The 144,179-nt window shown below is 41.7% G+C and overlaps 1 pseudogene; it reads right to left on the minus strand.

Annotated features, from left to right (window-relative positions):
• Positions 1-36,506: 36,506 nt before the first annotated feature.
• On the minus strand, positions 36,507-113,044 carry LOC101339536 (mitochondrial import inner membrane translocase subunit Tim29 pseudogene; annotated as a pseudogene).
• Between the last annotated feature and the right edge of the window lie 31,135 nt (positions 113,045-144,179).

A 144,179-nucleotide genomic window follows, 5' to 3' on the forward strand; every position in this document is an offset into this window, starting at 1 on the left:
ATTGTTCTAGCATCATTTGTGGTAAAAACTTTCCTTTCCCCATTGGATGTGTGTATGTGTGTGTGTGTGTGTGTGTATACTTCAGAACTTTATTCTGCTTCACTGACTTGCATATCTATCTTTATACAAGTAACAGTGTCTTAATTATTGTGGAGTTTTTTTGTTTGTTTGTTTTTTGCAGTACGCGGGCCTCTCACTGTTGTGACTTCTCCCGTTGCGGAGCACAGGCTCCAGAAGTGCAGGCTCAGCGGCCATGGCTCACGGGCCCAGCCGCTCCACGGCATGTGGGATCTTCCCGGACCGGTGCACGAACCCGTGTCCCCTGCATCGGCAGGCGGACTCTCAACCACTGCGCCACCAGGGAAGCCCAATCATTGTGGTTTTTAAGCACAATTTAAAAGCAGGTAGTGTAAGTCTTCCAAATCTTTTCTTCTTTTTCAGGTTATTTTTACTATTCTTAATCTTTCGTGTTTTCATATACATATAAAATCAGCCTGTTAAATTCTACTACAAGCCTCATGGAATTTTGATTGGGATTGCACTGAATTTGTAGATCAATTAGGGAAGAACGGATACTTTAGCAATATTAATTTTTCCCATCCCTAAATGTGTTATATGGTTTAAGTTTTTTATTTAATAACTTTTTGCAGTACGTAGTAGTTTTCAGAATACAAGTCCTACCTATCTTTTCTTTTTTTTTTTTTTTTTGCGGTATGCAGGCCTCTCACTGTTGTGGCTTCTCCCTTTGTGGAGCACAGGCTCTGGACGCGCAGGCTCAGTGGCCATGGCTCACAGGCCTAGCTGCTCCGCGGCATGTGGGATCTTCCCGGACTGGGGCACGAACCCGTGTCCCCTGCATCGGCAGGCGGACTCTCAACCACTGCGCCACCAGGGAAGCCCCTACCTATCTTTTCTTAAATTTATTTTTGAATATTTTATGTTATTCCTTCAATAGTAAATGAATTGCTTTTAAATTTCATTTTTTAATAATTTGCTGGTATAATTTTGAAATATAATTAAACTTTGTGTATTGACCTTAATTCCTGTGACTTTGCTAAATTCACTTTTCAGTTTTAGTAGTTTTCGGGGTAGATTCCTTAGAATGTTTTATATATACAATCATGTCAACTGCAAAAAAGACTGTTTTGCTTCTTTCTTTTAAATTTTTATTCCTTTATTTCTTGCTTACATTGTTGTGCTAGAAAGGGCTTCAGCTATTCTGCTGAATAGACATGGAGACAGTGGGTACCTTGTTCCTGAACTAAGAAGCATTCAATATTTCACCAATAAGTATGCCATTAACTCTTCTTTCTTCATATATTCCCATTATCAGGTTGATGAAATTCCTTTCTTTTCCTAGTGTTTTGAGAGGTTTTTTTTTATGAATGGTGTGACATTTTTTGACATTTTCAAAAATGTTTTTGCATCAATTGAGATTTTATTTTCTCTTTGATTCTGTTAATGTAATGAATTAGAACTATTGATTTCATAACGTAAAACCAACCTTTAATCCTGGCATAAGCTCCATTTATTAATAACATTTATCCTTTTCATATAATGCTGAATTTGATTTGTTAATATTTTCTTGAGGACTTTGTATATTTATTCATGTAGGATATTAGTCTATAATTTTCTTTTCTTGTAATGTCTTTGTCAGGTTGTAATAACAGGGTTATGCTGGCCTCATTAAACTACTTGAAAAGCATTTCCTTCTATTTTCTCAAAGAGTTTGTATAACACTGGTATTAGTTTTGTGCTTAAACCTTTCATAGAATTTATGAGTAAAGCCGTCTGGGCCGGGGTTTTCTTTGTTGAAAGGTTTTTAATTATGAATTTAATTTTGAAAATGGATATAAAGCTCTTTGCATTTTTCTATTTCTTCCTGTGCTAATTTTGGGAAGATGTGCTTTTCAGGGAATTTGTCCACTTGCTCTAAGTTGTTGAAATTATAGGCATGAAGTCATTAATGTTTTTGTCTTCTTGGAGAATTGAATCCCTTTTCATTTTGTAATAAGCCTATCACTGGTAATATTTTTTGTCTGAAGCCTACCTTGAGATTAATAAAGCAACTTCAGCTTTCTTTTGAGTAGTGTCTGCATGGAATATCTTTTTTCATTCTTTTACTTTTAATCTAGTTATCTCTTTATATCTAAAGTGGTATTCTTGTAGGCAGCATATAGTTGGGCCTTGCTTTTTATCTAATCTAACAATCTATCTTTGAATTAGTGTGGCTTACATTTAATGTGATTATTGATATGGTTGAATTAAAATCTACCATCTAACCAGCTCTTTTCTGTTTCTTCCCTTTGTTCTTTGTTTCTTTTTTCCTTTCTTTTTGCTTCCTTTTCGATTAATTGAGCATTTTCATGATTCAATGTTATTTCCACTATTGAATTATCATGCACACCTCTTTTGAAAAAAATTTAGTACTTTTAGGGTTTACAATGTACCTGTTATTTAATTGAAGTCCACTTTCACATAATATCCTGTCATGTCTAGTACAAAGACAATATATCCCCAATTTCTCCCTCTCATTCTTCTATTCTTGCCACATACTGACTCCTACATATGCTGTAAATACACAATACTACTATTTTTGCTTTAGGTAATTATCTTTCAGAGCAATTAAAAATAATAAAAAGTAAATTTTGAACTTCGCTTACCTTTAGTTATTCCATTTACAGTGCTCTTAATTTTTTTGTGTAGATTCAAGCTTCTGTCTGCTATTATATTCCTTCTGTCTGAGGAACTTCCTTCAATATTACTTATAGCATGGGTCTACTGGCAATGAATTCGCTCAGGTTTGGTTTTTGGTTTTGGTTCAGGAAAGTCTTTATTTCTTGTTCCTTTTTGAAAGACACTTTTGCTGGGTATAGGATTCTGACTTGACAGGTTTTTGTTGTTGTTCAGCTACAGAGACCTCATTCCTTATCTTCTGTCTTGTGTAGTTTCTGGAGAAGTCTACTGTAACTCTTATCTTTAATTTTTATTCCTCTGTATGGTATGTGTCTTTTTTCACTGGCTGCCTTCATAATTTCCTTTGCCTTTGGTTTTCAGCAGCTTGTATATAATATGCCTATGGTGTGGGAGTACTTTTGGTAGGGTAGCACTTATCCTGCTTGGTGTTCTTTGAATGTCTTGGAACTGTTGTTTCATATCTGTCATTCATTTTGGAATATTCTCGTGTATTATTTCTCCTTATTTTTTCTTCCTGGGATGCCAATTACACACAGGTTAGACCTTTTGTTATTATATCGTATCTCTTGGATGCTCTGTTGTGTTTTTCCACCCACTCTCTATCCTTCCCCACTGTTCTGCAATCCATGCCAGAATTGTTATAAATCCAGTTTCCACAGATGTGAGGGTCTGACTGAAGAAACTTCATTGCTGTTCTCCTCTTATTCTCCAAATCCTTGTGGGTTTATCCCTTTAAAAGATTGTTTTCTGCCATTTTAGTGGTCTTGGGAAGGAGTGAAAGGAGATGCACATAGTCAATCTACCATCTTTACCTGGAAGTCAAGTGTGAGTTTAGTTATTTAAATTAAGGTTAGTGGTGGTAAGGAACTAAATTTCCTATTATCTTTGAAATAAATCAATCTATTATATCATATTTTCTAATTTTAAAGGACTTTTACATTCTGCAAAATAAAAGAATCACAAATAATAATAGCTAACATTTATTATACACTTATCATGTGTTAAGTGTTGTAAATGCTGCTACTGTATTAACTAATTTCATTCTCACAACAGCTTTATAATATAGACATCCTTATTTTTTTCATTTTTACAGATGAAGATAAACTGAGGCACAGAAGATTAAGTAATTTTTCCAAAGATTCAGAAATAGAAAATGACAGAACTTGGCTCCTTAACCACTATATGTATTCTGACTACCTCCAACAAATTGGAAGATGGTGGCTTTTAGGTAATACCTTTGTTTTTGGTCTCTGCAATCCTTCGTGTACTACTGTTACCTCTCCAAGAGTCTTAATCTATGAATCAGTAAGAACATATTTAGTGCCTGTTATGCGACCAGAATTGTTTTGTTCACTGCGGAGGTATAAAGAAATACAGCAAAAAAAAAAAAACAAACAAAAAAGAAATACAGCAGGGCTGCTTCCTTCAGGGAGTTTACATCTCTCTAAGAGAAGGCCCCCACTAGTCTGAAAATAAGCTTAATGGTACAAAGTAGTACCATCATTCAGGAAGGTGAAAGCTTGATTTGATCTGGGTGGTCAGAAACCATGAAAAACTCATTAAAAACACTGATGGTTATTCAAGAGTATACTTAGCTTCTGGCTGACCCATGCTGCCTTTCACTTCTCCCTTTACCTCTTGTTTTTGCAGCCTAATTTTAGCTACTGTACTGTTATAAATATTTTTTCCGCAGAGCAAATTAAGAGGATTGTTTATAAGCTCAAAAGATCTTTGTAAAAGTGTAAAGTGGGAAGAGTCTCAAATTCTTGGTCACAGTGATATATAGATATAGATATACCTTTTATTCCAACTATCTTCTTTCTCTGTCAAGATGGATAACTGAGAGTGAACATGTATTAATGTTAGGTGTTCTCTAGTATTTCTGGAATGGCTGTGAGTAAACAAAGGGTTGATAGATGCAATATTATCTTTAGATTGGCTAGCACAGGGACTGACTCCTAATAGATACCTAACAAATATTTATTGTTTCATGGATTGAATGAATGAAATTAAATCCTAAGGTGAATCTTTTTTAGACAATGAGGAAAATCCTCATGAGTTTGTATTTTAATTTGAAGGAATTTTCCTAATTCAATGCACATCAACATGTCTTAGGGAGAAAGTTGTTGTAGTTGATTCATTATCCTTACCTGGAAGCTCTTCAGGATTAAGGGACGGGATTCACTCATAGCTTATGACCACTCCCTCCCTGGGGCAGTACCTAGAATTTGTTGGATGGAAAGTTGAATCATTTGACAGTATCTGGTTTGAGGCTGAAGGAAGTCTAAGTGCTCTATAACCACCTATCCCAACAGTAGGTTCTACACAAAACAGTAACAATAGAAAAAATTTTCAGGAAAAACTTGGTAATGTAGTAGTCAGACCATGTACTTTTTTTTTGGTGTTTTTATTTTTTTAATTTTTTTCAATTATTGGAGATTATATATATTACATCTTTATTGGAGTATAATTGCTTTACAATGTTGTGTTAGTTTCTGCTGTACAACAAATTGAATCAGCTATATGTATACATATATCCCCATATCCCCTCCTTCTTGAACCTCCCTCCCACCCTCCCTATCCCACCCCTCTAGGTCGTCACAAAGCATCGAGCTGATCTCCCTGTGCTACGCGGCAGCTTCCCACTAGCCATCCATTTTACATTTGGTAGTGTATATATGTCAATGCTACTCTCTCACTTCGTCCCAGCTTCCCCTTCCCCACTGTGTCCTCAAGTCCCTTCTCTATGTCTGCATCTTTATTCCTGCCCTGCCACTAGGTTAATCAGTACCATTTTTTTAGATTCCATGTATATGTGTTAGCATATGGTATTTGTTTTTCTCTTTCTGACTTAATTCACTCTGTATGACAGGTCCATCCACCTCACTACAAATAACTCAATTTCGTTCCTTTTTATGGCTGAGTAATATTCCGTTGTATGTATGTGCCATATTTTCTTTATCCATTCATCTGTTGATGGACACTTAGGTTGCTTCCATTGCCTGGCTATTGTAAATAGAGCTGCATGAACATTGTGGTACATGACTCTTTTTGAATTATGGTTTTCTCAGGGTATATGCCCAGTGGTGGGATTGCTGGGTCATATGGTAGTTCTATTTGTAGTTTTTAAAGGAACCTCCATACTGTTCTCCATAGTGGCTGTACCAATTCACATTCCCACCAGCAGTGCAAGAGTGTTCCCTTTTCTCCACACCCTCTCCAGCATTGTTTCTAGAGTTTTTGATGATGCCCATTCTGACTGGTATGAGGTGATACCTCATTGTAGCTTTGATTTGCATTTCTCTAATGGTTAGTGATGTTGAGCATCCTTTCATGTGTTTGTTGGCAGTCTGTATATCTTCTTTGGAGAAATGTCTGTTTAGGTCTTCTGCCCATTTTTGGATTGGGTTGTTTGTTTTTTTGATATTGAGCTGCATGAGCTGCTTGTATATTTTGGAGATTAATCCTTTATCCATTGCTTCATTTGCAAATATTTTCTCCCATTCTGAGGGTTGTCTTTTCGTCTTGTTTATGGTTTCCTTTGCTGTGCAAAAGCTTTTAAGTTTCATTAGGTCCCATTTGGTTTTTTTTGTTTTTATTTCCGTTTCTCTAGGAGGTGGGTCAAAAAGCATCTTGCTGTGATTTATGTCATAGAATGTTCTGCCTACATTTGCCTCTAAGAGTTTTATAGTCAGACCATGTACCTTGAAACCAAGCAGACCTAGAGTCTAGTCCCATCTCTACCACTTAGGAGCTAGCCGTGTGACCTCAGGAAGTTGTTAAACCTCTCCAAGTCTCAATTTCCCAATCTTTCAGTTTGGAGCAGTAACAGTATTTCATATGTTTGTTGTGAGGATTGAATAAGATACTCCACACTGTGAACAACTACAGGAAGTGCTCAACAAATGGTAGATAAATAGTTATTATTCTACAGAGATTTCAGGAGTTGAGGCTGTGGCCATTTTGATCTGTAAAGAATCTTGACAAAAGTGGGGAAATCTAAAACAGAGATATCTATATGCTTCCTGTGTTTGTCTTTTCTTGCTTCAGGAATTTTGAGTGGTGTTTGTTTGACTATATGAGCGTGTGGAAAGAGGTGCGATAGGACAGGAGCTAGAAATTCTTTCTACTTTTAGAGAAATGCCCTCTACCAAGGATTTATGCTAACAGGACCCCATAGGCCCACCCTGTCAGCTGAGGATGAAAACAGCCAGAGACAATGGAATATGACACAGTAATGCGTTCTCATTTGTCAGGTGTCAGCTTGCCGATATGGTCTAAGGATATGGTGTTCAGTAATTCCTAAAAATTGGTAATAATGATACCATTTACACAGCAGCTCCTCTGGCAGTTTTCAAAGCACTTCCACATACACCATGTGATTTAATTTCCACCACAATGCTACGAGGAACCTGAAATAAATATTATCATTCCCATTTTATAGATGAGTAAATACATTCTGAGAAGCAAAATGACCATGCCCAAGGTCACATAGCTGCTCAGTAATCAACCTCAGACTTGAACCTGAGTTCTCACTCTGGGATCATTATTTTTTTTCCATCAAACAAACAGCTTGTTTGTTCTACATAATCCATCTCGTATTTTGAATATTAAGTGTGCTTGCACCCATGCTAGACCCTTGAGAATTTGTGTTTATAAGATCATTTAGTAATCAGTAACAGCAGCTAACCTTGTGTGTCTTTTTCGTCCAACAAAGAACAAAGTTGGTCATCCTGATACACAGGTCTTTAATGATGTCAATAAAAGAAACAGCCCACCCTTTGGTTAAAAGACTCTGAGCCTAGGGCTTCCCTGGTGGCGCAGTAGTTGAGAGTCCGCCTGCCGATGCAGGGGACACGGGTTCGTGCACCGGTCCGGGAAGATCCCACGTGCCGCGGAGCGGCTGGGCCCGTGAGCCATGGCCGCTGAGCCTGCGCGTCCGGAGCCTGTGCTCCGCAACAGGAGAGGCCACAACAGAGAGAGGCCCGCGTACCGCAAAAAAAAAACAAAAAAGGACTCTGAGCCCTCAAGGACCACTGGTTGTCCAGAGGAAGCCATGGTTATTCTGGTGAAGCACAAGGCCACGGTCGTTTTGATCAGTCACTCAATGGAGGGTCCAAAGCTTAAGCAGAATAAACTCAGGACAGACAGCACTGGAAATCTAGGAGTGTAACCTCACCAGCAGATGAGGTAGTGATAGATGACTCCGGATTATGGAGTCCTTTTCATCTCTCCATTTATATTCTGAGTTGTTACCTAGAATAAATCCTACTGTTTCTAATTAATGCACTCGTTGTCTTTATTTTGAATGGAAAAGGGAAAAAATGTGTTTATACCCCTGCTAGCAGCATACGAAGTATGCCTAAAGTGGAATATCTTTCTCCGTCATGAATAACATTAATCTTTGCAGTTCTCCAAAGTAACTAATTGCTGTATAGTTGAATTCCTGTTTGTATGGATGGGTGAGTTTCCAGGTGACAATTTGTTGCAGGAAGAATTCTCTCCAGAACCATTCTTAAGATTATTGTCAAATTCCTTAATCAAGAATGAGAATCCAGGGAATTCCGTGGCAGTCCTGTGGTTAGGAATCCGCACTCTCACTGCCAAGGGCCTGGGTTCAATCCCTGGTCGGGGAACTAAGATCCCACAAGCTGTGCAGCGTGGCCAAAAAAAAGAAAAAAGAAGAAGCCAAACTGGTTAGGCTAAATACACAGACAACCAGTTGGCAACAGGCTGAGCTCATCCTTCCTGGATTCTTAATTGTCAGAGAGAATTGATGGATAAAGCTACAGAGGGCTTGTCATCCATTACAAATCTTCGAACGGGAGGGGAGCCGCCACGCCACAGTTTTCTTCTATCCTGAGCCAGTCTTGTGTTTTTCCAAGTTCGTGAGTATGAGATGCCTGCACACACCCCTGCCCTCTGATGAGATGATGACGGTAATAGTGAACCTGAGGATGCCACACCACTGTGCCATATTCTCAGAAGAACCCAGTTTTGTTCCAACAACAATTTTCAGTGAAAAGAATCATCACATTTTGCATATTCCCTTACAAGGACTTGGAGAGATTACGTCCCTTGTTCAAGGTCACACAATTATTAAATGGCGAAGTAGGAATTTGAGCCTGGGTCTGTCTGCCCCCAACCCCAGGCTTTCCAGCATCAGCCTCATTGTCTCTACTGTGATAATGGCTTCCCTGTGGTAACTGTTAGAGGCTGGAAAATGTGGGCCTGAGAGAACTTTTAAATATGAAATAACTCTTTGCCTACTGAGATTCTTATTTTTAAAAACCCAGAGGAAATTATATTAATATATTTATTTAACATTTATGTACAATATTTACATTTACAAAATGCTTTATAGTATAACAGAATGGGCAGAAGTATTTATTGGGGCATATAATTTGCCTTTCTTTCATATTCATTTATTCCTTTGATTTATATCAAATGTTCTCCACTTGGTCTTCTGAGATCACGTACAATGGTAACAAATTTAAAATAAGATTAATAAAAGATTATTTTATATCACTCCTAGGGAAAACCGAGCAGGGCCATGCCATTCTCTGTTCTTGATAAATGTTATGCAAAAGCGCATAATATCGTCCCCAGCATACTGTCTGTAGCACCAGCTACGCTTGTTCATGGTACTTTGAAACTCTTATTCCTCATTGATTTTGTGGTATTCATTTCTGCCCTTCAGCTGGTCGGGGTGCTCCACATTTTGGATAATAAACTGCTGTGCGTAGCATCTGAAGAGGCTGCACTCTGGCCTTTCTTCATTGATCACCAAGCCAGAAGCCTCTGCAGAGTTTTCTCACTGATGATTCCCTCTGCCTGGACATCTTTCTTCCACTGATGGTCCCATAACTGCTACCTTCCTTCCCTCGGGCCTGAAATCAAACAGCACCTTCCCCAAGAGGCCTGCGTTGATCTCAGATCCCAAAGAATCACACCCCCATCAGTGTATCCTGGCATGCTCTTTTATTTTCTCTTTAGCACATAAGACTATTAAGAGCCCTAGAATTCCAGCGTTTGGGAAGAATAGATAGAAATATATATATTGATAAGCTAATATTTTGTCACTTTAAGTTGCTATGATCTGCTTTAAAATTAATCTTTTAAGGAATCTCTTTAATGCAAAGTACTCTCAAGGTTTGGAATACACTCCTTGTCTTTTTAGACTCAGATCGTTATTCTGGAGGGCATGCCAATATATGGCTAGGGGCAAATGCCCAGGTTTGGTTACCTTACAGGTTCTAAATCTAAATAACTTGTGTGTATAATCAGTAGATTAAAAATCTACTCTCAGAAAAAATGTTTTTCTCATCCTTGTATATGTGTGTGTGAAAATTTACTTTTTTCTTTAAAGAATTGAAGGTAGAGTGCCTAACTAAACTGTGGTTTAGAAGGACAAGTATAGAGGTCTGCCCTGGGAGGGAGGGTTGGGGGACAGGCAGATTAGGTATGCGGTTCTCCACCCCGGCTGTATGTTATTAATAATGATCTATCCTACCAACCGGGACCAATCAAATCAGGATCTTGGAGGGTGCGCCCAGGCACTAGTGTTTTGTGTACTGTGCCAGGCGAGCTGGCCAGGGGTGAAAGCCACTGGATCAGCAGGCTGCTGTAGTCCAGTCTTGAGAAGAGGAAGTTACCAGGGTAGTCGTTGTCACCCTGCCTTCCCCACGCCTGCCAGTTAGAGGCGCCTGATTCTCATCCAGCTCTGACCGAACCTGGAAAGAACCTAGGGTCCCCCTCTCTGCCGGTGGTTTCCGGAACTGGTCTTTCTATCTTCAACAGTGTTCAAAGAGCCTAGCGCTGCCACCACGGCACCCTCTCCTCCATTCTGGTCCCCTGTTTCGATTTCCCTTTTTTTTCTTCCCCGCCGCACTACGTGGCTTGCGGGGTCTTAGGCCTTAGCTCCCCAGCCAGAGATTACACCCCGGGCCTCAGCAGTGAAAGCTCGCAATCCTAACCACTGGACCACCAGGGAATTGCCCTGTTTCAGTTTCCTGATTGGTTTCCAGCTGCCCTCCTGAACCCTCAGCCCAGACCTTTTCCGGCTCCTCTGTGCCTGGCTACTCTTCGCTTAGCTCCTGCTGGCTTCCTTTTCATGGACTCAGGGCCTTATTCCCTCTGTCCAAGCCGCCAGCTGGGGTCTGGCTTCCAACAGATTGAACCACCCAGAATCACAGTGGAGGCTCCCTCCTGGCTCATCCCAGTCTGGCAAACTCAGAAGCTGCCAAAGCCCCAGTGGGACAATCTCCTTGAACATGGCCCCTCAACATGGCCTTTGAATTCCTGGAGAAATAAACTGCACGCCCTTAGCAGGGGGCTGTGCAAAGCTATGTGCAAGGGGGCCTGAACACAGGGAGGGGTGAAAAATGGGGGCCAATTAATGCAGTCAGCCAGCCACAGATGGGAAGCAAATAAGGGAGATATGGACTGAGCATTTCTGGGGAAGAAGCAAAAATTGTGTGAACATCAGCTCTACAGGGAGTTTAATTTGATCTGAGGTGAAAATAGGTGACAAAATGACAATTGTGATCACGTTGCCATGAAGCATCCGAAAGTTCGGCAACTTGGATGGGAGTCGAGAAAGGTATATGAATTATTTAGACAAGTTAATAATGGCAACTTGAGTGCTGCTCACAAGCGTGAACCAGGGGAGAGAACGGGCTTGGATGGGATCCTGGCAAACACTGGGGGGTCCGCCATGCAAAGCTGCTTCCTCCCAGGAAAGGAATGGGGGAGTCAGGGCTAGAGCGACCGCAGTGTGGTTCTTGGGAGCCTCTGTGGACTCGGTTGTACGACGTACACCCAGTTCATCCCTTTGCTTCTGGCACAGCAGCCTCAACTCTCTGAATTTCCTCTCCTCCAGGCACCTGGGTGGATTATACCTCCCTGCCCCTTTGCAATACGAGAGGAGGTGTCATACGTCACTTCCTTGTGGAAGCCATGAAGAGCCACCACTGTATTTTTTTGGTGTTCTCTTTTCCTGTGACAATGAATTGTCAACCTTGCATTGAGATGGTGGCATCAAAAAACGGTAGTCTTGGGTCCCTGGGTGACTAAATTAAGCACAGCCACCTGCTGACTCACAGTGGACAAATAGCATGAAAGAGACATAAACCTTTACTGTGTTAAGCCACGGAGCATCAGAGGTTGTTGTTACTGCAGCAGAGCCTAGCCTATCCTGACTACTGCAAGGACTTTCCCCATGAACGTGCCCCTGTTAACTCTCTAGAACTTTTGCTTACCCTCCAGCCTGGTAGAGTAGAAGGAACCAGTTTTTATCACTGAGAGGGGGAAAAACTTTCTGGCATTACCCTTCTGTGCTCCTCTAAGGTGGATGGACTAATGGAGAATGGAGGAGAACTAATGTTTGTTGATTTCCTGCTCTGCACCAGGCACCATGCTGGTGCTGTGCATGCAGCCAGTCTTTAGAACAGTATGGTTAAAGGATTTTGATTTTTATGTTATTGATAAGGAAGAAGAGCTCAAAAGAGGTTAACTTGCTTGTCTGTAAATCTAGCTAGGAGATGACAGAGCCAGGAGAAGAACTGAAGTCCATCTGACTACAAAACCTATGTTCTTTTCTTGTAAAATAAATATACAAGTAATGAGCTTTTAACCCCTGATAGCCTGTTAGTGTTTTTCTCCAGACCATAATCTCTTTGGAATAATCTTTAGTTAGATCAAGCTATTATTCCAAGCTATTATTCTTAGAATTATTTTCTTCTTTTATTTCACTCAGATTTGTTTTTACTGATCTTTGACACCTGAGGTGCTACAAATCTGCATGTTTGTTTAAACTCCAACCAAACGCACTCACGTTTAATTTGGAATATCATCACCAGGATGTCTGGAAATTCTTCTACCGCGGCTACGGGTTTTTTAAAAATGTGAGGTTTGCCCTTTCTGGCAAGGATCTTGGAGGAGGGAAATAGAATGAGATGAGATGTGGAGGGAGAAGGTTTATTTGTAAAGAGGAGAGCATGAAGGCTGTACGCAGTTACCAGAGGCCCTTTAGTACATGGGCTCTTTTCAGCTATCTCTCCGTGACGCTTAGAAATGTGTGATCCATCTACTCCAGGAGATCCCTGGTGACTCCCGCTGGGCCTCACCAAAATAAGATGAAATCTCGATGCAAACCCACGACTCACCCTCTGATTCCCTTGGCTTTCAGAGCGCAGCCAAGCCGCCCCATTCAGAGTTCGGCAGAGGGCATGCCTTGGCCTGTGTTCTCCAACTCATGACATGACTTCAGGATGGAGGGCCAGGATTTTTCTCAAGTGTAACAATATTAATTATCAAGTCACTTTAACACACGTGTGATATATGTGTGCATTTATTTCACAGGAATAGTATAAAGATTAAATACTTAATGAATCCATTTTTCATATCAAGGATATATTTGCCCTGTGCCTAACTATATCTCTCCCTTCTGTTTCTCATGAGAAATATAGCTATCTTTATTATGTAATCAGTAATATATCATTCCTTCTAAGCAGGATCTAATTTTAGCAACAAGATGAATGGCCCGGGAATGTATTCCACTGCCCTCTGCAGAAAGGAATATATATCAGACCTGCTCAGGTGTGTGTCACTTCTTTATACTGGGAGCTTTCAAGCTCCCCAAGTGGCAGCCTGGGTTTTTCTGGCTGACAGCCCCAAGTTCTCTGTTATGGCTGCACAGACAGCATTAGGAAACGGCCATGTGTGAACAATAACCAGGCTTGCTCGCTCCAGCCAATGAGGGATGTGGCTCTCCTGGGCCTAGGATTATTGCACCAGCTAGAAAATGAACAGTTGGGGCTTTAATTTATTTATGTGCAGGATCTGTTTGTATAGGACCATCCTCAACTTCCTACCCACCACCTCCCATTTTTTCCCCTGATGCCTTTAAGCAGTGAAATTTCTTTAAAATGCAGGAATAATTCCAGTTTGACTAGCAGCATGAGGAATTAGTTTTTCTTGAGCTTTCAAGGAGAAAATGATCATTTTCTTTCATGCTGCCTGTGAGTTTTATAGCTTCTTCTGCCCATTCATAGCACCTTGTATCTTGATAACATTTTAATTTTGAAGCTATTTTGAATTCAGTTTTGAATTGATCTGTAGGAGAATCAAAGCAATACCTTATCTACATTTCAGATGTGAAAACTGAGGCTCAGAGAGGGTTAGTGATTTGTTCAGGTTTGGGGACATGGCCAACTAAAAAGGAAAACTCCATATCACACGGTTGCCTATGCTTAATTTTTAATGATCTCTATATAAGATGGAAGATAAAAGTTAGAGGTGTTTGCTTTTGCAACAGTTGTATATGTGAAAATATGAAATTCTTTGTGCAACTTCTGTACTTGCTGATTCTAAGATGTACTTTTCTCTCATACTTGTGTCCCCAAAACTGGGATACAGCTGATAATCAATGGAGAATCTTAACCTAATTGGTACTGTTTTTCCTTTCTTAGTGGTTGCAGCAGATTGACACTTAAAGTACCCCAAATCTTCACCCATCTCTGTCTCCATGTCCTTCGCAAAGATGTCACTTTGCAACTCCCCCATCAATCAAATCTATTTCCCTAAGCCTGGAAAATGGGTGGGTCTTATCTTTATTTGTTCTTGTAGAGGGCACGTTGGTGCCCACCCATTCCCCTTGGCCCTTACTGCCTCCGCCTGCCTGACTTCCACAGGCACCTGCATTCTTTGCTTGAGGCTGTCTTTGCCTACTGTGATGGCTTAAAATATGTTCACAGTCTTTGACATGCCTCCCTCCTCTCCTCTTGAATGTGGGCCATGTTTCATGACTTGTCTCGCTCCTCTCAAATGGAAGGTTGGAGAGATAGTGTGACTTTCAAGAGGAGGTTATAAAAGCACTGTGGCTTCACCCTCCCGGATCACTCACTTTGCGGTAAGCCCTATACCTTGTCCTGAGGACATTCAAGGGGTCAAAGGAATTGAGACCTCCGGCTAAAAGCCAGCCCTGACTGGCCAGCCATGTGAGTGGATCATGTTAGAAACAGATCCTCCAGCCACAGTCCAGCCTTTAGATAATGAAAGTCTTTCCGATTTCTTAACTGCAGCCTCATGAGGAAACAGAAGCCAGAACCCACCAGCTAAGCTATTCCAAAATCTCTGACCCTCACAAATAATATGAGGTAATAAATATTTATGGTTGTATTAAGCCACTAAGTGTTGGGATAATTCATTGCACATCAGTATATAACTAAATATATAAACTTATCCGTGTGGCAAGCTGGAAAGTTTGGTGGATTACCTTTTGGAAGCATCCCTCAACCAATGACATGCAGTAGTTTGTATAAATACCACAGCTTCCTCATGCCTTGTAGATCACTGAACTCTCAGAGTTTCCCCAGGGGAAACTCCATTTGCCTGGGATAGTAACTGGATTGATAACACCCTTTATTGACTACTTTCCCTCCCCTAACTTCTTCATGTCCCTACTGGTGTTTCCTTCACCTCCCATATTAATGACTTGTTCTTAAATCCTTGTCTCAATACCTCCTTTTTTGGGGGAGGAAGGATGCAAACTAGATCAATTCCACATAACCAGGTGCCAGATCCTGTGTATTTTTAATTTGAAATTATATTTCCATGGTTGCAGTTCAATAGCGCCAACCTGACCTAATGCAAAAAAAAAAAAAAAAAAAGCTAAAAGGAACCCTCCCACTTCACACATATATGAATGTTGGTGAAAATATACCCCCTCCTCAATTTTTAATACAATTTAAAACTCAAAACTAGGGGGAAAAAACCCTCAAGTGCCAAGCACAAAGAGAATACTCAAAGTTACAGTGATAAGAGGGAGGTGAAATAAAAATGCTCACATGTGAATCAGGAGGAGAGAGAGACCTTAGCAGCTGAAGCTTTGAAGCTCTGTGAGCAGGATTATGTAGGTCTGAGCTCCGTGAGACCATAATCAGGAACCAGGCTACCTGCATAAAGCCAGGGGTCCTGAAGAGATTATCTAGTATCCTCTGAATCTGGAACTAGAGAAAACTTCTGCTAGCCTAGGGGAATTGCAGGAAAGTGTCTAATTTTCTTGGGGCTGTGAAAGTAATAGGAATCACCAAAAAAAAAAAAAAAAAAAAGGGAAATTTGTTCCACAAGTTGTATGAGGCCTGAATTCTGATTACTCATGTACTATGGGAACCCCAAACTAAGAAATTATCCTAAAATCTTGTCCAGAATTGGTAAGGGTAAAAATGCTCCAAAAGGATGTTTTAGGGCACATGAAAATTCTGTGGCCTCCCCTTTCAATCTCATCTCTTTAAGCAAGAGTTTATGGAAAGAAAAAAAGAGAAATGAAAAAAAAGAAATCATAGAAGAAAGCCAACCACAATGCAGTGGAGCCAGCAGATGAACAAATGGGAGAACTTGTACTTCAAGAACTGGAAATAATAGAACAACAATCTAAAAAAGACTTTAAAGTAAGTAAAAACAAAAAACATTTCAAGACATGGAGAAAGGAATAGTAGTCACAAACCAAGAATAAAACTATTTGAAAAAGGGCAGATTTGGGGAAAAAATTCTAAAAATGAAAAATATAGTAATTGAAATAAAAAACTTAATAGACCAGTTGGACTGTAAGGTAGAGATGGCCGATGAGAGGTTAAGTGAATTGGAAGACACATTGCAAGAAATCACCCAGAATTTAACACACAAAGAGATGAAAAATATGAAAGTTGATCAAATGAGCAGGTCCTACCTATGTCTATTAAGGGTTCCAAACAGAAAAACAAGGGAGTTAGAAGCAAATAGATAGTAGTCAATAATTTCCATTATCTAAGACATGAGTCTTTAAAGAAGACACCTGGCCTCATGCAGTATAATTAAAAACAAACCTACTTTTAAACACTAGTTCAACTGCAAAGTATCAACCTTAAAAACTACCAGAGAGAAACACAAATTTACCTACAAATGAATGACATTTAGACTGAGGGCATACTTCTCAAAGCAAAAATAGCTGGCAGAACATGGCTGTTGTGTTATAAATGTAGTTACAAATGCACAGGAATAATGCATTTAAATTGCTGAGAGAAAAACTGTCTTTCCAGAATGAAAGTAAAATAAAGTCAATTTCAGACACAAATGACTATTTTGACCAGTAGTACTCTGGCATGTACATGAAGATTTACTTTGGCAAGAAAGAATATTACCTTGAAAAGAAAAAGTGGGATGCAAGAAGTATTTTTAAAATGGATAAATATGTTGGTAAATATAAACAAACATTTGATAATACAAATTAAAATGCCTATGTGTTTAAAAATAAGGGAAAAATAAATTTGTAAGTATAAAACCATGGAACATGGGGGAGCAGATCAGAGTTAAAACATGTTATTTAGAAGGAGGTAAGTGATATTGATTAATTCTAGACTTCATTTTAGGTGTGAACATGAATATAAGGGTAGCCATAACAGAACAGAAATGGAATGCATAATTTGCATACAAGTAGAAGAAAAATATGAACTGGAATGCTGTCCACCAAATCATGATAGTAGTTTCCTCTTGGGAGAGAGAAGAGGCGATGGCCACCAGGAGGGGCTGGGGCAGGGGGTAAAGGAAACGTCAACTTTATCTGAAATGGTCTACATTTTTAAAACATTTAGAAACAAGCCTTTTTGTCCCCTTTGCCTCTGGGATATGTTCAGGATTTTCCCTGATATTCAAGGTCCCTCATAACCTGCCTCTATTTTTCAGCCAGCTTAGCTCCCTCTCCACCTCTCAACACATATTTTCTATTTCCATCAGGCCAGTCTCCCCATTTTTTTATAATCCTTGGCTTATTTTAGGATTCATATCTCTGTTGTCCAAATCCTGCCTGTCCTTAAACACCCTTCTTCCTATCACCCAATATTGACAACAGCAAATAGGACTGTCTGTAGCACATAATACATAATTACATTCTGTTTAGCTCTCTCTTATTTGTACATAACTATCTTACATTTATGTTTTCTATTTCCTTTTAATTGCTTTCTTTTATTCAGTATTTAACGTAAAAGATTGTAGAATCTCAGAGGTCAAGAACTGTGGTGTTTATGATACCCTGCCCTGAAATCCCTCATGGCGTGTTCTACAGCTAAACACGTTGTAAAGAATGTATTTGTTAAATTGAAAGCAGTCCCTCTGATGGAAAGGCAATAAGAAAAGAAAATGAACAAGCAAGTTTTGATCATTCTTTGGTGGATAAATTGCACTGACTAAACAATAATAAAAGTCACTTATTTCAAAGTTATTGATTAATCTCAGTGATCTGGAATATATTTGAGATTGAGAAAAAGTTGGTTAAAAACATGTGCTTTGGTGTCAGACAGATCAGTTTAACCATGTGATTACTATCTTTATGACTATGAATAGGCAACCTAACTAGTTTGAGTCTTAATTTCTTCATGGGTAGAAAGGGAAAATAGTTCTTGCCTGGAAATCACCTAGCTCAGCACGTGGAACGTAGTAAAAGCACTCAGTAAACGTGACCTGGGATTATTATTACCTAAAATATGTAAACCCAAAACCATGCATGAGATAACTCAGTTCTCTCCCATCCCGCTGCCAGCCCACAATAGAATTGCATTTGTCTGCCCTCTAGAAGTTAAGTGTGGCCATGCTATTTATGTTTGCCAATAAAATGTAATCATAAAGACATATTTCGTTTCCTACAGAATTTGTAAGACCTACTGAACAATTCATCACTTCACCTTCCCCTATATGGGGAAGCACATGTTGAGATGGAGCCTCTGCCAGCCTGGGTCCCTGAATGACCATGTTGAGGAGAGCTCTGCTGCAACCCAAGTGGACACATAAAATGAATGAGAAACAACCTTTTGATGTGTTAAACTCCCTGAGATTTTGGAGTTTTTTTGTTCCTGCAGCAAAACCTAGCCCATCCTGATTAATATAATGCATTAAAAGTTGTAGTTTCCCACCATCCCCCTGCAAAAAAAAACCTACCTAAAGCCATACTTTAGAATTCATTTGCTCTTATTTAAAGCACTTCTTTCCAACTTGTTTATGTGGTTTCCCATCTCACAGGATGTTTAGAGCACAATATTAGAGGCGATGTCACCAGAGGTAGGCACTCACCCCAACGAGAAGGGAAAACTGTGATAAGAAGATAAAGAACTCAAAAAGCATTATGATCTGGGGCCATTTTGGATAGGTGGAATTAATGATGCTTACTAAAAAGCCTTTGAAGCCATCTCTGTATCGCAGCAACGCTTTTTCAGTTTATTACAGTTTCATTACATTTTTATCTTGCTTATTCGTTTTCTTTATTTTATCGTACATTTAGTTTTCACTACACTTTTTTTTTTTTAATGCTTACTATCTCCCAAGCATCATGCTGAACACTTTGAATGTGTAGCAGGTCACTTAACACTCTCAGCCTCTCTCAGAAGCGGCAGGTTTTTTCCCATCTCTGTGGCAGCACTCAGAGAGATTTGTAAGTGCCCGAGGTTTCTTGGTCACTATGGCAGCATCAGTTTCACGTGAACCCAGCCTGTCTGATTGCAGAGTCCTTTCACCATCATGCCTCTCAGGCATTAGCATAGCACCATAGGATGACCCTCAACAAAGGCTAAATTATGTTTCAGGAAAGTCTGTTTTAAAAGGCTGGGAGACACGTGTAACATTTTGGACATTTTTCTATAAAAAAAAAAAAAGATTCAACTTTAACAAGTGATGGTGCTTCAAAGGCTAGAAAGCTTGGGTTATCAGGAAACGCACATGTGGGAAGCAGCTCTCTCTCTAACAGTGTGAGATAAATGAGACAGTCTTGAATTTCAATGATCTTATAAATGCAACAGGAATGATAAATATAAATCTATTAAAGCGCTTTCATTTAGAACAAGGAATCTGTATTCTTTGCCCATAGAACTTTTTTTCTTTACTGCAACTTTCAAACAGAAAAAGTTGCTGGCCACGGATGAGTCACTTCCTTGGTTCTTTACAATGTGAAGAGAAAGGACCCGTGGTTGGGGGTGGGGAAGTTGGGGAGAAGGTGAATTTCTCTGCTGCTGTCCAAATGGTTGCCAGAGAGGCCCCAGTTTGCCATTTCATCTCTGTAGTTGTTTCCTTATGCGAAGGATGGCGGCTGACACCCAGGGGTCTTCGCCATAAATGAAAAGAGCAGAGGACAACCAAACTAGAAGCCCAGAGAAGTTTCCTGCATTGAGAGACATTTGGCAGACAGCGTTTCTTATAGGATAACAGCATCTCACTTCTCACTGCCAGAAGGACATCTCTGGGGCTCAACTAACCTGCTCTGGAAACCTACATTGTCCCTACTTACCACAAACAAGGTTTCACTCTCAGTGGAAATTTGATTTTTGTTTGTATTTTTGTATGACCGTTCAACAGGTAAGCAACGTATTTGTCGTAGAACCGTAGCGCTATTGTTTAAACATCACAGTGACAATTTCAGTTCTCTGGAGGAGCTATTAAGCACGTAGGGTCCCTTCCCTGATCTGTGTTTTTGTCCCCCGTTACTGGGGGTGCAGCGTATTCACATACCTTCAGAGGGGTTCAGAGATGCCAGAAGGGGGGTGATTGCAAATGCTTACTATCAGGCTACTTCTGACAATTCCTAATGTAATCCATACACTACACATACATTCTAGTTATACAATTTATGAGGTATAACAAGGGGAGAGAAGTGAAGCTGGGATATAATTGTGACTGATGTGAAACAGACATGTAGAATGAATGGCCTTACAACATTTTCTTTGAAGTTTGTTAAAAGCAGTAAAGTGATATTCACTATAAGTGAAACCTGCTGTTATAGATATCCACTGGCTTGGGGAACATTTTCTTTTGACTTTATTTCTTGAATTTTAATTTGCCACTTGAAGTTTTCGAAATTTTTTTTCTTTTGACGTGCAATGGAAGAGAAAGGGAATAAAAATTGTGGAGCACCTACTACGTGCTTATCCCATAGCAGGCACTTGACATCAGGGCTGACTCACAAGCCACAGTAGGGCACAGTGCCTAGGGGCCACAGGAATGTTTTGGTTTCTTTTAAAGTCAGAAGAAAACAATGATATAATAATAATCCATTATCAATTCATATAATAAAGTTAAAATTTATTATAATAATAATGAATATAACAATGAATCGCACCTGGATTATATTTGTCTTTTAATCCTTTCTTTATGGAAGAAGGGGCCCCCAAAGGCAATGTGGCAAGGGCCCACGGATTCCATAATGTGGTGGCCCTGCTTGGTAGAAATTATCACGTTTAATTCTCCTGAGTAAATCTGAAAGACTGGAAAGTGACATTTCAGAGACTTAAGAAGTTTTCCTAAGGTCCTAAAGCTAGCAAGTGGTAGAGGCAGGTCTTAAGACTATTGTCTAATTCTTTCCACTGAAGAAGAGCTTAATGTATAGGTAATTCTACATTGGAACACCTGGCATTAGGAACGAAAAATGTCACATATATTTGGTACCAAAGAAATGAATGGAAAATCAGTTCTGAGGTTGGCATGTATTTTTCCATACAATATAGGAAGATGTCTAAAAATATATGTAACCCAGATGTCCCCAAGTTTACCAGCTTCAAGGTCAATACTTCTTTTCAATGCTCAAATTATAGTTTACGCACCCACAGGAAGTCCAGCCTTTGTCCTATCACTATCATCTTCCCATCTTTCTCTTGGGACCTGTGAAGACCATTTATGTGTTCCTCTAACCAGTCCTGGTTAATACTCAACGTCTCAGCAGACTGCTTCTCACCGCATTTGGGGTGTCATTTTTGGGGCAGGTGGTCACAGCTCTCTCTTCACACGTTGGTGCGTGCCCCTCTCTTTATTCCCCAGAGCACAGCTAGGAGAGAGCTGGGACTTCCAACCAGTTTTTACTGAAATCTTGGGGGCATCGGTAGTACAACATGAAGGGGAACCCTCGACGAATACCTAGGTCGACCAAGCATCCTAATTTGCCCAGAACTAAAGGAGTTCTTGGGAAATTTTAGTTTGAAAACTGTCAGTCATGGGCAAACCTGGACAAGTTGTTCACCCTACAGATGTCTCATCTTGAACCCACAGCCCTGACTTACCTCACTTAGGGCTTCCTCTTGGCTATTGGTCTAGCTCCACTTGGCTAAGCTGGTTCTTCCCATCCCTGTCACCTCCAAGGATGCTTTTTCCTTAGATCCCAGACCCAACTTTTCTTGGCCTCAGAGAGAGGAAGACCTCTTTCCTCTAGTTTAAGACCAGCCTCCTTCCCTGCCCAGCCTCATTACTAACAGGAAGACCTCTTACCTTGCTGGGAAAGACCTGTGCTCCTCCATTAGCATGTCATTAAATCCTCATGGCCTGGACAAGACAAACCCAGAAGTCCACAAGACTGTTCCCAGATTCAAAGTCATTTGGTCTTAAATGACATCATGTATGGGACCCCAAGAGTCTAACATGGGTTGTTCTGTATCAAACCCATGCAGTTTCTTGTCACAATCTCTTGGCCTGATAGATGAATGGGAGGTTGGGTCATCCCCATAATTTGGAATCTCTTGTGAGAAATGTTTAGTTTAGAACACAGACACATCTCTGGCGCATCATGAGAAAAGAGGTTTATAACCCCTAAGCAGCACAGTTCTGTTCAAACACACCACAGATGTTACCAAGAAGAGCACTCAGCCCCTTGAGGTGAAGTGTCTGAATTTTGGTTACTCTGTGAATTCAGGACTTTAGACAAGAACAATGGGTAGGTATATGTCCTATAAACGCTGTTGACTAAAACACCTTTAAATTGGACCTCCCTGAAAAAAAGGAAAGTTCTTTTCCAACACCAATTCCAAATCCTACCCTAGAGTTCAGCAACATTTGTGACTCTCAATGATGGGTTTCCAACTTTGAACATTTAAAACTTAGGTCTACGAAGAACCCCATTACAGATAAGATCAGAGAGTATGTAGATATTACAAAATTTGTAACAATGCAATTAAGTGTCACATGAGTTGACAATATTTATCACAAAGCTAAGAGGCCATCTTGGGCAAACTGACCAAAAATTTAATATTTCTGAGAAGGGAAGAAAAAATGAAATGAGACAAAGGTAAGAAAGCTGATTTCAGAAGACTTTACACTGAGGTGGTAAGACTGTAGGAGGGCTTTCGCCAGACTCTGTAGCATTAACTTTACCATACTTACATTAAAAAAATCATCGTTGTACCTTTTTCTATACCCTGTCATTATTACATCACCTGTTTCAGTTTTTTGACCAATGATTATATGTGTGTATGTTAAACTTGAAATTAAAAATCAAATCATCTGTTTTAATAATTTTGCTGTCACTCTACTCACTAAATATCACTTTCCTTTTCTTTTCTCTGTATATAATCTCAAGAAATACAGGATAAAATAGGTGTTTAACTAAAATTCCAAGTAGACCTAAGAAGTTTGTTGTGCTGAGGCCTGGGTAGACTTAGGAACACATGAATCCAGGGGTTAGGGAAGAGTAGGGTCAAAAAGAAAAATAGTACAGGTAGTTTTTGCCTTGGTGAAAAGTCAGAACTTCATATGCTGCAAAAGTGAGGTATCAGAGCAAATGTGGATTGCCACAGCAATCAGACAAGAAATCAAAGGAATCCAAATTGGATAGAAGGCTGTAAAATTACCACCATTGGCAGATGACATGATACTATACATAGTTGACCCTTGAACAACACAAGGGCTAGGGGAGCCGACCCCCTGCATGGCTGAAAATCTGTGTATGACTTTTGACTCTCCAAAAACGTAACTATCAATAGCCTACTTATGACTGGAAGCCTTACTAATAACACAGTCAATTAACACATATTTTGTATGTTATATGTACTATATACTGTATTCTTACAATTAAGTGAGCCAGAGAAAAGAAAATGTTATTAAGAAAATTAACGAAGAGAAAATACATTTACAGTATTGTACTATATATTTTCAATACTGTTAAGTTTATGTCATCCATTTACAAGATGAATTGTCTATCTGTCAGCACCTACATCAATATTGGCTTATATGATACAAAGCACAGTAGATATTATACATATTACTAATAGCAGACAGCAAAAATGAAAAGATAATGTGAAAAAGAAATTCATATTTCTTTACAAGTATAACGATTCATGCATTGATAACAAAGAAGCAGCAATATGATTGCTTTATGTTAGCCTAGTGTAACTGATACAATTGCTTCATGGTAGCCTAGCGTATAGGCTAATGAATGAATTGTTATAAATTTTCTTTATGACACACAATATTACAGTCATATTCATAATACAGTACTGGAAACACTGTTACATTATTTAGAAAACCACTTACCTGTGATGAGAGTCTGATATGCAGTTTCTCCAATTATGAGAGAGAGAGAAGCACACTGTACAGTAAGGTAATCCTTTGAAAACGAAGATATAAAACAGTAAGAAAACTAGCACATTATTAATTCTATATGGAATGTCACTCACCTATGCCTGTGTAAGAATACGCTATCCACTTCAATACAACTCTTGCACGTATATTTTTGTACATTTATTGAAAAAATATACATATCAGTGGATTTGTGCAGCTCAAACTCATATTGTTCAAAGGTCACCTATATGGAAAATCCTAAAGACACCACCAAAAAACTATTAGAACTAATAAATAAACTCAGTAAATGTTCAGGATACAAAATTAATATACAGAAATCTGTTGCATTTCCATATACTAAGAAAAAACTATCAGAAAGAGAAATTAAGAAAACATTCACAGTTGCATCAAAGAGAATAAAATACTTAGGAATAAATCTAACCAAGGAGGTAACTCAGAAGTTATGACATTGATGAAAGAAATTGAAGACAATATAAGCAATTGGAAAGATATTATGTGCTTATGGACTGAAAGAATTAATGTTGTTAAAATGACCATACTACCCAAGGCAATGTACAGATTCAATGCAATCCCTATCAAAATACCAATGGAATTTTTCACAGAACTAGAATAAATAATTCTAAAATTTGTATGGAAACAGAAAAGACCCTGAGTAGCCAAAACAATCTTGAGAAAGAAGAACAAAGAACAAAGCTGGAGGCATCACACTTCCTTATTCCTTATGCTACAAAGGTACAGTAATCAAAACAGTATGGTACTGGCACAAAATCAGACATATAGATCAATGAAACAGAGAACCCAGAAATGAACCCACATTTATATGGCTGATTAATTTACAACAAAGGAGGCAAGAATATACAATGGAGAAAAGACAGCCTCTTCAATTGGGAAACCTGGCCAGCTACATGCAAAAAAAATCAAACTGGTCTACCTTATCACACCATATACCAAAAAACCAAAAAACAAAGACAAAGACACCTCAAAATGCTTAAAGACTTTAATATAAGACCTGAAACCATAAAACTCCTAGAAGAAAACATAGACAGTACACTCTTAGAATCAGTCTTAGCAATACATATATACTTTTTGCCTATGTCTTCTCAGGCAAGGGAAGCAAAAGCAAAAATAAGCAAATGGGGCTATATCAAACTAAAAAGCATTGCACAGTGAAGGAAACTATCAACAAAACAAAAAGGCAGCCTACCAAATGAGAGTAGATATTTGCAAACAATATATCTAATAAGGGGTTAATATCCAAAATATACAAAGCATTCATACAACTCAACATTAAAAAAAAAAAACAACTGGATTACAAAATAGGAAAGAGCACCTGAATAGACATTTTTTCCAAAGAAGGCATACAGATGGCCAACAGGTACATGAAATGGTGCTCAGCATCACTAATCATCAGGGAAAGGCAAATCAAAACCACGAGATACCACCTCAAACCTTTCAGAGTGGTTATTATCAAAAAGACAACAAATAACATGTGTTGGAGAGAATGTGGGAAAAAGGGAATCCCTGCACACTGTTGTTTGGACCGTTCATTGGTGCAGCCGCTTTGGAAAACATTATGGAGGTGCCTCAAAAAGTTAAAAATAGAGCTGCCATATGATCCAGCAGTTTCAGTTCTGGGTGTTTACCAGAAGAAAAGAAAAACATTAATTCAAAAAGATATACGCACTCCAGTGTTCATTGCAGCATTATAGCCGAGATACAAAAGCAACTTAATTGTCTGTCAGTAGATGAACGAATAAAGAAGATGTAGTATATATGTTTATTGTTCATAAAAAATGAAATCTTGTCATTTGCAACAACATGGATGGATCTAGAGGGTATTATGCTAAGTGAAGTAAGTCAGACAGAGAGAGACAAATACCGCATGATCTCACTTACGTATGGCATTCTAAAAAACAAAATCAAGGAACAAAACAAAATGAAAACAGACTCATAGATACAGAAAACAAATGGGTGGTTGCCATAAGGGAGGGAGGGTAGGAGGAGTGAATGAAATAGATAAAGAGGATTAAGAGGTGTAAAATTCCGTTTATGTAATAAGCCACAGGGATGTAGTATACATTATTAGAAATATGGTCAATAATATTGTGGTAACTTTCTATGGGACTGATCATGATCATTTCATAATATAAGCAAATGTCAAATCATTACGTAGTATACCTGAATCTAACAAAACATTGTACATCAACTATATTTAATTTAGAAAAATCAATATAGTATGTTATTAGTGTAAGAATAGTGTAAGAATAGTCTGGTCAATGAGACACAATAGAGATTCCAGAAATAAGCCTGTATTATCACAATAAATTGATTTTTGACAATGGCATTGAAAGAATTCAATAAAGAAAAACCTTCAACAAGTGATGCTGGAGGAACTGAATACCCAGATGGAAAAAAAATGAACCTTGACCCTTACTTCAGTCCGTATAAAAAAGTTCATTTGGGATGGGTAATAGACCTAATTGTAAGAACCAAAACTATAAAGTTCCTAGAAGAAAACATAGGAGAAAATTTTTATGACCGTGAAGTAAATAAAGACTTCCTAGAAAGAACACTGGTAGAAATAACCATAATATTTACAAAAATCAGATTTCATCAAAATTAAAAATTTCTGCTTATCAAATCGTATCATTAAGTACAGGAATAGACAAGCTACAGACTGGGAGAAAATATTCACAGAAAATATATGTGGCAAAGAACTTGTATCTAGTATCGAGGACTTGAATCTTTTATAACTCATTACTAAAAGGACAACACAATTTCTTAAATTTGCAAAAGACCTGAACAGGCAATTACAATAGAACAGATACCAGTAATTAAAAAGCACACCAAAAATTCATTAGTCATCAGAAAAATATTAATTAAAACCATAATGGTATACTACTTCACACCCACAAAATAGATAAAATTTTAAAATGCTGACCATACCAAATGTTAATGAGAATGTGGAGTGATCAGAATTTGAATCTATCTCTGGTAGGAATTTAAAATGGTATAACTACTTGGAAGACACTGAAATTTTTTATAAGCTAAACATACATTTACTCTATGATCTAGTAATTCAACGCCTAGCTACATACTTAAAGAAACTGAAACATAAGTTCATAAAAAGATATGTATAAGAGTGTTCATAACAGCTTTATTCATAATAGCCCCAAACTGAAAACAGATCAAAAGTCCATCCTTGGGAGACTGGATCAACAAACTGTGGTATATTCATAGAATAAAATACTACACAGCACAAAAAGAAACAACCTACATGAATGAATCTCAAAAACATTATGCTGGGCAAAAAGAAGTCAGACACGAGAACCACGATTCCACTTGTATCAAGTTTTATAACAGGCAAAACTAACCTATATTCCAAGATACATAGGAGAATTGAAAACATAGGTTTACAAAAAAATCTCGTACACGAGTGCTCACAGCAGAATTATTCATAGTAGAAAAAAAGTGGGAACCACCCAAATACCCACCAATTGATGAGTGGGTAAACAAACTGTGGTATATCCATACAATAAAATATTACTTAGCAATAAAAAGAAAGTACTGATACATGCCACAATGCAGGCAAACCTTAAAAACGTTACGGTAACTGAAAGCCAGACACAAAACGCCATGTGTTGTATGACTCCATTTATATGAAAGCACTAGAACTGGCAAATCCATACAGACAGAAAGTAGTTCAGTAGTTGCCAGGGGCTGGCAGGAAGGGGCAGTGGGGAGTGACTGCTGATAGGTATGTAGTGTCTTTTGGGGGTGATGAAAATATTCTAAAATTAGATAGTGGTAATGATAGTACAACTTTGTGAATATATCATTGAACTGTATACTTTAAAAGGATTAATTTTATAGTATATGAATTATATCTCAATGAAAAAAACTATAGTGACAGAAATTTGAGCGCTGGTTGCCTTGAAATCAGGGTGTGGATGGCGATCAAAAGGAAAATAGGAAGGAACTTTCTGGGAGGATGGAAATGTTCTGTATTTCTTTAGAAGTGTGAGTTAGAAATGGCTAATAGAAATGGCTGTATGCAAATTTTTCAAAACTTATCAAACTATAAAAAGTAAGATCTGTGCATTTACATGTAGATTTTTGCCTCAATGATAAACAAATTAAAGGCAAAAAAGAAAAAAGACTTAGTTAAATTGGAATAGAATACTTCTTTAACCTAGGTATGACAATTTTATCATATATATAAATCTCAAACCAGTAAATCAATATCTTAGTATTGAAACCCTCTAGAATCTATCATTACAGTTGGAAACAAGACCATCATGTCCCGTTATGGGTGAAATGTTTTAACAAGATTCTGCAAGTGTTCACCAAAATAATTAGTGAAAATAAAAAAAATAAGGTTTCTGTATTAGAAAGGAGGTGGCCCCAAATATTGTTATTTACAGTTATTGGAATTGTCCACCTGAAAAACCCAAGAAATAATGAGAATTGTTGGAACCAAGAGGGTTTACCATCCTAATGGTAAAGCCAATAGCTTTCCTACATAATATTAAACACTATTTTTAAAATATAATGGTTAAAACAATACCATTTTTAAAATTAACAAAAATAGGAAATGCCCAAGACCAATATAAGCAAAGTTATTAAACTCTACTGATGGACATGAAAATCACTTTAATAATTCAAGAGTGCCTCTCATCTTTGCATGGATGGACTCAAAATAATAAAGATACTGCTTTTCTCAATTCATGCACATGTACAGTCCCAAGCAAACCGCAGCAAGGTTTTTATGATATTTAAAAAAAATGATTCAAAACTAATATGGAATTAAATGTGTAAGAATAGCAAGAAGAGTGAACTTTCTTCTGCCAGGTATAAGAATCCTGTTTTTTTGGCCGCGCTGTGTGGCATGCAGGATATTAGTTCCCCGACCAGGGATCAAACCCGTGTCCCCTGCAGTGGAAGCGCAGAGCCCTAACCACTGAACCACCAGGGAGTTCCCCAAGAATCCACTAATTAACATTGGTGCAGAACTAGTACAGGAAGAGGGGTACCTTGATGGAAGATAATAGAGAGCCAAGACAAAAACCAAAGCATGAGTATGGATTGGGACAAAGTAAAGGCAGCGTTGCAATAACGAGAAAAAGATTGGATTGTTTACCAAATAACGTTAGGACAACTGATGTTTATGTGCAAATAAAAATGACTACCTATTACACACCTTACCATACCACAAATTCACGATGGATTAAAGGTTAAATGTAAAGACAAAACCAGAAAAGTACAAGGAAAACAATAGATAACTATTACATTTGTTAATTTTGGTTAGAGAAGGAGTTTAAGGAGGATGTTTGAAGTATATCATCAAAGCCAGACACTAAAGAGGAAAAGGATTGACTCCTTAAAAACAAAAAACTTCCATATGACAGAAACCTCCTTAAACAAAATTAAAAAACAAACAATTGGAGAAAACACTTACTGCTTATGTGACAGACCAAACGTTAATACCTTCAATATGTGCTTTTTTATGGTTGCTTTCAACTGAAGAGTCCTGCTCAAACTTGCTGAAACATGCACGGGGATTTGCTAGTTTCTGTAACTGGAGAGCCCAGGGATGGAGAGGCCTGAAGCTTCCATCATAAGGAAGCCATGTTGGTTGCCTGTAGCCCGGTCTCTCCTATCCTACCAACCTAACACTTCTCCAGGCAAGAGTGCTGCTTCTCTGATCGCTCCAGCACAGAAGCTTTTGGAAGGATTCTAACCCAGTTTGGGTCACAGGTCCATCACTGAATAACCCCTGTAGCTGAAGGAAGGTTTCTTTCTCTTTTGCTCCTGTTTCTCTTTTGTTCTGGGCTTCTAGTGTGTTACCCACTGATGATTCTGCCCAGGCATGGATCATGTGCTACCCTTGTGGCAGGGAAAGGGGTAGGTCAGTGCAAAACACACTACTTGGGATGAATTTTTCATAATACAGAGAGATTCTGTTATCAGAATAAGGGAGAAGGAATGCTAAGGGGAAAAAAACAGCAGATTTTCACTAACATATATAAAGAGCTCTCACAAATCAGTAAGAAATAGTATGGTCAAAAATCCATGAAAAGCCATAATGATTCATCATTAATTAAATTTCACATTTCCTTAGTCCTATTCTTTTATTATCTCTGCTGAATGCTTTCCAAGGTTGTAGTTGGCTACTTTGACAAATTAAGCTGTTATAATTTATCACAAGATGCTAATATGTTATAATGAGCTTCCTCTCCTCTTAGGTAACCCATAGAGTGCAGGGGCTTCCTACAGACAATGTTTTAATCAAAGGATTGTCTCGGTTGTGAGGATTTTAGGCATGAAAACTAAGATACAGTCCCTCAGGCAGAATGAATGCTCAAATCTTTATTTCACTAGCATTCAATAAATCTTTCTTCTTGTATCTTTGACAAGCAAGGGAAGGCCTTGTTCTTTTGGTTTTTCTTGAATAACCTGTGATTTTGCAGTTATTTTATGTGCATATTTCTTAAATGAATTTAGGGCCCTGAACTTCACTGATTTTTTTTCAAATTTAGTTTGTCTCATTGCAAGAAAGATTAGATTATTACTTTTATATAATTTATATGTTTTTTATAAATATAAATTTTTATCTATTAGATTTCAAGTTGCTGCTTTTTAAAAATCATACAGGCTGTATATTTTAGGCCTAAATGAGAGTATTCATAGAAGATAAAAAGTTCAATTTTTGAGAAAACAGAACATTTCTATTAACTTAGAACCCTGAAACTCAGGAAGCATGATTATTTTGACTTTTTGTTTGTTTGCTTTTAAATTTTGCACATTATTTTTATGAAAGAGAAGGAACCAATGGCAGGGAGTTAATTCAGAGACCCTCTCAAGTTTATATTTCACTGAGTAAATAAAAGTATATGCTTAACCCTTTATGTGTGCTCGGAGGCGTTATTCACCTTCTCTGTGTCTCAGATTCATCATTTTTGAACAGGGATTACAATAGGATCTACCTCACAGGGTGGTTTTAAGGGTGCAATGAGTTAAAGTGCTTTGAAAAGTGCCTGGCCCAAAGTAAGTGCAGAGCAGTTGGCTATGCCTATTATTCATGTCATTTCTAACCATAGCCCATCCTACCGACAGTTATGTAGCTGACACAGTTCAGAAGTCCTTGGGAGGTTAAGACGTACCTCCTGCATGACAGAATGCAGTTGAATAGAGTTGAGAAGCTTACTTCCTTGAACTAGAATTCTCTGGAAATAGATGTTTCAACTATGGATAAAAGAAATGAACACTACCATTAATCAGAAACATAAAAAGTTCTCAGAATTCCTTGTTACCTCTCTGTAGTCCTTATTCTATGATGATTTATCCACTGAGGTTTCTGTTTTCTCTACTAATCTGTGAATTCAAAGGATGGCTATGATTTATTTACTATTAATTTCCTCGACCCACTATGGGCCTATCACAGAGGGGCTCACTGAATATTTGTTGAATGAATGAATGAATGAATCAGCTAATGAACAAATAACCGAACAGGCATACAACTCTCCAACCCTCTTATATAAATAGTACTCTACTGAGCAGTGTACAAGTCAGGACTAGAAGCCCCAGAGGCCAACTACCTGGAGAGCAATGGGACAGGTTTTATCTACTTGCAATCTATTAAAAGATCATCCTTCAAAAATTCTTTAAAGTGTCTTAAGAAGAGGAAATTCCATCATCACATGTGCTTCAGCCATGAATTTCAACATTTCTTCTTTGAAAAAACATGAAATATTATACCAACACAGATAAAATCTTTTGACTACTTTTATTGATCATTCATGCATATATACTGTTAAAGTTGAAACAGAATTGAAAGGTGGTAACCAAAAGGGAAGGTAAGTTAATTTAGAGAAATTTAAAGGATGAGAGGGAAGCAATAAACATGGTTGAATTTGCTGAATATTTTTCTATGCTGGGAAAAAAATATTACCTGATAGGTATTTGATACTTGAAGAGAATGAAATAGTTCGATTCAGAAAGTATTTTGAAGCTTTGATTTTCTTTTGATGCAGTAGGTGAGGTCTTTTATTTTTTTAAGAAAGTATCTAGTTCAGTTCTGTTTGAATGATCCTTCAGTATCTCTCTGCAGACATAACTTGTTTTATTGCACTTCGCTTTATTGACCTTTGCAGATGTTGTGTTTTTTACAAATTGATGGTTCGTGGCAACCCCTATCAGGCAAGTCTATGGGCGCCATTTTTCCAATAGCATTTGCTCACTTTGGGTCTCTGTGTCACATTTGGTAATTCTCACAATATTTCACTTTTTCATTATCATATTTGTTACGGTGATCAGTGATCAGTGATGTTTGATGTTACTATTGCAAAAAGATTACAACTCTCTAAAGGCTCAGATGATGGTGAGCGTTTTTTTTATCTATAGTGGGGTTTTTTTGTTTTTGTTTTTTTGTGGCCTCTCCCGTTGCGGAGCACAGGCTCCGGACGCACGGGCTCAGTGGCCATGGCTCACAGGCCCAGCTGCTCTGCGGTATGTGGGATCCTCCCGGACCGGGGCACGAACCCGCGTCCCCTGCATCGGCAGGTGGACTCTCAACCACTGCGCCACCAGAGAAGCCCACGATAATGTTTTTTAATTAAGGTATCTACATTGTTTTTGTACAGAACACTATTGAGCACTTAATAGACTGCAGTATAGCGTAAACATAACTTTTACAGGCCCTAGGAAACCAAAACGTTCGTGTGACTCACTTTATTGCGATATTTGATTTATTGCTGTGGCCTGGAACCAAACCTACAATGTCTCCGAGGTATTTCAGGTTGAGTATGATGAGCAATTGGATTCGGTTCAGCTTATAGCTCACAAAGGTTGTGTGTTTCCTTCTGGTTAGGTGGTTGTTGTCACCCCTCGGTCTGGCTGACACCTCCAGCTATTGTGAAACTCAGGGGTCTCCCCTGGAACTGTAAATGGAGACCCCAAATGAGATCAAATGAGGCAGACGCCTTAAATCAGAAGTGTCAGCTGAAGAAAGAGCTCTTTCCCTGGGTTCCTGCAGAGAGCGGTCCAGGGGCCCATCACTTAATTCAGAGCTAAAAGAACATAAGCAGCGTGCTGGGTTTTCAGAAGTGGCGAACTGAAATCCTTTCCCCTCAAATTTCAGAATTAATCAGGAAATATCTACAAGCATCAGATAGATGAAGATCAAAATGTCGTCTTTATTGCTGGCCTCACTCAATTAGAACATGTGGCTGGAATCCGTGGCCCAGTAATTGGGTTTCCACATCTTGCTTCTCACTCCCTCCTCCAAGACAAGGTATTAGGACGGCCCCTTTGTAAAGCAGACACTTCCTTGGTCAACGGCAGATAGGGTCACTGTCTCCCATCTGAGAAATCTCATGAGTTCAGACCGGTAGAAATGGACTTCCTACCTGCCTCCAGAAAGGAGATGCCAGGCCCAAGGTAACTCATCCTGTGCGTGCAGAAGCAAGAGGAGATGCCCCCTCCAGGCAGACAGCCCTGAGACGGAGCCAGGACCAGCCGAGCCAAGCTCAGGCCAACTAGGCAGGTAGCTCCTCCTCCTCTGGGGAGCGAGTGAAGGGGAGAAAGGGACCAGCAGCATTAGGGAATAGCTGTCCACTTTCCACGTATTTTATCCTTGCCCTTTCGTCTCACAGTTCAAAACAGCACTTTGAAAACTTTCTTCAGAATTGAGTCCCTGAGTAAAAGCATTTTCATCCTTCAAAGGAGCCACTCCCATTGCTTTTTTTTTTTTTTGCGGTACGCGGGCCTCTCACTGTTGTGGCCTCTCCCGCCGCGGAGCACAGGCTCCGGATGCGCAGGCTCAGTGGCCATGGCTCATGGGCCCAGCCGATCCGCGGCATGTCGGATCTTCCCAGATCGGGGCACGAACCCGTGTCCCCTGCACCGGCAGGCGGACTCTCAACCACTGCGCCACCAGGGGAGCCCTCCCATTGCTTTTAAGTCAGGAGAGCCATGGTTGGCTTTTTCTAGAAATCCCCCTTTCCATCATGCCTACCCCTTCACCAGAGGTTCCTGTCCTTGTCACTTTCTTCATCCTTAACAACTGAAAGTCTGCGGCCCTTTCTTGCTAAGAAGGGCCTCTTGTGTTGTCTCACACCAGCCCAGGTGGCTCTCACCCATTTCGAGACATTTTTCTCCCTCTCCCAAGCACCTGCCCTCTACCCAGCACACACAGCTCGGAAGCTCTGATCTCCACCAAAGCCTTGGACCATTTGGATTATTTCCTGAGCACTTACTGTAGTCACAGCCTGTCTTAGAAGACTTAGTAAAGGTAGGGAATGGATTCCCTGTATATACTAGTTTTCTCTATACTTACTAAATGTAAGACTGGAAACATTGATGTTGTTGATTTTGTTGTCATGTTCTGTTGCGTATGAGTTCTTGGGCCGTTGAATTCATTCATTCAATGCAATCATTTATTCATTCACCTACTAATGTTTCTGCAGTGTGCTTGGCCCTGTGCTGAACCTGGGGTTACAGATAGGAATAATGCTCAGTTCCTATCTTTGGGAAATCAGTCTGGGGGGAGGGATGGACGTAATAGATATTTTACCATATGGCCAGGTAAACTGAATTATAGAAGCACATTGAACCGAGGTCTTGGTTGAAGGTTGAAGGGTGAGGGAGACCAGGACATTTTGGCATGTCCTGGTCTCCTTCCGTGTGAAGAAGAGTGGAATGTGCCGCAGGAACAGTGAAAGGCAGGCTGGGCCCAATCTGTGGAAGCCTTTGTAAGACAGAAGAAGGCGTTTAAACGTTATTCTGTAAGCAACAGGAAGCTGGCAGAGATTTTAAGCAGAGGTGTAACTCGATCAGCTTTTTATTAGGGAGATAACTCTGCATCAGGCGGATGGGATTCGTTCTTAGAAAAGTTAATCCTTCCAGGGCAATAGGCACTTGGCTGCTGAGAAGCCTGGCTTTCAGCTCAGTGTTTGGAGGGTCTCGAGTGATATTGATGTAATTGAGCTTTTAGCAAAAAAGATGAAATCGTAATAGCCAATATGTCTAAAATGAAAAGAACGTGATTTGCCTTATAATAAGGTACCCCCCTTAAAAATAAATCTTTAATTCAACCTATGAATTTTTAATGCCAAGAACGCAGCATAATACTTTGAAATTGAAACTTGAGATACAGGCATGGCAAAAATCATCCCTACAGTGGATTTGGGGCGTACAAATTGAGCAGTATGAACTATTGACACCTCCTGGTGGCAGCAGATGTGTGCTGTTTGCTTGGTCAAAACAAGAGGGAAATGTATCAAAGGCATTGAAAATAAATAACACTGGCAGCCCAGGAGGAAGGGATGGGAGGATGAAATGGTCCTGGTCTCAGGACCGACCTGGTAGAGACCTGCTGGAAGAGAGAGATGGCAGAGGGAGGCCTCAGGTGACCAGGGCCAGCCGCCACTGCTCCTAGTGAGAAGGGCTGAGCAAGGGCATCTGACAAATTTAAAACCAAAAGGTAGATGACTGAGATCGGTGTTCCAGAATGTCCGCTGGCAGTTCTTTTGTTGTTGGTGGTTTTTTTTAAATGTATTTATTTGTTTTTATTTTTGGCTGTGTTTGGTCTTCGTTGCTGTGTGCGGCTTTCTCTAGTTGAGGCGAGCGGGGGCTACTCTTCTTTGCGGTGCACAGGCTTCTCATTGCGGTGGCTTCTCTTGTTGAGGAGCACAGGTTCTAGGCACGCGGGCTCAGTAGTTGTGGCTCGAGGGCTCTAGAGCACAAGCTCAGTAGTTGTGGCGCACAGACTTAGTTGCTCCGCGGCATGTGGGATCTTCCCAGACCAGGGATCAAACCCGTGCCCCCTGCATTAGCAGGCGGATTCTTTTTTTTTTTTTTTGCGGTACGCGGGCCTCTCACTGTTGTGGCCTCTCCCGTTGCGGAGCACAGGCTCCAGACGCGCAGGCTCAGCAGCCATGGCTCACGGGCCAGCCGCTCCGCAGCATGTGGGATCCTCCTGGACTGGGGCACGAACCCGCGTCCCCTGCTTCGGCAGGCGGACTCTCAACCACTGCGCCACCAGGAAAGCCCTCAGTTCAAAATCTAAAATGAAAAGTTGAAGTTTCTTAGGAGAGTCTGGGAGTCACCTAACAACTGTGATACCTCAGTCAGGGGAACCGTGAAGCCCAGTGAAAAAGGCTTATTTCTGTCGGAGGCTCCTTACCGACTCTGGCAGTGATAAACATGACATGGTATGTCGCTCTGCTCTCCCCAACCCCCAGACCAAGAAGGCTCTATGAATTAGCTTCACCTCACAAGGAACAGGTCAGACAGAGGCCCGCAATTTTGTGAAATCCCAGGGAGAGAACACTACACGTAATTTATTTCTATCACTCTGCATCTGAGGCTTGAACACACCAACTGCACAGTCCCAGGCCAGCCGTCTGCCGGGGTTTAGAGCCCGGTCCGGACCCAGGCCGGACTGGGTTTCATCTCGCGACCTCCGATGGCACCAGCGGGTCGGCCTGGCTCAGGGCGACCTGGTCCTTCTTCTCCTGCTTTAAGACCTGCTCCTCCCACAGTGCCTGGACCACGTGATAGGCGGTGAGCACCACGGGCTTGGGCTTCTCCTCATCGAAGAGCCGCTCGTTGGCCTCCGGGTACAGCTGGTGGGGCCCGACTGCGTGCACATGTGCCGGCAGGTGCAGGAACTCGTGGGCCTTGAGGTCGCAGTCGCGCATCTGGTACCCCGGCAGCCACCAGCGGCCCACGAAGCCCACATCTGCGATCCGGTCCAGGAAGTCGGCCCAGCAGGGCTGCAGGTAGCGGCAGCGGGCCTGGTGGGGGCTGACCTGGGCGTCGAAGGGCGTCTCATACACCAGCGAGCAGAGGCCCGGGCTCACGGGGCACCGGTGGCCGCGACCCGGAAGTCAGAGCGGCTGCTGCAAGGACGCTTCCGAGTCGCGTTGCGTGAGGCGGCCGCCAGCGGAAGGAGGGTCCCCGACGCTTCGAGAGATCGCTCCAGGCCAGGGCGCAGCAGGCCGCCGTGTCCCTGCAGGCCTCGGAGGAGTCCCAGAGCGGAGCGAGGGCACCGGAGCCCAACCGCGCCCACTTGCCGGGCTTCGCAGACACAGCGTCGCCCTCCCTTCCGCGGCTTCGGGACCAGAATCCCTCCGGAGCGGCCACCGCCCTTCTCTTCAGCTTGGCCAGGTATGCGAAGCGGAAGGCCGGGGGAGTCTCTTCTGCTCTAGCGCCAACATTGCGGTTCGTGGCCCCTTTTTAATTAAAAAAAAGAAAAGAAAATGAGATTTTACGACTGCTTGCGTAGAAGAGAAATATTTGCCTTTATGCCAACATAGTGCAAGTATGCATCTTGCTTCTTGCAAGAAGCGGACGTTCTTGTGCTATGGGCCCCAGGGGCGCGGTGCCCGCAGCATCTCCTGGCAAAGTCGGCCCCGAGGGGGGGCAGCCGGAGAGGCAAAAGGTCACGCGGGGAAAGAGGTGAGCTTCGCTTTAAAGGAACCTGGAGGGCTTCCGTGGTGGCGCAGTGGTTGAGAGTCCGCCTGCCGATGCAGGGGACACGGGTTCGTGCCCCGGTCCGGGAAGATCCCACATGCCGCGGAGCGGCTGGGCCCATGAGCCATGGCCGCTGAGCCTGCGCGTCCGGAGCCTGTGCTCCGCGGCGGGAGAGACCACAGCGGTGAGAGGCCCGCGTATCGCAAAAAAAAAAGGAACCTGGAATCAAACTTGCACTCAGCCACTTATTCCTGTTTGGCTTCAGGCAAGTTATTTGCTCTGAGCCTCAAGTTTCTCCGACGTCAAATGAGGATAATAAATCAGAGCAGCTCCCTAGGATTGCGGTGAGGGTGGAATGAGACAGTCCTCCAGACTCAGGACTTTACGATTGCTCAGTGTCTGACATGTAGTAAGCGCTCCATAAATGGCGGCTGGTACTCTTCTTCTTATTTTATTATCATCGTCTTCCCTAAGGGTTTGACGCATTTGGCCAGTATGGTTGCTCAGCTCAGAGCAGGGCACCACCTGTGCCCTCAGAGCAGGGCACCACCACAGGCTCTGCCCACCCACTTTCTCCCTGGCAAGGTGAGCAGGGATCTTTCCTCCTGCAGGCATTAGGCCTAATTCATGGTAGCCTCACTTTGGGTTCCTCTCGCAAAGAGAGTGTGGGCCCATGGGGCTGCCAAGCCAGCTGGTTGGTAACGCCCACCCCTAGGCACAAGCTGATGAACCTCACCTGTGTTCATAGTTTGGGAGGGCAGTGATGGTAGCAGCCATCGCCCTGCTCTGTGACTGCTGAGATTATCACATTCCAGGGTGCTAAAAACCGCAATCATTATTTAACGCATTTGGTTGAGTTTCAAGCCTTTTTTTTTTTTTTTTGCTATGTACACAGATTATTATAAATTTTTTAAAAGTACACTATTTAAGGACCTGAATCTATTCTTACACATTATTACTGGAGAGTAAAAAAGTTCCATGAAATTTGAGTGTGTGTGTTTGGGTCTTTTGCTAGCCTAAAGTTTCCATAACTACATCTGTTTAAGATTCTGTGGGTATGGAAATCTCATATTGTTGATCTAGAAGGGCTATTTTTGCTTTACCAAAGGCCAATCACACAGGTCAGTGGCAACCCCTTCCCCCGCCTTGCTCAACTGCTGTTCTTTGGGCATTAATTTTAATGTTTAAATAGTAAGTGCGTTTTCCAGACTGCATAAAGCACTAGATAAGCAGAAGGCCACTGGCTTGGGAAGAGGAGAATGCTCAGCGAAGCCTTTCGCATAGAGAGAATGCTGAATATCTCCACCATTATTTAGCATCAGAATCAGTTATGGCTGTCTGACTGATGGACAATTTTTTCCCTACCTGCTCTCTTTGCAAGTGACCTATACTGTCTAGACAGTTGCATATTATTTATACATTCATTTCAGATTTTATGATTTTTATTTGTTTCAGTAAAGTTGTGCAGGTTTCATGCAGCCAACTATTGGAAACGTACTTCATGAAAAGCCATATATTTGCACCAGGTGAATGCTTGCTTTCTTAGAGTTGTGTCACCATTAAAATTTTTAAAACGTGTTTTCTTTTTTTAAGAAAAGACCATTATATGAGCTCTGAAAAAAAATGAGACCAAACTTTCCAACACACACTCCCCTCCTATCTTCAGAGTACCAGCAGCAGGCCATGGAGAGAATTAAAGACAGCTAATTTCAAAGGTTCTTAATCAATTCAAGTTGATCCCATTTGTTGATTAGGGAGTCAAAACGCATTATTTGCATTCTGTTTCAAATTCAGAATTTTCTTCAGGAGATTTGAGGCTGGAGAAATCTCTTTCAGAGCGATCCCTTGGGCAATAAGGGAGTTAATTTGAAAACTCTGGTGAGTCTGATGGGTTTTGAAAGTTTCACATGAAACATTTATAATGGCTCCTTTCAGGGTGGTGGATTTTGGTTGAGTGTGTGTGTGTGTGTGTGTGTGTGTGTGTACTTGTGTGCGTGAGGGTTCTTCAGGAGTCATGAACCAGTGGCTGAAGCTTTGTGTAATTATCTGGGTAGTGAACAAAATGCCCCATTTCCATCCAGATACATGGTGTTCTGTAGACATTACAGTTGGAGAAGGGCGAATAGCACGAAGTTTAGGATTAAATGGAGGGACATTCCGTTCCCGAGGTGCATCTGAAGCTTGGGGCTAATTCTGTGCAGGTCTCAGGCCCCAAGTCTGACCAGCCCCACTACCTTGGATGCGCAGTTTGGAACTGTGTCTTTTCCTGGCTTCATTGTGGGAAGACTTTCTACATGAGACTGAAATTTGGTATGGGTTCCTTCAAGCCCATGACCTGGTGAGCTCTGGGAGACATGCCCTGACCAGCGTCAGAGGAAGTGAACCCGAGGGCCAGTTCTCCTGAGAGGACGTGCTCAGTGTAACCAGAAGTGAGGGCATGCATCTGGAAGTCCCTCCCCTCGGATTTCACCTCCCGCCCTCCCAACCCCAGTGAATTTTGCTAAAAAAATCCCAGCCCTGCTTAGAAAAGAAGCATGTTGATGTGTGTGCCCTACATATTGGAAGAAACTATTTCTTTGGGGCAAGATTATACATTAACCTACTTGCATCTCATTTATGTCAACTGGAGATGGTGAGGGTGAACATATCATAGGAATTATATGAAGAAAAAAATGTATCTCCAGCTGGATACACTTTGTTCTGTATCTTTGGAGTCTCACCCCTAGCCCCGCAATACGTACCCGCTTACACTGCTTCCATGTTCCATGGGGAGTCACAGTGGACACCTTAAAATTGACCCTGGTCACCAAATTGTCAACCGTGTTCTGTTTATCAGCCAACACCAACATTAAATCGTAAAACTTGCTTACCAGGTGGCTAAAGTTATTTGGGATGTAAAAATATCACAATGAAGAAAGCAAACAGTCTTCACCACTCTTACAGAAAGGGAGAAAGTTTCACCTGTCTAAATACCAATTCTAAAACACACCATTTCCTTCGATAACGGCAAAGTGGTCCTTTTCAAAGGCTGTTTCTTTCTCAGCTTTGATTTCATTTTCTATTCCGTTCCTACAGTATAAGATTAATTCCCACATTCTGCATATTGCCTGGAGTTCAGCACACATGTTCACCGAGGTGTACAGCCCTCAAATAACTTTGGTGCCTCTTTCACCCACTGTTAGGAAGTATATTTAAAAGAAATTGCCTTTTATAGATTTAAATTACAAAAGTACTGATATCATGCAAAAGGCAGTTTAACTCATGCAGGCATACAAATAGGTAAATCTTAGGGAAAAAGATACCAAGGCTAATATGAATGTAAATAGGATTAGCTGCCTGCATTAGCAGCGGCTGTGAAATTTAAAGTACTTTCTGTTAGGTTATTCTTTAAAATACACCTATATTTCATGTGTGCATTTGTAGATATTTGGGAATATATATTTTACTTTGTCTTGAATTTTGTAACAAGTATAGACAACGGTCCTGAGCTCCACTTATTGACAGCCGAAGTAGAAGGGGAATTTAACTTTCTTGACGGTTAAATATTTATTGATGTAGAATTTTAAATCTCTAGGAAAATAGGACACATTTTGACCAAGAAAACAGAGATTCATATTGCAAAGAAATTAGAAAACCGAGTGTCTAGTGGTTTTATTTTTCTTTTAAGAAAAGCCTTGTTTGTTCCCAAAGGTTGAATCAGATGTCAGTGAGCAGTTCAGAGCAGGGATTGGCAAACAGTAGCCAATGGGCTGGATCCAGCTCCCTGCCTGTTTTTGTTCATCCTCCAAGGTAGGAATGGTTTTCACGTTTTTCAATGGTTGTAAAAAAATCAGAAAAAGAGTACTTCGTGACACATAAAAATTACGTTAAATTCAAAACTTAGTATCCATAAATAAAGTTTTATTGGAATATGGCCATGATCACGTGTTTAAATATTGGCCGCTTTCTCACTCTAATAGCAGATTTGAGGAGCTTATGGCCTCTAGGGCCTAAAAGATTTACCATTTGCCTTTCACAGAAAAAGTTTGCCAGCTCTAGGTTTAGAGTAAAAGTATCTTTATGCACTTTATTGTTGCGAATCAAAATCACGTTATTGGAGCTGGAAATCCGTTCTGAAAAGAATCTCTCATATTTGTTTACATTGAGATTATTTTCTTAGCTAGAAGCATCAGAAACAGATTATAGGTAATAAGGCATTTTTAAAAAGTAAGCCACAAGCTAACAGAGCACCTACGGGCTACAGGTCTTTGGATGTCTTTGGATGGAAAGATGTGTGGTCAAGTGAGAGGGAAGAGCCTGGATCTGGAGTCCAACTCCCTGGGCTCACATCTCCGGTCTGCGACATAAGTTATCATGCTTAACCTTCTTTTTTTTTTTTTTTTTTTTTTTTGTGGTATGCGGGCCTCTCACTGTTGTGGTCTCTCCCGTTGCGGAGCACAGGCTCCGGACGCGCAGGCTCAGCGGCCATGGCTCACGGGCCCAGCCGCTCCGCGGCATGTGGGATCTTCCCGGACCAGGGCACGAACCCGTGTCCCCTGCATCGGCAGGCGGACTCTCAACCACTGCACCCCCAGGGAAGCCCAATGCTTAACCTTCTTGCTCCATAGTTTCCTTATCAGTAAAATGGGGACAATAATGAAAACTTGTCTCATAGGGCTTTGCCAGAACTAAATGAGATGATGCATTATCACACGTTTAGATGAGTGCCGGTCGGCAAAGCTCAGTTAGCGCTGGTTATTTTTTTTTTTTTAAAATAGGATGTTGGCATTTAAATCCTTGTGTATTCTGAGAGTTCACTTCCATGATAGAAGCACCTATTCTTTAGGTCACAATATTTTGAAAGGGTTCATTAGGTAACATCACTTTGGGGTTTTGGAACACTTCCATGTGATGTGCATGCCAGCTGAGGATAAAATGCTAAAAATACAGCTTCCAGGAATCATTGATCAGGAGTCAGTTTTCTCGAGCTATGCTGAGGAATGGGATGGGACCAAAAGAATTGCTGAATTGATTTGCTTCAATCCAGCCTGTCCTATATTAGTTAATTTTAGATCTAGTTAAGAATATTCACTTAGTCCATCATTTTCACATGAAGACCTCAAGGTCCAGAGACTGGGATAGACTCAGCCAAGTCACACAATAAAGCAACCCCAGAGCCATGAGAGAACTCAGGACTTATAACTCTCAGACCTGGAGCCTAACAGTAAAAACACATGCGCTCAGCACCCTTTTTCTTAGACCATGATACTTAGCACGGTGCCCAGCACTTAGTAAGTGCTTAGTAAACATAAGAACAACAAAAAAGAATGAATGAATGAGCTACTTGAAATCTTTAAAGCCCTTTAAAACACACACAAGCATGAGAAAGATTTATTCCAATGGTTAAATGAAGAAAACGCTCCACAAAGAATTTTTTATGGTAGATCTGCCCCAGTATCTTACACCTGAGCACCTGCTGTGATCCGTAGAGTCCAGTCCATCACTTTTTTTGCCAGTAAGAGTTTGAATGATTAGTGATTCAGTCCATACATAATGAGTTTATGCTTTTTCCTTTTCCTTTTTACCTACTCATAATTTATATTATAGTGGTATATTATATGGATCTCTATAAACCACCTCCAATACATATTGGAATAAGGTAAAGTGTGCATAAATAAATGAATTGATAGGGCTTCCCTGGTGGCGCAGTGGTTGGGAGTCCGCCTGCCGATGCAGGGGACGCGGGTTCGTGCCCCGGTCCGGGAGGATCCCACATGCCGCGGAGCGGCTGGGCCCGTGAGCCATGGCCGCTGGGCCTGCGCGTCCGGAGCCTGTGCTCCGCAACGGGAGAGGCCACAACAGTGAGAGGCCCGCGTAACGCAAAAAAAATAAAAAAATAAAAAAAAATAATAAATGAATTGATATATGGATGGATAAAGTACATAAAAGTGAGAAGGAGAATAAATGGATAAGTAGGTAAAAAGAGACGGTCAGCCAACAGCCATAAATTGCTTAGATGGGTATACAGTAGGTGCTTAATGAATATCGGTTGACAGGATAGCTAGATTAATATATTTTAGAAAGCTTTTCAACATGCAAAATTGCAACAGAATGTAACCTGACCATCAACTTGACCAAACTGGGCACATTGTTCCAGAGCCCTGGAGTTAGATGAGCTTTCTTCTGTCTGGCCTCACAAGGAGCACGGGAATACAAGGGCACCTCCTTCCCAGACCAAGTTTGATGCACGAAAATCTAGATTCCCAAAACAGATCAAAGAGCCATGCATCTCAGTATTCATTCATTCATCGAGTCCCTGCATTTTTGCCAGACCCGTACTAAATGCTGCACATCCAAAGCATTGTGCTTACCCTCGTGGAGCTTATAGTCTAGAAGAGCAACTAACATTAAACAGATATTCACGAGATATTACAACGTAGTTACACTTCACTAGAGAGGGTGCCCCAGGATATGGCATGTGAAGATTGGTTTGGCTAAATGGTACCTTTATTTAGCAAACCTTTAGTGGAGAAGACCTGATGGAGGAGGACAGATTTAATAATATATGTTCTCCTGGTGTTTAATGGTGTGTGAAGTCCTTCCCACAGGTGGGATGCATGATCACAATCCAACCATCAGCACTTTGGGGCATTTCTGTTCTCAGTGGAAAGCTTGTAAAACCAAGAGTCAGAGAAACCCATTGATCTAGAACTACCTTGGTCCACATAGGCCTCTTTTCTAAGGCTGTATGCACAAAGCCAAGGTCATTTGGAGGAAGCAGGAAAGAACTCAACTTTTGAAGATGCAGCAAAGGGTTAGACAGCCCTGTTAGTTGACTGCATAACTGGTTCATCAGTTGGCTACTGTCTCAGTGTGATTATGAATATTCCTCTTGCACAAATAATAAATAATTGATATTTTAAATAAGCATCGTTAGTAAGTTATGCACTTGATAATTTGGTGGAAGCATTTGATGAGTGCCTAGATTGTACAAAACATTGATCTACATGCGGTGGAGATGGGGGCCTGGAAGGTGTGCCACTCACATCTCCCTTCCAGAAAGAACTTGCCATTCAGCTACAAAGAAGGCAGTTACCTCAAGCCTCTATTTGTTGGCCTTCAGAATCCACCTCAGCTTTCAGCCAAGACCATGCTCCTCCTAGGCAGTCTCTAGGTCTTGGCCATTTTTGCCCCATGCAGAACTCCACCAACGGCAACCATTGTTCTGGAGCTTCCTGTTGAATTGGTTAAGAGTTTATCGGATGAACATTATGTTCTGAGGCTCTTTCTTCCTAATCCTGCTTCCTCCCCACTTTTCCTTTCACTGGTATCAGCTCTGCATTATGGTCCAATCTTGCTTCCTCCTTTGTACCAGTCTCCCTTCTAAGATGGTTCCCAATGATTCCCAGTCTCCCAGCATTCACGCCCTTGTGTAATCTCCTCTCCTTGGCTATTGGCTGGACCTAATGACTCACTTTTAATAAATGGAAATCAGCCAAAAAACGATGGGAAGTCATTTCTGTGACTTCGGTCTCCCTAGGGCTCTCTTGCTCTCTCCCCCAGTTGCTCACTCTGATGAAGCAGGCTGCCATATTGTGAGCTGCCCTATGGAAAGGCAAGAAATTTAGGGTAGACTCCAGCCAATAGTCACCTGAGGGCCTCAGATCAATAGCCTTCAAGGAACTGAATTCTGTCAATAACCATATAAGTGACCTTGGAAGCAAATCCTTCTCCATTTGAGCCTTTAGATAAGAGCAGAGTTTCAGCTGACACTGATTGCAGCCTCGTGAGAGACCTTGAGTCAGAAGTACCTAGTTAACTTGAGCCATATTCTTGACCCACAGTAACTATGGGGTAATTTGTTACACAGCAATGACTAAATAACGCATCCACTTTTATCTTTCATAGGCATTACTCCTTTCTGGAGAACCCAGCTCATCACATCTGATCATCACATCTGAGCCTTGGGAGAGAAGTCAAGGTAGGAAATGCAGACCTGATGGTCAGCAGCATAGACGTGGAACAAGAGATGATATCATTTCGGAGCGCGAGGTTGAGAAGAGAAGGGATCGGGTTGGGATCTGTGCATAGCTTCAGGCATTGGAATAAGAGCCAGCCAAGGAGACAGAGGAGGGATCAGAGAGCTTCCTTCTCTGGGACATCTTTCCTCATTCTTCCGTGACTCCTCCCCACTGCTCCCCTGCAGGGGTTGGTGAGATGCTCCCCCACACCCACCACCCCGTTTCCTCCCAATGCAAGTCATCCTGCTGTATCATAATTGTTGATTTCAGTGTCAACCTCCCTAAGAACCCACAAGAGATCCTTGAGGGCAGGGCTAGTGTCTTCTTCGCCTTGACTTCCCAGTGTTTCACAAGGCTGGTGCTCAGTAGGAACCCATGTAATGTGTGAACAAATGTATGATCAGAATGTATGCAAACAGCAAAATGGGATGTAAGTTTGACTGTTAAAACATAACTCAGTGAACAATTCTGTATTAAAACCTTAAGAAGGGGGCTTCCCTGGTGGCGCAGTGGTTAAGAATCCGCCTGCCAATGCAGGGGACACGGGTTCGAGCCCTGGTCCGGGAAGATCCCACATGGCGCGGAGCAACGAAGCCCGTGGGCCACAACTACTGAAGCCCACGCACCTAGAGCCCATGCTCCTCAACAAGAGAAGCCACCGCAATGAGAAGCCCACGCACCGCAACAAAGAGTAGCCCCCGCTCACCGCAACTAGAGAAAACCCGTGCGCAACAACGAAGACCCAACGCAGCCAAAAATAAATAAATAAATAAAATAAATCTAAAAAAATTTTTTAAGAAGGTAGATCTCAAGTTTCTTACTGTAATTAAAGAAAAAAAAAACCTAAACCAAAAAACTATAGCTCAGCTTTGTCAACATCTGCCCTGTAATACATGCAAAGTAATATATGCAGTTTTCTCAGTTAACCTTCCTAACTCTGTGAGACAGTGACTGCTATTTCCCACTTCACAGGGAGGAGACGAAAAATGATGCATTAGCTAGTGGGCAGCAAAGATAGAGCTTGAATGTGGGGACTTTGAGGTCCCGCTCTGCATGGGAACTAAAAGTTAGGTGAAGGCTCCCCAGCCTTCAGTCTGGACTTAGAATCTGCTTCTTGTGTCCAGGGGCTGAGTCTCCAGGCAGTAGAATCTGCCTTCCCTTCTCCCTTCAGTCATCTGGATCCTGGGAAGTTCAGTCCCTTCTGGCTGAGATCTCTGGGGTGACTGGCCAGGTTGGGTGAAATGTCTGAGATCAGCTTTTTGTGGGGAGAGGCTGGCCTGTAAACAGGAATAGTATTCTAACCGCTTACCACCCAGCATGCTCTGTTTACCTGTGGTTGGCTTCAGTGTCATGAAGATACAGACATCATCTGTCCTTTGAACTATGTCACAACTATTTGTTGCAAAGTAAAAATTTCGTCAATAAGCAAGTCATTTTTCTTCCTTTTGGATCATTCCTCCTTACCCATCCCTCCCCTGCCCTAAATTGACAAGTCATATGGCTGTTACATAGATACCATCTCAATAAGCTGACTTTTCCTGGCAACATCAACAATATGATGCGATAATGTGAGGATTGTACACATGCAGGTACAAAAGCTTTTGAAGTATTGGGGTGGGTACGTTTTCCTTGTAGCATAAAATCCGCATGCTGAGTGAGCATCTGCTAGTCACTGTCTATTCATATGATGGCAATAGCCAGTTAGTTGCACAATTACTGGGCACATTTTCATTAGATGCATACCATGTTTTTCCAAGAACAATTAAAAAATACCTGGAAATGGTCATGGAAAGTGTCCTTTGTTGATTTGACTCAGTTAAACGATGATTTCAAATAACTTTTGATCTAAATTTCTGTATAGAGCCTCCAAATAAACCACTTAGTGACAAGCTTTATCTGTTTCTAATTTATAATAGAGCAAAAAGAAAATTTATTTTAGGGTCCAGGAAATACTTCCTTAATCTCGATGTGTCCTATCACTACAGGGAGTAGCTTTGAAGAAGTGGAGATGTCAACTCAGCAAATGAAACCAGAATAAGGCAAGGGTGCTGCTTTGATAGGAGAATTAGTTAGTTCCACTCACAAAGGGGCTACAAGGCAGTGGGACGAGCATAAACTTAGGAGACTTGCTTCTCTATTGAAAGTGTGGTCCATGGACCAGCAGCGTGAACATCACCTGAGAGCTTGTGAAAGATGCAGAATCTCAGGCCCCACCTTAGACCTGTGGAATCAGAACATGCAGGTTAACAAGAGGCCCAGGTGATTCTTGTGCACATTAAACTCTGAAAAACTGCTGTAGCACCAGCCTTGCCTGTAACTAGACAAACCGGAGTATTATTCTCCATATTTAAAATGAGGACTTTGGCCTAGAGTAGTGCTTCCTAAAGTAGGATCTTCCAAATACTGCTATCCTAAGATGCTCCTTGGGAAAGAGGATTCTGTGGTCAAACATGTTAATGAACAATGATTGTTAGCTTACTCAAGGCTCTGATAAGTCCTGCAATAAAGGAACCTTTTTAAGTAGCATTATTTGATCTCTAAACCATTTTTCACTAAAATTCCATCCCATGGAATTAGTGTTCTACTGAGCATGCTCTGAGGGAAATTGTTTTGGTTTTTTTTTTTTTTTGCAGTATGCGGGCCTCTCACTGTTGTGGCCTCTCCCGTTGCGGAGCACAGGCTCCGGACGCGCGGGCTCAGCGGCCATGGCTCACGGGCCCAGCCGCTCCGCGGCATGTGGGACCTTCCCGGACCGGGGCACGAACCCGTGTCCCTGCATCGGCAGGCAGACTCTCAACCACTGCACCACCAGGGAAGCCCAGGGAAATTGTTTTTAAAAGTCCTCTTTACCTCCCCGATTCTATAAAATACATGTCCTCTACGAGTTTTAGTCAGCATTTGTGTTGTGACAGGTGGTCCTCTCAGTAATCTTCAACCAAATCTAAATATCTCCTCTTTCCCAGCTTGTTTGAACCTTTAGAATGCTTGACCTGGAAGCTTAAGCCAAAAGATAAATAGTATAGGGGGACCAACCGCTTTCCCTAGACTGTCCTGGTTTTAGCACTCAAAGTTCTTCATCCCAGGAAACCCCTCAGACCAGGGCAGTTGGTAACCCAAAAAATAGATCCGTCTTAACAAGATTGACAACTGGCTCGTTTTCCATTCCCCTTCTCTCTCCTCCCCTCCCTATCTAGTCCCCGTCTCTACCTGGCTCCCCTCAAATGATCAGCACGGGAGGAGTTGCCTGGTGGTTTGGTCAGATTGAAAGACACACGAGAAAAAGGGTAGTAGGTGTTGAGTTTGCAGACACAAACCATGTGGGTCGCAGTTCCAATGAATGGAGTTGTCCCGTTCAGCCAACCTGATACAAGAAGAAATCCCAAGCTTAAGGTAGAGTGTGAGTCTTTGCTTCCCAAACAGATTCATCATAATGTTGAAAAATAAAGACCTACTTTGGAGGAAACATGAATGCTAAACATGTCAGGTGTATTTTTGTATCTTTTAATCAGTTCTTGAAGAAACGCAGTATCCCCTATGGTGATGAAATCTAGATCGCTCAAGTTTCTGGGTATGGAAATTTGGGGCAGGAAACACCTAGACAGCCCCTGCCCTTGAATCTTTTTTTTCTGAGGCTTTCAAATATATTACATTTGATTGACAAGATCCGCACATGTGTACAAACTTCCTAGTTCAGGGATTGTTTTTTTTCCTTGCTACAGTCCAACCTCTATGAAGTATTCTTTGTTAAAGAATACTTTGTGGAGTCCTCCTTCTAATCCCTATAATTCTAAATTCCAGCCTTACCTCACTGTGCATTGCATTTTCCTAGTTTCAGTTCGAGGGAACGTTTTAAAAGACACCATTGCAACCAGAACTGGATGCCTCAGTTTTTGCAAAAGCAAAACCAAGTACTAGCATCCTTTAAATAACAATATTTTCTGATGTTAATGTTGAATTAATCCAAGAAATGAATATGTATTGATGGTATTCTTTTGGGTTTTGAAAATCCTTACAACCACATAATTAAATGAGTGCCTTTAGAAATACTGATAAAAGCCCATTGCCATTCAAATATCTATACAAGACAATGGCCGTAAGCTGTGGGCTTGGGAGATTAGTTTGGCCACGAGCCAGTGTTTATCACAATATTTCCATCTCAGCTGATAAAATTTAATCATTCTTATTTAAATAGAAATCAGAATTAGTGCAGGTTTTAAAGAGAAGGAATAATAAACGAATCACACTATCTTTATTTCAGAGCTCCTGGCATATATTGTCTATTCAGAATGGAAATGCTAGCAGTTGTTGTGTTGTTTTTCTACCTTGGACTTTCATTCCAGAGTCCTCCAAAATAAGGAGCTATTGCTTCTCGAATATTTATGTCTTCAGCTCTGCTTTAAATAAAGTGGTTCCCACCCTCCTCTCCAGTGGGATAAGCAGGGCTTTGCGTGTGCCGGGGATTGTGACTTGAGTTGGAAGCAGCAGGGCACATACTTGAGTGATTTCTCCCAGAGGGGCCATGGGTTTGGACTGTCCATTCACATCCTCTTGCCTGGGTCCCTCAAGACCAACAGCGGGAATTGAGGAGGCATCCAGTGTAGATGGAGTGTGTGGCTGGCTTTGGACCAGAACCGTAGTGCTGCCAGAGGTCAAGTCCAGAGCCAAGTCTCTCCCTGGAACAGAGACCACAGCTTCATGTAAGCAGTTACAGCCTAAAGAAACCTTATTGGTCATTTAGTTCAACCCACTCATTTTGTGGACTAGGAAGTTGAAATCCAGAGAGCAGAATTGACTTGATTCTTCAGGGTCACCCTTCAAGATAGCAGTCTTGTTAGTATCACACTAACCTGGCAAGTCAGTTCTCCAGACCCCAGCCTGGTGTTCTTTAGACTTTGTACGGTCCTCTTAACCCTGGGCTAGACCTGGAGTGGATGCAACTCAGTACTATTTTGTGTGACTCTGCGTATACATTTTTGGTGCATGTCTCAAATGCTGTGTACCAAACCAAACCCGTTCAAATTTAACGGGTTTAAATAACTCCCCATCCACAAAATAAACAAACCAACTAAAGGAACCACATTTTACCTCAGGATTTTTATTTCTTGGGTGGAGAGGTGTAGACAACCTTATTTCTCTTCCTCCTCCTTGAAATAATATTTTTTAAAATTTAAATGTCTTACATTTAAATATTAAAAAACCCAGTTTCCCTGTCATTTCATTGTCTACATAATATTGCTAATATTAAAAAAATAAAATAATTCCAATAGGTAAAATTTACTGATCATTTACTATGCTCTGGGCACATTACTATCTCATCTAATCCATACAACATCCCAGTGAAGTGGGTACCATTTTTATTCCCATTTTACAGTTGAGAAAACTGAGGCTCAGAGGGGTCAAGTAACTTTCTCAAAGTCACCCAGCTAGCAAGTGACAGAGCTAGGAGTCTAGTGGTAGAGCTAGTCATAGTCCTAACAGCTTATCAAAATGCAGTCTGGCTATAGGCTCTGGCTCTTAACCATGATTCCATACAGCCTCAGAAATGTGGATTCTTAATTTAGCCAGCACTAAGGACTTACCCGAATTTTTAATTTCAGTTCCTCTTCAAACTTTATGATGAATCCCATTGTTTCCATGACTGTATACTCTCTCCCAGTTGGAATGAGGCCCTTGTAAAGTCATTTGGTGTAAACAGTTAAATTTGTTAGAAAAGGCATTTTGGAATCAATTTGACTCTATTGCTTTTGACTTTTTTATGAATTTCAGTTTGGGTTAAGGGTGTATCAGACTTCAAAACATCTGGTTAGGTCATTTAAGAACCTTCCTGAGATTTCACAACCCCTTAAGACTTCCTTTCAAATGCAGACATTTCCTCTGTCACCACACTCTTACAAATGCTTTGAGAAGCAATGAAACAGTGCTTTATTCATCTGCAATAATGTAAAGAAGACCTCCTTAATCTGGCATCAGTGGGAGTAAGATGTTTCACATGAGTGAAATTTCCAGATACCTCGACCTTAGACGAGATGACCTTAGCTCTTAGATTTAAGAGCTGGGAATTTTTTTCTCAATAGGTTTTGATAGTCACACATTCCTTTCTTTTCTTTTTGTTTTCTTTCTGTTTGTTTTTCTTGGGTTTTAACCTTTCTTGATAACCCAGAGCTATGGTCGTAATCATGAATAATATACTATGTACCCTAGTTGGAGGCTCTGGGAAAAATGATCTTTTGGGATTTGAGACTTGCAAACAAATGCCACTTTGTAATGAAAGCATCCCTTAAATTATTTGACGCCTTTAGAACTTAAACTATAAGCAGGATGATATAATTTGAGAATCATGCAGTAGTTTGAATACAAATACCACGCTTGCATTTTGATAGGCTGTTAGGATTATGAAGACAAGTTGAGAGGGTTAGTTAACTGTTATGGGTGCTCTGGGCTCACTTAGCATAATGTCCTTCAGGTTCATCCACATTGCTGCAAATGGCAAGATTTCCGTCCTTTTTAAGCCTGAATAATATTCCATTGCATGTATACACCACATTTTCTTTGTCCGTTCATCCTTCCATGGACATTTAGGTTGCTTCCCTGTCTCCTATTGTGAATAATGCTGCAGTAAACATTTGGGTGCATATACCTCTTATAGGTCCTTTTGTTTGTTGCCCTTAGCTTGTGTGTTTTAGTCTCTGTCAAACTGAAATTTCAAACATAATAACTCAATTGAGAAACTCATGAGTGACAGATGGTCCTCTGTCTCCATTATTTATGATCATGTCTCGACTTAAAAATTAACCAGGTAGTGAAGAAAGTCACGTTTTGCATGACATTGGAGGCTGTTCCAACCAGTTAGCTGCTTTAAAAGGAATATTGGTCTTCAGATGTCTTAAGTGTCCCTTTAGGAGTCTGCCTGACCAAGAACAAGAGAGAACAAACTTAACTGAGGTCCCAGCAGTTCTGTCCGTTCCAACCCGAGTCCCAGGGTGAACAGACAGTGCTGACCCCCAAAGAGGCAAAAGGCAGAGTCTGGACTTCCCAGGCCATGCCCGTTAGACTTGAGCTAGATCAAGTTTCCTCATCATCCCCATCCACTTACGGGGGTCTGTGCTGGTAAATACCATTTTGGGCAGGTTCTCCTTGTTTTTTTACCATGGTTACTGCAGGGGCACCCTTGCTGGACTTACTGTATGTCCTGCTGCTGCCAAAGTAACACTGGTCATTCTCCATCACCTTTGTCTTAATTCCCCAGAGAGAACCTTGGATTCAGGACTTTTGAGAACCCTCCTCTCTCCCATCCCTCTTTTCCAGCTTTTCCTGCCCCTCCACTCACTAACTCAGGCACTTAACCCCCCTCTGCCCAGGTAGTCCTTCAGTTATTCCCACCTGTCAGTCACTTTCCCTTTCCTTCCCCCCCCCCCAATCTGCTGATTTGTACCCTCCACCTACTGGTTCTAGTCCCAACCTGCTCTCTAATGCTGTGTGATCCTTGGCAGGTTGCTGCACCTCTCTGGACTCCATGTGTGCATCTATACAATAAGAGAGTTGGATTGGATCAGCAGTTCCAAACCCAAGTGCAGGCAGGTTCCAAAACGAGAAAATAAGACTGATATACTTTCTTTGCATATGAAATGATACTTAAAAAAGTCTTCCCTTTCCCATCAAAACCTACTTGCTTTGATTTTTTTTGCTGAAACACATTACCGTCTCTGTCTAGCTTTCATCTTTCAACCAAGGATAGAGACAAGGGGCTGAGAAGTAGGTCACAGTTCTGTTTGCTCTAAGAACAAAATAGCACAGGTGTGATGACATATAGCAAATGACACCAGCCTCTGTGTTGTGAGGCAGTAGGGAGCAGTGGAGATTGTGGCAACTGGAAAGCAGGACACAGGCCCAGGCTGAGGGAAGATCCTGTTGTGCAGCCCCAGATGGGTATAGCTTGGCTCTCGCTACCCCCAGTAGGATTTGGAAATTCAGGTTTTTAATATAAAAATCTCTCAATGTTTTATTTTCTTCTTAAACACTGGCATCTAATTTCAACTCTAAAATTTAAAAAAAAAATCATTATATTAGTGAGCACCGTGCAGGCCTAACAAAAGAGGCCTCTGGGCCATATTTGGCTTAGGGGAGACCAGTTTGCTTCCTGGGGATTATAGGGCCTCTTGTATAAGAGTCCCTATGTGTTTCCAGTTAATAATTCAGCACCTCTGAATCACATCTTTACTCTGTGGATTTTCAGCCCTTGCACATTCGATTTATACTAACCCAACAATCATTTCATTCATTGCTTTGCAGTTTCTCGAACAGTTTCATTTCTGTGTTTTATCTCATTATCCGGATCGCTTGTTCCTCAGGGCTGAGCCAAGTGCTGGACTAGACTCCAGGGAGAATTGCTAGGGTGAAAGGCGCCGGTCTCTGCCTTGAAAGGGAGAAGATGGGATGGAGCATAGCTGATCTGGGCAGAGGGTACCGGGGGAGGTGCAGCCCAGGATGGGCCTGAGGGCAAGGGCAGCCCTTCCTCAGGTCTTTTCTTGATTCCAGGCGTCATCTCTAGCCCCAGCTCCATAGTTCTTTGCCCAGACCACTGCAGGAGCCCCCAGTGACCCCCTAGAGCTAGTCTGGTCCCCTCCAGGCCTTTGAAATCACAACAGCCAGAGTGACTTATTGTGTTTGTCTGGCCTATTCTAAACCTTCTAAGGGCTTCTCATTGCTCTTTGGATGAAACCCCTAGGCGTTAATGGGGCCTAAGAAGATCTGCCTGGTTTGACCCTCTCCAGTCGCATCTCCAGTCCCATCTTCACATCCCTGCTGTCTTCTCCATTCTTGCCTTTCAGTTTCTCAAACACATTCCCTTTCCTCCCACACTGGGCCTTTGCACATCCTCTGCCCTCTGTGCAGATGCTGCCCTTTGCCTGGTTAAACCCTTCTCAGCATTCAGGTCTCAATACAAGGGTTGCTTTCATGAGGAAAGCTTTCCTGAGCCCCCAGGCTAGGTCAGGCTTCCCCGTGGTCTGTGGGAACAGAGGTTTGAATTGCCTTCTTCACCATTAAATTCCTAGATTGTACAATGCCTGGCGCAGGGTCGGGAGAAAATAAATATTCACTGAGAGGCGGAATAAAGAGCTGCTGGAAGGGTGTGATTTTAGGAGTACTTGCTACCTCCCTCTATCCTAAAAGTATGCCCTCATCTGGGTCCTCTATCACAAATTAGTTTTACAGTAAGAAATATGGGTCAAGAAAAAGCATCCTTCTATAGTCTCTCCCTGGGAGGAGAGTTTAAGAATAGGCAGGGTGAACTCGGGCGACCGGGAATGTTCCCCGTGCCTGATAATTTTCGATCCGATTACTGCACCGATCACCACCTGAGAGATGCATGCGTCTGAGAAAAGCCATTTTCATTTTGAGGGTGCGGCATTCAGCACCCTGCTATCTGGTGCCTTGTTACCCAAAGCGTAGTCTGTGGTCCAGCCACATGGGCATCATCTGGGAGCTTGTTACAATGTGTACTTGACATGGACAGGCACTTTTTCTAGTTCACTCTTGTATTCCCATGGCCTGGAGTGGTGCCAGGTACACAGAAGGTATCCAGTGAACGTGTGAATGAATGAGCGATGGGAGGACCAAAAGCTGGAGTGAAGGGCTGTTTGAATGCAGGCATGTTGCAGATGAAGGGGGAATGAATGAATGCTGGATGAATGGACACGCGAGCGTGACATCATAGGCGTGTCAATGATGGGTTCCTTCCCTATGGGCACAGGGCCCTGGAGGAGGGGCTAAAGATACCCCTAAGGCTTCCTCAGGGGAGAGGGTGGGCCATCAACCACAGGCCCAAGAGGTGGAGCTTTGGCTTTGATTGAAGAAAGGGCCCCAGGAGAGTGGCTGGACTTCTTCAGGAACATGGGGCAAGCCCATGTTTGGGCATTAAAGTAAAACAAACAGCTAAACTGTTTGGTCTGTGAAACAGTGATCCTATTATTCCCAACCTCGACAAAGCTTGCTTAACTTGAACTTCAACTGTTGTCATTATTCATCAAGACAGCGCAACCCTAATCCCTTGGTCTTAGCTAAGCCCCAGGCTTGCCTGTGCTCCTTGCAATGGATCCCATGAGCAGATCCAAGCCACAGAGAGAAGAAAAAGGAGAGCAGATGACCACCAAGAGGTTGGTGATACATCCATGAAGGCCTGACTGTCCAGGCAAAACTTCAGAGGAGAAGCTACATTTTCTTATTAGTGTCATATTCCCAGGAAAAATAGGTCTGAAATATTAAGTGCTGAGTATGGAACATAGTATATTGTTTGGTAAATTTTCTACATCATGATGAAAGTAATAATAGTTCATACTTATATAGGCATTGCTCCAAGAAACTAACTTATATGAACTCATTTTACCTTTGTAACAATCCAGTGAAGAGCTATTACCACCCTCCCATTTTGCTGATGAGGAACTGAGGCCCTGAGAGATGAAGTAATTTCACCCAAGGTCACACAGCCATTGAGTCAGTAGCAGAGCTGGGATGCAAACCCAGGCAGCCAGGCTCCCCTGAGTGCATGATCTCAAACTATCTACTACCCAGCCTCATCTGAAGTCTGAAGACTATTAAACGAAGGGATGCGTGCATCCCTTCATGCATTTATTTATTCTGCAGATCTGAAAGCATCTGTTATAAACTAGACCCTCTCCGTAGGGATCCAAAGGCAAAAATAGCAATTCCTTACCCCTGTACAGTGTTTTAGAAAGTATTTCCTTGATGGCCCAATGATCCTCTTCACAGATGTGGACACCTGACGCCTGGAGAAATTGTGTGTCTTTTTCAAGGTCCCGCGATTAGAAATAGAACGAGCTAGAACCTGAACCTGGATGTTCTGACCCCAGACCCAGTGTTATTTCCACCCTAACACGCTTGTTGAAAATACTGGAGGAGATTGGATACACAGACATGTAATAGGAATAAAACAAGATAGAAATGGTTTGTGCTTTTACAGAACATGTTAAATACAATGGGGAGCTGTAGATTACCATTGTGTAACAGCCTACATGCTACCATCCTAGTGGAAGAACTCACCTCCTTTATCAGCCTTCCTGGAGAGGTGTTGGAGTGTGTTGTTTTAAAAGAATAAATACGTGTATAAAACATCTTGTAAAATGCATGATTAAACCAGCCACAATTTCCTTTCCAAAGAAAGTATCGTTCTGAACCTCATACTATTAGCTAAAAAAACCCTATTTGCCAGTTTATGAAAATAATTTGGGGTCCATATTTCTCCGCCTCGTGGACTGACTTGCCCACTTAAAAGGTCGCCCTTTTGAAATGAACTCTCATTAAAATGCTCAGCTAGTGACATCAATAAGTTTATCCCTTGGAGAAAGCAAGCATGCTGGGGCTGTAATGACATGGTCTTTTGGTGATCTGAAGGCATTGATTAACCCTCACCTGCCAGAAATCATTAGCAACCAGACTGCTATTTTCTGATAGTTTTGAAAGGAGGATAAGTTTTAGTAAATAATCATTGGCCACTTTCCCAGGGGGAAAACCAGGCTGGATCAGCGCTGAACCGCCACACTGGTTTATTTTTTAGTGGGTGTATTCAGGGAGGAATGGAAATTGCATTCCAAGCAGCTAATTATAGGATAAGTGTGCCTACTTAACCAGGGAAAGCATGTCAGCTCTGCACAGAGCTATCATATTATATACATTTACTGTTCTCTGGATAATTAACAGGATCAAAATATTACTGTCAGATTCAAGGGGAAAATTAACACATTATCTTAATTGTCTTTTCTACTCAGGTACAAGGCATTACCATTTCAAAAAGGACTTGTTTAATACATTGGAATTTTAAACTGCAGTTTGTGAAGATGCCGTTAATCCCTTTCCAAACTTTGATCTACTGTTGTGATATCTTTGGACCCTGATTTCTCTGTTTCACTTTCGAACTGTTCAAAAAGGTCATAGAGGGTTACCACATTTTACTATTACCTTTGTTATTGAAGTTATCTCTACCGTATCTCTATGGTAGAGACTATATAATGGTGACCTGGTGCTTCATCCTTTCCCAGCTCTGCATGCAGTGACATTACATTGGTAGCTTGCCACCAGCCATGGTGCAGGTATTTATGCCATGGAAACTGGCAGATACTACAAATCAAGGCTTTGTTAATTGTCTTAGACCAGGGTTGGCAAACCAGAGCTTGTGGGCTGGATGTCTATTTTAGTAAATAAATCTGTTGGAACACAGGCGCGCTCATTTGTTTATATATTACCTGTGGCTGCTTTTGTGCTACAGCCACAGAATTGGGTAGTTCCTGCGGAGACTGTATGTTCCGTAGGCCTAAAATATTTACTGTCTGGCTCTTTACAGAAATGTTGCTCTGGTCTGTATTAAGAAAGTGATGGAGAAAATACCGATAATGAAGCGGCAATGTGTACGTGTTATCATGTCTATAGCCGTTACATTTATGACTAGCTTGTATAGCTACAGAAGCCGGGGATCTCGTCTGCAGTCATGGCTATATCTAGGAGTTCAAATGATGCCATTGGGTCTCTCAGCTTTGCTCTCTTCTCTATTAAGTATTTTCAGGCAGGGTTTACCACGATGTGATAAAGTGGCTTCTTGGAGTCTCTGACTAATATCCTAGTTATAGTTAAGTGACCCCAGGTAAGACAGCATCACTTTCACGGTAGCTGCAGCAGCAAAAGCTCTGCCATGGGTATATGCCCAGGTTATATGAACCTGCCATGGGTCATATGCCCATGTATGAACCGGTCACAGAGATGAAGCGCCCTGATTGCTTAGGCCTAAGACACGGGCCCATGCCAAGAGCTAGGGTTGGGGTCAACATTAGTCCCATCTGTGTGCCCTAATTGAGAGGGAGAGAGTGTGTGTGGTTCTCCAAAAGAAAATCAGGTAATTGATTAGAGAACAAAGATGCTCTAATCCTTGCATGCTGGATAGGCAGAAGCAGCAGACGTCTGCTGTAAATATCATCTAAGCCCTTGCCGCTGAAAGAGTGGTTCCTGGCCAGCATTATCAGGGAGCTTATTAGGAATGCAGAATCACAGATCCCTTCCCAGACTTCTCGAACCAGGATCTGCAGTTTGACGTGATCTCCAGGTGATCTGTATGCATATTATGTTATGAGAAGTGCTGCTCTAGGCCAAACTTCTCACTCTGCAGGAAACCAGGGCTCAGAAGTTTCAGTGGCTTTTCCAGTGTCACCCAGATTAAGTGCTGATACTGCTTCAACCAGCTCGCTGTTCTCTCTGGTACCCCAACACACGTGCCAACACATGATTCCCTAAACAAAACTGCGACGGGTGCTCTCCCTGACCTCTTAGTCTGAAGCTGTCTTGAATTCTATACCCTGTCAGGAAAGAGGTTTTGAGATAAGACTCGAAAAAAAAATTCCCAGTGTTTCCAAACGAGAGTCTGTCTTCAGCTCTCCATCGCCAAGAAACACAAAGTTAAACTCCCAAACAGTTACTTGCGCACACGTTGCTGGTGATCCATTAGTCCCCAGGCACCAGGTGGTCTTGTTTTATTTATGTTGGGCTAACGTGGTATGGTGTGTATTTTCATCATCATTACCATTATCATAAAACAACAACAAGAACAATGGTGATAAGGAGTACATACTTTTTTTTTTTTTTTTTTTGCGGTACGCGGGCCTCTCACTGTTGTGGCCTCTCCCGTCGCGGAGCACAGGCTCCGGACGCGCAGGCTCAGCGGCCATGGCTCACAGGCCCAGCCGCTCCGCGGCATGTGGGATCTTCCTGGACTGGGGCACGAACCCATGTCCCCTGCATCGGCAAGCGGACTCTCAACCACTGCGCCACCAGGGAAGCCCAGGAGTACATACTTTTAAAAGCCAACAGTGCCCTTTAGCATCCTTGGAGCTGGAGTGGAAATGCACAAATGTTAGGTCTCTCCCATGTTTCCTTCCATGTTGACATCAGGAATGACACACATGGTTCGCAGATTTTCCACATGTTTTTCTCCCTGGCTGACATCTCCCCACTCAATCAGAGCGAAGTCTGTGATCAGAGAGAGTGTTGATTGACTGCTTAGAGGGCAAGAGCCTTCACGAAAACACAGGCGTGACAGTGTATATAAATATCCTGACACTTTTTTCTTATTCTCCCCCATCCATTAAATTCCCATTTTTATTTCTTTTCTTTGAGCTTAAAATTAATATTTTCTTTGTGGACATGTAATATCCCGGCATGCCTCAGTGCTCACTCAAGCAGCTTGTTAGAATTTCCTATTTAACTGGACCTCTTTCTCCCTTACCCATGTGGAATTCTCTCACCATGGGTTTCCAATCGATCTAACATCAAAAAATAAGAAAAAAGAGACCATCTCCCCAAATTATAGTGTAATACATTGTCTTCTTTAGTAGAATGACCACAAAGATTCATACGTAGATCGATGTTATTTGGGGGTCCAGGACTACAAAGTTGCAATTATTTGGGTAATGTGGGCACATAGACCCTCTCTCATTTGTCCAGATTAGTTGGCTAATTGCAGCTGTTTGGTTCTAACCTGGAGGGATTTTGGCTCCTTCCAAAGTACAGGGAAATAAATGATGTCGTTTCCTTTGGAACAACATTAAAGTTGGAAAGATTTTAATATGTGCAATTTTCCCACTGATAACATTTAACTTTCTGGATGCCCTGGAGTGGAAGGAAGATTGTACACTATTGACAGAGGTGAAATTTTTTCAGTTCGCGGTCTCAGAATCTAACATAATTATGTAGTACATGTTACCCAAAACTCCTTCAGCCACCAGAGGAGACTGGTGAAATACTCTCTTCTAGTCGTCCAGATAATTCCAAATGGCAGCCGGCTGACCCCAAGCTCTGTCAACATCCACCTAAGATCTTAAGGGATTCACAATTCTTCCCAGGTTGGTCCTGAAAATGGAATTGGCTGTGACACTATTTCTGTCCCAGGGCTATACTTTTACCTGGGGATAGAGCCTCTCCATCCTTTGTCTTCATTTGTCCCGTGGTGACACTGAGTGTGTGTATCCCACAGGTACTATGGTCCCTGACTTTCAGGGGACTCAATTACCAAAAGGTAGATCCTTCAGTCCTTTCTGAACATGTGTTTCCTAGGCTTACCCACTCCTTCCGAGAGCCCAAAAGGGCTGTCTCTTTTCAGTCCCTGATACCCAGGGGATTACATGACCCAAGGGCAGCCCTTACTAGTGAAATTCTAAACTCCTCCCCAACTCCTACGCCATTCCCAGGTTACTTGATAAATATTTCTTATTTGCTTAGACACTATAGAAACAAGTCAAGTCAAGAACTCTGAATTCAAATCCCAATTCTGACTGTCTTGCTGTTTGACCTTGGGAGAGTCCATTCATTTCTCAAGCCCTCAGTTTTCCCCATCTATAGAATGGGAGGCATTAGCTAAGGTCTAAGTTAAATCCAAACCCAAAAGATGAATCCATTTTAAGAGATTATCATACACCGGAGGAGACTTCCCTGGTGGTCCAGTGGTAAAGAATCCGCCTTCCAATGCAAGGGACTCGGTTTCCATCCCTAGTTAGGGAACTAGGTTCCCACATGCCGCAGGGCAGCTAAGCCCACGCACCACAACTACTAAGCTCGAGCGCCTCAACCAGAGAAGAGAAAACCCGCACACCACCACTGGAGAGAAGCCCGCGTGCCGCAATGAAAGATCCTGCATGCCTCAAGGAAGATCCTGTGGGCCGCAACTAAGACCAACACAAACGAAAAAAATTAAAAATAAATAAATAAAATAAATATTTTTTTAAAAAAGAGATTATCATATACCAGAATTTAGAATACGGATTTTCCCATCTCTGAAAAGATGCCAGTTATTATGCATCTGTAAGAGTTTGCAAAATTATGACCAGTCTTAAAAAACCAGCAGTATAGTCATTGCCCATAACATAGAAAAAGCTGCTGTGTCTTCCCTCTGCAATGAATGTTTTTGTCTTGGCTCCTGTGAATGTCTAAACACTTCTAAAGAGAAAATTTCGACTCTCTTTTTTCCCCTTTGTGGGCCAATCTTTTGAACTGCAAATAGATGAGCAGAGACTATTTATGCATTCCTCTTCTCCTGTACATGTTTGTTTGACTGGTAAGATGGAAGGTAAGGGACTATTTAAAGATATCTTTGAGAATAATATAAGTACACAAGGGGGCCAGGAATAATAGGTTAACATCACAGAAAATGTAGGTTGGGTATAAACTTCCCGGCAGTTTGCATGATTCAGTTATGAAGTAGTATCCCATAGGAAGGGCTTTGATCATCTGTAGTGGAGATGTTTGCAATTTCGCTGGATTTTAAAAAAATCTCTCAGAGTCATCTTTGCAAAAACAAAAGGAGAGAATGCCAAATTTGGGCTTCTTCTATGCATTAATTTCTTTCTCTTTCTTTTTCCCTCCACTTGCTAATTTCTTTGAATAATCATTACAGTGAAGTGTCACAAAGTATCTATTTAGGATTTCAGAATAGCAACAGCATATGTGTACTTTGTAGAGGGCTATATGAGCCTAATCCGATACTGTTGGCTCCTATGTGAAGTGAAAATGTTTAACTTATTACTCAGGACTCGTAAGTGGATGTAACTTGCTTATCACTACTTGAGCTTTTCTTGAAGACTAGAATACTCCATTTTCTTTCTGCTTCCTTTATTTTTGGTTAACTGCTTTAAAGTAAAATAAGACAGAGGAAAAAAAAAAACACCAAAAAATGTATAGTTTAAAGAGTTATTATAAGAGAAACATCCTTGCAGTCGCTACCCAGATCAAGAAATAGGACTTTGCCAGTCACCCTGGAAGACCTCTTATGTGTTCCATTCTAATCACAGCATCTTTCCTCCCCACAACCCTGACTTTTGTGTCACTTCCTTGCATTTCTTTATGGTTTTAAGTGGACATCCCTAGGCACTGTAGTCTTACGCATTTTAAAAGACATTTTATGTTTTTAAAGTTTCTCTCAATCTATAGGTTTTCTGTCCATCCTTTTCTATTCTTTAACTACTTCTGTTGAAAAAACTTGGGACATTTGACTTGAGAGTTTCCCACAGTCTGGATTGTGCTGACTGCAAATTCAGGGTGCCATTTAGCATGCTCCTCTTCTGCTATCTTTCCTGCAAGGGAACCCAGAGGCTGTCTTGGACTCACGTGTGATCTGTTTAGAAAGAATATAGTTGGTGGTGTGTTCTTTCCGTGGAAAGCACATGAGGGTGTGTGTCTATTTCATGATATTAGCAGCCTTAGACATGCAATGCTTGGATCCTTTCATTCATTTGAGTTTATAAAATGATAGTATTTTAACTCTATAATTTTTCCCATTTAATAGCAACATGAATGTAAAGAGATGCTTGCTCTCATCTGTATTTGGCTGCCCAGTGGCACAGTTTATATACGAAAGGTTGGATAAAGGTTTAGTTTTCCCCCTGTATTTATGAGTTTCCAAGATAATGAATTGGCCGCCTACATTCCAAAGGTGACTAACCGGTGTCTTTAAAAATATCATTATGAATTGTCATCAAAAAAGAGGAAACAAATTGAGCACCAGAAAGAAATAAAGGAGGGAAGGAAGGAAGAAAGGAAAGGGAAGTGGAGGGGAAGAGAAGGGAGGGGCAATAAAAGAAAAGGAAAAGAAAAAATGGGAAAGGAAATGAAGGGAAAGGAAAAAGAAATACTTAGGTATAAATCTAACAAAACATATGAAGGATCCATATGTGGGAAACTACAAAATACTAATGAAAAAAAATCAGAGACCATTCAAATAAATGGAGAGATAGTTCATGTTAGTGGACTTCAGTTTAAAATAATGTATCAATATCAGTTCATTAATTGTAACAAATATACTCATGTAAGATGTTAATAGGGGAAAGTGGGTGTGGGACATATGGAAACTCTCTGGACTATCTCCACAATCTCTCTGTAAATTAAAAACTCTTCTAAAATGTTTATTTGTAAAATGTCATTATGATCTCAAGAATTTAAACATATTTGATGGGATTCAATCAATTGCATTTGTTTGTTTGTTTTTGAAGCTTAAATTGTCCTGTTGTTGGTCTCTTCAAAATTGGCTCTTGAGTCCTTTTCACATGACCCAAGTCCTTGAAAGTTTTCTGGGTATCTGGTATGACAAGGTGTTCCTGGCTCACCTCTTACACTCCTGCCCCAGACATAAAAGCAGCCATTTCTCCAAGAAGCCCTGGTTTCTTCAGTTAGTTGGAAATGTATTTCAAGATCATAATCTTCGTGCTAGGGACAGTCATCTTTAGAACTCATCAACAGAGCTCACGAGTTTATACTAATGATTCCACTTCAAATTCAAGACCCCAGTTATTTTTTGTTATTTTTTATTGATTTTTTTAAGTTAACTTAGCCTCTTCTGTAATATATCTGTACACCCCCTTTTCCCCACACTGAGAACCTTGGTTCTCAGGGACACAGGGAGTGATAAAAATCAGAACATCCCATATTACTCATTTACTTTACCCCAAATTACACAACAGTTTCAGGACAATACTAACACTGTACCACCAATATAACTATTGAGAAAAGTTAAAATTTTTTTCCATGTGGTCTTTTCATTCTTCCTGTTTTATAGTTGTACTATAGATAGCTACAATGCCCGGGCATGAGAGCCCTTACAAATTATACGCTTTTTCCCTTGAACCCTCATTTAGTCTTAGTTCCACAAGTAACTATATGTTAAAGCTTACAAACAGCCCTGTGTTTATGCCTCTCAAGCTGGTTGTCTGAAGCTCGCGTTATAGAAACTTCCATGGGAAGGGCGCGTGGAAACAATATTCTTTGAGATCTTGTATGTTGATAACATTTGCCTATGTCCTTTGCACTTTAAAGGTACTATTATTAAATATAAAATTCTTGACTCATGTTTTCTTTCCTTGAATTTCTTAAATATTTCACTCCATTTTCTTCTGACATAAAATGTTGTCATTGAACTGTCTCATTTTCTTTCCCTTATAAATCACTTGTTCTTTTCCCTAATTGTCTAAAGGATTTTCCCATTCCTTCCTCCCTTCATTCCATCTTTTCTTTTTTCTTTGTATGTTCCATTATTTACTAGAGTATGTCTTAATGTTGGTAGCTTTGGGTCAATAGTCTCAGTTATGTAGTGTATTCTTTCAACGTATAGTTTCAAATCTTGTTTTCCTCAGTAAAGTTTTTCTGAATTACAATGTAATACTAGTATTTGTTCGAAAGTATTCTTATTATTCCTTTGTTGGATAGTCTTTGCCTATCTTAAATACTTGTCACTTTATTTCAAACCCTTTTTAGTTCTTCCTTACTTTCATTTATATTTTTAATATTTTTGATATATTTATCTTAGGGCATAATCTGTCATATTTATTCATACTTGTGTCCCTTCTAGTTTAATTTTCATTTCTGAAAATAATTTTAAATTTCTCTTCTTATTCCTGTTGTCTCATCTCCAAGTTTTTCAAATTCTGATCAATACTGTTCTTTTGTGCATATTTTCTTATTGTCTTTTAGCTCATTTTAAAATAGAAGTTTATAGTTTTGATTGGTTTTGTGAGCATATATTTCTGGCAAGCTTTTATTGTCTGCAGGAATGTTTTTCTGCCCCTTTTACTCTTTTTTTTTTTTTTTTTTTTTTTTTTTTTTCTGCCCCTTTTACTCTTTTTAAGATAATTTTGTATGAGATTTATCTTTGGTACATATCTGTCAATCATTTTTATACAGAATTATTTTTCTGATCTTTTGGAAGAAGTTTAGTTTCGGGTAGCTTTTATAACTTCAGAGAATTCCCTTTCCTGGTGTTTTTATATAGTATTAAGTATGATGACTCTTCTTGACCCTGTTTCCCTCCTTCACATTTATCTGGACCTTCTCCTTCCTTTGTGTGTGTTGACTCCTACTTATTTATGAATCTGTTTCTGCCAGTTATTCCTCAGTATGAGGGTCCTCTACTGAAAGGGAGTCCTGGCATACTAGTTTTGGATGTTGAAAGGAGCAAAGTTTCTGCAGTTTCTTCACTGCTTAGTGTGAACCCCTCCTATTCACCCACAGTTAGACTGGGCAAAACCTCTTCCAGTTTGAGCTACTATTCTCATATTGGTCTTCCTTGCTTGCTAGTGAACACTGTTGGTATTTTGAGATTCTTCTGTTTCCAGGTTCATCGGATGCTCTGTTGCTTCCCTCTGTTTCTTCCTGCACAGGCCTAGTGCCATTGGTGGTTATGATATTGTGATTGAAAATGAGAAATGTATATTTGGTCTTCATCACTGTTTCCAGCGCAAAGCTCCTATCCTGGGATTTCTTAAGTGATAAAGGTGTCTTGATATTCATAAGTTATCCCTCTCAACCACACCTGAGTTTCCATTAATGAAGTGACTTTTGGAAAGCACCAAGGGATGGGGGCTCGTTGCCAGGGGGACCAACCACTTGATTAGAGGGTTGGAACTTTCAATCTCACTCCCCCTGACCTCCAGGGAGGGGAGAGGGGTCAGTGATTTATTAATTTGCCTGTATAATAAAGCCTCCATAAAAAGCCAAAAAGATGGGGTTCGGAGAGCTTCAGGTTGGTGAATGCATGGAGATTTGGGGAGAGTGACATGCTTAGAGGGAGCGTGGAAGCTCTGCTTCCCTCCCCGCATACCTTGCACTATGTATCTCTTCCATCTGTTTGTTCCTGTGTTATATCCTTTTATTAAAAAACTGGCAATCCAGCAGGCAAAATGTTTCTCTGAGTTCTGTGAGCCACTCTAGCAAATTACTCAAACCCAAGAAGGGGGGGGTCATTGCAACCTCTAATCTATAGCAGGTTGGTCAAAAGCACAGGTAACAGTCTGGACTAATGATTGGCTTCTGAAGTTCGGCGGTGTCAGTCTTGTAGGACTGAGCCCTTAAGCTGTAGCATCTGACAGGTATCTCCAGGTAGACAGTGTCAGAACTGAGTTGAATCGTAGGACACCCAGCTGGTGTCCCAGAATTGCTTGGTGGTGTGGAAAAAACACACACATTAGAATTTTAGTGGTTTATCCCCACGCATTAGTTTTGGGGGGGTTCTTGGGAATACTTGATGCACAGTGTAATTACCAATATTGTTTATAGGTCTTTGATTTTTTCATCTAGTTTCTCTATTTTTATCCTGGAAATTGAGGAGATTAAAAAACTATGCCACAGCTGCTCCCGCCTTTTCAGAATTTCTCCATTTTTCTGACCCATTGCTACACTTATTCATTTTTTGATACCAAAGGAATAAACATTAATACATACAGAATATGAAACAGAGAACATTCTAGTTGTATTTTATTTAGAAATATTCATATATAAAACAAGTATTCTTAACTTGCAGAATATGGTATTTTTTGGAAAAATTTTCAGGAAGAAATAAGTCAACAAAAGGGAAATGGACTCACAAGAAAGATTTTTGCTAACCATACCTTTTGTTTGTTTGTTTATCTGGGAATATCTTTAAAAAAATTTTTAATTTTATATTGAAGTACAGTTGATTAACAATGTTGTATTAGTTTCAGATGTACAGAAGAGTGATTCAGTTATACATATACATGTATCTATTCTTTTTCAAATTCTTTTCCCATTTAGGTTATTACAGAGTATTGAGCAGAGTTCCCTGTGCTATATGGTAGGTCCTTGTTGGCTAAGCATACATTTTAGAAAGCTGTTCATCTTAAATGATTTTAAGAGACTTTAAGAAAATTGGGAAAGCTGGTAAAATAAGAATATCGACTTCCTTAATTTACAAATGTGGTAAATTTGAAAATTGAATAGTCCCTGCAAATCTAATTCCAGACACTTCTTCATTGGCTATTGAGAACCTTGGTGGTCACAGATAGTCAACCCAAGTTGAAATTATCTGAATCCTTGTTTCTCCATTTTTTTCTCCCCATATCCCCCCTTAGCCATAGCATTACCACTAGCATTACCATAACTGTAATTAATATTCACGTAGACTGCTCCTGTTTCCAAAACGCTTCTCATTTATCTAATGCTACTGAAGCCTTATAACTATAAAGATGTGTATCAGTTGGGGATGTGCTCAGTTGCAAATGACAGGTAACCCAACTAATACTGACTTCAACACATAGGAATTTATTTTCCTGTACACCAAAATCCAAAGATAGGCGGTCCAAAGTTGATAAAGTTGCTTACGTGACCATCATGGACCCAGTTCTTTCTGCTTCTCCACTCTCCCATTCTAAATATGTAGTTTCTGTCCTCATGGTTACAAAATGGTTGCTGCCTTTCTAGATATTATATGGACCATTGTCAAGATTGGGCCTTTGATGCTAAATTATGACAAAATTCAATACACATAACACACATAATTCAAACACACATAAATATGGAGAGCATATATTCACTCTTCTGTAAATTCTCTCTTTGGAGATAAATAGTTGAATCCTAAGTGGAATGTTCTCATTTGTCAAGATACTCTCTTGCAAAAATATGGCGTTCTTCTGATAGTTTCATAAAAATGTTCTGGGAGTTTGCAGACCGAGCTCTGGGAATCTCTTATTCTACCATTTGTCTTCTTGCTTTGGTCTTGGGAATCTGCCAGGGGCCACACATAGTCCTGGGGCTGTTATAGCGGAACCTGAATTTCACTTTTCTGTACCCCATGTGCAGAAAAACCACCGAGGCCAGTGACATGCCTGGCTGGGTCTTATTGCTATGTTGGAACTTCACTGCTCTTTGCCTGGTGACCAGTTGGGTACTTAATCTTTGTTTCACGGACAAGTATTTGTGAGAGTGTTGGAGTTTCGTTCTTGGCTTCATTTCTTCAATAGGCATGGAGATTCGTTGGCATAGCGTTTTGCCAGTGGTAGGTGTTCTATATGTAAGGCCTGGTGCCTATCCTCAACACCATTGTAAATATAGATATTAAAAGTACCAGTGTCCTACAGATGGGAGCTTATGTGAAGAAATCTACCACCTCTCTAAATAAGACCAAATTCTGCTCCGCAGAGCTGGCTGCTAAGGGCACAGAAAGGTGATCAGTTTGGGTCATCCATCCTGGCTTTTAGAGTCACCTCTCCTGGGGGCCATGAGCTGATCATGTGACCACCACACTGGCATCCCAGGGCTGCCCCTCCCTAAGGCCTGAACAGGTCTCTCTGACCCTGATTCTTCATCTGTAAAATGAAATAACACTCCTTAGTTCAAAGGGTTGTAAGGCTTAATGCGAGAACATCTATAAATCCAGCCATTCTCCTGTATCCACAGGTTCTGTATCTGCAGGTTTCTCATCCATGGATTCAACTAACCCTGGATCAAAACTGTTTTTTAAAAAAATTTCCAAGGGCTTCCCTAGTGGCACAGTGGTTAAGAATCTGCCTGTTAATGCAGGGGACACGAGTTCGAGCCCTGGTCTGGGAAGATCCCACATGCCGTGGAGCAACTAAGCCCATGCACCACAACTAGTAAGCCTGTGCTCTAGAGCCTGCGAGCCACAACTACTGAAGCCCACGCACCTAGAACCCATTGTCCACAACAAGAGAAGCCACCACTATGAGAGGCCCGCGCACCGCAATAAAGAGTAGCCCCCGCTCGCCGCAACTAGAGAAAGCCCGTGCACAGTGACGAAGACCCAACGCAGCCAAAAAAAAAAAAAAAAAAAAAATTTCCAGAAAGTTCCAAAAAGCAAAACTTGAATTTGCCATGTACCAGCAACTATTTACATAGCATTTACATGTGTTTACAACTACATAGCATTACATTGTGTTAGGTATCATAAGTAATCTGGAGATAACAAGTCTGTTGAAGGAATGTGCATAGGCTATATGCAAATACTATGCCATTTTATGTAAGGAACTTGAGCATCCGTGAATTTTGGTATTCGAGTGGGGTCCTGGAACCAGTGCCCTGCAAATACCTAGGGATGACAGTAGTGACACCTCTGTAAATAATGCAGAAACTGATTAAGCCTCCAAGCACGATATCTAGCACTTAAGAAGTACTTATCAAAGTTAACTTTTATTTGGCTCATCTGTATTATAGATGAGGGTATTGTGACCCAGGGAGTTTAAAAAGACTGGTCCAAGGGTATGCGGTTATAATTAGTGGGGCAGGAATTTGAACTCAGGTCTACCTGGCTCTTAACTTTAGCTTGAACGTGGATGCTAAGGAAGTAGGATAAACTTCTGAAAGGATAGGGGACTATACCCCACCCACTTCGTTACCAGCATCTCAAGGCTCAGGTGTGAGAGTACAGGTGATTTGCAAAATATTCTGTGGCAGTGCTTGTGAGATACTCAAACATCCAGTCAGTTTAGACACTTTGGGGGAAAAAATGTTGAAATTAATTGTATAGACAATACAATCAGATAATTGGCAGATTCTGACCCCAACCCTTCTCCAATTTTTTTCCTCTATTTTTCTTTCCTGTTCTCCTTCTAGTGATGGACTCCAGCAGTAAAAAAAAAAAAAAAAAAAAAAAAAAAAAAAAAAAAAAAGAACCTCCTTCCTGAGCTCTTCCTTTGTAAATGGTAAATATCTGCGTAAATATGCGGTATTTTGGATACGGATGGAAAGTGGAAAACCGAATGCATCATTTTGAGGTCCTGTTGACCAAATACTTGGAATTTTTTACTTCCCTTGTACTCCTTCAGTTTGGCATTACACAGGCTCAGAGGTATTCCTTTTTTCTAGTCACTTAAGTACTTTCCCTCTGAAGATGGAAAGACTAATAATATTGATACACAATAAAAAAGAGAGAGAGCTTCCCTGGTGGCGCAGTGGTTGAGAGTCCACCTGCCGATGCAGGGGACACGGGTTCGTGCCCCGGTCCGGGTAGATCCCACATGCTGCGGAGCGGCTGGGCCCGTGAGCCATGGCCGCTGAGCCTGCGCGTCCGTAGCCTGTGCTCCGCAACGGGAGAGGCCACAGCAGTGAGAGGCCCGCGTACCGCAAAAAAAATAAAAAAGATCCTTTTTTGTTTTAAGCCTTTGGGAATTTCGCTGATTTTTTTTTTCTTTTTGTGAGCTCAGTTTTGCTGCATTTAAAAGGATGTTAATTATATGTCACCCAGTAGTTCTAGAGATTTTGTGATCAGAGATTCTTCAGGTTATCTAGTCCAAAATATTCCTAGAAATAGAGGTCTGCAAAGGAAGTTGAACTAGCTGTACCTACCCTGCATGAGACATGGCTGAGTTTTCTCAGAAAATAAACATTTTGAGGAAGTTTTGCAAAAGTGAAGAAGAAAGATGAGCAAATCTAGTATCTCTTTTTTAGGTGAAGAAGTAAGTGAGAGGTGTTGCAGTCACCTGCACTCTCTGAGAGAACAATGGCATCTCTGGCAGGACATCTCATGACGTGATGTGATGTGATGGTTTCTTTTTCTTAGATTATGGAAGGATAATGCAATAGAGAGAAGGATATTTCATTTTAATCTTTTATGTCCATTCACAAGGTATAAAAGGAAAAAATAAGATAAAGCAGTGCTCTCTTGAAAAGTCCATATTTTCAAAGGCTTTCGGCAGTAATGTGCTTATTAATTGTCATAGATCGTCACTGTCATCAAAAGAATATTGTATAATATATAGTGGCCTTTATAGGGCGAAGAGAGAGAATTTCAAGTTTCTCTCTTAACCTGAGCCACTTAAATGAAGAACAAAGGCCATTAAATCCTGTTCACTTGAAGTGGATTCTAAATATAGTTTATTGGGGCTCTTAATTCACCCTGAAAAATGCTGTAATTATTAAAAGTGTCCAAGCTGTTAACTTGAAAACAACATATGCCACATTTACATAATGATTTGCATATAATTTCCATGTAATTCATTTAATGTCAAAATGTACAATTATACTTCCAACCCCTCTGCCTTTTACCCCCATGCCCCTTCCTAGCCCTGCTGTGTTAAATCAGAATATCTTCCTTGTTGGAATCTGTTTACGAATGGGTTTCAAAGAGATGGCTGGGTGGAGATCGTCTATCATATTGGTCCAAAAAGGTTTGGCCAAACGTATTTCTTCTTTCAGACTGGATTGGTTGTACTATCTGTACTGTGACACCTTGGAGACCAGTTACTCAGTTCTGCCTGAGACATATGGGCTCATTTTACAGATGAAGAAACTAAGGCTCAGAGAGGTTCTCCCTGATTTGCTATGGTCTTTGCTTGCTTTCTCTGCCCCAGCAATCCAAAGGCCTCCACCTGCCATACAAAAGGCTTTCTCGTGTATCTTTTACAACAGACAAATATGCTTTGTTTAAAAAAATCATTTGCCGTAGCTCGTATGATTATTTGGGATGTCAAAGAGGTAGCTCTTGGGTTTGCCATCAAGGACAGGGAAGAATCCTTCCATCTGATTCCATAAACGTATTTATGCAATGCGGGTGGACTTTCTGTCTAAACTAATCGCAGTCCCACAAACATGTCATGCTTTTTTCTGGCTCCTACTTGTGTTTTCTGCATGGGTTACTTTCCCACCTCTTCCCTCTCCCTGAATCTCTATTTGCACTCAACATCCAGTGTCCCGTTTACACATCACCAGGATGCCTTCCTCCATGCCCTGTGACTAGGTTTGATGCCCTTAGAGTGAACTCCTAGATCACCCTGTTTGACTCGAGTTCCCCTGAAAGCAACGCTTTAGACAAAGACTTGGGTGTAGGTAGTGTATTTGGAAAGTGACCCCAGGGTAGAGGGATGAGGGAGCCGGGAGAGTGAAACCGGGAGGGAAGAAAAGCAATATTAGGGGGCATTGTTGAAATTGCTGCTGTCGGCAACAGGAGCTCGATTCCACTGGGTCCTCCTGGGGAGTGTTTGGAATGACTCCAGCATGAGTGCCTGGAGGATGGGAACTGAAGCATTTATCCCCTGGGTCAGTTGCCACTGGCTGAGGGTTGCCCTGGGAGCTGCTAATTTCCCTGCCCTTCCCAGCTGTGCAGCTGCACGGGATGAGCAAGTTCTCCAGGGCTTCTGCCGTGTTGGGGTCACCCAGAAAACGAAGCTGTGTGTCCCTCAGGTTGGTAGCAATCTGCCAGGCACTGCCCACCCAGCCCTGGCTGAGATCAGAAGGAAGGCCAAGCAGGTGTGTCCCCAGATGTGTCTACCACTGCACTCACCACTCTGTTTTGCATTTCATTTCTCCTCTAGAGCATAAGCAACCTAAGGACAGGGGCTGTGTGACCACTGGGTCCCCAGATAGAGACAGTGTTTGATAATAATCTGTTGCACGAATGCCTCAGGTACCAAATTTAGTTCAGCTTCAGCAACTGGTTACCTCTAAGCTTAGGAAAGTCATAAGAGTTTTTTGTTTTTAATTTATCCATTTTTTCTCCCCAATTCTGCCCTTTCTAAAAAATTGGAAGAAAGTAAATGAATCAAGGGGAATACACGTACACATTAAAAAATTGTCAGGAGCAAAAAGAAAACTGGGTCCATCAGGATTCTTTTCTTGAAGATACCGGCAAATTCTGAGGCAAAATTGTAGCTGATACTTGGTTTCATTCAAAGGAATAGCCTCAAATAAACTAAGTTAAATGGGTAACAGCCAAGGTCACAGTTAGAGACACTTAGGGCGTTTTCTCCCAGAAGCAGCTCCGTCTTTTCTACTCACCTCTTTGCTTTGTCCTTCCTGCCCTCTCATTTAGTTTCTGTTCCTCTCCTTTATTTCTTTTCTTTTCTTTTTTTTTTTAACATCTTTATTGGAGTATAATTGCTTTACAGTGGTGTGTTAGTTCCTGCTGTATAACAAAGTGAATCAGCTATATGCATACCTATATCCCCATATCTCCTCCCTCTCGGGCCTCCCTCCCACTCTCCCTATCCCACCCCTCTAGGCGGTCACAAAGCACCGAGCTGATCTCCCTGTGCTACGCGGCTGCTTCCCTCGTGTCCTTCCTCAGGTCTAGGACTCCGGCTGCTGTATGGAGCCGACAGGGCGACAGGAACACCAGTGGGCGGTGGGGCCACTTTCACTTTGGACTGCACATTTTGTCAAGACAAGAAGCCAGGTGCTGATTGTTCCTCCCCAAATAAACATGAAGATCTGACAGCCAGGGTGCTGAGAGGAGGCCATGCAAGTAAGCAGCCCTTGAGGCTTCCTTATCTAGTAGGAACCCATCCAAAAATGTCAAGTCAACAGATATAGAGGACAAACTAGTGGTTACAGTGGGGGGGGGGGGGGCACGATGGGGGAGGAGATTAAGAGGTACAAGCTATTAGGTATAAAATAAATAAGCTATGAGGATATATTGTAAAAATAAACAAATAAAAAATAATAGCGTTTGAGGGCTTCCCTGGTGGCGCAGTGTTTAAGAGTCCGCCTGCTGATGCAGGGGACACGGGTTCGTGCCTCGGTCCAGGAAGATCCCACATGCCGCGGAGTGGCTGGGCCCGTGAGCCATGGCCGCTGAGCCTGCGCTCCGCAACGGGAGAGGCCAAAACAGTGAGAGGCCCGCGTACTGCAAAAAAAAAAAAAAGAAAAAGTAGCGTTTGATAACACTAAAACAATTTAAAGTAAAATACTTAAAAATACTGAGAAAAAAAATGTGAAGTTAGTGGGCCTGCAGGGGTGACATGGCACCCGCATTGGCCCCCCTCCATATCTCCGGGGACCTCTAGGCTATGGAAGCCTTGCCCTCCAAGCAGGGCCTGAGTGGCGGGCTGTACCTCACGGCGGGAATCTGCCGGTGGGTGACCCCTCGGATGTGCTCACACTCCAGGGGGTAGGCAGCTGCCGGATGGGGCCAGGGAGAGGATCTGAGAGAGGAGGGGATGTCCGGTTGGGAGACAGAGCAGCAGCCTCTCTTCCTGCCTTCCTCCTCACTCTGTAACTTTCAGATGCTCCAAGGGGATCCCTGTTAGCACAAATACCTGTGCCTGGTGCGTCCCTTTCTGGAAGCTCCATCCAGATATCCCTGTGATTGACACTGGACTGTATGTCTGTGTATGTGTGTGTGTGTGTGTGTGTGTGTGTGAGAGAGAGAGAGAGAGAGAGAGAGAGACAGAGAGACAGGGACAGAGATGGAGACAGAGAGACACAGAGAGAGATAGAAATATTATAAATAATATTTGTTTATAATAATGATGATAGCTGGGAATTCCCAGTAGTCCAGTGGTTAGGGCTCCGTGCTTCCACTGCCGGGCCCAGGTTCGATCCCTGGTCAGGGAACTAAGATTCCACAAGCCGAGTGGCGTAGCCAACAACAAAAAAAATGATGACAGCTAAATTTATCAAGGTGTTTGTCAAGTTCAGGCACCATGCTACGCTCTTCCCAGGTATCCTCTCATGGGTTCTATGAATATTCCATTGCACAGATCGAGGACTGAGTCTCAGAAAGGTTAAGTGACTTACGCAAGGTCACACTGAGTAAGTGGAGTAGCTGGGCCTCACACCCAGGCAGGTCAAACTGCAGAAACCGGGTCTGTAATCATCACGGTGGGTGGTTAGACACCTGCAGGATGTGTTCCAGGCGGTGCACAAGTGTGTGTGTGTATGTGTGTGAGTGTACATGTGTGTCCTCTTGTGTGCTCATGTATGGAGAAGGTCGTAGCTGAGAATACAGAATGGAGCCAGATGGCATGGGTTTGAAATCCAGATGTTATGTCTCATCTGTGCTGTCTCAGGCAGGTAACTTACACCTCTCTGTGCCTCCACTGCATCATCTGTAAATTAGGCACAATAGTATCTAGCTCGTCGGCTTGTGTGCACTTAGAAGGGTGACGTGTGTATGAAGTCTTATGTAAATGCTGGATATTAGTTATTAGCAGCAGTAATCACATATCATTGTTGAGTAAATGAGAGAGGTATCAAATGTTTATTGATAAGCATAATAATAATAGCATTTACTGGCAGCCCACCTTGATGCAGTGCTGTGAATACAGTCCCTGATTTAGACCTCCCAACTCTACTGTGAGGTAGGTATCATTATTTCCATTTTATCCAGGAGGAATTGAGTCTCAGAAATATTAAATAATTGGCCCAAAGACAAATATCTAGGAGAGGTCAGAACAGAGACACAAACCTTGATCTCCGTGCTTTCCTGTCTTACACACTTTTTGTGGGTTCATTTGTTCATTTGAACAAATACCTTTCATACAGACTTAGAATTTTTTTTCCGAATTGGGAATTGTGCCCATCTGCCTGCCTGAGAAAAGTTTGCACAGAGCTGCTTTTGAATAGCGACCTCTTGTAGCTTTTTAATTGCCACTATCTCTTTGAACATTTGGAATTTGTAATGAAATCACTTTCCAACCCTGATTCATCCCAAATTCAATATTCTGTTTCCTTTCAGCTTTTTTTTGTTTCCCGAGCAATGAAAAGATTGGTAACTTTATAAAACATCTAAAAGTGCGGTGGAAGTTTCCTGGGGCTTCAAGTGTTGTGTTATGTTATCTTTGGAAAAACTTTGAAGTCCCACCGGTGTAATAGAAGCCGTTATTATGTCATGGAGCTGATTAGCATGCCTATGGGAAACATTAATTCATGCTGACATCATAGCTGGGTTTGCAATCAATCAGTTTGTTTTGCTTCTTCTTGTTCCCCGCCTACCCCACAAGCCACCCCTTGGTGCTCTTCACGTAAAGGTGATGGGCTGACTTTCTGAGGATAATGGGACATGTAAGGATGCCTCCAGATGAGGCTGAACTGAACCACAGAAGAGGCCACCTCGTGACAGCCCTGGGAGGAAATGGCGAAACAAAGCTTTTGACAGAAGCAGGGAGAAGGCTGCTGGCCCTTTGATTTGCCTTGAAAGGTTTTGATTTAGTTGGCATTCAGACTCTTGATATATAAAACTTTTTAACTCAGTAGTCTGCACGGCTGCCTGAATCCATTTGGTTCCGGTCAGTTATGATTAAGCTGATTGCTGGTGGCTCCGGTGTGGTGAGGGGCAGCGCTGGCCTTCGTTGGGTGAGGCTAGCACATTCCAAACTGTCTCATCCTTCGGCCCAAAAGTACATCTCATTGACAAAGGAAGCTGTAAAGAGGAGACCTGTAGACTCCTATTATCTCAAATTGTTAATATTTAACATGCATTAAAGAGCTATCTTTCTGTTCGCCACGTGCAATTAATTTAATCACCAATGCACTGTTAACTTATCTATCAGAAATGTGAATTTTTTCACGATGTATTAATCTGGTAATGATGTCTTTCCTTTTACCTTTAGATGTAGTATTATTATTTTATGTTATGTGGCATGTTCTCTTGGGAACTAGGGAGAAATTACAGGAAGTGTTGGGAAGAGCCTAATGACAGCTGATTTGGGGTAGGGAAGGTTCAGGGTATTTCTAGTCTGAAGGGAACTTGGGGCTCCCTTTCTCCTGGGCATGTGTGACCTGCTCTGCTCCCTCTCTCGACCTCTAGATTTATGTAGCTTGGAAAGCCAGGGTGATCAGTTCCCTGGGTCAATTTTTGACCTGGAAGATGGAAACTCTGTAGTCTATGGTGAATCAAGAAAGGAGAAAATTGGGGAAGGGAGGTGTTATTTTAGATGCCTGTGTAAATAGCTGTATTTTCATAGCTGGGTCCCATTTTGCCACAGTTATAAGCCGCCCCCCACCCCAAGCTCCCTTTCTGAAAAGCCCATCACATTCACAACTGCCTGCTCAGAATCTGCTTCTCCCATTAGATTCAGGCTGCCTGAAGGCAAGAACGTGTCTGCCTTGTTCACCAAAGTGAGAACCTACTATGTGTTAGATACTGTCCTGGACCTCAGGGTTATAGAGATGAGTAAGGTATGGTTCCTGCCCTCCAGATGTCATACTCTTATGAACAAAACAGTCATGCATTCAGATAAACAAAAGAATATTTGGAAAATGTCCCAAGCGAGGTCTATCTTACATGCAGTAGGAACAGAGGGGGACCGACTTCATAGCAGAAGTGAGGTTTGCACTAATTCGAAAGGTAATTGGGGATTTCTCCTAGCAGAGAAATTGGGGTGGGGTGCTGTGTTTTTGGTCACCTGCAAGAAACCCAGAATGGCTCCATTACAGGGGGTCCCCCGGGAGAGAGAAAGAGAAAGGAACAGGTAGGGAGTTCTGAAGCTCAGAAAGGCAAAATGACTTGCCCAAGGTTGCACAGCAGAGAGAGCTGGGAGTTGAAGGCAAGTCTACTCATAAACCCAGTACTCTTTTGGCTGGATAATAGTTCACATGGGCTGCCCATGGGGAGAAAACACATCCCTAGTATCAGGATTCTCTCCAGGCGGCCCTATTTGGCTGCAGCAGACTTCCAGTTAACACATAACTTTCAAGCCTCAAATTCTAAGTGCCCAACCTATGGGGAGGACAGAGGTTTAAAAAAATTCATAAGTTATCATGTTGGAGAATGGGACTTTTGCAAAAATGAAACAGCATATAATATAGATAGAAACTGCTATAGAAATCCCCCTTCCCAGCTGAACTGTTGGTCCACAATGATCTATTGTCCTTATTTTATTTTTTTCCTCCAGTTCACGCTAGGTGTACCTTTATTTTATTTTTTCTATTCTATTCTATTTTCTATTTCATTTCATTTTTTATTTTCCCCTTCTGTGTCCTATCCTGACTCCAGATCTCTAACTCCACGTACATGCATCCTTGCTGGTGAATTTAGTTGAGGCTCTTCTAATCCGCCCCTCCATACACTGATATGTGCATCTCCTGGAACACATTCTGTATCTGTGCTAAAATTAGGTGGCATTGGACTACCAATCTCATTCTGCGAGCCCTGGGCACCACGCTGTTATCAAACTCATTAATATATTTCTATATCAAAATGTATGAATCTTTACACTAAGTGGAATATGAAGAGACTCTAAGGGGCCTCATGTCAGTTCAGGTCAAGTTCTGCCTCCAAATAAGTTTGTGCCAAAGTTTTGAAAAAATTTCATATTTTCAGAGCTTTTAAGAATTGCAGATAGGGGACTGTGGACCATTTTACTCCTCCGTTCCGCCTCTGATGGACCCCTCTGAATTTCCAACTCTGCCAGTTTGAACAGTGCTTCAAAAGCAGGCCTCATCCACGTCTTCCTGTGAAACTTTGGGAGAAAGTCTCTGGGGTAGACACCCCAGAGCAGAGGGTGTCCTGGGATCTTAGGACCTGTGCATTTTTACTCTCACTAACTACTGCCAGATTCATTCCTCTGCAAAATACCTGTAGCAGTTAACCCCCCGCCAGCAGGACATGAAGGAGAGTTCCTGTTTCCTAACATCCTCACCATCACTTAATATTATCTGATCGTCTAATTCTTTTTTCCAGTTTGAAGGGTGTAAAGTGCCACATCACAATCTTGTTCTAATTTGCCTTTCTCTGACTATCAGTGCACATGAACTTTGTAAATATGTTAGCTCTTCTTGTTTTCTCTACTGGGAAACACCTATTCATATCCTTTTAGTTTCGCATCTTTTTCCCCCCCCACTATGTCATTTGTTCTTTGGGGTTTTGACTACAAATCATTATCTACTCCAAGGTCACAAGCACATTTATCTTATCTGCTTACTATATTTCTTAAGTTTTACTGTTCATCAGTTCAGTCTTTAATTCATCCAATTTATCTAGTGCTTATGTTTTTGTCTATGGTGTGATGTATAATCCAACTTTTTCTCTATGCTATGAGTCAGTTTCTCCTTTTACCAAATAATCTGTACTTTCCCTATCGATGGGTGGTGCTCCCTCCCTTAGATACAAATGAAGTAGAAAATCCTACAAGGACATTGGTTGGAATTACAGTTGACCCTCGAACAATACAGGTATTAGGGGTGGCAACCCTACACATATTCAAAAATTCACGTATAACATTACAGTTGGCCCTCCAATACAGATACCATGGATCACGTGGTACTGTAGTATGTAGTCATTGAAAAAAAATCTGTGTACTTTGTTGTGTATGTGGACCTGCATAGTTGAAACCCATGTTGTTCAAAGGTCAGTTGTACTGTAGTACATATTTAGTGGGAAAAAATTCACATATAAGTGGACCGGCACAGTTCAAACCCATATTGTTCAAGGGTCAACTGTATATATTTATTTAGGGAGATTTAACATCTTTTATAGCTCATTTAGTCCTCACAAGAACACGGTGAGTTAGATCTTCTATCCTCAATTTACAAAGAAGGAAACAGAAGCTCCAAGAAACTAAATAAGCCAGTTATTGAGTGGTAGAGCAAGGATTCAAACCCAGATCTGACTTTCTGAGGGTTTTTATTATTATTATTGCACCTTTGTCTTTAGTATTACTAATCTGCCTTTCTCTTGTCCTTGTAAATGTATATCCTTGCTTATTTATTTATGACCAACCAATCCCTCATAACCTGCTTTCCTTTAGCTACAAAAATAACCCAAGGGTAGTAGTTGCCAAAGCAGCTTGATAGCCTATATATATATATATTTTTTTTTTCTACCTGACACACAGGGGAATCTCTTGACTGCCTGCCACAGGAAGCAAGAACAAAAGCTTTGAGATTCCGTCTGCCCTCAAATCAGATCAGGGTCTTGGAGAAGTGACCTGTTCTACAAGTAAAACAAAAATGAATAGACTCTATAACTAATTTCCATTTTCCATTTTTAATACCTCTGATGAATGAAAGAATATCTGATGGCTGAACTTAAATTTGAAGTTTATAAAGAATCTCTAATTTGATCTAAAAAAATATCATAAAATATTTATGGTATAAAAATAAGTAGAAAGTAATAAGAGCGATGATAAATTATATAGCCATAGTTCTTTATAGTTGTCAGAGCATATTAATGCTCTTTGTTTCTTTTGGTTCTTCCAACGGTCTTTTAAAGCAGGTAAACTGAGCCCCCATTTTACAGACAAAGAAATTGAGGCATGGAGTTTTACCCAAGCCCAGCTGATTGTGTGAATTCCCCCAGCTCTTCACCTCTAACTGTATTCATCCTCTTTGCCATCTGTCTTTAAAATTCTTCCCATTGAGAGGCAGAATATATTTCCCCAACCACTGATTCTGTGTTTGACCATGTAATTTGCTTTGGTTCATAGGATGTTAGCAGACATGGCTAAAGCAGAGGTTTGAAAGTGCTTGGTGTGCTTGCCTGCATGTTTCTGCTTGCTTTCTTGCTTTTTGGTTGTTACAATAAGGACAATCCAGGCTGGCCAGCTATTCCAAAGAGGAAAGTAAGAGACATCTGGAGCAAAGCTTCCCCAAATAAGATGCCCTGGCCAAGCCCTACCTGGAGCAGAGCCTCCCACTGACCTGCAGATTCATGAGTTTAATTATTTATGATTGTTGCCTTAAGCCACATAGTTTGGAAGATAGTTTGTTACACAGCAGTAGCTAACTGATACATCAAGGTAAACCAGCTAGTAAGTTGTAGAGCTGAAATTAGAATCTAGATCTTCAAACATGTAGTTCTACACACTTCCAACTATGCCAAGTTGCTTTTCATGCAGAGAGACATTTATTTGGGTGTGAAAATACCTCAGGATGGAGTCTTTTCTGGTCAGGGACTGTGTCTCACTCTTCTTTGATTTCTCAGATCCTAGTCCAGTCCCTTGCACATGGTAGGTAGTCAGGATATGTTCAGTAAATAAATAAGAGATAAAAATATGAGGGCCATACCTCCATCCCTTTGGTCTTATTTTTACAGTTTCTGGTTAATAAAAATAAAGTCAAAATGGAAGGTATATTGATCAGTGAAAATCACCTTCTAAGAACTGGTCCCAGCAACTGCACAAAGAGGGAACAGTCATCCTTTTCTTTCAGACATCTGTCCATATGTGGCATATTTCCTCTCTGAAGAAAGATCAAACCCCATAAAATGCATCATTTATATGCCACTCCCCATTATGAACCAGCATGGAGACAATTAATGAGAAGCAAAGGCTAAAAGAAGAGTCCACGGGTTGGATTCAGGCAGACTGTGGTGAAAATGCACTGTCCTTTGGGAATTACACACAGGAAAAAAGAACAAACATCGTGCCTGATTCCCTGCCTGCCCCCCACCCTCACCTCCATCTCCACTTCCCCCGTCACAACAACAGCTTGAGGTAGAGAATTTGTATAACCCACATGGAGAGCTTTTTCCTCTGATTTTTTAATCTCAGAAGTCCAACAGTGGCGATGAAGGTAGCTGTGACATTTGCAATTTTCCATGCACCAGCCCATTCCATTTCCTTTCCTGGTGCTGCTTCCATGGTACAGTAAACCTCCAGCTCTGACAATAATTATAGCCGGAATAATATGGAGGGAGTAATAGGAACAAAGTGTCGCTGTAATTGCCTTTTCATTATTTGCTAACAGTTACTTATTCAGTCACAGGGAGAAATTACATAGTAATTGGTTGACAATGGGGAAGCAATCGCTGAATCCCACAACTATGATATTTTTGCTTGTTGGGCTTTAGCCCTTTTATTCATATTTTGATTAAACAGCTGGAGCATTAAACTGACATATGAATGTATCCTTGGTCAAATTCCGATGTGATTGTTTCTACCCCATTCAAAATGTTGAATTTAAACTAGCACCTACAGTAGAGCTGTAAATAGTCTATTGACTTTCAAATAAATCCCTCCTCTTTACTCCAGTTCATAAAGAAGGCATGGTGGGTGTAATAGCACAGACTTTTTTTTTTTTTTTTAACAAATCAGTTTTCAGTTGGGTGTTTTCAAAAGGAAAAAAAATACGGAATCACGTGGTGGAATCTTCCTGCCTTCAGATTTTTCTCGAATTTAACTTTCTAAACTCAAGGTCTTTATAAATAGAGTCCTAGAAAACATTCACTTTCACTTTCTCCTACAGGTAGAGAAACTGAGGTCCAGAAAGGGAGCTGTTCAGGGCTATCCGGCTCTCTACTCTTTTTAGGACTAGAAACCAGAATGCTGACTCTTAGTACTTCATCTCAACTGTCTTCTGGCTCCACATTTGCATGCAGGAGGACTAGGAAAGCAAGACAGGTAAGATCTACGCCTGCGCCTGCACAAGCGTGCATCTCCACATGCGCGCATGCGCTCACGCGCACGTGCGCGAGCACACACACACACACACACACACACACACTACACGGGTAGATACTATATGTTGCTTGACTGTGGGATGTCATTTAAGTGGTGTTTACAATCTCCATTGGTAAGCTTCATGGGTACTGTAAGGAACGGCACCAAAAACGGAGGAGAGCTTAAACAAGCTTTATTTGGGAACGCTCCCGGGCGAGGTTCACTGGTCCGAGGGAAAGGGGCCAGAGAAGTCGCGCCCGGGTGCGGGCGCGAACAAAATTTATAGGGATGGACACAGGGGAGGTGCTTGCTGTGTGAAGCAGCCCTTTTTTGGTAATCTCTCGGGTGTTGTGGCAATGTCAGGTGTCGGTTGCATCAGCCTCAGAGCCGTTGGTTCCGCCCCTCGGGGAGCGGGAAGACCGGGGCCGAGTGGTGTGGCAATGGCAGGTGTCGGTTGCATCAGCCACTTTGGCGGGGGTTCCGTCTGGCTCCCTGGGCCCTTCCCCGGACCTGCTGGCCTTACAGGTACCACCTTTCCTTGGATTATTCCAGGCATCCAAGGACCTAGCCTAGGGCTGTGTGTGTCATGACACCTTGCGAAATGTTTGATGATGATAACAGAGCGAGAAGATCTAATTCTTAGGGTCCAAGCTTAGGAATCTTTTTACTCTTGGTGATATAAATGTTATCTTGGTTAAACAGCAGAGTGTTGAGTTGGTGTCCTTGTGGCAATTGCAGAAGCAGCTGAGAAGGTGCATTGTAAAGAATACATTCATGTTTGTATGTATGTGCATGCATGTGTCTATATCAGAGGCTGCTGATGAAAGATGGAAACGCTGCCCCAAAGTCTTCATTTAAAGATGGAAATTTTCTGTTTAGGGGGTAGAATGCACTAGATCATGTGCATGGGGACTTGAACCCACTTCGGTATGCAGGTAAAAGAACCTCAAGGCCATGACTCTGAGGAATTGGTTATGTATAGGAAAGATATGTGGGAACAGGATGGGTCTAAAGCTATGACTAACTCGGAAAGTCAGGAAATAAGCTTGGTGCTTCATACATGATCTTATTTAATTCTCACAGTAGCTCTAAGGGGCAAAGTTTCTCATCTTCATTTCATAGATAGAGACTAAGTCTTAGAGAGATTAAGGGACTTGCTGCAGATCACCAAGCTAGTGAGTGAGAGAACCAGTGAATAAAACCCAGAAGCTAAACTTTGTCCCTTGAAGTCGTTGCTGGCCTTTAGCCACTTGCAAGTAATTGGAACTTGCCTAATTTTCCAAGTCAATCCACAGTCAACATTGTTTGATGTCTACCCTCTAAGTGCACCATGGGGATTCACAGGCAAATGAAAAGTTCCTCTCCTTGAGATGCTTAACCTCTCCTAGTGGAAACCATGAAGCAAGGCATGGATGAGTCAGTCCAGCATAGAGGCCACTCCTATAACCGTGGTGACTTGGTTTAAGTTGCCCCAGAAGCAGACCCTGAGACAAAGACTCAAGTGCAACTAGTTTATTTGGAAGGTGATGCCAAGAAATGTGGATACAGGGTAAGGAGTCAGACAAAAAGGGCAGGAAGCCAACACGGGGTGCCTTGAAGGTTATTGCCAAGGACATCGGGGCCCCATTTTCCTGGGAGAATTCTAAGAGGCAGTGGCAATCAGGCTTCCGTGTTATCCTGACCTGAGGGTGAGGGAATTGGGGTATGTATCCTCAGTGCCCTGTCCATCACTGTTAAGGGCTGCTTCTCAAGGTCTTAACTCTTTGCATTTCCAGTTTACTCTGTGCACAAGCTCAGGGTACACCAGCAGCCAGAAAGAGCCCTTGGTAAAGATTTGCCGGTGGTCTCACTGAGCATCCTTCTGTATGAGTGCCAAGGTGATATGGGTGGGGAGCTGGCAGTGTCTGTCACCATGGTGACAGGCAAAGTGTGTCCCAGAGTGGGTGGTATTGCTGAGTAAGACTTCAAAGGTGAACGAAAGGGCATTGTAGAGCATGGTCGCCACCTGAACAGGGGTGTAACTTGAGACCATCAATCTCTAAAAGAGCTGCCAGGCTCCGTACCAGGGGCAGAAATTGTCTGAAACGCCAGATTCAATCCCAATGAAATCATCTCCTGCTCACTACATAAAGCCCATATTCTTGTCCTGGTATTCAATGCTATTCACAATGCAGCCTCAGTTTACCTCTTGACAAGTTCTGAGTAATACACCCTGGGCTTGGATTCCTGTGTTGCTGCCCAGTCTCGCCTTTGAAACCCTGCCAATCCTTGAGGCTCTCAGCTCCAAGCCTGCCTCCTATACAGCCTTTCACGACCAGCTTGGGTGGAGACCATTCTCTGCCCCCTACTCCTGGCCTGACACACTTACGCAGCCTCCGTAACTTCCAGTGATAAAAGCCACAATCTCTTTTCTGCATTTCCCAAATCCTTGGAGCTCTAGAAGTTCAAAGAGTTTTGCTTTTGGTATCATTTGTTTGTTTTGCTTTTTAAAAAATCTTATATGGTAGCAAAATCTGACCTGAACTGCCATGAAGCTATTTCTAGTTCTTATTTGATCTAAATATTCACATATTTCACTACATAAATATTCATGTATTTGGTTACAGAATACAGCCCCAGATCCTGCTGTGATTTTCTATGTGTACCATATTTCTTCTCTAAAATCGTTTTATCTGCACCATATTTCTTTTCTATAATTTTTATGTGTGTCATATTTCTTTTCTAAAATCTGAAAAATTCTGAATTATAAAACACGTATCTCTGGCTCACATGATTCAGACATGGGGTTTTGAGCCTGTAATAATAATAATAATAATAGGCAGTACTGTAGTCCATTCTAAGGATTTTATATATTTAATGATTTTAATCCTCATAAGGACCCAAGAAGATGAGTTCTAGTAATAACTCTATTTTCCTAACATCGCTTAGGAAACTAAGGTTCAGAGATGTTACGTAACTTGCCCCAGGTCACACAGCTTGCAAGTGCTGGAACCAGGATTTGAACTTAAGGCAGTCTGGCAGAGTCAAAGCTCTTACTTGCTCACTGGGCTTCTTCTAAGTCTGAATGTCCAGCCTTGGAGTTGTACCTAGCACCCAGCTCAGACTTCCCGTCTGGCTTGTCCCTGAGTGTTCTCCTGGGGAGCCTGTTTCCTTCTGAGTCTGAATTCTCGACTTGGAGCTTTAAGCCACCAGCATTGAGTTGGTGCTGGATATTTATATCCCTGGAATGAGAGTTTCTGGAACTTCTTGCAAACTTCAGTGGTCCTCAACTCCTCAGTCCACAGCCTCAGGAAGAGCAACTTGCCTCTTGCAGCCCAGCCCCGGAACTGGTGCTGCGTGCGCCCTGGGTCTGTAGCCCCTCCTCAGGCACCTCTTCTCTGCCCCTGGAACCTCACCCCTGCCTCTCCCATGTCTTGGAACACTTCTAAGATTAGAGACCATGTAAGTGTGTGTGCCCGGGAGTTATCCCAAGATCTTGCCTATAGTAGGGCCTTTGTGACGTATGGTGGCAAGAATATATAACTGAACGAGGAGGTCGGATTTAGAACTTTTGCTAGTGTAGACATGGCCTTGGTTTTGAAATTACTCTCACACTTGACTCTCCCCACCACCCCATTCTATAGTACACACATAGTGCCAGGATTTGAACCCCCAAAATTGGATCCAGAGTTCATTCTCTTAACTATGGTGACAAACTATGCTTGTTAGGTGCTTCTTCTGCATTAGTTGCTACAGTAAGCCACTTAAATGCCTTGTCTCTGTTGATGCTCACAGCAGCCCTATAAGGAGGCGCCATCACTGTATCCTTTTACTGTGTGAAGAAACCGAGGTAGAGGAAAAGGAACTTCCCCAAGGCCTCAGTACTTACTGCACCCGTCAACTGTTGTCACAATAACTTTGTAACAAGCCACTCCAAAACTCATCTGTTATTCCTGCTTACCCATCTGTTAGCTTTCATGACGTCATCTGGGCTACTACAGGCTTAACTCCAAGCTGCCGTTGGGTTCAGGTCCGCTCCATACACCTTTCATCCTGTTGGACCAGGGGCTAGTCTCGATATGTTTTTTCTCATCGTGATGGCAGGGCAAACCCGATGTCTCAAACGCAGTTTGAACCTCTAACTCTATCAAAACCACTAACGTCTCTTTGACCAATGCAAGGCACACGGTCAAGCCCAACATGGGGACGAGGGGCAGAAGGCTCCTTCCAAGGACATAGGGAAATGGGACCCAGAGAGACTATCCATCAAACAGTAATCTAATCTACAATACCCACTAAAAATTAGAGCCAGAAGCCCCCCAGGGCTTCCAGCTCTGAAGCCACTTTTTCTTAAGTACTCTCTTGAGTAGCAACAAGTTCCCAGGGTACAGCTTTTGGACTTATAGGAAACAACATCAGTCTCTTGGGATTTTTGCTGCTGAGTTGGAAGACGTAAGGCTGCTCCTAGGCATGTGAGAGATGGCGGGAGAGCCTGAGCGGTGGAGGGCAGGTAAGTGCGTGTCCTGCCAAGCTGACATCCTCCCCTCTGCATCCACACATGACCCTGTGATGAAGCTCCCCTCTGGGCCTCAGACCTATCATTAGAGGATTAACTTTCTCATCACTCTCCTTACACATGTCTCCATGCAGCCTTGGAATGCATCATCAAAGTCCAAAGCAAGGGCATTTTAATTCTTTGCCTGGCAGACCTATTTTCTGGTGTTTAAAGAGATTGCTAGAAATTCCTGAATTTTGGAGCTGTTTTTTTTTTTTTTTTCACTGAGAGAGAGGAAGGAATAGCAAAAGCTCCCAGTGGATTAATTTATTCGTATTTTGCTCTAGCTCCTGACATTTGGAGAAGGCTTGAAGAGCTTCCTAATGTTTGCTATTTTGCATTTGCTTTGTAGGATGCTAGATCAAACCACAGAATCCTGGAAAATAGACTTGCTGTTTTCCTTTGCAGACATACAAGGTCTGAAACTGTTCTCTCAAGTGCCAGGGTGACCAACCCTCAGCTCCAGAGCTATGGCTCGTCTCCACCCTCACCCTAACAGACATTGCCAATCGATCCCAGCACTGCTGCCCGGGAAGCCCAGAAATGGCCCCAACCCTCCCAACACAGCCTTCCAGGCAGCCACTACCACTTGATCAGAATTAATGCAACTGAGTTCCCATCCTTGCTCTAAAACTTTTCCATTTTTAACATGCCAGTAAAATAACTTTATCAAGTTCTTTACAGAGTTCTGATAAAAAAAAAATACTGCCTTTTTCCGCTCTACTTCTCATTATGCTACTATCCAACTTAAAAATTCTCAGTCTCCAAACTCCTTGTCTTGCAATCAAGTTCCTTCATCATCTGACACTTTCACTCCCCAGAACTAATGCTCTTCGAATCCCTTTATCACCCCTTGTGTCAGGAAATATTCCTTTTTTTTTTAAGATTTATTTATTATTCATTTATTGATTTTATTTATTTTTGGCTGCGTCGGGTCTTAGTTGCAGCATGCGGGATCTTCGTTGAGGCATATGAGATCTTTTGTTGTGGTGTGCAGGCTTCTCTCTAGTTGTGGTGTGTGGGTTTTCTCTTCTCTATTTGTGGCACGCAGCCTCCAGGGCGCATGAGCTCTGTAGTTTGTGGCACACGGGCTCCAGTTGAGGCATGCGAGCTCAGTAGTTGTGGCGCGTGGACTCAGTTGCCCCGCGGCATGTGGGATCTTAGTTCCCTGACCAGGGATCGAACCCACGTCACCTGCATTGTAAGGCGGATTCTTAACCACTGGGCCACCAGGGAATTCCCTGTGGTAGTAAATATTCTAATTCAGCTGCCAAGGTTCCTACTCCTGCCTCCAATCCCGATATATATGCCCTGTATAATCCTCTCCCCTTGAGTATGGGAGAAACTTGTGAATGTGATTAAGTTACTAATCAGTTGACTTGGAGTTAATCAAATGAGAGTTATCCTAGGTGGGCCTGACCAAATTACGTGAGCCTTTAAAAAGAGGGACCGATCCTTCTGGAAAACAGAGAGGTTCTCCTGCTGGCCCTGAAGGAGCAAGCTGCTGTGTTGTGAGAGGGGCTATGGAGGGGTCCATGAGGAAGGGACCTGAGTCACACAACAGCAAGGAGCTGAGCCCTGCCAACAACCACATGAGGTTGGAAGAGGAGCTCCCAGAGGAACCCCTTGGTTTCAGCCCTGGGAGGTGCTGAGCGGAGAATCCAGCGAGGCTGAGCCCTGACTTCTGACCCACAGAAGCTGTGGGGTGATAAATGATTGTTATTTTAAGCTGGTAACTTGGTGGTAATTTTTAACATAGCAGTAGAAAACAAACACATCCCCGTTCTCAAGCCACATCCACATCCTTGCTACTATCCATACCCAGGTGAGTTTTCCTACCTCAGGGAAAACTTTGATTAGAGCCTTTTCTCAAACTGGGAGCCCTTTCTCATCTCTGCACTTAAATCTTACCCAAGTGTAAACCTTACCCAAATGTACCCTCACCTCCTCCCTGAAGCCTGTTTTGGTAGGCTCAGACATACGTTACCTGGTCTTTTTTGTTTTTTGGTTTTTTTAAGGCCATAATTGTTTCCCTTTGTTTGGGCCTTGTATTGTAAAATCCCCCTGCAGACTTCTTTGCAAGGAGTCCTTGTCTACCTGATCCTTGCAGCCCACTGTAATTCACTGTACCCAGCACACAAGAGGTGGTTAATAAATATTTATTACATGAATGAGTGTTTTGTGAATTACAGTATGCATTTGACTAACTTGTGTATTTGACAAATTTTCTAACCTTAATATATAATATTTTGATGATATTTAAAAAGTTTACATGACCAGGAACCAAATGAAGACCTCCCCACTCTACATGCCCAAGTATAGTTACTCTCACATTCCTCTCTCTTCTATTTAATTCAAATCAGTGCCCATCTGTTGCATGCCAGGTCTTGTGCTCAGTCCCTGCCCTCAATGAACTTAGAGCCTGAGGGCGTTGGGTTCATCTGGTAGGAGAGGGGGAAGCACCGAGCAGCATTAAACAAAGGAGTGGCATGGACCCACTTGTACTTTAGATGGATCATTTGGGTCCCTGGGTGTATGAGAGACCTGAGGTACCCAAGGCAGGCAGCAGGATGACAATGAGGAGACTGTTGACCTTATCAGGGAGAGGTGACCATGGCCTGAACTGGACAGTGACAGTGGAAATAGAGAGGAAGCAGAGATCTCTCTATCTCTCCATCTGTCTACTCTTACACATACACATGCATAAACAAACATAGTGATGGAAAATATTTGTATGGACATTTATCTGGGATGTATATGCTTACCTTGTTAGGGTACAAAAATGGGATTATACCATATATATTATACCTTTTCACGCATTTTTTTTTAACATCTTTATTGGGGTATAATTGCTTTACAATGGTGTGTTAGTTTCTGCTTTATAACAAAGTGAATCAGTCATACATAAACATATGTTCCCATATGTCTTCCCTCTTGCGTCTCCCTCCCTCCCACCCTCCCTATCCCACCCCTCCAGGCAGTCACAAAGCACCGAGCCAGTATCCCTGTGCCATGCGGCTGCTTCCCACTAGCTATCTACCTTACTACGTTTGTTAGTGTGTATATGTCCATGACTCTCAATCGCCCTGTCACAGCTCACCCTTCCCCCTCCCCATAACCTCAAGTCCGTTCTCTAGGAGGTCTGCGTCTTTATTCCTGCCTTACCCCTAGGTTCTTCATGACATTTTTTTTTTCTTAAATTCCATATATATGTGTTAGCATACGGTATTTGTCTTTTTCTTTCTGACTTACTTCACTCTGTATGACAGACTCTAGGTCTATCCACCTCATTACAACTAGCTCAATTTCGTTTCTTTTTATGGCTGAGTAATATTCCATTGTATATATGTGCCACATCTTCTTTATCCATTCATCCGATGATGGGCACTTAGGTTGTTTCCATCTCTGGGCTATTGTAAATAGAGCTGCAATGAACATTTTGGTACATGACTCTTTTTGAATTTTGGTTTTCTCAGGGTATATGCCCAGTAGTGGGATTGCTGGGTCATATGGTAGTTCTATTTTTAGTTTTGTAAGGAACCTCCATACTGTTCTCCATAGTGGCTGAACCAATTCACATTCCCACCAGCAGTGCAAGAGTGTTCCCTTTTCTCCACATCCTCTCCAGCATTTATTGTTTCTAGATTTTTTGATGATGGCCATTCTGACTGGTGTGAGATGATATCTCATTGTAGTTTTGATTTGCATTTCTCTAATGATTAATGATGTTGAGCATTCTTTCATGTGTTTGTTGGCAGTCTGTATATCTTCTTTGGAGAAATGTCTATTTAGGTCTTCTGCCCATTTTTGGATTGGGTTGTTTGTTTTTTTGTTATTGAGCTGCATGAGCTGCTTGTAAATTTTGGAGATTAATCCTTTGTCGGTTGCTTCATTTGCAAATATTTTCTCCCATTCTGAGGGTTGTCTTTTGGTCTTGTTTATGGTTTCCTTTGCTGCTTTTCACGCATTTTTAATAGATCTTGAACATCTTTGTATAACTGTGCATATAGGTCTCTTCTCTCTCTGTGTCTTCAGTAGCTGCCTAGTATCCTGTTGTATGGATTTACCAGAAAGCAGTCCTCTATTAATTGGCATTTAGATTATTTTATTTATTCTTTCTTTTTTTTTACTCTTCCAATGCTGTAATGAACATCCTTATACATTATTTTTGAGTGCTAATACAAGTCTGTCTACAAGATAAAAATCTTAGAAGGTACATGGCTAGGTCAAAAGGGTATAGACATTTTAGTTTTTTTTGTTGTTGTTGTTTTGTTTTTTTTTTTTATTTTGCGGTACGCGGGCCTCTCACTGTTGTGACCTCTCCCGTTGCGGAGCACAGGCTCCGGACGCGCAGGCTCAGTGGCCATGGTGGCTCACGGACCCAGCCGCTCCGCGGCATGTGGGATCCTCCCAGACCGGGGCACGAACCCGTGTCCCCCGCATCAGCAGGCGGACTCTCAACCACTGCGCCACCAGGGAAGCCCCGACATTTTAGTTTTAATAGTTATTGACCAATTGCTGTCTGAAAAAGTTGTACCAATAAGCATTTCCATCAACAGCATATGAGAGTGTTTGTTTTATAACCATTTAAAAATTGAGAAGAAGTTGTATATCCTGATATAGAAATACATTTAAGAATGAGTAGAGTGGGACTTCCTGGTGGTGCAGTGGTTAAGAATCCACCTGCCAATGCAGGGGACGCAGGTTCGGTCCCTGGCCCCAGGAAGATCCCACATGCTGCGGAGCAACTAAGCCTGTGTGCCACAACTACTGGGCCTGCCTTCTAGAGCCTGCAAACCACAACTACTGAAGCCCACACACCCTAGAGCCCGTGCGCCGCAACTACGGATCCTACACGCTGCAACTACTGAAGGCTGCGTGCTCTAGGGCCTACGTGCTACAACTACTGAGCCCGCATGCTGCAACTACTGAAGCCCGCACGCCTAGAGCCAGTGCTCCGCAACAAGAGAAGCTGCCGCAATGAGAAGCCTGTGCACCATGGAAGAGTAGCTCCTGCTCGCCGCAACTAGAGAAAGCCTGCCCGCAGCAACAAAGACCCAACGCAGCCAAAAATAAAAACAAAATTAAAAAAAAAGGTTGATTGGAGGAGTCACCACATTATGTATATAACTCTGACTTTGATTCCTTTAGAATATGATCCAGAGCATAACCTTTAATATGCTGTATTTATCTAGTGTGAATCTTAAATGATTCAGAAAAGCATTTTACAATACACATTTTAAAGTATGAATTGGGCTTTAAGCAGTACTGCATGGCTCATATGAAATCACATCAATATAATAGCTCGCTTTGCCTTTCAATGTGACATCCACAAAAAGATATATTAAATATATCTATCATGTGATGAGTGAAATGTTTTCTATTAAAAAATGTCTACCACACTTGGTTCCGTTGCAATGCAAATTTTATGTTATGGTTCTTAAGTACATTTTTTCTTGCAGCTAGATCTTTATTAAAGTCAGTCAAAGGCTGCGCTTTTCATGTTATGAATAGTCGTCATAATTATCTAATGCAACTACTCCAAAAATCAGATTAGTAATTAGCTGGACCAACTGATTGGTATGACTTCCTGGATGCAGCTCTTTAATGTTGAACATTTACTTTGTGCTTGAAGGATTTGTTTGTGTATTTCCTATGTGTGATGAGAGCTTTTCGATAATTAGCTCCTAAGGGATGTCATATTCCAATAGTTAAAGAATAATTACAGCCTTATGAAAAGTGAAATGACTTCAGCTTCCTTTTGTTGTGGTTTAATTGTAGGCAACAAGTCCAGGAGGCCTCTCATTTCAAATTGTGATAGTGAAGATGTAGCTTTCATTAGAAAAAAAAAAAAGATGTGAATTTGGTAAAATGGCAAATTGGTGTAATTTTGAAAACAAACAAGGAAACCATCCTATTAAAACAAGACGTGTTATTTCATTAGTTCATAATTTTGATTACAAATTAAACTGTGGCAGAGTGAGGAGTTGTAAGGTTATACGACAAGGGAATGGAACTTGAAAAAGTTCACATCAAAAGGCATCAGCTGGGGGAATGCCACTGTAATGGATTGTAAATTAGTGCCAGTGACCAAAATGAAGAGTAGAACGACAGGCCCGTTCTCACAGATCATATAATTTGGGGTTGAAGTTAGAATAAAACACACTAAAAATACTATATTTTCTTGAGTACACTTGTTACTTTTGAAAAATGGACATTTTGGGGAAAAAAAGTTTTAAATCCAGCTGTATCAAGATATTTTTCACTCTGAGCAAGTGTGAGGGATTAAAGGATGCTAGTTTATACAAGACAGTAATATATGAGTCAGTTATTGCTTCAATAATGCTGCATAACAAACCGCTCCCAAAATCGGTGTCTTAAAATAACAAGCATTTATTTGTCACCCATTGGTCTGTGCATTTTTTGCAAATCTGTAAAAAGATTTTGCACACGTGCTGTATTGATGCCTTTCTTTTTTTATAGACATTATCTCTGTGATTTTTTTTAATTTTTATTTTATATTGGACTATGGTTCATTGACAGTGTTGTGTTAGTTTCAGGTATACAGCAAAGTGATTCAGTTATATACATATCTATTCTTTTTCAGATTCTTTTCCCATTTAGGTTATTACAGAATATTGAGCAGAGTTCCCTGTGCTATATAGTAGGTCCTTGTTGGTTATTTATTTTAAATATAGCAGTGTTTATATGTCAATCCCAAACTCCTAATTTGTCATTCCCCTCCCACCTTTCCCATTTGGTAACCATAAGTTTGTTTTCGAAGTCTGTGAATCTGTTTCTGTTTTGTAAATTAGTTCATTTGCATCATTTTTTTTTTAGATTCTGCATATAAGTGATATCATATGATATTTGTCTTTATCTGACTTACTTCACTTAGCGTGGTAATCTCCAGGTCCATCCGTATTGCTGCAAACAGCATTATTTCATTCTTTGGGCATTGGTTGCAACTTGATTGGACTAGGCTGGACTTCAGGCTCATGACGCCAAGTTCCAAGGTCAGACTCAGGTGTCCTCCATATATCCTCTTTGGGCCAGTGGCTACCCAGAATGTGTTTCTCTTACAGAGAATGGCAGAAACAAAAGAGCCTAACCAGGATACACAAGACACATAAGGTTTCTGCTAGTGTCATGTCCAAACTTCTATTTGCCAAAGTGAGTTACATGGCCCAGCCCAAGATCAATGGGGTAGGGGAGTGTGCTCTGCCCAGAATGCAATAAGGCAGATGGAAGATGTGTGCTAAGCAATCTTTCACATGATCAGAGTAACCTGTGTTGATCATCATGGTTGAGATTATTCCCCCATCAATAGGAATTAAGATCTTCCAACGTTTTGATACATACACATTGTTTCCAGTTTAGGTGTGGCCTGATGCAGTCAGGCCACACCTAAACTGGAAAATGTTAAAGAAAAGAAAATACGATGAGACCAGTTTACTTGCAGCACTGGTTGTGACAGGACATAGTAAAAAGCCGTACTTCTTGTGCAGTGAGGTTTGGACCACTGGAAGCATGAAGCCAACAAATTAAAGGAGTATTTTCCCTCTGTCCATCTTGAAAATTCTCTGGGCCGAATGGTGTGAAGTGGAAAGTAGACTTGTTCTGAAAATACTGGAACTTTACCTACACTTGCATTATTTCCATCCAAAACCTGCCTTGTTTCAAAGCATCCTATGAGATTGCTTATTCCAGCATCAATGAAATAATCGACATAGTTGCGGCAGCCTTGTTGAAGCCACGTGTCTTGGAAATGGTTGAGCTAGGGTATGGTTTGGAAGGAAGAATAAAATGGTAGAACTGCCTTAGTCAAGTGATATCACCCATTCCAGAATCACTGATCCATTTTCCACTATTTTGAAGCAGAACATGGAGGAATTCCCAGCTACTCTGTGTCCCTTCATCAAACGACTGGAGGAGATTAGCAATGTCCTCTTTACAGTCTTGTTTTTGTCCATTATATAGAGGATGGTGTCAACAAGGAAAACTCATTGCTGGTGAACCTGTTTCTAGAAATTGCAACAGCCTCTTGGAAATGGTGCAAATGTCACCTGGAAGAAAACTCACAGTATCTGTGTGTAGCAGACCCTGTCCATGCCCTTCTCATATCTCCTTGGCCCGTATCATGACTCACCATCTCCTGAATTCTGATGGCTTCTTGCTGTAAACACCTCCCACTCTCAAGCTGAAAATATTTTCTGGATGCTGGAGTAGGCTCAGCCCACGCACCAGGCAGGATCAAAATGCTGGAGAAGTTAGTGTCTCCAGGGGAACAACCCCCAACCAGTGATGAATGGGGGTTGATGTTTAAATATCCCTCACTGGGGACAATTCTGAAGCAGTTCTCCACTCTCTCCCAGGATTTGCCAGCAGGACCGCACCCGAGTGGCCCGCAGCAGTAACCAGCTTGATGATACACCCTTTAATGTCTTCTTTCCATTCCCTGACTCCTTTCCCCACTCCCCTACAGGTGCTTCCTGGGATCACCTCCAAAATAAACTGCTTGCATTCATGTCCCCGTGCCAGGGACGGTTTACGGGGAAATCTGACCTAAGACACTGTACACCTGCAAAGCTGACGTCTCATCTGGTTTTGCTACTTGGCGAATAAAGAAGTTCTGTACCTTATCCTAACTTGCTGCTGTTTTTCACAGGATTCCACTAGTGTCAAAACAGTCGGCCAATAATGCTGACAGGCATCTGGTCGACCACAGGGAAGAGTCTCCGTGATATTAGAGCTAGATTCTGTTCACCACCTTTCCAGGGGGCTTGTCAGAAAGTGGAAACAGACTGAAGGCTTGCTCCAAAATCCTGAAGTTCCCTAGTTTCCAGGGGTAAATCTTCATGCACTTGATTACCATTGGGAAGAAGAAACGTGCCCTTTCTCAAAACAATTTGGAAGAAATTCTTTAAGTCTTGGCATTCTTGGCAGATTTTTTTTTTTTTTTTTTTTTTTTTTTTTTTTTTTTTTTTTTTTGGAGGTACGCAGGCTTCTCACTGTTGTGACCTCTCCCGTTGCAGAGCACAGGCTCTGGACGCGCACGCTCAGCGGCCATGGCTCACAGGCCCAGCTGCTCCGCGGCATGTGGGATCTTCCCGGACCGGGGCATGAACCCGTGTCCCCTGCATCGGCAGGCGGACTCTCAACCACTGCGCCACCAGGGAAGCCCCTTGGCAGATTTTTTTAAAAGATCAAATGTACAAGATAAATCTCTTAATTCAAGGTCTTGCCATTCTTGTTATGGAAGCTGTTGCAGAAAAGCTCCGAACCCTTTAGGCTTCATACTTCTACTCTGGGTGAGAGGACTGGTGGTGGAGAATTTACCCGTTTCTTCAATTTTAAGATGAAATCTGCTGTAGAATATGCCATTACTTTACTCACAGTTCAAGTGGGCGAGGGGACATTGCCCACATCCAATGTACTCATCAGCTCTAAGAGGGAAACTTTTAACATGTGATCTGGGAATGGAGGACTTATGAGGGAGCACCTGGTCAGTGCTAGTTGGAATGACCTCACGAGTACACTTGATGGTGGCAAATCCTCGTCAGTTTGGGGGCAGATGGAGATTGATGGACACCTGGAAGGCTATAAGGGCTTTTTGAAATTTTCTTATGCTCAGGGAGCCTTAACATTGAAATACGTAACCTTCTGCTGCTGTAGCTATTGTCAACGAGGCAGGTCCTGGCACAGATGACCTCTCTGACTTGACAAAGGGACTGATGTAAAACGCATTCCACTTTAAGTCTTGGGGAATTCTGATGTTTCTCTGACTAGCCTCACCCTTACCCGGCCACAGGAGCGACAGGAATCCTGACACTGTCTGCCACTGTTCATGACTGTGCCTCTGTATTGTCAGCCTGTGTCCCTCACAGAATGAACAAGAAATGAAATGAGTCAGATGTCAATGAATGGCTGTGTCGAAGACCCATCCACAGATTTACCCTCGCAGTCAATCCAAACAAAAGAACCTTCCAGTGGAAATTTACTTTCAAGCAAAATTAAAGTTTACTTTTTGTTTTATTTGTGTAATCTGTATCTGTTTCCTTCTGAAGGAGGGGGAAGCAGCCATTCATTTTCATCTGGGAAAAAAATGAAAGACAAAATTTTGACAAAAATTGATCTTATTGATGACTATATGAGAGGAACCTATTTCCAATGCGGAAGGCTGATATGCACAATTTTGCATATATGTGCATTTTCCTGAGGTTCATGGATTCCTTTAGACTTTTCAATGGCTTTGCAACCTCCCCAAAAAACTTTTTTTAATTACTGTTTGAGTCAAACTACTTTGGAAACTGAGGATTAAAAGAATGTAAGTGATTTACTCCATCATGATTATATAGTAAGGTATTTTTGAAGTTATGAAAAGAAGTGTATTTTTTCTCGAAGGTGAACAAGTCCTTCTTGCTCTGTTGACGTAACTATTAATTATCCTAATAACCCTCACCACCCTTATACAGTGGAAAGAAACAAAAAGTCCACAGTTTGGTCTAATCACAAATGCTCACTTAGTAAATTAAGCTAACTAAGGTTTTGCAGTACATGTCTTATTATAATACTTTTGCATAAATCTCAATTTCGATCTATTTCTTCATATACCGTGGATAATTATGTAGCAAAGTTCTCTCTCTTGCTTGGGGATGATTTATCTTTTCCATCCACAGTGTTTCTCCTCACCTCCACCCCGACTCCAAAAGTCTTAACATATTTCCTTTCATTCAGAACCTATATAAATATATGTTTCTTTGTGATGCTAAAAACTAATCTTTGTTTTTTCAAGCTTTTAGGAGGGATACTTACCTTAATCCTCTTAGGTCTGTGTGCCTTGAAGTGATAGCACTTGGCAAGTTTCAAGTTTCAAGGAGTAGGCTCTCCTAGGACTCAGGTTGGGTTGACCTTCCCTGAGATTCCTGCCCTGTCACCCTTGTGGGGAACACTTTAAAAAGATTTGTGGCTCTGTGCTTGGATATCTACCAATGGTGCATTTAACAAAGAGGAAAGACAAAAAGAGAAAAGAAAGAAGAGGAGGAAAGGGGAGGGGGGAGGGGGAAGGAGGAGGGGGGGAAGAGGGAAGGATTCAAATTCCAGTGCATTGTTTCTACTTTTCTACTCTTTAAATATTTTCCTAATTGTGTTGGTGTTTTCTTTCTTTTCCTTTTCTTCTCTCTCTTTTAAAAAAGATTTTAGAACCCCTCTTATTTCATTAAAATACTATATTCCCATTATCAGACTCATACATTTGATAATAAGCTACAGGGTTTTCTGATCGGGCATTCAAAGCTGTTTGTAAATCCCATCTGTCTTTGTGTTACTGGCAGACAAACCAGCCTTCAGCAAGTCGCCTTGATGAAGAGCCTCATCTCCCAGAGCCTTTAGTAAGCACCTGGCACTGCCCAAGAGGTAGTGAGAGGTGCGGTTACTGAAGGAGAAAAAGAGAGCAATTGCCAAGATCTGCTTTGCTTGTTTTAAAGACTCCCTCTGGCGATTATTTTGGATTTAGTGAAACTCGTTTAATACTTAATAATTGGTCTACCTTCCTAGGATCTAAACCAATGTCTCTTGACATAGAGTTCACAGGTCTTGACCTACATTACATTTAGGGGAGCAGTTTAAAATGCGAATCCTCATACCCCAGGTCTGCTGAATTTCTGGGAGCGGAGTACAGGAATCTGCTTTTCTAACAAAACTCCTTTGGCAATTCTGTAGTAACTGAAGTTTGAAAACTACATCTCTCAGCTTCCCACCCCTGACTGTTTCAGCTCCTGTGTACTCGCTCGAGGTACCCTCTCTAGTCCCCCCTCTAGTCCCTGCTCTCTCTCCCTGACGGCCAGTGTCTAAGAGATCGGGGGTGGTGTGTGTACGTGTTCATTTTGCCTGTTTGGCGTTGATTTTCACCCACTTCCGGTACCAGCTCTCAGATTTTCCTCAATGGGAACCACCCATTTCCTACTCTTAATTCATATGACCAGACAGGAGCCCACATCTTCACACATCTAGGAGGTGGCATGTGACAAGTGGGCATTCTTATGCAAGAATTAAATGAGATGATGTATGTAAAGTGCTTATCACAATGCCTGGCCCAATTAATTAATAATTACCCAGTTAACCTTAGTTCTTCTTACTGACCTCAGTATACCTTTTCAACATTTTTATTCCACTTTTACCGTATGTTGATATGTTTCATAAATGTCTCCCTAACTACCCGTACCCATCAGTTCAAACTTTTAAGCTCTTTGCAGTAAGCACTTCTGTTAACCAACTGTGGTTGGCTTTAGGTCTTTGAGCCTCAATTTACCTATCCAAAAATGGAGGGAGTAGGGGCAGAAGGGCTAGATTGTTGGACTAGATGTTCACTGATGTTTTTACTACTTTTAATATTTCTTCTGTGATTCCAAGAACTCTAAGTATGGTAACCAACAAACTAAAAGTTCCTAGGCAAACATCTCAATTTTGTATTGCTTAATCACTGATTTTGTCAAGGTACTTTAAAATACGCTTTTTATTCTCTGCATGAGGAGCTATAGGTGTGACTCTATATGTATGAATTTGGTCAAGAATCATATACACACAACTATATATAAAATAGATAACTAATAAGGGACCTACTGTACAGCACGGGGAACTCTACTCAATACTCTTTAATGACCTATATGGGAAAAGAATCTAAAAAAGAATGGATATATGTATATGCATATCTGATTCACTTTGCTGTACAGCAGAAACTAACACAACATTGTAAATCAACTATACTCCAATAAAAGTTAATTTAAAAAAAGAATCAGAATGACTTCTACTGTATACACGTAGTTTTACTGCAAATGCTATCAATAGGTAAGAATGTTCTTTTGAAGCTTCCAGCCCAGAAGATAAATTGCATTTTGAAGATACCCAAAGATTCCCCCCATTTTTTTCATTTCTTTGATGCATGTAATTCTTTTGACTTCAGCCCAAGTCTCATCTTTTGGCAAATGACCAATTCACAGTTTCCAAGCAATATTCAGAATGTATTCAGCTAAAACAAATCAAGCCAGACAGTTGTCACAGAAGCATTTAACCAAAATTACTTCAACATTTTAACAATGCTTGACGTTTTCAGGGACGTCTTTGAAGTACAGAGCTCCCAAAATATTTAGTGTTAACAGTTTTAGACAGGTGTTTTGCCAAAGACATGTAAAGATGTGTTGAGTGAAGATTATTATTTTGCAGTGAGCTTAGCCTCTGGAAAAATATTTATGTCTTAATTGGATGGAATTCCACCTGTCATTTTAGCAAACACTTTGCTTATGGTCCGTTTTGCTTAGAGTCCAAGAAAAATGAAAGTATTTTAGTTGTGAGAATTAATGAGACACGTTTGGGCTTTGTGGAATCACTGCATTTGTTAGGTGATAATTATAAGAGAGTGTTTTAGGAACTTGAACTGGAGTTTGCAATTAGAACATACAAAATTAGGTCTCAAAAGAAAGCTTAAGAAAGAAGAAGCGTGACAGAAACTGTTGCAAAGGTCCTTTTAGAGCAAACCAAAGTTATAGAACTGAAAAAATCACTTAATGAAAACTCAGATGGAAAAAGGCAGTCAACACATTTTCTAGGAGCTTCTTTCATTCTAGGGACCAGTTACCTTAGTACCTGTCACATAGTAGGTCCTCAAAAAGAGGGAGCTTCCTGCCTGTGTCTCCCTAGCTTTTCCCTTCTTTCACTTCATCATTCTTCCCTCTACAAGGTTTTTGGTCACTTACAACGTGATTTCAACAAGGGATACTGAAAATAGAAAACAGAAGTCAGCTGCCTTTGAATCACTCTTTAGATCAATGCAAAGAAATCTCCCTCCTTTGCTCAGAGAAGTTCTCTGTGTGAGTGTAGCTGATGAAGTGTTAGCGTATTGACTCCATTATCAAGATGAATAAATCTGGTTCACATTTTGATGGGCCAAGACAGACTGTGAAAGTACCTGCAATGTTCTGTTTAAGGCCCAACCACGTGTTGAATGAGTGTCAGCTCTGGGTGGGTCAGGGTGAGCCCCACTGTCACCTTAGAGACGTGATCCTGAAGGGAGAAGTGGGTCATAGGTGAGGTGTTTTGCCGGGGTGGGGGGGCAAGAGAGTGTTGGATCTACCTTCTGAACCTCTCATTTTGGGTCGTGGTACCCCAAAACCCCAGCAGTAGAAGGTCCGACTCAAACCAAAAAGCAAAGTCTCCCTCCTGTGTGGTGGCATCTAAAGAAACAGAGTGAAGGACAAATCCAGCTAGAGGACTTGACTCAGAGATTCCTTATAACGCACACCCGTCCCACCTCCACTTTGTTCTCTGTAGACCAGGCATTCTCACGTAGTCCCCAGATAAAGAAATGGAGAAGTTGTTGTTCACCAGATCTCACCTCTATTTTCCTTGTAGTGAAAACACTTGAAGTGCTTGGGCTAGAAATTGAGGCTCTGGAGGGCCCTTGAAGGAGGCGGAGGGGCTCTGGGTAAGATTTGGTGGGGGGGGAGTGTAGCCTGAGGAGGGCTGCGGGGAAGTAGAGCCGTGGAGCTAGTGAGAGGCTGTGGGTGACGTGATGACTGACCCCCCTATCTGCCCCTGAGCCCCTCGAACTTCTAAACTCCCACAAGGCTTGGTGAGGGCTCTGGCTTAGCCTCCTGTTCTTGGTGATGTGGAGAAGCAGTGCGTGCAGCCACGGGTCACGGAGGTAGAGAAGTGAGCCGTGACAACTCACGGGCTTCATGGTGCGTTTGCCTCGATGGGAGCTCGAGGCCAGCTTCAGCCGACGACCAGGTCTCCCAAGGGACCCCGGCCACCACATTGTCATCATAAGGACTGGGTAGGTGAGCCACTCCTGCACCCCTTTTTACCAGGGAGTGAGCCTCTAGCTTCTTGATGTGGGTAACATCCTTCTCATCCTTCTTAATGCCCTTTCTTGTTCTCTGGCCTCTTATGCTATGGTTTCCTTTGTTTTCCTTTTTTTTTTTTCTTTTTTTTTTTTTTGGCCATACCACTCGGCTGGCGGGACCTCAGTCTCTAGACCAGGGATTGAACCCGGGCCACAGCAGTGAAAGCGCGAATCCTAACCACTGGACCACCGGGAACTCCCTACTGTTCCATTTTTGAATTTTTACAACATGCCAGGCACTTGTTGGATCAAGGTGGCAGTCTGGTGTTTGTTTTTTCCAGTGTCCCCGTCAGGCCTGATACCTTGATCTTGGACTTCCAACCTCCAGAACTGTGAGGAAGTACATTTCTGTTGTGTAAGCCACCCGATCTGTGGTACTTTGTTTTGGTAAGCTTGGCAAACTGACACACTCCCCAAACAGGTAGATGGTCTGCAAATAAAGACACACGACCATGTAGATAGCTGGCACTGGAAAAAAATATACAGCGAGGAAAGAAATTCCAGAAGCACCAAGAGCTCAAGCAAAGATACAGACGTAGGAAGAGGAAAGTATATTTGAGACTGGAGTGTGGGAAGGAATAAAGGGTGATAAAGCTAGAAAGGTGAATTGGTCTCAGATGATCAAGGTGAGTGAATTCTAGGTGGAGAAGTCTGGCCTCTCCAGACATCCTTTGGACCCTCAGTAGGCCAAGAGAACCAGGGAATGGATGTTGGATGTAAATTTAGAGCACGTGGAAAAGCCCAGCGTTTTTTCTTGCTTCTTTTCCTGTATGAGCTGTTACTTTAAAAGTTGAAAGAGATTCTGGAGCATAAAAAATGTCTATAAAACGAAGAGAGAAGTTGAAAGAAGGTTTCTTCGCTTCAGGGGCTTTGGGTGGAAATTTTCGTTGGCTTGAAACTTTTATGGGCATTTCAATGCCCATTTATTTGAGTAAATTTGGGGACATTCTCCTAGATGTGATACATTTATTGGCGGGGAAGGTAAGAAGCTTCCTGACTGGGTCCCTTCAGTGCAAGCAATGAAATGACTTTGAGTCTTTTTACATTCAGTGAAGAAAATTTAGGTGGGTCACTTTCTGCTGCTGCGGCGTGCAGTGGAGGGCGTTAGTGCTGCGGATACCTGTCGGGGAGAGGGCTTCTCAGGGGCTCCCTACATGGCAGGCTTTTGTGTGCTCGGAGGAGAGACAGCTTGGAGCACAGGGACAAGGTGTGGCTGATAGGACCTGATAAACCCCACACAAAAAGCCAACTGTAGTGCTGAAAGGGTCTCCAATGTAGCTCTTTAATTTCCTCGCTTAGAAATGTTTCTCCTCTTTTCATCCCCAGCCTTTATCTTAACTTCTAATCGGAGCAAAGCGGCAGCCTTTCAAATTGAACAAATAGGTTCCTCTGGCCGTGACAAGATGTACCTCATTTTCTCAGCCAGCCTTCAGCAAGGTCACACCTTTTTAATTTATTTTCTGTAAGAAAAATCTACTTGCTGGATAGAACAAGGGCCAGATCTCGCTAGAGGTCATTTCTTGAGCTAGTCATAAAGCAGAATGGGATTAGAACCGTTTAATATCCTCACCCTCACCTTGCTGCCCACCGCCAGCATGGAGGGAGCAGAAGGGAGCTGGCTGGGCGACAGGGACATTCCACGTGGATTGTTCTGCCCTCCTATTGTGCTGGGGGTCTTTCCCCTTGTATTTATTTGTATTTCACACATGACTTTTCCTCTCCAAAAATGCACTCACTTAAAAATGTTAGTGAAAGATCAGGGACTGGTTTAACATTTTCTAACATAAAAAAAAAGAAGGGGCAGGAGATAGTCTGCTTCTGTTTTATATAAGCTAATTTAACGGAACTTGCCCACCACCCCAACTTTTAAAATTGTTCCCAGACATTGTTTTTTCCCCCCTGGGCATTTAAAAATTGAAGTGAATGATTTTACTCCGAAATCAAGGAAGTCTTCATTCTTTAAGTTTTAATTATTGGATAATTTACTAAAATATGCAGCCAATTCTTTTTGTTTTGTCTTGCTTGTATTAAGTAACTTCATTTTTCTCTTTGTAAAATTAGTTACCATCTACTTTTATGTATGTAAATATATAGAAAAATGTCTGGAAGTATATATACCAACCTTTAATAGTAATTACTCCTGGGGAAGCACGTAGGGATTGTAGGGAAAAGAGGACTCCATATATTAACTCATTACTTGAGTAATTTACAATGATAAGGCATTTATGTTAAAAAAAAGTTTTTTTAATAAACAAACATAAATTTTTAGAAAACTAAAACCATGCTAAAATGGATAGCAAGTAAATACAAGTCACCTGTAATCTTACCTTCCAGGAAAAAATATTGATGACATTTTGTTGTATTCCTTCCCACACTTTAATCCTGTATACTTTTCTAACTCTTTTTCTCCATTTCATTAAATATTCTTTTAAAACAGTGTATTCAGTGCCTTCAGAGTATTCCATCATATATGCATACCTAATGCATTTAGACATTTTAAAACCTGCTTGCTGTTTTCAACTTGTGGCCTCTATTAAAGGAACCACTGTAATAAACAGCTTTATCTAGACACATTTGGGTACATCTCAGATCATTTTCTTAGGCTGGAGAAAATTCCTAGAAGTGGAGTTACTAGTTCAAAGCAGAGAACATATTCAAGACTACTGATACATTTTGCCAAATTAACCTCCAGTAACAGTGCATTCATTTAAATTATCACCAGCAGTGTAGTAATGTGTCTATTATAATTTTTCCTTTTACCTGACTCTTTGAATTTGATGAGGGGAGTAGTCATTGTTTTGATTTGTATTTTAAAAATTATTAGTGATGTTAAACACCTATCATTAGTTTATCAGTTGTTGGTATTTCTTCTCTTGTGACTCAGCTGTTTGCATTTTTTATCCATTTGTTTACTAGGGTTTTCATTTTTGCTTACTGACTTGTAAATCATCTTTAGAGTTTAAATATATTAACCCTTTGTATATATTTTGTATTCTGTAATTCGATATCTACATTTTTATTTTAATTACATTTAAAATATCATTTTTTTTCCATTTTTATGCATTCAAGCTCACCACTCATGTCCTTTGTGGTATTTTCATTTGCATTTATGCTTAGAAATGTCTTTTCTACCCTAAAAATATACCTATTTCATATCCTACTCAGATACTTATCCTTTCATTTTTTTATGTAACTCTATATTGATTCAGAATTTATATAGTATAAGATAGGAAACACATTTTATTTCTCTAACTAGAAAACCAATTTTTCTAAAACTGCTGATTGCATTCCTTTTTCTTGAAAATTTGAAATTCTAAAATTCTGTGTCCTGTTCCATTGATTTCTTTGTCTGTTCTTACATTGACAACATACTGGTTTAATAATTGTAGTTTTATAATATGTTTTCATATTTGTCAGTTTATTATTCTTCTTTTTCACAACTTCTTCCATAGTCTTGCCCATTTAATTTGCAGATGAATTTTTAAATTCCCCTGTCATTTGGTGCTTACCAATAAACACTTAGTACTTAACAAATAAACATTTTTGATCGTGCAAATGAATAATTAATTTGATTGGAACTGAATTAAACCTCTAATTGGGAAGTGACATCTATGCAATATTAACTTTCCCATCCATGGACATGATTTGTCACTTCATTTGTTTAAAAAAATTGTGTTCCTCAATAATGTTTTTTTTTTTTTTTCCACATAGGCCTCAAATATTCTGTGGTGCTGGTGGAGAGGGAGAGAACTAGATGGATTTGGGAGATAGATAAGATTCACAGGCTTTGCTGGTAGATCAGTCATGGGAGGTTAGGGAGAAGGTTCTTGGCTTTCATAACAGGAGAACAGATGGTGCCATTCACTAAGACAAGGAAGGTCAGAGGAAAACCAGCTTTGGGGGAGAAAGATCCATACTTTGGTTCTGGACGTGTGAACTTTGGGATGACTTTGTGACATCTAAGTAGACACATGCAGGTTAGCAGATGTGCAGGTTTGAAGCTCGGCGGAAAGGGCTGAGCAAAAAAATCCACATTTATGAATCACCTGCAAATGGATGGTAATTAAAGCCAGACATTACGCAGGGAGCAAGCATGACATGATAAGGGAAATATGCATAGGACTGAGCCTTTATGGCTGGGGAGATGTTGAGCCTGCAAAGGAGATAGAGAGACCAGAGTGAGCTTAAAGTCACCAGAGCCAAGGCAAGAAAGGGTCTCAATTACATCTACAGCTAACTGATCTTTGACAAGGGGGCCAAGACCATTCAATGGGGAAAGAGTAGTCTCTTCAACAAATGACGCTGAGACAATTGGATATCTACCTACAAAAGAATGAAGTTGAACCCTCACTTCATTCCACATAGGAAAATTAACTCAAAATGGATCAACACCTAAATATAAAAGTTAAACCATACAGGTCTTAAAAGTGTCATTTAAGAAACTACACACAAATCACCAACTGTTCCTCAAATTCTGAAAGAGTATTTGGAGCTTTATGCGGTAGTTAAGTTTTGGTTACAAGTTACAGAAATGGACTTCAGCGAGTTTATGTGAAAAAGAGTGAATTATTAGAGGAAGCCTCAGGAATTTAGTAAAAGTCAAGAAAATCAAGAGCCGGGAATGGGCTGGGACTGGGCATCCAAATTGCCCTGGGGGGGAACCAAGGAAGTTTGTTGGTTTATTAGTTTTTTCCTCCCTCCCTTCTTTCTCCCATCCCCACCCAATCTCTCTCTGTCTCTCTGTCTCTCTCTCTGTCTCTCTCTCTCTCTCTCTCACACACACACACACACACACACACACACACACACACACACACACACACACTTTATGTCTTTCTGCTTCAATATCTTCTTTGTCTGCATTGTGGATTTCTCTGTTTCTCATTCTGAGTGGTGAAACATGACTAGCAAGAGCTCCCAGGTTTACACGTGTTCAGTTTCTGCCAATCTTGGTTCCACTTCCAAAATCCTAGAGAAGAGCTCTGACTGGCCCGCACTGGGTCAGATGCTCCAGCTTGGACCAATCATCTGTTACATTTTACTAAGACTGTGATATTCACCTAACAATGCATATGTAGTGGATGGGGAAAGAGCAGTTCCCTGAAATATGTGTAAAAGGTGGATACTAAACAAGTAAGTTTGGTTTTCTCTAAAAAAGCATAGTCCAAAACTTCTGAATTTGGAAGAAAGTGGCTAACTTTCAAATATTCAAACCACCTTAAGGAGCTATTAGTATGATTTGATTCAAGCTCCCTTTGATCAAGTCCTTGCCTTGGGAAATGAGAGCTACTTCAGAGTCATCTCTGATGATTGTAGGGTGCTGCCATTTTCAACACAAGTGCAAGTTTGTATGATAACTTGTTTTTGAAACTAGGGTGAATTAGGTGTAACTCCATTGCAGTAGGTTGGCTTTGAAAGAGGATGTTATAATAGTGAGGCATCAGAGTAGAAGATGCTTCATGATCAGGTAACAGTGTGGTTTGTTAAATCATGGCCAACATAGACAGACATTTTTCCATGGTGACTACAGAATGTTCAACAAAACCAAAGCATTTTGATTTTGCCCAATAGTTTGACTTAGTAATATCTTTCAACTACTAGTAATACAGACCCTCAAATACAATAAGTTGGACCAGACAGGCATTCATTTTTCTCCCATAAAATGAAGTCCTGAGGAAGACAGCCCAGTGTTGAAGCAGCAGTGACAATTCATGCCCAAGCTTCTCTACCCCATGTATTTGGCCATCTCTAGCATGCTATGTCCATGCTCAAGTTTGCCAGCATCACATAATGGCCTCTGCTGCTCCAACCATCACATCTATGTTTTATGAAAGAAGGAGGAGAAAGAGGGGAAGGCAAGAGAGCCCCTACCAGTTGAGTCAGTAAGTTTTTAAGAAGTATCTGAGAAACTCCACCCAACAGTATCCACTTACTTTTTGTTTCTAGAACTTAGTCATGAGACTGATCCTATCTGCAAGGGAGGCTGGGGAATGGAGATTTTCATTGGCTGTTATGCTGTCTTTCCCCTCAGATTTTCTACGGAAAGGAAGAAGAGATAGGACAATGAGTTGGTAACCAGCAGTTTGTCTTACCAACTTTGCTTTCTTTGACATTCTTTGGTTTCCACATTTACATTTCATGATTCTCCCACAGCTGCACACTAGTCTGTTCCCTGCATTGAGAATTATCTATTTTTGCGATTTCATTTGCTTGTTCGTCTAACTAATATATACTGAGCACCAACTGTGTGGCCGCATTTGTAGCTATGGCACTGAACAAAATTAAACAAAAATCCCTGCTCACAGAGTTTCATTTTAGTGAGAGAAAAGATGATAAATAAGAAAAAATATGTAAAAAAGATACTGTGCTCAATGGTCACAAGTGCTAAGGCAAAGAAAGGCCTTAGGGCAGTGGGATGGGAATGAAGCATTGGAGTAATGGTTGTTGAAATTTTAGATAAGAAAGCCCAAGAAGATCTCATCAATTTTTGGAATATAGGCAGAAAGAAGTAAGGGAGCTAGCTTCAGGAAGAGCATTCCAAGGCGAGGAAACTGCAGGTGCAAAGGCCCTGTGGTGGGAGTATCTGGAGTGTATCTGAAGAAAACAAAGGAGGTCAGTGTGGTTAAAGCAGAGTGCAGGGAAAGTAGTGGGAGATGAGTCAGAGGGAGAGCAGGGAGTGATCACTTGAGCATCAGAGACCCTATGAGGGACATCAGCTTTCATTATTTTGCCTCGTATCCCTACTCGGAATTTCTATAAACTGATAAAGCTTTCGCCTTAGTTTAATTTTAGTATTTATTTTTAAAATTCAGCTTATTTTAGTTGATTTACAATATTTCATTAGTTTCAAGCGAACAACATAGTGATTCAATATTTTTAGAGATTATACTCCATTTAAATATTTCATTATTTGTTTAACGAAATATCAGGTTTATGGGCTGATTACCAGCATTGGGTGAATATTTCTGCTTCTGTCTCATCAGCTTTAATAGCATTAGACTCATGCCTTTATTTTCCCCAATTGCACACACATTCACACACATTTGCAAATACTTTTTATTTTGAGTTGTTGTTGTTGTTTTAAGTAGCATTGTTACTCACCAGTTGGCTGTGCTGGTGCACATTTTTATGTACTCAGTTCTTTGTAGAAACTGAGCGATATGGCCTGACTGTGGTTGACATGAGTGGGTGAGAGGATGATGATATGTGAGAAACATATTAAATATGAAGGCGATCCTTGTACAAAGGGATTTCAACCAGTGGGTTTAAAGATGGGAACCAACCCAGCGGCAGATGGAGTTACTTAGAAGTAGTTAGAGAAGGAATTCAAAGTGCAAGCTGAAACACAGACCTGGATTAAACCTCCCAAATATGAAGGAACTTTCATGATGAAGTTTGTTTTCATTTTTTTTTCTCTCTTCAAATCCCAGCCCCAAACTGCATGTCTCAGATGAATAGGGAGCAAGTGTAATTAACTGAATAGAGCAGTAAAAGGAGAATTATGGGATATGGAAAGCATTTAAATATGATTCATGAGTTTGGAGATATTGCAAACATGTGATAGATGCTCGGAAGAGGCCATCAGAGAGATTGTGCTGAGAGCTCAGTTGGGAAATGACTAAAGCCTGCCCCCGAATCTTGGCAGTTCATATAATTAAAAGACTAAATATTTTATAAAGACGGAGCAAGTAAGATTTCACCAGCACCACACTCTGAGCCAGAAGTGATTAAACATAAACCAAAAATGCATGCACATTTTGTCCCTGGGAAGCAGGGTCTGTTTCTTCCCTCCGGAAGTCAGGACTGGAGGGGCACGGTGCTTACATCATTGCTGAATGGATTACTAATGGCAGGAATCTGAAAGTAAGTGGAAACCAGGTCCTTGGCTCTATGGTGGATGGAACCAGGATGTGAACTGGCATTCTACAAGAGAAAAACCATCCCAAAGCTTTCATATCACTTACCCTCTCACCACTCCCAGGATATCAGCACAGGCCATGCCCACAATATGAAAGTTGAAACCGTAAGGCTTCTTAAAGAAAACATAGGAGACTATCTTTATGACCTTGGGGTCGGCCAAGATTTGTTAGATGGGATGCAAGAAGAACTAACCATAAAACAGAAGATTTGATAAATTGAACTTGAATCAAAATGTAAACCTCTTCTCATTGAAAGAAACTGTTGTGAAAATTAAAACAAACACAGACTGGGAGAAAATATTCACAAAACATATATTCATATCCATAATATATAAAGAACTCCTATGAAACAATAACGAAAAATACAATACAATTTTAAATTGGCAAAACAAAACAGAAACAAACCAAAAAGTGGCCAAAAGACTTGAGCTGGAACTTCATAAGAGAAGACATATGAATAACCAGTAAGCATATGAAAAGGTGCTCAGTATTATTACTCATCAGGGAAATATAGATTAAAGCCACAATGGGATACCAACAATACTCAGCAGGATGGCCCAGCTAGAAAAGCTCGGAGAGCTATCTCTGTGGTCATCCTTATCTTCCACCTCCAGCTGGTGGCCACATCTTGGCTGTTGTTCCCCCTTAATGTCACCAGTGACTGATCCACAGCCTTAGTTTCTGCCTTAGGACAGTCTCTCCCCAACTCTTCCTTTCACTTTTGGAACATCTTCCTTACCCATCTCCCTGACTCTGGTCCCTCTTCTTCCACTCTTCTTCACTCTGTTGCAAATTTGGTCAAATCCCTCCCTGTCCCACTTTCTTGGTGAGTTCCCCAAGCCTACAGGTAGAGTACGCCCTCCCCTAGCACCCTTGCCCCTCCAAAACCTCCACCTCTGGCCTCATCTCAGGAACCTGCTCTGTTCCAGACACACGACAAACTACCTTTACAGATTCCCAAATACATGGGCTCTGTGTCCATTTGTTTGTTTGTTTGTTTCCTGGAAATTCTGCCAGCCTATCCCCATCACCCTCAGGATAAACACCAAACTCCAAGGCCTTGCATGGCCCACCTCTTCAGGTAACTACCCACTAGGTCACTCTCTTTATTCCAGCCAGGGTTGGTGGGGGGGGGGGGTGGCTTATGCTCCATCCTGCCCCAGGGACTTTGCACACGCTATTCCCTTTCCCTGAAACACTCTTCTCCTTTCTACATCTAATTAATTCCTACCCAGGCTTTGCTCTCAGCTCAGTTTTCCCCTGCCCTTACCTGGACTGATTCAGATACCCCTTATTATCCTCATAGCACCATGGACCTCTCCTTTGCAGTGTGTGTGTCATAGCTATAGTTTTACACACACAGTTTCTCTCACCACATTGTAGACAGGAACAGCATCTGTTTTTCCACCGTTGTACCCAGTGCTGACAGCAGTGCCTGGCTCCTAGTAGGAGCTCGTAAGCACTTGTGGAGGGGCAGGGACTTGGTTGTGTGCTCAGACTCAGGTCAGACTGCCTTGATCCAAATCCTGGCTCAGCCACCTACCAGCCGTGTCAGCAAGTTATTTAACCTCTTGGTGCAGGGCTAGGACTAGAGTGGGGAAAGGTGCCTGGGGTGTAAAATGTAAAGAGGTACTCACTGCAGGACCTCCCCCTGCCCTAGTGTTGCTGAACCAAACTTGGGTCTGCTCACCCGCGTGCAGTAAAGCCAGTCTACCCACACCGGGCTGTGGGGAAGGGAAGTGCAGCGTTTATTGCAGGGCCAAGCAAGGAGTCCAGGCAGCTAGTGCTCAAAACACCTGAACTCTCCAATGGGTTTCAGCAAAACATTTTTAAAGACCAGGTGAGGGAAGGGAGTTGAGGCTGCATACGTGATCAACTCCTTCATGATTCTCTGATTGGTTGACGGTGAGGTATCAGGGCAGTGTCACAGGGGGTAACATTATCAATCCTTAGGCTCCAGGAGGCCTGGGGGCCTGGGGGTCATCAAGTAATAAACATCTTCCTGTTGGTGGGGGTTTTAGCGTCTGTAAAAAACTCAGGAAATATGGATCGGATACTATTATCTTGATACTTCAGAGAGGAGCTAAAGCAGAGAATATGGGGGAGGGCCTGTCCTGGGAAGGCCCCATAGGGTCCTGATCTGTTACACTGGCCTTGTCTCTCAGTGTCCTCATCTGGGATAATCACTGGGCCTGGGTCATAGGCTTACAGAGATGAAATGATTTCATGGATGCAAACCACTGGGACCAGTTCCTGGCGCAGCATCTTCATTTGTCAAGTGGCTCAAGGCTTAGTTCATACCTGTTCTGCCAGCACTTCCAACTCAGGCCCACCTCTTCCTTGGACCCCTGCTGCCACTGTCCTCTTCTGAACAAATGGCACCCCTAATAGTACTGAGGTGTACAGTTCTCATGGCACTCGATGCATCTGTCACTTTCTCTACTAGACAAGAGCACTTTGAGGACATCTAAACCTGAGCATCCCCTGCCCTAACCCAGGTCCCAACAAAGAGGGTGTCCTCCCTGAAAACAGGTTGAATGAATATTTATTTGCTACTCTTGTTCAAGGCCAGGTCTAAGAGCCCCTCCCGCCCCGGAGGGCATGTAACCCTGACTTCTGGTTGTCAAGCTTCAGAATTTGAATCTTGCGGCAGGGGGAGGAGGAAGGAGGTGCAGATTCCAGCAGCATCCGTACCTGGTCTCAGGGAAGCCCAGTTTGCTGGCAAAATGAGTATGTAGCCCGTGAAGAGCAGAAATGCTCGGAGAAGGAAACACCCTCAGAGGTGAACATTTGGGGGGCTGGGGAGAAGTTTATACAGAAACCCATCTAGGTAGCTAACCTTTTTGTTTGTTTGTTTGTTCCTTTAGTGGCTTGAACTATCTAGGAAACACTGCATACTTCCAAGCAGAAAGCAAGCCTCTTTTCTTTCTTCATTGTCCTGCTTGTCACTCCTGGCCTATCTGCCATCCCCTGCTATCCGCGCCTGCCCACTGGGAATACTGAAGGATCCCAGGTTCCCATTCCTCTGAAGAGGACCGGGATTGTGGCTTCTGTCTCTCTGTATGCCAGTGACCCTCACACTGAGATTCCATGCTGCCCAGCTTCTCACAGCCCGTGAGGTTGGTCATGAGGGGGCCGACGTCGGGGGGGAACAGGTTTTCCAGGCCTGGGGGCACATGCCCAGACTCTTGCCCCACGAATGGCCTGTCATCTTTAGAACCGTAGAACAGTGTGCATCTTTGTTTGGTGGAGGATGAATCCATCAGGAGACCCATCTCTGGGGCTGCTGGCTGGTGACTCACCTCCAAATGCTGTTTATTTCAAGCCCTGTGGGAAACTCTGAAACTGACATAGGTTTTCACACAGCTGGACTCTGGCTTGTCTCCTATATCCACTCCTCCACCCCTTTTCTCTCCAACAGGAGAAACTGAGGACAAGAACGATCCCAAGGTCTTTCTCACTGAACTGGGGGAGCTGTTTGGAAGGGCTTACAATTCCACAGGCGAATCTGGGTCCAGTGCAGCGTGTGGGGTCACCGTCTCCCCCGCTGTAAACCCTGATTATTCTTGCCCTCTTAATCTGCATCATTCCATCTGGCATCTGCAAAGGGAGAAAGCCAAGCAATCCAGAATATTATCAGTTACCCAGAGACGACAGAGAGTTAAGAACAATCTGGAATGACATAAAATGGTACATTGTACACTGTGGAGTGGATCACTTCCAGTTAAGTTACAAAGGCTTCTGTTGCAATTATGACTTTATTCAAATCAATACTTAAACGAAGCTTGGAAATAGAGACGGAGAGGTCAGAAGGCAAAGCACAGCACGCCACGCAAAGCACCTTTCCAATAAATATGCAAGAGTGTCTCCGCCACGGAATCTATTGCTCCCGTGAAGTCAGCATAAATATGCGAAGTACTTAACAACACTCGCTGCATGTATATTGGCAATTTGTCAGCGTGCTAGCAGCAGGAATCGAATGCCTAGCGCCTGGTGTTGGGCTGGTGTCGTTTTTCAGAGGACCAGTACAGGAAATTGCTAACTCTGGTTAATTCTTTTGAATTAAAATGACCCACATGTTTTCCTGAATGAACCACAAACAATTCAGGGAAACTTCCCCCCCACCTTTCCCCAGCCTTACCACCCATCCCAGGGTTCCTTATATTCTCAGCTTCCTCTCCAAAAGCTAGCCAAGTTTGGTGGATATCTTTTGTTTCTTTCATCGGATCACCTCTCCGACAAACTATCTCAATTTTCCTCCAGGATAACTGTCCCTCCCGTATCCTCAGCCAGTGGTAGTCTGGGTGGGGTTGACTCCACCCTCAGCCTGTGTTTTGATCTGGCCAATCAAATAATCACATTCCTCTAGCCCCAGTGACTGGTTCAGAGATAGGCGTGTTACTCAATTTGGGCCAATGAGAGTCAGGCCTGGGAATGTTTTTTAAGCTGCTTGGAGAAAAGAAGCTCTCTCTTTCTGCAGGGCTTGGAGCTTTGAAGAGTGAGCCTGGAGTTGCCCACGACCAGCACATGAGAAAATCTGCCTGAGAATAAAGCCAGCACAGAGGAAAGTGGAATCAACTGAGTCTTAATGACATTGTTTGAACCACTGGATCAAGCCATGCCTGAAGGCAGTAATCTCAATTTTTTAACTATAAGAATGTTTTTAAAAATTATTATTTTTTGTTCAGTAGATTGAGTTGTGTTTTCTGTCACTCAACAACTGAAAAACTCCTAACTGATATGTCCTAAATCCCCAGAACATACACACTATTCTTTCAAGTACCCAATATTCTTTCAAGTACCCATGTTAGATTAGTGAAACTAAATGGCTCCTGAATAAAAATAAGTAATTATTTTAAAAGGAGAATGGGATGTTGCTGCAGACAGAGGGCACTGGGTGTGCCATCAGCATCCCTGAAGTTAGTGTCACTCACCTGTGGGCTTCCCCGCACCTTGTTCAGTCTCTACTCCACGGCATAGTGATGCTTCATGCTTCCTCACTGGACCCATGTGTTAGTCCTGTCTCAGTTTCAGCACTTAGGGCACTGCTTGGCACAGAGGAGATGTTTGATATGTGACTTTGGGGAGATAGCTTAGCTTCCTTGTGCCATAAAATGCCACCCCCCCCCCATGGAGATGCTCGCTAAGGCTGTGTATTCTGCAGTGGGAATGATGCACGGACAGCCCATGGCAAGGAGAAGAAATCAACATCACAAAACAAGTAAAACGACCTTCTGTTTATGCAGCATGGATGGAGCTAAAAATTGAACTCTGATTTTTTTTATCTTAGTATGTCCACATCCAGTATTTTCCATGAGGAAAGAAGATATGCCTTAACCAACAATTTCTCAAATTCCTTTTAGTAGATACACTACTCCTTGACTCCTTGTTCTGTTGCAGTGTCCATGAGTCTGTGTTATTTCTGCAAAGATGGTAACTGGGGTGGGGGAGAGAGTCGCTTTGATTTGCTATGTGTCATTGAAATGTCTTAGCGCTGTCAGCCAAAAAAGCAGCTAAAAAACTCCCACACTGTATGCGCCCATCTGTGGAGCAAAATGAAGGTCTGAGTCGCGTGTTTGGGTTATGATCATAATCACAGCAAATAACCGCTTTGCTATTTTGCTGTGTGTACAGCCTTGTGTTTCAGCTCTGAGCTATCAGGTTTACTATTACCCCAGTGCCATCTCACCAGCACACTGAGTTCAAAGTGGCGCCAGGCAGTGAGCTTTAAGGTTGGGTTTCCGCTGTGGTAGCAGATGTGACTCTTGTCCAATAAAACACATGCTCCTTTAGCATCTCCCGGTGACTTCAGCTTGAAAGGACAGGTTAAGGGACCATCATTCTTTGCGGGGAGATATTTCATCTGCTAAATTGTTTTCAGTGAAACAATCAAAGCTACTGTGTACAGCTCCAAAGTACAGGCAGGGACGAAGCAGGGAAAGTGCTAGGGTTGATATGCAATCTGGCTTGGGTTATAGCTACGTGTAGGCAAAATGCGGCTCCAGAAATAACTGTGAGGTTCCCGATTTTGATGCAGAAGTGGATAGCAGACTGGGCAGCTGGTAACGCCAGGTCACAATGAATTCAGCACCAAGGAACATCAATCCTTTCAATGTGTCTGTATCCAGGACCTGCCCTGACTCCTATTTTCCCCCGGGGGTGGTGGACTTCCTCTTCTGAATTAAGAGGTAAGTCCCACAAAGGCAGAGAATTTCGGTCTTTTTGTTAACTGTTGTTTCCCCAGTGTCTGGAGCAGTACCTGGCATGTGGTAGGTGCCTGTAAATTTTTGTTGAAGAAAAGAATCACTCAATCGACAGACTCAAGTCTCCTTTGAGTGTTTACATATTGAGAAGGAAAAATACAATGCACAAGGACTAATTATGAGATCCCCCAAGAGAAGGATAATGTCCCTCTGCAATCACAGCCTTTGTTTTACATGTAGATTTCAAGACTGGAAACTCTGCCATCACTGGTATGTGACAAGTTCACACTCTTAAACCGCATAATGACTGTCTGCTGATAACACTCCATGTTCTGGTGGCCTGTGGGCTGGGTCCCTGCAGCTCACACTAGTGTGAATCCAGCCTGTGTTGCATTTAAAGTACAATTAAACTAGTTGGCAATGTTTAAAATCTGGGAGCTTTTAGATTACAATATGAATTGCTGGGTTTCCCTCAGTAGTAGAATGGCACTCGCCTTCCTGCAGGGTAACACTTGGCTGGCGCTGAGATGGGATGGTCCCATGAGAGGAGCCATCCTGTGACATCCAATTTGCTGAAGGTGCCTGGGTCACCTCCCTTGCTCTCATAACCTACCTGCCCCTGAAGACTTTTGAATTTGCTGCAGGGAGCCCTAGGGTATTATGCAGAGAGAATTATGTCCCTGTGAATTTTGGGTGTAGGACAGTCCAGAAAAGTGTGTCCTGAGTACCTTGATAATTTGTGAAAAGGCAACATTTTGTTGATTAGGAAAACAAAGCAGCAGGATTTCAGGAACAGATGCCATTAAATTTTTTGAATCAGTAAAAGCAAATTTGAAAACTTCATTATGGATCTATGGCATAAAAATTGAGGGCATATCTTTCTCAGGGCACTTTGAGCCAATGTCACAGCCAATGTCTCCTTCCAGGGTAGTTTTTAATAGCAAAGAAGCTGATTTGTTTCAGAAACAGATGCCTTTTAAAACTTTGACTTGGATGTGTGCTATAAAATATGTTAATGTATTTTATTATTTTGGGATGAGACTTTAGTCTTGCTAGTTGTGGTTTCGTACAACTGTTACGTATTTTTCTCCTACCCCCCTAGAACTGTAACCCCTGTCAGCAACAGGAGGTGACCGCATGGGGTTCAGGGTCAGGTTGTAGAGTTCAGACTAAAAGTGCTGTAAGGAATTCAGCAAAGCTTTGAGATTGGAGTGGACCAGGATTTCAGAGGGGGCTTCAAGGGAGCCAGGAAGCTGGTTCCCAGAATGCCAGGATGACAAAGGACTGCTCTAGTTGCGGGGAGCAACGGGAACCTGAGAGAGGAGAGAGAATTTAGTACTGCATCTGGTAAGCTTTGGGAGGCAGTGCAGTCGAATTCTTAAGGGCCAACCTCTGCATTCAAATCCCACTGCATTCAGATTGCTTCCTGCTGTGCTACCTTGGGCAAGTTACTTAAATTTGCTGAGCATCAACTTTTTTATGTGAAATACGGTTCCTACCCCATAGGAGAGTTCAGTGAGTCTAAGTGCATACACTGCACTTGAAAAGAGTGCCCGGCTAGTGCTCTATAAATGCTTGCTACGATTGTCAGAATGTGGGTAGGCCTTGAGGGCAGACTTGTCCCTGGGAGCGTGAAGCTTGGTGCAGTCGTCTAAGACTCTGAGAATTGGTCTTGCTTGTGCTACATCTTCTCTTTGAGCTGCAGATAAGGCCTTGATACAGCTTTGTTGCACGGTATGGTCTGTCACTTCCTGGAAGATAAGGACCTAGTCTTAGGGTCTTTTGTGCCTGCCACAGGGTAAATACTTGGTACATATGATTTACTCACCAAATATTGGCTAGTTAATTCACTTCAAAGTCTCCATTCTTGTCCAAGATCAATTAGATCAAAAATTTCAAGAGAATGCAGAAATCCTAATTCTCAGGTAAAACTTTCCAATGTTAAAAAAAACTTAGTATGGGTCAACTAAAACATACCTGCAGGCTGCATTCAGCCAGTGGACTGCTAGTTTGAAACTTCTAAACTAGCTCTTTGTAGTGGATGCTAGTGGCGCTTGGGGGAGCTTATTACTTCAGGGCCCTCAGGGATGCTCAGCCCCTATGTCCCTTTGCCTGGGGTCTTTCTCAGGCCAAAGCATCCACTCAGTTCACACACAAGGATTTCAGTGCCAGGGAGTTGACCCTTTTCAGAAGCAGCTCACGTTAATAACTGATGGGAGTGGTGGATAAATACCTCAGCTCCCTCGCCCATCAGACAGGATAACTCTGAGACCCGTGGATGTTCTATACTGGTTCTCCGTACTCTCCAGCAGGATGGAGCCCCAGTTTGACTGGCTCAGTAACACACCCTTTATTGGCTGGCTGCCTTCCTTCCCCTGTCTCACTCCTCCATTCTACCGCCCTGTTTCCTGAGACCACTTCCCTACAACTTAGCACGTGAATTCTTGTCTCAGGGTCTATTTCCAGGGGAACCCACACTAAAATAATTCTCTTGGGCACCTGTCACTTGGGAAAACTGAGTCTTCCAGCTTATCTAGTTGGTGTCATTGGCCAGGCAGTGCAAAATGGAGTGGCTTTGGGGCCCAAGGGCCTTTTGGGGACCAAAATAAGGTTTTGTGATCAACCTAGGCTTCTAGAGAATTCCCTCCTAATTTTGGAGGGAGATTCTTTCCATACCCATGCATTCATTTGCATTTAAATTTGAAGTTGAAATTAAGGTTTTTAGAAACTTTTAATTTCTATTTAACTATAAGAATTTCACTGCAGGGTATCTATCTGATTTAAAAGAATAATTAAAATTAGGTATAGCTGCAGTGATTTGCCACAGCGTATGTCTGTCCTTTAGAATGTTAAGCAACAGAAAATTATCTGTGGCTGGAGGTGCTCTATATGTAAATTCCCACAAGAAAAGAATTTGGTGATAGAGAAATTCAGATTATGAAAATCACGTTGCAAGTTTGAACATCAGTGCTTAATAAATGCCTTAGTTGTTACCATTACTTCTCTTAATATCCTCAATTAAATGATTTAAAATAGAACAACAGATAAGCAAGATCAATTAATTTTATAAGATGATCAAAGGAATGTGGTTCAGCATTGTCAAAGCTGTAAACGTGATAATGGTTTTATCAGACAAGAAAAATAACTCGAAGTGGCTCAAACCTTATTCATTTATGCTCAAAGGGGTTTTATTTGTGATTCATCAAATCGTCTTTTGTAATAGGGAGAGTTTTAGGATCTTACCCATTAATTTGAGAAAAAAATAATTCAGACATTAAAATAGATGCTATTCTCAGATGCTTGTATGTCAACCATAATAAGTAATAACAACCATCAAAGTTTCTTGATCCCATAACCTGTTGGAAGGAGGCTGCAGGAGGAGCCAGGGAACTGCCAGTGGCAATGACATTGATCCTCCTGAGTACTCAAAGAAAGGCCCTAATTCAGCTTGTGTGTCTGAGGTCTAGGCTGGAGGCCAAATGCAAGGTACAGAATCAGCCAGTGATTCTCTGCTCAGATGAAGCATGTGCCATCGGGAATTTGAGAGCAGCAGGGTGAAAAGAGGGATCATTTCTGAAAGGCTACATTTATCTGCAGTGTGTATTGCGGTTAAGAATGATTCAATTATTTATGCCCCTCTGCCTTTCAAAAAGGAAATAGGTAGCTCCCCCCCACCCCTCAAAAAAAGGACAGAAACAGTAAACAGAACAGAAAAAGAGCAAAGCTGAGTAATAAGAGGGTGGTGAGTTAGGATTACGGTGGCTCAATCTAAGCTAAGGGCAAATGTTTGCAACTAAAAAATATTTTTTGATTTGGAGCTTCCTGGCAATCAGAGCAACAAGGGAAGCATAGTGAGTGATTGCCTCTTATTATCTTATTTAAAGTAGAAAAGAGATGACTTTTAATTTCTAAGAGGATATTTTTTTAACAAGAGTAAGAAAGTGAACACAAGCATTGATTGTAAAAAAAAAAAAAAGGCAAGGTAATAGTGTCAGAAACACAAAAATAGTTCCTCTGTAAATTACCCTGCTTCATTTGGACCAGAAGACTTTTGTCTGGATGAAACCACATCAGCAAGTTTTGAGAAGGTGTCCATTCGTCTTGTGATATCAGTCGCAAAGGCCAGAAATATCCCCACAAATCTAGTTTTTTTCACAATGTAAGTTGGTGTCGTGGCTCATGGCCAGTCAGCATGCACTTGGCCGAAATGGGGTTGAAGGATCAAATATTGGCTTCGTGACTTTGAAGGGCAGTTCAGTGATTTCTGAGGAGAGAGCAGGGCACAGGGCGGCAGGCAGGGGACGGCACTGTGACCAACGAGTGGCTTTCTGGCAGTCAGCTTGCTGCATGAGCCACGGTTGGATTTCCCCACTGCTGTGAGGGTAAAGCTCGGTCACTAAGTGGCTCATGGGCTGCTGCCTGCCCTGCATTAGCACAGCTATTTGGGGCTTACTGAAAGGACTTTGGCACGCTTGCTGATTAAGCAGACCACAATGTTCTCTTGCTCCTCCCCTGAAACTCCCGGGGCTAATCTCCTATGGCTCTCAGGTCTAATGGCAGAAAGGTGCAGCGCACTGCCATGGACCAACTCCCACTGGAAAATCAGCAAGGAGAAAGCTCCTGGACTCGGCTGTTATTCGAAATTCCTGGAGGGTAGATACGCCAAGGAATTTTCCTGACCGATGCTGATCCCTTTTCCAAGTCTCAAGGTACTTCAAATACAAATCCTGCAGGAATGTGTCATTTTCTGCCTTACGTTACATTATTTCTGGGTGTGATACAAAGGGCTTGGGTCTGGGAGACAGATTTGGGTCCAAATCCCATTTTGCCACTTACTGGTTATGAGATCCTGGGTAGATTATCTAACTTTGTCGAGTCAGTTTTCTCATCTGAAAAACAAGTCTCCGTGAGTTAATAAGTGTAAAGCATCAGGGTCTGTCCTTGTGTGTAGACAGCCCTCTGGCCATAGTTCCATTTTTAAATATGTGATCGACCCTGTTCTAGACGTTGAGAATACAGAGACAATAAAACACAATCCCTTGAAGAGTTCCAGGTCTACAGGGGAAACACCAAGACACTGTGACACGTGCTATTACTGAAGCATGTGTTGACAGTGCCAGAGAAGGAGGGAGTCTCGGTTGCTGATCTGTACACCAAAGGACGGTGCTGACCCAAAGGCCATGGCTGAAAGCAGAAGAAACAGTCTCTAGCTGCCTAGGGTATGAGCCATGGCCGAAGGTAAGCACTTATATTTTAGTTGCCTCATCTATAAAAGAAAGGAAGGTCATCAGGAGGTCCCTTAGGTTCCTTAGTAGCCATAGGGAGACTGGCCTTCAAGATAGACATTGAGAAAATTACAGAACTCAGGCAGATTTGAGCGTTAGAAAATTTACCCCGTCTCCACCCAGAGTTCACCCTGGAACTCTTCTATGAGAGCCAATGCTTTTCCATTAGCTAATCCCTGGTACCCAAAAAATACAAAGAGGGGAAACAGAGTACATAATCCATTCCTGTAGAGTAGTTATTAACCTTGCACTATGATTGTGTTTACAAGGTGACTGGTATGCCATTAATAAGAAGGATCCCATCCAGCCCAGTGACTGCGATTTAGTTCAGGGAAGGCAACCCATAGAGGTGCCCTGGCTGTCTTGCTGGCCAAGTACACTGAGTCAGGGTCACTCATCCAGCCTGATGTGTGCTTCAGCTTAAGCGCTGAACTTCATCAGCAGTGTAATTCCATTTATGCTATTACAAAATTAAATCGAGACTTGAACTGTGCTTTTTAAAAGATTATGTGACCATATGTACCTTGAACGAGGGCCAGCTTTGAGAAAAGTGGTCTTTTCACAATTCCTTTCTATTAGGTTAGGACTTTGTTATTTCTTGTTTCCTTTTTTTTTTTCTCCCATAAATTTGAATCAAACCCAGTCAGTAGTTAATACATTGATATGATTACAGCTTAAAGTATTTTTATTTAAAAATATGCTTTCAGTATGTTTTAAAACAAAAATAAAATCTTGTGAAATCCAGATCGTATATCGGGCATGGAATATCAGTGTTCCCACACTCTGAGGACAACATGAGCTAATGTTTCAAATGGCTTTTTATCAAATCAAGTTTTAAACCAAAAGTTTTAGAGTCAATACTGAGTAATTTAATTAGCAAATGGTACCCTTAATTCTTAAAGTAAGTCAAGTTAAGGAAAACAAAATCTTATTTCTAGTATAAAGCTACCATTTTTTGAGAAATTATTTAACATTCAGGGGAATGCCTCTCTTGTACTCACTAATACTAGGGAACTCAATTCAGATATATAAATTAAGCCAGCAGAGAATTTTTATAGCAATTAATTTTATAGATAAACAAAACAATATGAATAGTTTTCAATGAAATCCAGCCATTATTTTAAAGCACACATCATATCTGGAAAAATTAATAGGAAAAATAACCGTACTTGAAGTCTAAGGAGAACGTGGCCAGTTTTAATTTTTCTTAATCAGCATAAACTGTTCCTTGTAAAATCTAGACTGGTCTATGCATATGCAACAGCTCTTATTAAGATGCATTAGAAAACACAAGTGCCATTAGATAATGAAACTGACCAGAGGTATTTTCTAGTGCTTCAATTAATACCCTGGTGGTTAAACTATAATGACCAAACTCAATTGGCATCACATTCAGACGTGAATTGTACTTAAGGACCTCAGAGTCACTTCTTAGTGGATTGGTTTTGAAACACAAAAGCACTAAATTAAAACAATTGTTTTGTCTGAAAGTTTTTTTTCAGTGATCTCCAAAATGGGTGCTCCCTCAATCTCAGACGTTAGCACAGAGCACGGCAGGGTATTCGCATCTTCCATTCTTGTCCCGTGCCTGGCACATAGCTGGTACCCAGTAAATGTACTGTGTTAAGTACGTAAAGAGTGTTTTCAGAAACTCAGTATGATCTGATCCAAAGCAATATGCTCTTTCCTTTGAGATCTTCAAGTCCACAGGCTTGCCTTGACTGAAGTTCATTCAGTGCTAAACTCAATCTTGGTTTGTTTTTTATTTTTAATTTTTATTGGAGTAGAGTTGATTTACAATGTTGTGTTAGTTTCAGGTGTACAGCAAAGTGAATCAGTTATACGTATACGCACTCTGTTTTTAGATTCTTTTCCCATATAGGCCATTAGAGAGTACTGAGTAGAGTTCCCTGTGCTATACAGTAGGTTCTTATTAGTTATCTATTTTATATATAGTAGTGTGTATATGTCAATCCAAGTCTCCCAACTTATCCCTACCCCCCCCTTACCCCCGGTAACCATAAGTTTGTTTTCTACATCTGCGCCTCTACTTCTGTTTTGTAACTAAGTTCATTTGTACCCTTTTTTTAGATTCCACATATAAGCAATATCATATGATATTTGTCTTTCTGTGTCTGACTTACTTCACTCAGTATGACAATCTCTAGGTCCATCCATGTTGCTGCAGATCACATTATTTTGTTCTTTTTTATGGCTGAGTAATATTCCATTGTACCACATCTTCTTCATCCATTCCTCTGTTGGTAGACATTTATGTTGCTTCCATGTCCTGGCTACTGTAAATAGTGCTGCAATGAACATTGGGGGGCATGTATCTTTTCAAATTATGGTTTTCTTAGGATAGATGCCTAGGAGTGGGATTGCTGGATCATATGGTAGCTCTATTTTTAGTTTTTTAAGAAACCTCCGTACTGTTCTCCATAGTGGCTGTACCAATTTACATTCCCAAAAACATTGGAGGAGGGTTCCCTTTTCTCCACACCCTCTCTAGCATTTATTGTTTGTAGATTTTTTTGATGATGGCCATTCTGGCCAGTGTGAGGTGATACCTCATTATAGTTTTGATTTACATTTCTCTAATAATTAGTGATGTTGAGCATCTTTTCATGTGCTTTTTTTGGCCACCTGTATGTCTTCTTTGGAGAAATGTCTATTTACATCTTCCACCCATTTTTTTGATTGGGTTGGTTTTAATTTTAAAAATCTTGAAGGTGGAGGCACACAATACTTTTCATTTCATGAGTTTCTAAATAACATCCATATTCAGTTATTTGATCCTCACAACAACTCTATCCCAATTTTACGTAGTGAAATTAGATAACTTCCTGAAGGTTGCACATTCAGTTGGTGGTAGAACCAGGACTGGACCCAGTCAACCTAGATCCTAAAGCCATTCTTTCAGCCTCTACATCAGAGGTCCACAAACTATGGCCCAGAGGCCAAGTCCAGCTGTTTTTATTAAGAAACTTCCCTTGGAACACAGCCCCACCCATTCGTTTGGGTATTGTCTAGGGCTGCATTCATGCTACAAAAACAGAGCTGAGAAGTTGCAACAGAGACTATATGGCTGTAAAGCCTGAATTATTTACTATCTGATCCTTTAGGAAAAAGTTGACTGACTCTTGTTCCACACAATTTGCTTAAGAGTAAAGAGGAGTCAAGATGACAGCTCAGAGAAGGTTCACATCCACAAAAGCCTTCCACTGAAGTCGACCAGAAGCCACTGTCAGAAATAACGGTGTCTGTCAACCAATTCAAGACAGTGTGGGATGGTGAAAGGAGCATGTGGCTTTGGAGCCAGGTCAAGTTTAAATATTAACTCCAACAGTTAATGATGTAGAGACAAGTAAGTCACCTCTTTTCTCTGGGTCCTCATTTTCCATCCATAAAATTGGACTGGTTTATACTTCCCATGCTGAGTTGTTTTAGTGAATTAGATAAGATAATTTATGTTGAAGTCTTAATGCAGTGCCTGGCATATAGTAGAAGGTCAATAAATAGTCATGAATCAACAGGGATTGATCCTTGTATTTTTTTTTTGTCTATATCTAACTACATCCATACATCTATTATCAGAAATCTTTTCTTTTTTTTTTTTTTTTTTTTTGCTGTACGTGGGCCTCTCACTGTTGTGGCCTCTCCCGTTGCGGAGCACAGGCTCCGGACGTGCAGGCTCAGCGGCCACGGCTCACGGGCCCAGCTGCTCCGCAGCATGTGGGATCTTCCCGGACCGGGGCACAAACCCGTGTCCCCTGCATCGGCAGGCGGACTCTCAACCACTGCACCACCAGGGAAGCCCTAATGTTCTTCTTTTATTTGGAGTCTCATGACTAATTCTAGGAAACCCTCAGCCTTCATGTACAACTGACACATCATGTTTTCTCCAATTCTTCCTATACTCATCTCTGGAACTCCAATTAGTTGTATTTGGATCTTCTGATTCCTTCCTTTCTGTCTCTTCATCTCTCTTCCATATGATCCGTGTTTCTCTGCTTCCACACTCCATTCTGAGAAACTTTCTCAGATCTATCTTCTGAGTCACTAATTCTCTCCTCAGCTGTATTTAATTTGCTATTTAACTAGTCCTTTGAAGTTTAACTGTCCATGAGTATATTATTCACAAATAAGAAGTTATTAATCAGAGAATTATTTATAATTTAGAAGCTGCCTAAATATCCAACAATTATAAAATAAATGATGATCAACTAAATCACAGTGCATATATTTGATAGATAATTATGTAGCCATTAAAATTATAATTACAAAAAGCCTGAAAGCAAACAGTACAAAAACTTATTAAAATTAAAAAAATATAAAATTATATGTATGCTATCCTTGTGAACATATGCAAAGGTAAAAGTGAATACACAAGATAATAATAGTTGCAGTAGGGTGATTTCATTGGAGATGACCTTTTCCTCTTCCAACCTTTCTATAACGATGTTGCATTATTTTTACTATTAAAAATAGTCCCTTAAAACACATTCAACTTCTCAATAGAATGTCTGAGTACAGATGCTAAATATGAGGTCAGAATTAGCACTTGCTTAAATATGTCCCTCCTGTTGAATACTTCTAGCAAGCAGAAATCCATTTCTGGATGCTGATAGTCAAAATCTTGTTAGTCATTTTGAATCTATACATGTTATTTCTGTCCCAGAGCTGAGTTCAGAAAATTGAAATCCATGTGCTTGTATCATGACTGAGATGCCCCGAATCTGTTTCTTGCTTTTCTCTCAAACACAATTAAGAGTTTGGCTTTGAATATTGTCAATTAGCAACTGAAAAATGCATTTCCATTCTACAGATTGTGCTTTTGAAAAAAACAGTTTATAAAGCATGGGCCGTGCTTAAATTAACTGGGGACATGTTTTTAAAGATTTGGCTTTTGCTACATAAAAAACAAGTTTACGGGCTTCTCTGGTGGCGCAGTGGTTGGGAGTTCGCCTGCTGATGCAGGGGACGGGGGTTCGTGCCCCGGTCCGGGAAAATCCCACATGCCGCGGAGCGGCTGGGCCCGTGAGCCATGGCCGCTGAGCCTGCGCGTCCGTAGCCTGTGCTCCGCAACGGGAGAGGCCACAACAGTGAGAGGCCCGCGTACCGCAAAAGAACACAAAAAAACAAGTTTACATTTCTAAGAAAGAACTTAATCACTGCGTATTTGCCAATCATACTAATTTCTTACGCTGGCAATGTCAGGGTTTTCCTTAGCTTATCTGAGGCTAAAATTTGGCATTCAGAAAAGCTGTTACACAGGCCGCTCTAAAAATATCTGCAGTGTATCTGACCACATCCTCTAATTTGGTCAGTTTCCTTCATTTTCTTTCCTTCTTCCTAGTGTTTCTATAATGTTTTCTCTGCAGACTCAAAGATGCCCTTTCCCTGTTACATGTCCTCCACCAGCACTCTCTCACCTGATTAAACAACAGGACAGCAGGGGCCATAAAAACTGACAAAGCGAAAACTTCTCTAAAATTTCTGGATTTTTGACTCTCAATGGCCTGGCCTGGGTTCCTGTTTTGAAGATGCTCCTTGAGTTTGTATCATCCTCTGGTCGGACCATGATCCTTAAACACAATGATAATCATAAATGCTCTTCTGTTTCCATTTATTCTGAGAGGCCAAAAGATGCGTCTGGTTTATGAGTTTATTCTGCCATGTATCACTACAGGCGGGTCAGCAGGCCAGTGGATGCATGGGCAGTGCTCAGCTCCCCATTTATTACTCTTGTCAACTCAGAAGGGATTTTTTTTTTTTTTTTACCTTGTGAAAGGCCCATCAGCAATGAATCAGTGAAGTGAAGACGACAGTTGATTTGTGAATTTAGATTCTATAAAGTGACTCTGCTTTGGTGGGCTGTGTAGATAAAGCAACTGTCATGATAAGGTGGCAAGTGCAATTCCACAAAACCAAATTTATTGCACATTTGAGGAAATCATCCTATTTTAAAATGCCATAAATTCGAAATTGAATATTACTTATTCCCATGAATTTTGATTTATATTTTGAATATTTTTAATGGGATGCTAAATAGCCTAGGTTCGAAGCTATGAGTTTATGCATTTCTTCTTGCAGGCTATTGTGACTTGGCGCAGAATATATTGGCCATTCTTAGGATTTTATTCGTGTGGACCACGGTGCGGGTGGGAGAGAGGATTCATGCACTTGCTGAAGATGCCCTGTGGGGAATGATAGCGATGCTGGTTTAAAGAAAGGGAGCTGGCTGGCTGCAACCTTCTTTCTTCCAAGCAGTGAGCAGTCTCATACAGATGCCACGGAGCTCAGGGAGGGACTTCTGGCCCGAGCTCAGACAAGGTTGGGAATCGTGACTCTCCCCACGTGGGTTCAACCCCTATTAGCCACCTTCATTAGAATACCCATACTTCTCTGCAACACTTATTGCTGCAGTAATGAATGATTTCAGCGTTGACTTATTTACAAGCTGTGTCCAGCAATGGGCTGCATCTCCTGGCTCACGACTGTAGCTCCACAGAGCCTGAGAAGCAAGAAACCCTCCGTCGATGAAGACAAAAACCTCCCTTTCCCAGAATGCTTTAGCCTATCACCTTTCCAGTTAGTTCAGCTTTCTGCTTAACTGATAGGTAAAAAGAAAACCGGCCTAATTTCAACCCTGGCTGGTAACGCACTTCAGAAAAGGTATACCCAGTTTACCCTCCTGCAAGGAGAAAGATCCAACGTGTACTTGAAAACTGACAGCTTTGCCATGTCCCCACCAGGCAGCGGCCGCCAGGGCTGTTTACCCGGCCCTCGGTGGAAAGGCAGCTGGGCTGGAAGGTCTTGAATAGTTTCCCCACTCCTTGTGCAGACTTCACCCAGCACCTGGCATTGTGTGGAGCCAGGTGCTGAAACTGGCAGATGACATGGTCAGGATTTCTCCAGCCTAGACTGGAGCTGCCTTGTCATTAATCCTCCCAGGCAGTGGCTGAGCTGGCAGAGAGAGAAACTTCCTCCAGTTGAGAAGATTCAGCAGAGCAGGTTTAATATGCAGATGAGGGCCTGCGAGAGCCATGAAGGTGTCCAACTCCTTTTTAAGTACTTTTAATCACTGCTGTGTTTGGAGCATGGGTGAAATTTGCATGGTACCTGCTAGAAACTTTCTAATCTCTGTGTAAAGTGAAACCTTATAACTTTTACCACCTGAGTCCTCTTAGGCCCCAAAGCCGCCAAAGAAATGTGCTGTTCTTTGCATTTACTGTGGTTTCTCTTCCCATGAGGCATAGAGAATAAGAGAAACACACAAATAAGCTTTGAAAAAAAAATAGGGGGATTATCCGGCATACTCTACTCCGCCGTCTCTGACCACCACACCTACCAGGCTGTATAGCTGCATCTGGGTAGCTTCAATGCACAAAATAATGTGATTCCACATACGACTGCATTGGCTGAGACCTGAGCTAGGGCTTTCTGGGAAAATACCACCACATGGCCTCACCAGGTAGCCTGGGCGTCCTCACAACGTGTTGGCGGGGTCCAAAAGTGAGTGTCCAGAGTGGTAGAGAAGGATAGGAAGAGAGGGGCAAATAGAGACGGACAGACACACACACACACACACACACACACACACACACACACACACACACAGAGACAAAGAAACAGAAGAATAATGAGGGAAAGAGAGAAGAGAGGGAGGGAGAGAGGGACAGAGAAAAAGAGACAGAAAGAGAAACAGAGGGGCAGTGGGGGAGAGAGAGAGAAAACTAGGCAGAAGCTATAAGCTTTTTATGACCTAGCCTCGGAAGTCATAGAAAATCACTTGTCACTTCCTGTTCATTAAAATAAAGTCGCTTGATTAAGTCTGACCCACATTCAAGCAGAAGGAAATTAGACTCCACCGTTTGAAAGTGTCAATGAACGTGCAGACCTATTTTAAAACCACCACATAGGTTCATTGTGGGGAGCAAACTTGCCCCTATGGGTGTTGAGATCTACTCTGGGTGGTGCCTGAGACCTTTCAAAACTCAATTAGCATCTTTTGGAAGCAACCGAGGGAGTGGGGTTTGGCAAGCCACCTTCCTACCTGGACAGGAACTTGTAGCATCTCCTGTAGTGACATTTTTTTGGTTATAGGGGCTTTGAGGGAAAAGTGCATAAGCAAGTCTGAGGCCTCCTCTAGCATTCCAAATGCCATTTAATATTTTCTGGAACATCTCTATGTCAGGAGTAGAGGTAGCTGTGCTGTGCCCTCTGCTTGCAATGTCTCTGTGCTTGACAGACTCTACTCATCCCTTAATGCCCACACTTCAAGCACATCTCCTCTTTGAAGTATTTCAGGGTGCTTCCAGGGATTGTTGAATACCCCTGCCTCTCTACTTGCGCATAGTCTGTTATTCTCAGGTCCATCACAGCACCAAAATGTCCGTCACCTTGTCTTTTGGATGGTGGGTTCCCCTAGAGCCGTAATCCTGCCCTTTCCCAGCCATAAACAGGGCTCCTGGAATGTCCTAGGCATTTATAGTCCATAAATGTTGGCTCAGAGGAACTTAGAAAAATGGGCAATTGTTTTAGGCTAGCATTTTCCAATATGGGATGTATGCAAGCTTCACTTCATGAGATCCTATAAAAGGAGGGTTTTGTGTCAAATGAGTTTGAAAAAAATCTACTGTTTCTCATGGTGGGTGGTGATCTTGCTGAGTTTAGTGGGTGTCCTTTTGTGAGAACTCAGCACTCGTTCTGCCATCTTGCAGGCATGTTCAGGAAGAGATGCAAAGCTCCTTTTGCGGTCAGGAGCCTCCATCTCTGGTAGGGAGCTTCCGGCTCCTGATGACAGAAGCTCTGTTGCTTGTTTACCCCTGCGAAGCTGCTCATAATTTTTGTTTAGCTCCTCATAGAGACTTGAGGGTGTCAGCGGCTTCCTGAATCCCTGGAGAGGTCTGGGCTCAAGGTGGCTACTTAAATACCTGTGGATACCTGGGTCCTGAGTTGAGTCAAATAAAGTGGTTTTAACTGTCCCACAGCTACGTCTCCTTTTTCTGGTAATAAACCACCTCGATCTTCCTTTGGGAAACCGCTCCTTCCCACTCCCTGGCTTTGTAGCTTAGGTAGGGCCAACTGTAACCCCTGGCAACAGACTGGGCACATGACCCAGGTCTGGCCAATCAAAACATCCCATTTCCCTGCTTCAGAAAAGGACATGTGACCTAAGTGGTCCAATGAGGTGACTGGGTGGAACCATGGGAAGAGAGCCTGGCTGGTCGCGGGGTGCGGAGTGTGGAGCCGTGGAGAGTGCTGCCTTTGTCCGGGGACATCAAACTCGTTGAAACCTCCGTTCCGATAAAAAGTGGGGAAAGAGAAAATTTGCAATTACATTACGGTTCCTCTCCGGAATAATCATTAATACTACAATGACTGTGTTTTATTGACTATTTACTATGTGCCAAGCTCCTGGGTCTCCTCAGTTCTAACGCACATCATTTCCCATTTGAACATCTCAGGAATCAGGTTTCATCTTCCCTTTGATGACTTCATACAACTGCTTCCAGCCAAGCAGTGGTCATGACCTGGTTGTCATTACCTTAACCAATATATCCCACTCCCATTTTGTATGAATACCAAGCGTGATACGTGGTGAAAGTCTACGTCAAGATAAATCTTCAAAATACTTTTTCAACAAAAATTCCAAATGATAAGAAAGCTTTGGGATATGGTTCCATCACCAGTGTTTTTCGTTTCTTGGAGAAACAAAATAACGTTGCATCTGATGACATCTCCATTTCTACAAAATACAAGATTTCCTTATTTAGTGTTCGTCTTGGTGTTGTGTTACATTTAAGGAAACCAATGCTTGGGGAAGTTAGCTAATTACCCAAATCCACCACCAAGTGCCAAGTGCTGAACCAATGTGTATAAAGCACATAAAACTGGGCCAAATTAGATCAGTTCAAAACTCAAATCAAAAATGGACTTTGCCCTCTGGGGAAAGATTTCTAATTTGTGATCGTAGGCAGAGGTCATCTTTTCTTATTCCTGTATTGAAAAAAAAATTTTGCTTCTGTCCTTTCCCAAATCCAAACCTTCCGTTAGTGTTGCTGCTTTAGATAATGCCATCTCAGTACAGTAGCATCATGAAAAAGTTACTTGTAATCTACAGGATTAGATGAAAGCTGTGTTCCCAGTCTGCTGTCTCTCTACCAGAAAATTGATACCAGGGATTTTCCGAGCCGAAAGAGACCAGTGAGCTTGTTTAAAACAACCAAGGACCCAGTTGCCACGATGTGGCAACAATTAGAATATGATTTCCTTTGGGAAAACGGCACTCAGCTTATTTCAGCCAAATGCCCAAGTCGTTACGGACAATTTTTCTGCACAACCCACCCACTCCCAAATTTTTATAAATTAGAACCATCCAACTAGGCTTCAGAGTTTGCTTGGGGCGGGGGGCGGCGAGTTTCATTCCAGAAAAAATTGTACCACGGAAAGAAAGGTCTTAGCGCAGATGCTGTTTCCTGATGGCATGGAGGGGATGGGGGCATCGCGAGACTTTCCTTCAGAGGTTGCTTTGAACCCTGGCTTTCATGTGAATATCAGACGCTTTATTGCCTTGACTCAGGTGACCTCATCTACCAGAATGAAGTCATCCAACCCGCCAGGAAAGACAAACCTTCGTTCCAGAGAATCAATCAGGCCCATCAGGGGCCCTGCTTCCCCCCTTATCTCCAGCCAGTGAAGGAGTGCACAGTTATAAACCTGACAGGCCCCAGCGAGCCCCCGTTCTGCAGGTCCCACTAAATCAAAAAGGGACCCGGAGACTCGCAAAGCACCAGCTTGCTACTGGGTAAGCACTGCGTGACATCATTTCTGACTTGGGGGATTGTTTTGCATCGAGGTATTTCTTGAGAACAAAACCATGGCATTCCACTGAACTTCGGGATGTTTCTCCTTCTTGTTATTAAACTATTAACTCCTGCCAGATAGGAATGCCAGGCACGTAATTGCTCACCCGGCCTTTTTATCCCAGGCTGTTGCACAACCCATAAACATTCCAATTAGGGAACCAATTAAAATGAGAAAGAGGCTTCCTGAATTACCCAGCAGTTGAGGCAGCGCTGCCTTTTCGATGTCAGCCAGTGAAAGGTTTTTATTGCATCTGCTGAAGAGGTGAAAGGAGGAAGGAGAGCCGTGCTGCGCGCCTATGGGCTGAGCTGCAGCGAGAGGGGAGCCCTGGACAAACTCAGGGATGCTCTGGGAGACCACGAGGAGGGTGTCGGAGAAGGAGGAAGCTTTGCTTTGCTTATTAGAAGCAACACAGAAATTACAAACAAAAATTAAAAACCGTACCATGAAGCTTATTCCTTTATTTCTGCAGAAGCTCTGGTGAGCTTGTACGGTTTCAGAAAGCGGATTCTTTCCCTAGGAAATGGATCCCGCCTTGAGAACCTGGAGGCCTCTCGTGTACATTGGATGCTGGATCCTCTTCAAGGCATCCCTCTCGGTGGTTGTAGGAGCTTCACGCTACCAAGGAAGAAACTGACCTTGGCCAAGGTCACTTACCTCTTCATGCATCTGTTCAAGAGACACTTACTGTTGGCTTACTCAGGGCAGTAGACACTGCGGGCCCTGGGGGCCTGAAGAGTGAATAGGACAGACTTCTGCCTCCACTGACCTTGCAGGTTATAGACACATTCACTCACTTCTCCCTGGGCTCGCCTCCAGTTTAAACCTTTAGCTTCAGACCTAATACCAGTGCTTGACGCACAATGGGTACTCAAACAGGGGGATGGTGGAAATGTCCAGACTCATAAACCTCTGCTCATCCTGCTTGGCCATCAGCATCCCGTCAAGGGTCCTCAAAAAGATGGGTGCTAATGATTCCTTTTCCTGAGATGGAAACTTGCATGTGTGTGTGTGCACACGTGCATACATGCATGCGTGTGCCTGTGTTTACGGGAGATATAGTTAATAAACTGAGCGTTTCTTGTTCTCCACGGTAATAGAGCCTCTTCGAAATATTGAGGCCACTCAGAACTCCACTTGTAAAATTGACTTTGTTCTTTGCTGCTTATAGAGTCAGAAGAAGGAAAGTGGATTGGAGGTGCAGTAGACCTCTGAAATGTCGAGAGGTGGTGCCCTACGAAAGCCCCATTGCACTCTGTAAAGGCACCAGCTGCTTCCTCCTTCTCTCTGAGAGAGTTTGCCATGTCTCCTTCCTCCCTGTCTGGATCTGAGCTCCTTGAAAATAGGCACGGGGCCTCTTTGCTGCTGCAGCCCCCAGGACCTCTGGCTCAGGGCCTGGCCAAGGGGGGCCCTCCCTGCATCACTGACAGGAGAACACACCGTTCTTGAATGTCTCTGACTTCCTCCGCCTTCTCTCTCTGTTAGCCCTGTAACCTCCTGGCCCACTTTATTTCCATTTGAAATGAGATGGTGGCTTCAGCACTAGGATTTGAGTCTGTTAACTTCAGTCTCATTGGGTAAAAAATTGGGTCTCGTCCAAGTTCCTCCAATTAGTCACTTGGGCAAGTTGCTTAATCTTCTTAAGTCTCTGTCTTCTTATCTGTAAACCACAAATGATAATAGTACCCGAGTCAGGTTGTTGGAGGATTGAACGAGTTCATATATGCAACATGCCTAGACCAGGACCTGGTGCATGGCAGGTGCTTCACGATGTAAGCTGTTATCATTTCTGTGCTGTGGTATTTGTCCAAGCTGTTGGCTTTCTCCTGGCAAGACTAGACCTCGAGCGTGCAAGGCTATACTCACCCCTTTCCAGGAGGCTGAGAGCAGCATCAGTTTCAGTGGGCCTTGGGGGACTTCAAGTGCTCCCAGCATCTATGCTGGAATCCGCTGAAAGGTTGGTTGCCATGGATTGGGCATCTGGTATGTAGTAAACGCCATACTTTGTGTTTTCACATGTCCTGTCTCATTTAGTAAATGGCCAGCCTTGGCTTAAATTTCTGGTGGCTGGGAGCCCACTACATCATAAGATTTCTACTAAAATGTAGCATAGCAGAGTAGTTAAGAGTATGAGCTAATCATGTTTGAATCCCAGCTCTACAGCTGTGTGACCTTGGATGAATTACTTAAACTCTCTCTGCCTTATTTCTCCATCCATAGAATGGGGATAATAATAGTCCCGACCATACAGCTTTTATGAAGATTAAGTGAGGGAATATTTATAAAGTTTCTTGAAGAGTATCTGCTGTGTATAAAGTTAGCAAGAGCCTGGCTCAGAGAGGGTCTGTCACCACTGGATTCAAGATGAGTTTCTGCATGCTAATTTGGACTGGGGTACCCATTTTATTTTATTTTATTTTATTGGGGGGGTACCCATTTTAGAAATGAGGAAAGGAAAGAGGAAGTAACCTCCCTAGACAGCATGGCTAGGGCATGGCCTAAATGATAATGGGCACCAAACTCAGGACTTTCTAAACTTGGCGCCCTTGCTTGGCTCCGCTGAGCCAATATGGATTTCAGATCAGTAAAAGAAAGAACTGTCTAACATTGAGTCGTCATAAAAGTGGAACTTATTTACCGTAGTCTTATGTAGGGAAACACATCGAAATATTTTCAGATGAGAGGACATGATGTCATCCATGTTTTTTTTTTTTTTTTTTTTTTTTTTTTGCGGTACGCGGGCCTCTCACTGCTGTGGCCTCTCCTGTTGTGGAGCACAGGCTCCGGACGCGCAGGCTCAGCGGCCATGGCTCATGGGCCTAGCCGCTCCACGGCATGTGGGATCTTCCCGGACCGGGGCACGAACACATGTCCCCTGCATCGGCAGGCGGACTCTTAACCACTGCGCCACCAGGGAAGCCCAACCATGTGTTTTTTGGTTTTTTTTAAATTTTTATTGGAGTATAGTTGATTTACCATACTGTGTTAGTTTCTACTGTACAGCAAAGTGAATCAGCTATATGTATACATATATCTTATATGTATACATATATCTTATATAAATATATCTTATATACTTATACATATATCATATATCATATATCTTTTTTGTATTTCCTTCCCATTTAGGTTACCACAGTGCACTGTGTAGAGTTCCCTGTGCTATACAGTAGGTTCTCATCAGTTATCTGTTTTATACATAGTATCAATAGTGTATATATGTCAATCACAATCTCCCAATTCATCCCACCCCCACCTTTCCCCCTTGGTGTCCATACGTTTGTTCTCTACGTCTGTGTCTCTATTTCTGCTTTGTAAATAAGAGCGTCTATACCAATTTTTTCAGATTCCACATATATGCGTTAATATACGATATTTGTTTTCCTCTTTCTGACTTACTTCACTCTGTATGACAGTCTCTAAGTCCATCCATGTCTCTACAGATGACCCAATTTTGTTCCTTTTTATGGCTGAGCAATATTCCATTGTATATATGTGCCACATCTTCTTTATCCATTCATCTGTTGATGGACACTTAGGTTGCTTCCATGTCCTGGCTATTGTAAATAATGCTGCAATGAACATTGGGGCGCATGTGTCTTTTTGAATTATGGTTTTCTCTGGGTATATGCCCAGTAGTGGGATTGCTGGGTCATATGATAGTTCTGTTTTTAGTTTTTTAAGGAATCCCCATTACTGTTCTCCATGGTGGTTGTATCAATTTACTTTCCCACCAACAGTGCAAGAGGGTTCCCTTTATTCCACACCCTCTCCAGCATTTATTGTTTGTAGATTTTTTTGATGATGGCCATTCTGACTGGTGTGAGGTGACACCTCATTGTAGTTTTGATTTGCATTTCTCTAATAATTAGTAATGCTCATCTTTTCATGAGTTTGTTGGCCATCTGTATGTCCTCTTTGGAGAAAGAAGACATATTTAGGTCTTCTGCCCATTTTATTTAGGTCTTCCGCCCATTTTTTGATTGGGTTGTTTCTTTTTTTGATTGGGTTGTTTCTTTTTTTGATACTGAGCTGCATGAGCTGTTTGTATATTTTGGAGATTAATCCTTTATCAGCTGCTTCGTTTGCAAATATTTTCTCCCACTCTGAGGGCTTGTTTATGTCTTTTTGCCTTGTTTATGGTTTCCTTTGCTATGCAAAAGCTTTTAAGTTTAATTAGGTCCCATTTGTTTATTTTTGTTTTTATTCTCATTACTCTAGGAGGTGGGTAAAAAAGATCTTGCTGTGATTTATGTGTTCAAAGAGTGTTCTGCCTATGTTTTCCTCTAAGAGTTTTATAGTGTCTGGCCTTACATTTAGGTCTTTATTCCATTTTGAGTTTATTTTTGTGTATGGTGTTAGAGAGTGTTCTAATTTCATTCTTTTACATTTAGCTGTCCAGTTTTCCCAGCTCCACTTATTGAAGTAGCTGTCTTTAGTCTATTATATATTCTGGCCTCCTTTGTCATAGATTAGGTGACCATAGGTGCATGGGTTTATCTCTGGGCTTTCTATCCTGTACCATTGATCTATATTTCTGTTTTTGTGCCAATACCATATTGTCTTGATTACTGTAGCTTTATAGTATAGTCTGAAGTCAGGGAGCCTGATTCCTCCAGCTCCGTATTTTTCCTCAAGATTGCTTTTGCTATTCGAGGTCTTTTGTGTTTCCATAAAAATTGTAAAACTTTTTGTTCTAGTTCTGTGAAAAATGCCATTGGTAATTTGATAGGGATTGCATTGAATATGTAGTTTACTTTGGGTAGTATAACCATTTTCACAATATTGATTTTTCCAATCCAAGAACATGGTATGTCTCTCCATCTGTTTTTGTTGTCTTTGATTTCTTTCATCAGTATCTTATAGTTTTCTGTGTACATGTCTTTTGCCTCCTTAGGTTGGTTTATTCCTAGGTATTTCATTCTTTTGGCTGAAATGGTAAATGGGATTAATTTCTCTTTCTGATCTTTTGTTGTTAGAGTATAGGAATGTAAGAGATTTCTGGGTATTAATTTTGTATCCTGTGACTTTACTAAATTCATCAGTTAGCTCTAGTAGTTTTCTGGTGACATCTTTAGGATTTTCTATATATAGTATCATGTCATCTGCAAACAGTGATAGTTTTACTTCTTTGCCAATTTGGATTCCTTTTATTTCTTTTTCTTCTCTGATTGCTATGGCTAGGACTTCCAAAACTATGTTGAATAATAGTGGTGAGAGTGGGCAACCTTGTCTTGTTCCTGCTTTTAGAGGAAATGCTTTCAGTTTTTCACCATTGAGAATAATGTTTGCTGTGGGTTTGTCAGATATTGCCTTTATTATGTCAAGGTAGGTTCCCTCTATGCCCACTTCCTGGAGAGTTTTTATCATAAATGGGTGTTGAATTTTGTCAAAAGCTTTTTCTGCATCTATTAAGATGATCATATGGTTTTTATTCTTAAGTTTGTTAATATGGTGTATCACATTGATTGATTTGCATATATTGAAGAATCCTTGCATTCCTGGGATAAATCCCCCTTGATCAAGGTGTGTGATCTTTTTAATGTGTTGTTGGATTGAGTTTGCTAGTATTTTGTTGAGGATTTTTGTGTCTATGTTCATCAGTGATATTGGTCTGTAATTTTCTTTTTTTGTGATATCTTTGTCTGGTTTTGGTATCAGGATGATGGTGGCCCCATAGAATGAGTTTGGGAGTGTTCCTCCCTCTGCTATTTTTTGGAAGAGTTTGAGAAGGATGGGTGTTAGCTCTTCTCTAAATGTTTGATAGAATTCACCTGTGAAGCCATCTGGTCCTGGACTTTTGTTTGTTGGAAGATTTTTAATCACAGTTTCAGTTTCATTACTTGTGAGTTGTCTGTTCATATTTTCTATTTCTTTCTGATTCAGTCTTGGAAGTTTGTACTCTTCTAAGAATTTGTCCATTTCTTCCAGGTTGTCCATTTTATTGGCATAGAGTTGTCTGTAGTAGTCTCTTACGATCCTTTGTATTTCTGTGGTGTCAGTTGTAACTTCTCCTTTTTCATTTCTAAGTTTGTTGATTTGAGTCCTCTCCCTTTTTTTCTTGATGAGTCTGCCTAAAGGTTTATCTGTTTTGTTTATCTTCTCAAAGAACCAGCTTTTAGTTTTATTGATCTTTGCTATTGTTTTTTTTTTCATTTCTATATCATTTATTTCTGCTCTGATCTTTATGCTTTCTTTACTAACTTTGGGTTTTGTTTGTTCTTCTTTCTCTAGTTGCTCTATGTATAAGATTAGGTTGTTTATTTGAGATTTTTCTTGTTTCTTGAGGTAGGATTGTATTGCTATAAACTTCCCTCTTAGAACTGCTTTTGCTGCATCCCATAGGTTTTGTTCATTGTCATTTGTTTCTAGGTATTTTTTTTTTGTTTCCTCTTTGATTTCTTCAGTGATCTCTGGGTTATTTAGTAGCAATATTGTTTAGCCTCCATGTGTTTGTGTTTTTTATAGTTTTTTTCCTGTAATTGATTTCTAATCTCATAGCATTGTGGTTGTTCCATATGTTTTGAAGTGACCGGGCGTGAAGAAGGGGTGGACAGTGGGCAGAGAAGATTGAAACAATGACTAGGTGTTGGTAGGCATTAAAGCTGAGAACAGCAGACTTATTTGATTATTCTCTCTACTTCTATATATGCTTGAAATTTTCTATAATAAATTTAAAAATAAACAGAATAATGTAATAGAATGAGCAGGGTTAGTGATGGAGAGGGAAATCAGGGAAGTCTCTCTGAAGTTCAATGGCAATGAGCCAGCCACATGGGGATAGAGGGGAGGGGGATTCTAGGCATAGGGAACAGCAAGTACATCACCAAGATTACTCAACTCTATCTAAGAAATAACCTTGTAGAGCCTTGGAAAATGCCACTTACACATTTTCTGAATGATCGGATCAGCCAAGAGAAGATGTCTAATTAGCAACTGAAAATATTGCTGCTTTGAAAATGATGCTGATTTTCAGTAGGGTTTCTTCTGTCCAAATGGAGATGTATGTGTGCAAACCTTATGCTTCGGATTAAAATTTCAAGTGTTTTAAATTTTGATTAGAATTATTTGAATTTAAAAATCTTAATTGCCTTATTGTCTTCATCGTTTGCTGTCTGATTCCACCACTGGGATCCATCCTGCACCTGCTGGAGTTCCATAAGCTGCCAGTTCAAACAGCCGCATGTCAGTGAATAAAAGGAAAAGACAGTTTTTTATGTTTGTGAAATACTGCACCAATGCATGTAGTGTAAAATAGGCCAGTGTGGTCCCAGCTGAATAGTAAGAGGGTGATTTATTCCCAAGGCTCTGTTTCCATTTTTGCTGTTTATGATAGCATATCAACGGAGCTTTTTGATTGAATTACCACCTTGTATTCAGGCTGGGACCATGCATTATTACATATGTAAGTATAAATGTTGATGCAAATGAGTTTTCTTAATGAAATGAGAGGCAGTTTATTTTTCCTTGCTTAATGGGTGGTTCTGAGGACCAGATTTATTTTCCAAAAGTGAGTACATGCTTATTTTTCAATTTGTCATCCATTTTTAGCACGAGCACCCCAATAATTCAGATCTGCAGATCTTTACGCTTTCACATGTTAATGTGGAATTTTTTTTTCGTTTTTAAACCGAAATCAATTTCAATGTGATTTATCATCAGAGAACTGCCTTATGTAAAATGCTTAAGTGAATGAAGTAATAACTTTAAGCCTCTCAGTTAGAGGGCAATTTTCAGATTCTGAGGTCTGAATAAATGGTGAGATCCCTGGGTCACATTTTCATTTCATTCATGACACTCTGTGCTTTAGTTATTACTAAGTTTGGGAATGTTTAGCAGCTTCAGATGAGCTGAATTGCTTTTAAATATTGCTGAATTTTACTTTATACAATTTGAGCTACTTTGCTTGGGTGTTGCTTGCTATTCTATTATCCCCTTACCTGAACCAGCTGGCCAAGTCTGGAGTTTATTTCACTCTTCATAAATTAGGATACTAATGCGGAGCCCTGGGCTCTTTCTTTGCATATGAAATTAACCACAGCTTCCTTGCTTTGAAAAGTAGAGTCAGTTGAGGATTTGCTTAGTAAACACTTGTCCAGAGATTGCAGAGGGAGAACCAGGCTGAAGGAAGTGCGGTACAGAAGTGTTTCTCTCCCAGCTTTGAAGAGGTGAAGGATCAGGTGAGCAGATCTCAAAGACAGACAGGAGTGTGCGCACCAAGCCTTCTTGTGTCAGTTTGGGGGTTAATTGGGCGGCACCTCTGAGAGCATAATGTGAGTTTAGGGACAATGACCTCTTTCTTTTCACAGGCCAGACATCTAATAATAGTAATAGTATTTAATAATAATCTTTCTTTATTACTTACATATAACTAATATATAATAATAAATATATATATATATTATACTAATATATAGGATTTATATTGTAATAATAATAATATTATTATTATTCAAATACTTATGGAGTACTTACTGGGTCCAGGCACTATGTTAAGTATCTAACATGTTATCTCATTTAATCTCCAAAACAACCTTCCAAGGTAAGAACCACTACAATCTCCATTTTACAAATAAAGAAGCAGAGATTCAGAGAAGTTAAGCAATTTGGCCAGGGTCACCCAGCGAATAAGTGGAGGAACGGCGATTTAAAAGCAGTCTGGCCTCAAAGCATTCTTCACCTCGCAAGCCTCTACTTTAGCAAGGTTTCCGCCTATGGAGGAATGCTCCTCTGTGCAGTGTTTGTGAAAACCCCCACAATCTCTCGTCCTGCGGAAGGGAAAGGAGATTATGTAGCCAGGTGGTGGGTGAGAGGGCCAACTTTAAAAGTCAGACAGATCTGGTTAAGTTCCAGCTCTGGGGCTGTCATTTCAGCTGCATGGCCTTGCATAAGTTGCTTGACCTCTGTCTGCCTCGGTTTCCCCACCTACAGTACGGAGATGCTAATGATACTATTGTTATTGTGAAGAATTAGTGAAGTAAGGCCACATCCAATGGGTCAGAACCTACTGGCACTAGCTACCCTTAAACTAAAATCTTACACCAGATTTATTCAGGTGGGAGCTGCCTCTGGGAGCTATTTTAAAGGGGCTTATCAATTTGCATTTCTAATTACCCTCTAACTACCTGCCTGGCCAGTCCTCTGAGGACTTGCTCGGTGATTGATGTGATACCACTTAGAAATTTCTTTGAGTTCCTCAGAAGAAAGATTTTCTGTACAATCCAGCTGGTGGTGTTACCGTTTAGAGGCATCTGAAAACCTAACTGTGCCGTTGATACGCTCATAGGGAGTTGAAAGGGGGATTATCTTTTAAGACCGGAGAATGTTGATGTTTGCAAATATTTTCTAGCTGCCTCTCCTAATACTGCAAATTGACTGCAGAGATAATGGGCAAAGGATGACATCATACAAAACAGCAGCCTTTTAAGTGCAAGAGCTGGAGGAACCACTTAGAGTAATTAGGAAATCCTTAAACAAGTGTTTGCAAAGTATTGACTCACCCTTAAGGTTGGCTTCTTTTTCCCCTGGCATCCACCTCGGAAAAATCTGACCTTGAATAATTATCTACCCACTGGCTTTCAGCACCAGGAGAAGAAAGGTTCCGGGTCGCCGTCTGGTTGCGTGTGGACAGCACCGCTGAACCCGAGTGCAGTTAACAAGCGAGGAGCTGTTTGCTCTCAGACAGACGAACTGTTCAGAGTGGCGTTCCATGAGGCCCCTGCTAGATGCTCTGGGATAAAGTGCCAACTTCCTTTCCTCTTGCTTGTGTGGACTGTGTGTGGAGATCCAGGGCAGTCCTTCTGATGGAGGAACGTGGCCCACACTGACTGCTGATGCCCTCGAAGGCAGTAGTCCCCATTATAGTTTCCTTTCTGCCCCTGTACATCCCAGGGCTCTTTAGGTTCTGTATCAGGCCCTTTCCTCGATGCCCTGTCACAGGGTGCTTTGGGAAGCCAGCAGAGAGAACAGTGATCTGGGGCTCACCCATCCTCTGAGCATGCATGTAGAAGCCATTCCCTTGGAACCTCCCCTGTGTCACTCTTGCTCTGGTCTTCTGTTCCCCTCTCTCCCTTCTGCTCAATTTTTTATGGGGCTTCCCTGGTGGCGCAGTGGTTGAGAGTCCGCCTGCCAATGCAGGGGACACGGGTTCGTGCCCCGGTCCGGGAAGATCCCACATGCCGCGGGGCGGCTGGGCCCGTGAGCCATGGCTGCTGAGCCTGCGCATCTGGAGCCTGTGCTCCGCAACGGGAGAGGCCACAACAGTGAGAGGCCCACGTAGCGAAAAAAAAAAAAAATTTAAGAATTTTTAAGATAAGAATTGAGTAATATTTAGGAATAACAACAGAACTTGAAATCAGGTTGAACTACAACAGTACAAGTTGAGATATTTAATATTGTACTTATTCTTAGACTCGGCAGTTGAAATCGTGTCCCAGGGTAAATGGTGATATTTTCCTCATTAAAATATTATGAGAGGGGCTTCCCTGGTGGTGCAGTGGTTAAGAATCCGCCTGCCAATACAGGGGACATGGGTTCGAGCCCTGGTCCGGGAAGATCCCACAGGCTGTGGAGCGACTAAGCCCATGCGCCACAACTACTGAGCCTGCGCTCTAGAGCCCGCGAGCCACAGCTACTGAGCCCACGTGCCACAACTACTGAAGCCCGTGCGCCTACAGCCTGTGCTCCGCAGCAACAGAAGCCACCGCAATGAGAAGCCTGTGCACCGCAACGAAGGGTAGCCCCCGCTCGCTGCAACTGAAGAAAGACCACACACAGCAACAGAGACCCAACACAGCCAAAAACTAATTAATTAATTAATTAAAAGCTATTATGACAGATGAATTACACTTTTTGCCCACTTGATTTGTAACACTAATTTATAACATTATATGTTTCATGTGGACAGCATTATAATTTGACTCTGTCTACACTACAGCATGCTCACCACTAAAAGTTTAGTTGTCATCCACTACCATACGCTGACTCCCTTTACCCACTTCACCCTCCTCCACCCCCTTCCCCTCTCATCACCAGTGTTCTCTGTATCTACGTGTTGTTTTTGTTTTGTTTGTTTGCTTATTCACTTTTTATATTCCACATATTGAAATCATATGGTATTTGTCTGTCTCTGTCTATTTCACTCAGCATAATCTCAGAGACATGCAAATCAAAACTGTAATGAGGTATCACCTCACACCAGTCAGAATGGCCATCATCAGTGTACACACTGCTATATTTAAAATAGATAACCAACAAGGATCTACTGCACAGCACAGGGAACACTGCTCAATATTCTGTAATAACCTAAATGGGAAAAGAATTTGAAAAAGAATAGATACATGTATATTTATAACTGAATCACTTTGCTGTACACGTGAAACTAATACAACATTTTTAATCAACCATGCTCCAATATAAAATAAAATTTTTTTTTTAAAGTCTACAAACAATGAATGCTGGAGAGGGTGTGGAGAAAAGGGAACCCTTCTACACTGTTGGTGGGCATGTAAATTGGTACAGCCACTATGGAGAACAGTATGGAGGTTCCTTCAAAAACTAAAAACAGAACTTCCATATGATCTAGCAATCTCACTCCTGGGCATATATCCAGAGAAAACCATAATTTGAAAAGATACACGCACCCCAATGTTCATTGCAGCACTATTTACAATAGCCAGGACATGGAAACAACATAAATGTCTATCAACAGAGGAAATGATGAAGAAGATGTGGTACAATGGAATATTACTCAGCCATAAAAAAGAACAAAACAATGCCATTTGCAGCAACATGGATGGACCTAGAGATTATCAAACAAAGTGAAGTCAGTCAGACAAAGACAAATATCATATGATATCACTTATATGTGGAATCTAATTTTTAAAAATGATGCAAATGAACTTATTTACAAAACAGAAACAGACTCACAGATTTCAAAAACAAACTTATAGTTACCAAAGGGGAAATGGGTGGGAGGGATAAATTAGGAGATTGGGGTTAACATACACACACTATTATATATAAAATAGATAATGCACAAGAACCTACTG

This window comes from Tursiops truncatus, chromosome 19 (assembly GCF_011762595.2).
Source record: "Tursiops truncatus isolate mTurTru1 chromosome 19, mTurTru1.mat.Y, whole genome shotgun sequence".
NCBI lineage: Eukaryota > Metazoa > Chordata > Mammalia > Artiodactyla > Delphinidae > Tursiops > Tursiops truncatus.